Source organism: Eublepharis macularius, chromosome 18 (assembly GCF_028583425.1).
Source record: "Eublepharis macularius isolate TG4126 chromosome 18, MPM_Emac_v1.0, whole genome shotgun sequence".
NCBI classification, from domain to species: domain Eukaryota; kingdom Metazoa; phylum Chordata; class Lepidosauria; order Squamata; family Eublepharidae; genus Eublepharis; species Eublepharis macularius.
In genome coordinates, this window is record NC_072807.1 from 10,845,320 (window position 1) to 10,964,732 (window position 119,413).

The following is a 119,413-nucleotide window of genomic DNA, read 5'->3' on the forward strand; positions in this document are numbered from 1 at the left end:
TTGCAAGCACAGATGATAACATAGCCCCCTTCTAGGCTGTCCTGACTGCCAATAGGAGGAGAGAGAGCGTGTTTGGCGTGCTAGACTGAAACAGCAACAACTGATATTTTTTAAAGCTATCTGATGGAGAGAGGAATGATCGGTAGCAAAGAAAATGTGGTTGTAAGTGCTGTGCGGATAATCATCCTTTGTCACTGCAAAGGCACCTGCAGTTTTCAGGAGTGTGCTAAGCCACAAATTGTCGCAGAAAAATGGATGAGAGAACATTATACTTAGTGATACACATGTACTCTAGAGAACTTTATATGGACTCTGTATGAACTTTGCTGTAGTTCTTTCTAACTCATTGTATAACCACACAGGAGTTCTTTCATCTTTGACAGCTAATTAAAAATAGTGCCTAATGACAGTGAATCCACACGAGTGGGATATGATAATATATAAACAAATACAATACAGTCAAAACTTGTATTGGAGTATAGAAACTCTCAACACAATCCAAAAGTCAAAAAAGTTAAATACGGCAATGAATCATACATGAAAGTCAAAACTCAAGTCACACAAAAATCACAGTGTAACAAACTACAAAAAGGAAGACATCCAACAGGTAAGCTTCCAATAAAGGATGAAACAGTCAATAATCTCTGTTTTCTTTCCACGTGGAGTTGATAAAGGTGGGATGCAGATGACAGAGCCCACAACGCCCTACACACAGCACTGGCTTGAATCCGCTCTTCCTCTTCAAGGGCGAAATATTTCCACCGTAACAATAAATAGTAATAAATATTATTCAGTGTCATTCATCACAGATAATCTCTGGATAGTCAAACAAATCAAACCTGGCGTCCTCATGTGTGTGAATTCACTGTCGTTAGGTATATTTTGAGTAGGTTCTTTTTTGTCTTTGTTGAATTAAAAATAGTGGACAGTATCAAGATAAATGTTCTCTAATGGTAGAATGGACCTGTGATAATCTGCTCACTTAACTTTTCCTGTCGTTTTTATTGATTTATATTTTTTATCTTGCAGCTGGACATAGCATCACTTTTTGGCTAATTAGAAGGCCACATGGTTGAAAATGTGAATAATTGATTAGTTCTTCTTACACCAATCATAGTTTATCTATGCTATCACATGAAAAAAAACTTAGGTTTTTGCATAGGATAACATATAAAAACTGCTAACATAGCACAGATCAGAGATTTGGCTGAAATAAAAATCTAGGTGAGAAATTTGTCTTTGTAATGTGTGCTATGGGAAACCTAATGCATTTCATAGTAAAACTGATTGATTTAAACTTAGAGTTAATTGAGACATGTTAGAAAACTTATTTCTTGTGGCCTTTATTTGCTCCATCTTTGTAGGTTTTATTTTAATAAGCATTTATATTTTGATATCTTGCTTCATTAAAAAGGCTAGAGTTTATTTCAATAAAAGAAAACAAACTGTAAAAAAGAAGTCTTTGAGTCTCTCTACACGAGACGTCTTACACAGGGACACTCAAGTGTAGGGGGATGCAATGTTAGCTGGGAAACATAGTTTAAAAAGACAGAGCCAATGGAGATCGCTCCTCACAGGGTTTGTTAATTTCATCTTTGCTTCCAGGAGGGGAAGTGAAACTGACAGCGCCTTAGAGGAGGCAAAGATGAAATTAAGAAACCTTCTGGGGAGCGATCTCTGCTTGACTCTGTCTTTTTAAACTATGCTTCTCAGCTATCATTGTGTGTCCCTTCACTTGAGTGTCCCCATGTAAGATGTCTTTGTCCGGGGTCTGAGCCCCAGCCCCCAGACTTGACAAGAGGGAACAGCAGGGGACAAAAGGGTGGCAGCAACCCCACCCCCCAAGCCGGCAACCAGGGCCAGAACCTACCTACTCCAGGGGGAGGGGGCGAAAGGCCAGGACCTCAGAGGGGTGGAGGGGGCAAGGAGAGACCAGCCAGTCCCACCTTCCAGGGGGAGGAGAGGGGGCTAAGCAGGCCAGAGGGAAAGGGCCACAGCAGGGGGGATGTGGGTCCAGCAGCAGCAGCAGCCCAAGCAGAGCCCTTACCTGGCAGGGAGAGGAAGCAGCTACTACAGCCCAGAGCCACACCATGGCTAGAAGACAGCAGCCTGGCTCAGGAGTTGCTAGAAGTCAAGCCTCTCCAGGGGGGGCTGCCACAGGCATTCTGGGGGAGGAGATGGGTAGCCCCGCCCAGCATTGCTGAGCAGGCAGCGCAGAAGCTGGCTAAGGCAGCTCCTCATGAGCAAGGCCAGGCAAGCTCAATAGCACAGAGGCTGGCTGGGGCAGCTCCTCATGAGCAAGGCCAAGGAGCCCTCAGCTGGGGATGGCTCGCACTCAACCCCACCCTGCCAGCAAGGCAAAGGAGCCCAGAAGGGATTAGTGGTTGGAGGGAAACACCTGGAGGAATGCACAGCTGGGCCCGGTCAGGAGGGGGAACAAGCCTGGAAGGAGGGCGGGGCGGAGAAAGGAAACCCTATAAAGGGTGGCTAGGAAGAGCTCTGTGGTGGTGGGTGTGAGTAAGGAGTGATGGTGTGGAGTGAGAGCAGAGCAGAGCGGGAGTGGAGGCTTGGAGGAGAGTTCTGGGAGGAGGAGATGATGGAGGACGCAGGGGGTGAGCAGGCCAGGTTGAGCAGGCCAGCGAGTGGACTGAGAGGGAGTCTGGGTGATGTATACTGCCCCTCCTTCCACAGAGCAGGGTCCTGCAGTATCCCTGGTGCCCCTCTGATGTCAGGGCTGGCCCAGCTGGCGCCCCGCCCAGCGGTGGCAGCAACAAGCCCTGACAGTCTTGCGGAGGGAGACGCTTTGTGTCTCAGGAGGAGATTATTGCAAGAAGAAATGTATAAATGATTTTGTACTGATGAACAGCTTCTTTAAAGTAGAGAACACTGTTTCTTCAGGTCTTAATCTAAGGCCTGGAAACTGCTCAGGGTTTAAGATAAAATCTTTAGCCTGTTCAGTGGAAGCCTTAATTAAACATGGATAACAATCCGTTACAAAACCAGCCATGTAATGGTGTTTTCATGAGCCATTGATTGCCCCAGAGTAGGGATGCCAACTCTGACTTGGGAAAATCCTTAAGATGGGTGTGTGGGGGGCTGGGGAGGGCAGGGTTCAGAGAGGGGGATAGCTCTGTAAAGGATGTGGTGCCATAGAGTCCACCCTCCAAAGCAGGCTGTTTTTCAGGGGAACTGATTTCTGTCCACTGGAGATCAGTTGTAACTCTGGGAGAACTCCAGGTGCTATCTGGTGTTTGGCAACCCTAAATCAGAGACTTTAGAACATGCAAGAGAATTTCCTGAGATGTCTACACTTCATGTACTCCAAACAAACCTTATTGCAGAGGCCAAAAGTAAATTCCCAAAGCCATTTCAGTTTTTTCTGGAGCTTCTGGTAAAGCAGGATCAATACCTTCTGCTCTCTGACCTCTGACAAAACAGTGTAGCTGAACTGCTTGGTTCACCCTTATAAACGTTCCAAAAATGTGTAATATGCAGGTTACGTACCATGTGCATGGAAAGAATGAATCATTTGTACATTAATTAGAGTGTCCTTGTGCAATGGCAGGGAGGCCCTTGCTAGAAATGTCTGCAGTGGAATTCATGAGATTTGACAAGTCGCAGCAACTCCCATTCAGGTTCAGGGCGGCGTCAGTTCACAGTTGCTCAATGTGACTGAGCCAGCACCTCTTGGTTCCCACTACTGATGCATGGTGGGAGGGGCTAGTGAGTGTTACACTACACTCCAGTGCTTGCATTGGATAGCAATTCCAAGCAAAAGTCTGATCATGGGGAGACCCTTTAAACTGTATTAAGTCTAGGTTATTAAAACACATAGGAAGGGAGCTGTTCCTGTTGGCAACAGAGGATAGGACTCGAAATAATTCCAGAGGAGTTAACCATGTTAGTCTGTAGTGGCAAAATAGTAAAGTGTCCAGAAGCACCTTTAAGACTAATCAACTTTATTGTAGCATACACTTTCGAGAGCCACAGTTCTCTTTGCTCAGATGCACTCGAAATAATGGATTTTATAGGAGGGAAGGTACTGGCTGGACATTATGAAAAACTTCTTCAAGTTAAGTGTAATTCAGCAGTAGAGTCAGCTGCCTAGGCATGTGGTGGGTTCCCCCGCATTGGCAGTCTTCAAGGAGCGGCTGGACAAATAACAATGGCAACAACAACATTCAGTTTATATACCACCCTTCAGGACAATGTAATGCCCGCTCAGAGCAGATTACAAAGTATGTAATTATTATCCTCACAACAATCATCCTGGGGGGACAGGCTGAGAGAGCTCTGAGAGAGCTGTGACTGACCCACGGTCACCCAGCTGGCTTCAAGTGGAGGAGTGGGGAATCAAATCTGGTCCCCCAGATTAGAGTCCTGCCACTCTTAGCCACTACAACAAAGTAAATACTTGTCAGGGATGCTATAGGTTGCTCCTGCATAGAGCAGGGCATTGGACTAGATCGTCTGTAAGGCCCCCTCCAACTCTGTGATTCTATAATTCTATTACATCACACGTTAAGATTTCTACCCCTCTGCATTTGCTTGCCTTGTAGCATGCAGAAGGTTCCAGGTTCTACTCCCAAATCTCTAGCTACAAGGATCAGGTGGTCGGCTATGTCAAAGATCTGCTATCCGGGACAGCCTCTACCAGCCTGAGTAGAGAATAATGATTTTGATGGGCCTATGGCCTGATTCAATAGAAAGCAGATTCATGAGTTAAAAAGCAAAAATCAACCAAAGAAAACTAAAGGCAATGATATTTCCCCATCCTCAGGGTCAGCTCAAGCAGATTGGCGTTACAATGCTTCTAAAAGCTGCCCAGACTTGGACTTGGCAAAGAATACAGTGGGATGGAGTCCCCTCACTGGGGGTAGCCACTGAGGTTGCACCTCTGCCTCCATAAATAGCAACCTGAAACCCAAGGAAAGAGGAAGCCTCTTAGGATCTTCAGACTTTGGGTCTGAGTCTGAGTTGCAGAACTTCTCTAGCTGGGTTGCAAGCCCCTAGAGAGCTGCTGGGGGGAGGGGGGGCTGTTTCCTGCATTTTGAAAGGCTCTGCTGCAAAGGCATCCTACTTCCTGCCACCCCATCTACCAGCAGGACAGGTATATGGGGAATTGTTACCCAAATAAGTGGTCTCTTAATTAGATGGAGGAATTACTTAAGGAGATGGAGCAAGAGGGGTTAACTGGGAAGCTCCACCAATGTTTATGGGGATTATTCCCTTAAGAGAACTTTCAAATAAATCAGGCAAATATTCAACCAGAAAGGTTTTCATTAAAAGAGAAACAAAAGGCAAACAATCAAGCATAAAGCACAAGGCTAGCTGAGAGAAAAGTAGGGAGGAAAGAGGAGAAAGCAATTAGAGGGAGTGTGATAATTAATCAAAGAGGAAGATCCACAGAGGAGCAGCAAAATGACCAGCGTTTCATAGAGAGAAAACCCAAATGAAGTTGGGGATGGGTATATGGATCTAGAACATACACACACGAAGTGGTATCTGGAGAGAATAGATATAGGGCAAAATGCCCTCCAGGGCCAGCTGACATTTGCAGCCCCAAAGAAAATAACGGTTTGTCCAGAGGTTGAACTATAAGTTCAGAGAGATTTGATGAGTCCTATCTGTGCTGAACGAGAGGTGAGAAATTGCTTGATGATACAGCAAGTACCAGATGGGAAAAGCTACTGGGTTTGCTGAATAGCTTTGATTAGGGTACATGGGTGCAAGGAAGTGAAATAGGGCATTGATGAGATTAGCCAGGAGTTTCTTGGGATGCCTCATTGTCCTAAGTTAAGTGTTTCTCTCTGAGGCATTGAGGGGTGCCAGCCCGCCACTCTGACTCACATTCTGGTAGTTTTTCAAGCTCCTGTCTGGCTAGCATCCACTTTGGACCAGGTAGCGCCTTGGCTTATGGCATATGAGGAAGATGTTTTTATGGTATTCCATGTATAAACTGCCCTTTTAGTGTAAGGAGGGTCTAATTTCTAACAGAAGGGGAAGAGATGCACGTGATGCAGAGATCAGCAAGAAAGGAAACTATGCCTCCATTTTGCCCCCTGTTGCTTGTGCCACTGGGTTATTTAGGGGAGCAGTAAGTCATGGCTGAATGGCTAATATTACTTTTTTAAAAAGTCATCTATAAAATTTGTGCGATTTGCAAGTTAATCCTGATTCAACATTGAGCAATCACTGGTTTGCTCAACCAGTTAAAGTGCTATGGAATTAGCACACTGGTGCATTCTTTTGCTGTCCTTATCGGTGCTCTTTGTACATGTTTTCATGCACAGTTCCACTGAAATTCAGTTGATTCTCTTTTGCTCAGGAAACATCAGGCAGCATGAGTCAGAACGGGATCGACTCATGCCATACGTTCCCCGGAGACTGCTCCGTTCAGCCGATAAACATCTACTCGTGGTCCCTGGCCCTAGGGGTGTTCACCTTGCTTCAACCAGGGCCAAGGCTTTCTCCGTCCTGGCCCCAACCTGGTAGAACGCTCTGTCCATGGAAACCCAGGCCAAGTCAGATTTATTATCTTTCTAACAGGCCTTCAAGACAGAGATGTTCCACCAGGCATGTGGGGGTTGAGGCGGGCCAAAAAATTGGCCTCCTACTGGGGGCTGGGGGGGGGAAGTGTTGCCCCCAGATAATCGTCATCTGATGGCTGGCCATCCTGCCCTACAGATTTGTCTTAATGTTTGGTGGATGTGCAATATGGGTGTGACTGTCGGATATAGATATTATTGTACTGGCTGACATGTTTTAATCTAATTCAGGCTGTTTTTATTGTATTTATTATTGCCTGCAATCTACTCTGAGCTGCTTGTGGGGAAAGCAGAATATAAATAGAATAAATTAAATTAAAAAATAAATAGAGTCAACACTGTGAACCCAATTATTTTTGTTTGGCAAAAACACAGGAGCTGCTTTTGAATGTTCTGCCTCTAACAGAGGCTCCTTTGAAGATTCTTGGGAGTGGGCCCAAGTCCTTGGGTGGTAAATTAATATGATGTAACATCAAATTAGCACAAGGAATTTGTGGGCTGTACAGTGGAAGAGAGCAGGGTTGCAAACAGCCTCAGAGATGCCATGCTCCACGAAGAAAGGCAGCATAGCTGAAGGTTATAGAGGGGGGGGGGGAAACTATGCAGGCGGGGCTGTCATTTCTTTTAGAAGGTCGTTAAGTCACACCTAAATTTTTTAGAAGGTGAGCCTCATGAGGAGACATGCACTTGCTGTACTGCAGGCTCTTTAAATACCCTTTTCACTGCTGGATTCCTTTAAGTTATGTGACTTAAGTTAAAACTTAGACATGAAGATCTTAACTGGTTTAATTGCTAGCCATTAGACATGGCTAAGAGGAGCTGCTGTCCTGGATGGCCCAGGCAAGCCTGATCTTGTCCGATCTCAGAAGCTAAGTAGGGCTGGCCTTGGTTAGTGATTAGACCCAGCAAAGACCGGGTTGCAGAGGCTGGCAATGGTAACACCGCCCCCCCCCCCCCGTTAGTCTCTTGCCAGGAAAACCCCACCAGGGGTCGCCATAAGCCTGCTATGTTGATGGCACTCAGTCTCCACCACCAAGAATAGCTACTACCCCTTCTGATTTTGCTCCTTCTCTTGCTAAGCGATACCAGGCTCTTAAGTGAGGGAAAGCCCTCCCCACCCCCTGCTCCATCAGGAGTCCAGAAGTTGCAGGGCGGGGAAGGTCTCTGGTTTCCTGGGAAGAGGCGCTGCCAATAGTTTCCTGGAAGGACAGGATATCTGTTCCTGGTTCCAGGTGATTTTCTCTTGTCCCATATATCTTCTACACCTTGAGAATGAAACAATGCCTGTTGCCCAAAGAGGAGGCATTGCTGCAACATGTATGTGAATGCAATGTCTCAATTGTAAAGATTCAGGTGCAATGAGGTCTTTGAAAAGGCTGTCCTTTGCATCCTGTGAGAGAAGACCCTCTGCTTCATGGTGAGTTGTGGCCAGAAGCAGAAGTCTTTCCACTGTCCTGCAACAAATCAGATGTGCCGTTCTTTGTGTATCCTTGATCCTCTCTGGTACTTGTTGTGAAAGACTTAGGACAAGGTTTGGATTGAGTCAGTGAACTCAAGCAGATAGTGACTTGCCCTTTGACAGAGACACAGAGGTGTGTGACATGCACAGAAGAGAGGAAAGTCGCTTTGCAATAGTGGCATCACCTGGCCCTGGATGCAAAGGCAATAGCAGAAGAGATTAGCGTGGAAGGAAATGAACTCCAGCATGCAAAACTGTTCCTGATGCAAACAGCTGGGGTTTCCAACAAGAGGAAGAGGAGGGGCAGTGAGTGGCCAAAGCAGCTTAAAAACCTGGGACTCAATTACTCACTTCGTTATTCTCCCTGCAGAGTAGAGATGGGCTCCTATATTTTCCTCTTGGTCTTCTGCTTGCATTTAAGTTTTGCAAAGTCTCCAGAACCGTAAGTGATCACATTTTTTTGTTCAGTTTTTGTTATTTTAAAAACATTTCTGTTCTGCCTTTTACCAATACAATCTTTAAAGGGGCTAATATCAGGGTTTGTGTGTTCTTTACTTTTGCTTACAATTTGTTTTTAAACGCATGATATGAATCAAGCAAAAGGTGAAACAAGTCTGTATCAAGTATGGTTAAACAGGGAAGACACTCGCTAATGGATAGGTTACTGGCCATAAACAAGCAGTTGGTTCATAATATGTTGCATTCCATGGTTGTGGTGTAAAGGCCAAGTCAAATCTCTCCTCAGTTATGATCTGCTGGACAGACATAAGCCCCTGGGCTTTCACAACTGCTGAACGTGCTAAAGTCAGTTGGTTTTGCTTAACGTGTACCAGGTTAGCAGAACAAATATTCTAGGACTGGTTAATTAATGTATTCATATTAATGTGATAGGGCCAAACTGGGCAGTTGGGGGAGGGGTATTGGCTCAATTAATGGGATAATAATTGTTGCCAACTCCAGGCTGGGAAATTTCTGGATACTTGGGGGTGGGGGCTGTGTGGTGCAGACGAGCCTCAGCAGTGTATAGATTCCATCCTCCAAAGCAGCTATTTTCTCCAGGGGAATTGATCTCTGTGGCCTGGAGATCAGTTGTGATTCTGGGAGGTTTCCGGGCTCCACCTGGAGGCTAGCAATCCTAGAACAGATAAGAGAGCCTTTATCTCTTTCTGATAAACTACAGTTCCCAGGGCTCCATGAGAAGTGGGAATGAATGGATAATTGTGGCTACGTCCCCAGAAAACAGTAAGAGTCAGGAGGGAGACATAATGGTCTCCCACAGCATCTTGCCTGGCTTTTGTTCTCGTAACCAAATAAGGGGGAGGGGAAATGTGAGAAGATGGTTCCTTTGGAAGGCCAGTAGCACCCTCACTTTGGAGAGGGGAGTTGTACAGAGGCCATATTGCAGGGTCTTGGTAATAGTGTTGGGCTTTGGCTCTGCCGTTGCTGCTGAAGTGTGTGTGGATCACAGACTCGTGGGAAGTGCCAGCCTCCTTAGAAAACTGGCTTGTTCTTGCAGAAAGAGAGCTGTGTGGGCAGTGGCATAATCTGCTTTCTTCCTCAGTGTGTGGTTTGGCTCACTTGCTTAAACTAGTTGGCACTATTTGTACCGCAAGAGGTTTATCTTCAGTGCATCTGCCCCTTCTGTGGCCTGCTGTGGTCCAGAAAGGACAATGGGAGGATTGACTCTGGATTAGACATGGGCACGAATGGGGGGGGGACGAACACCCTGTTCGTCATTCAGTGCCATCCACGAACAACGAACAGGAACTGTTCCCTGACTTGTTTGTCGCTTGTTGTTCGTGGGGTCCAGAACCATCCCCAACCTCCCCCTTAGCCCCCCTCCCCTCAAACCCGCTTACCTAGCCCTTTAAAGATCCCTTTAAACTATCAGCTGGCAGGCGGCAGGGGGGGATTCCCCCCGGCTGCCTGCCAACTGATAGTTTAAAGGGCCCTTTCCTGCCACGTGCAAGGAGCAGGGCTCTTTAAACATCCCACAAACTTACATTCCCAATGTCCAATACCCACCAAATTTGCAGGGTACATAGTCCTCACTGTCCTCTGAAGACCCCCCAAGTTTCAGAGAGATTGCACCCCAGGAAAGGCATGATCCACAGGTCTCCCTGTTGGCTGTCATTTTCTCTTCACAGTGGCAAAAACGGGACTCTCTGCTGGAGGTACTCTGAAGGGTTAAAGCCAGAAGGAGTTCAGACAGAGTTCAGTCCCTCCTTCCCTTCGGTTGCCAAGGGATTGATTGCAGCAGGCGCCAGACTGTCTGATTGCACCAGGCTTGCCGAATGGCTGCCAAAAGGCAACGAACAAGGTTTTTAACGACCACCTGTTTGTTTAGGATGGGGCCTCACAAACAGCTTGCTTGCGAACAGCAGATTGGGCTGTTTGTGGTTTTTTTCTGTTCGTAATGCTGTTGGTGCCCATGTCTACTCTGGATGCTAGAGTGTGAGATGAATGAGTGGTGCCTTCGGGCCATCTTCAAAGCTCTTTTCCTAAAGCCATATAGTTTCCTTTCCAAGCCACGACTATGATAATCAGTTAATCTAAAGTGCTTCCCTTGACATGGCCTGCTACTTTAAGGCATTCCCCTTTTGGCTCCAGCAGAGGAGATCAAGTCCAATTTGTTCAACGTAAAGTTCCTTCTTTTCATGTGGTCCTTGACTTTTGTCTAGAGCTGCCAGTCCTCTGGTGGAGGCCAGGGATCCCCCCCCCACTTCCAGCCTCTGTCCCCCACAACCACCAACCTGGCCAGGAGGCAAAATATCTCCTGAGCAAGCCCACAGTGGGTGTTGTCCCAGCAGAGTGACGTCATTGCACCAGCCATGGGAATGTTCTTGTGCTTAACTTGGGGCCAATTCTTAAACAATCGGCCCAGCCCAAAGCGTGGGAGCATTCCCGTGGCCAGCACAATGATGTCACTCCCAGAAATGATGTCATTGTTTCATCTCTGGGAGTGCACCCATTGCATAGATTTTCAAGCTGGAAATACCGGGTCTCTTCTCCCTCCCTCCTAATGGAAGGGGGACCTGGTATTTTGGCCTATTTTCTTTCTCTTGGTCCTGCATCACCTCCCACAAGCCAGATTCCAACTAGTCTCAGATTCCAGCTGCCGTTCTCCATTTTCATGCCTCTGCTTAGTTTGTTTCAACCTTTCCAAGTACACAAGAGCCTGACAGACCCGGGCGCCAGTTAGTCCAGCAACCGGTTCGCACTGCAGCCCACCAGCTGTTGTGGAGGATTGTGCAGGGCATAGAGGCCGAGGGCCTTTTCTGATGATGCCTCCCAGTTCTGGGTTGGGAAATTCCTGGAGATTTGGGTGCAGAGCACGAGGAGGAGAGTTATGATGCCATACAGTCTCAGGCCGTTTTCACACTGCTTACCGGCCACGGAACATTGCACCAAGCTCCCGGAACGACAGCGTCTTCCTGGTGCTGCCATTCTCGTGCAAAATCATGCCAGGAAGACGCTGTCGTTCCAGGAGCTCAGCGCGATGATCCATGGCTGGTAAGCAGTGTGAAAACGGCCATAGAGTTATGGGGCCACATAACATCTGCCCCTCCCCTGCAAAACTACAGTGATGACATCAGTTCGTACCCCCTCCCCCCTTGCTTATATTTGGCTGGGAAGAGTGGTGGGAGCTACCATTTTGGTAGTTTAACTGTGTTTATTGTTGGTTCTGATTTTTAATGCATCTAAATGGTTTATTTTTGTCTGGAGATCAGGGGGTGGACTACCAGCCATGTGACCATTTTCTCCGAGGGCAACCCACTGAGTTCCACCACCTCTTTTCCCAGAAAAAAAGCCCTGGTATAAAGTGTTATTGAAATAGTAACAACAAATGTATATAGTCGATTAATTAGTCAGGCTTCCTCTGCCAGCGGCCGCACCTTTGCAGGTGCTTGCTTTTCCACCCAAGAGCTTCACGGTGGTGATTTATTATTTCCAGTTGTTATCTGTGTTGCGACTCCTGAGGAAGACGTTTTGAAACCAGTTCTTTGCCTGGCTCCTTGTAGAGTCGCTGGGGCTCTTGTTGCCCCCAGGCTTTCTTCCTGACACCCGTAAAAAAGAACACAAGTACCTTTAATATGAAAACAATTTATGACTTTATATTTATTTGTTCTCCATTACCTTGGCTGGTTGTATTGGTTGCCGCTGCCTGTTCTGATTGTATTATTATGGTACTGTAGCACGTTGCACTTTAATTGGCTATACATTTGTTGTTACTTTTTCAATAACACTTTATACTATTTTTTCACTGTGTTGCCCTCATACATGCTGCTTGTTTTGGTATTCTCTTGAGGGTTGCTCCTGTTGCTTTTTTGGTTCTCCAGTAGAGGTTGGCAACCCTGTTCCAAACACTGGGCTTTCTCTTCAGTCATCCCGGCTAGTAGCCGTTGATGGTCCTCTCCTCCGTGAAACTGTCTAACCCCCCTTTTATAATTATCTATAAAACTTATTGAGTAAGGAAGTCTTTCTGTCTTTCCTGGCCCTGATTCCCAATCATTTCATTAGTGTGCTCAAGTTCTATTGTTGTTGTTGCTGCTGCTGTTCCTCTGGTGGGGATAAGGGATCCACCGTTCCCAGCCTCCATCCCCTGCCACCGCTCACCTGGCTGCCAGGGGAACAGGCATGGAAACAAGCCTCCCTGGGCATGCTCCTGGCGTGATGACATCACTCCCCAGAGTAACAGCATCACGCAGGCCCTGGGAATGCTTCCGGACTTCTTGCCAGCCAATTCAGCCCATTTGGGGATCCAAATTGGCCAGGCACAAAGCTTGGGAGCATTCCTGGGACCTGTGCAATGATGTCACTCCCAGAAATGACGACATTGCGCTGCGCTGGGAACATGTGCACATTGTGCGAGCTTGCAAAGTTATCAAAAAGGTACATGTCAGATCCTCTCCCTCCCACTGGGTTTCCTTGGGTCTCCTCCCTCCCACCGAGAGCCAGTTTAGTGTGAGAGCCAGTTTGGTGTAGTGGTTAAGAGCAGCAGGACTCTAATCAGAGAGCTAGGTTTGATTCCCCACTCCTCCACTTGACCTTGGGTCAGTCATAGCTTCTACGAGCTCTCTCAGCCGCACCCACCTCACAGAGTGATTGTGATTGTGGGGATAATAACATACTTTGTAAACCGCTCTGAGTGGGCCTTATGTTGTCCTTAAGGGCAATATATAAATCAAATGTTGTTGATGTTGTTATAAGGGGACCTGGCAACCCTACTCCCCACTAGTCTTACTTTTTTGCAGTCATGGCTAGCTGCAGGAATAGCAACATGTCTGAAAAAGTGGCAATTTGTGATGACCACTAACAGCTCCAGGAAACAGCAACAACTCTGATTTTTCCCCTTAAATGCAATCATTTGAGGAATATCAGTGTGTATCTTGATGCAATGGCATTTTCAGCAAAATCATAAGTTTACTATCAATGGGTTCTGTTTACTGAAACATACCTTGTAAAAGAGAGCCGAGAATGGAATGGTGTCATATTTACCCAGAGGATCTCTCCACTCATGCACACTGAAAAAGTCCATTGAAGCAGGGCGCGTTATCCCATCCAGCTGAACTCGCTCTGCAACTCCGTGGTGGAGCTCAGTTCTTGGCTTCTTGACAGACATGCAGTCAGAGTAATGACAAAGGCATGAATGAGAAGAGAGGCCAAAATCTGCTTAGATAAATGCAGTTCCAGCACCTGCAAGCTCACCACCCAAACCGCATTAACCTTTTCTCACGTGGTAATACACGTGAACCTTCAGATTGTGAACTGGGGTGTCAACAGGGTGGTACTTTAATCTGTAATTCTTACAATGGATTGTCGAGTTGGATTTCACTCGTGTCCACATCTGTCCATTCATTTCTTGAATTTACATTTGAGAAGAAATTGGGATTCGGCATCAGTCTTAAATGTTCGAGGCCCCACATGTTCCAGGGGTCTCCTAGTTCTCATTTGGGGTGTGTGTGTGTGTAAAGTGCCCTCAAGTCACACCTGATTCAGGGCGGCCCAAGCAAGGGGGCTTTCGAGGCAAGTGAGAAGCAGAGGTGATTGGCCATCGTCTTCCTCTGCAGAGCCTTCCTTGGCGGTGTCCCATCCAAGTACCAGCCCTGCTTAGCTTCCAAGATCTGACAAGATCGAATATCAGTCCCTGGCAGGCAGATCCCTCAGTCCCTCTCCAGTGAACACATGGTTCCAATAGAAAATCCTTTATTCGGGATTTTACAGTTCAGGTCTGAACTCCATCACGTAGCCTGGCAGAAGTGATGATTCAAAACAAAAGGCCAATCTTATACTTGAGTTTTCCCGTGCTCCAGCAACGGTTACGTTTTGGCGCGCAGGGTTACACGGGTTCTGTGAGAACCCATTATAGTTATGGCTAAACAGTGAGTACACAATGTTAGATTCCCAGCATCTGGGCAAAGTAACAAATGCAGGCACCTGGAGTCTCCAAGGTCACGTCTAGCTCGGAGATGCATAGTTCTGTGAGATAACATGGGGGGGGCCATCCAGTCTGGAGGAATAGCAATTATAATATGGAAAGAACATGGCTAAGGAGAGAATACGGCTGTAGACATTCAATACACTGTGGCTTCAGGGATATAACAATCATGGCAAGGCTGTACACAGTCATGACATCGGGCTATACTATGCTGCCTTCCCTCCTCTCATTTTGGGTAGAAGTGCAAACAAACATAGTATCTCCTCTGTTCATTTTTAAAATGCTGTCCAAGGTATGGATGGGAAGGTATGGATGGGAAGAGGTGCCGCAAATGCGTTCCTGCTGACTTATGAATATGTGTGCAGTCCCTGACTCATCGCTGTGCTGTGAATCTCTTTGGAAACAAATGGCATGAACTGTATTTGAAACTTAAGTTGGCATTTCTGAAAATCGCATGCTATTGCTTTGGCTTTTCACATTTCACTAGTTCCCTGTGATCATTGGTCTCACTCTTTAATTGCAGGCAATATGCCTTGATTGTACCAGCCGTCCTACATTCTGACACACCCAACCAAGCCTGTGTGCAGCTTCACAACCTCAATGAGTCTGTTTCCCTGGATATTACACTGGAGTACAACATGGACCACTATGACCTCTGGGAAGGGTCTGTGGATGAGAATGACTTTTCACAGTGTGTTAACTTTACGGTATGGAATCTGAATTCTTGGTCCTGTATGGCTGTGGAGATAAAAGGCAGGGGGGTTAATGAAAAGGAAGGATTTGTTTATAGCTTCCCTGTCCTCAAAATGCCATCAATGTGCATTTTACTTTACCCAGTGAGAGATGAGAAGTTTCTGTCCCAAGGAGCAGGGCTTTTTTTCAGGGGGAACGTGAGGGAACGGAGTTTCAGAACCTCTTGAAATTGGTCACATGGCTGGTGGCCCCACCCCCTGATCTCCAGACAGAGGGGAATCATAGAATTAGAGTTGGAAGGGGCCATACAGACCATCTAGTCCAACCCCCTGCCTAGTGCAGGATCAGCGTAAAGCATCTCCGACAAGTATTCATCCAGCCTCTTCTTGAAAACTGCCAGTGAGGGGGAGCTCACCACCTCCCTAGGCAGATGATTCCACCTTTGAACTTCTCTGACCATGAAAAAGTTTTTTCTAATATCCAGCCGGTACCATTGTGCATGTAATTTAAACCTATTACTTCGCGTCCAACCCTCTGCTGCCAACTGGAACAGCTCCTTGCCCTCCTCCAAATGACAGCCTTTCAAATATTTAAAGAGAGCAATCATGCCCCCCCCAACCTCCTCTTCTCCAAACTAAACATTCCCAAGGCCCTCAGCCTTTCCTTGTAGGGCTCAGTCTCCAGACCCCTGATCATCCTCGTTGCGCTCCTCTGCACCTTCTCAATTTTGTCCACATCCTTTTTGAAGTGAGGCCTCCAGAACTGCACACAATACTCCAGGTGCGGCCTGACCAAGGCAGTATTAATGAGGGGCTATGACCTCTTGCGATTTTGATGCTATGGCCCCTTTGATACAACCCAAGATTGAATTAGCCTTTTTTGCCACAGCAGCACACTGACTGCTCATATTTAGTTTACAGTCCACTGTTACCCCAAGATCCCTTTCACATATACTACTGCCCAGAAGTGTATCCCCCATCCGGTATTTGTGCTTCCCATTTTTGTGGCCCAGATGTAATACTGTGCACTTGTCTTTGTTGAATTGCATCCTATTCACAGCTGCCCACTTCTCCAGAGTATTCAGGTCTTGTTGAATTTTATTCTATCTTCTTGGGTGTTTGCTACTCTTCCCAATTTGGTATCATCAGCAAATTTAATGAGCAGCCCTTCCACTCCTTCATCCAGATCATTGATAAAAATATTGAAAAGTACCAGGCCCCAAACCACTCAGTGGCGCAGAGGGCAATCTCAACTCCCCTCTGTCTGGAGAGCAGGGGCCAGGGCCATCGGCCATGTGACCAATTTCTCTGAGGGCAACCCACTGAGTTCCACCACCGCTTTTCCCAGAAAAAAGCCCTGCCAAGGAGATTGTGGTATTTATACAATATGACCCAGGGATCAGCGTGTGCTTATTCTAGTTTTATGCATTCAAGGTGGTGCCACAGGCTTCACAGAATTGAGGAATTTGAAGGAGCTAAGAAGAAGTATTATTACTCAAAGGTGCTGTTCCTCTGTCCCTTCCTCTGTCTCACAACTCTGTCCCAAGTTTTGCCTTTGGGCTGCTTATCTGGTCAAAATACAGTTTGCCAACTTTCCCAAAGGGAGTGAACAATTTCTCCAAATGGTAACAGTAAGCTATTGATTGGGAGAAAGCACCTGTTGTGAAGAACACAGAGAGCCCGTCTCCTCTGTGTACTGAGCAGCGCTCCGATTCCCCACAGTTTGTGTTTTCTCCCAATCAATATCACTCCTTTGCCATTTTGGGAAAGTTTGGAAATGGCCTTCATTATATCTAGGCTTCCTCAGGAGTGCCAAAACATCAAGGGCCGGGAAGTCAGATCTCTCTCTCTTTTTAAAATTTTATTAAAATATTTTATTGTGCCTTTCCTCTCTGCTCAAGGTGCCTTTTGAAACCAAGGGAGTTCCGACTGATGACTTGACTCATAAAGGGGGCCAACTGATCCAGCGAAGAGCCCCTTTCACCCAGCTGCTCTGGTGAAAAATTAACTAGGTCTTTTCCTCTTCAATGTTTCCCTGTGCCCAGGTGCCTCCCGCAGCTTCTGAGCCACTGGCCTTTGTGGTTCTTTCTGTCAAAGGCGCCTCACTCCACTTCCATGAAAGGAGTTCTGTGGCTCTCCGGAACAGAAGCACAGCAGTCTTTATCCAGACAGATAAGCCCATCTACAAACCTGGACAGAAAAGTAAGTGAAGAACATCTGGCAAACCGCAGCAGAGAAACCCAATGGCCCTATCACTGCCAAAACCTCTACCGACTCTGATCTCTCTAAGAAAGCTGCTGGATTTCTAGGAGCCAGTGGATAGAACTGTACCTTCATTTTATTTCTTTAAAACATTTATTAGCGACTTTTCTACTTTATGGCAATTGAGGCAGCTTACAATAGAAACGGCACAGAAGACATAAAAAGACCATGATTTAAAATAACAATTAAGAGCTGCCAAATGCCAATAAGTAGAAAAACCAACCAATCAACTGCTGGCCTGAATAAAAAACCCCTCAACTGCCTCCTAAAGATTTCAAGCAAAAATGCGGCCATCTTGTATTTGCTTTTGCCATTTTAAAGTGATTTTAAAACGCTACAAGGGCCCGGTCCTAATGGCCCACACAGCAGAACTCCCCCCACCATGCCTTTTCAAGTACCAAAACAGCTGGGGAGGGGAGAGCTTCCATTTTCAGGGTATTTTAAAATCAGTATAAAACTGTAACAGGAGCCTGTGGCAACCATGAGTTCACCATTGCGTTTTGTTTGACCCTGAGAAGCGAGGCAGGAGCGCCTCTCTGGGGAGCTTGTGGTTTCTTTAAAAGGTCCTGAAAAGTTGATAGAAAAGTGCTGTTTGTACCACCATATTAAACATATTTTATTAATTCCATCCTTTCATTTTAGTAATGTTTCGAGTTATTACTCTGGATGAAGATTATAAACCAGTTAACAGAACGGTGAGTTTAATCCAGATTCAGTAGCTTTTCAAGCAACTGTGAATTTTGAAATATCCTAAATACTTAGAAATTAAAATCATAGTGGGAACAAAGTTTTGCAGTTTTTCAGAGAATATGCCTAAAACCTAGAAGTGTTTTAAGCGTTTCTATGATCCAAAGCCATCTCTACCCTGGCATCTAGGGCCGGATCTAGGGTTGCCGGTGACCAGGGCAACCCTAGTTCAACCTAGTGCGCGCACGTAGTGCGCACACACTCCTGGCACTGCATGATGATGTCATTTTGATGTCATCACTCAGGGCAGCGGAGGCAGTGAGCAGGGCTGGGAAGCCGCCTGTGCCATTCACTTCCCCACAGGCAAATAGCACGGGCAGCCTCGCAGCCCCCCGCGCTGCCTTTCGCCTGCCCTGCAGGACAGGGGGTGGCCGACTTGCCACACACCCCTGTCCTGCAGGGCAGGCCAAAGGTAGTGCAGGGGGTTGCAAGGCTGCCAGGTTTGCCTCTATAGCAGCCCCTGACTCTCAGTAGGCCAGAGGGGAAAGGGGAGTTAGAAACCCTGCAATGCCCATCCTTGCCTGATCCTCCAAAAAGGATCCTCCATAGTTCTTCAAGACTATGGGGTCTATACTGGTTCCTTCTTCACCTGGCAACTTGACCTTTTTGTTAGTTGTTGCACACATTCCAATCACTAGAGATTTGGTAATCAATGGGAGATCAAGTAGAGTGGGGACCTGGGGGTGGCTGATGGCAATGATGTAATATCACTTCCTGGAGAACATGGAAGTGACTACACTCCTCTAGAAATCACTATATTTTACCATAGAGCTCTGACAATTCCTAGAGAGCCATCAAGTCACTTCCAGGTTTTCTGTTTTTCCCAGGCTTTTTGTCAGACCACAGAAAGCAAGTTTGGTGTAGTGGTTAAGAGCAGCAGGACTCTAATCTGGAGAGCCAGGTTTGATTCTCCATTCCTCTGCTTAAAGCCAGCTGGGTGACCTTGAGTCAGTCACAGCTCTCTCAGAGCTCTCTCAACCCCACCCACCTCACAGGCCAAGGATAATAATAACATACTTTGAAAATCACTCCGAGTGGGCATTAAGTTGTCCTGCAGGGTGGTATATTAACCAAACGTTATAGAGGACAGACAGGTTATGATGGTTTTAAAAGTTTTTAAAAATCACCTCAAATAAGTCCTTTGAAAAGGTGGGGAAAAGATATAATTGATTCCAAAAGAAGATCAGGACTTACGTAGTGTTAAAAATTATCGACCTGTTTCGTTGTTAAATAATGATTATGAGATATTCGCGAAAGTACAGGCGGAGAGGCTGAAAGAATGGCTGGTTGAATTCATTGCAGAAGAGCAAGCAGGATTTTTGCCAAACAGACAGAACAAAGACAATTTAAGAACTGTAATAAATGCAATAGAGTATTACGATAGACTCTGTGAGAAGGAAGTTGGTTTCTTTTTTGTTGACGCAGAGAAGGCCTTTGACAATTTAAATTGGAATTTTATGTTCGCCACAATGGAAAAGCTATGAATGGGAAAAGAGTTCATCCAAGCGGTGAGAGCTATATATAAAGACCAGTGTGCAGCAATTGTAGTAAATGATGAATTGACTAAAAAATTAGAAATAAGGAAAGGTACAAGACAAGGTTGCCCACTGTCTCCACTGTTTATTATGATTCTAGAAATTTTATTGATGCAGATACGAGAAGACGATGCCATTAAGGGTATAAAAATCAAGGAATTTACTTATAAAGTTAGAGCTTTCGCAGATGAAGTAATGGTTATTGTAGAAGACCCAATTCAAAATATGCTGAGATTGTTGGACAAGATAAAAGAATTCGGTGATTTAGCCGGATTCTTTGTTAACAAAAGGAAATCAAAGATACTATGTAAGAACATGGTGAAACAAAGACAAGAAGAATTGATGGAAATTACTAACTGTGAAGTAACACACAAAGTAAAGTATCTAGGAATAGAACTTACTGCAAAAAATATTGATTTATTTAAGAACAACTATGAAAAGCTATGGCAGCGAATAGACAGAGATTTGATTAAATGGAATAAGTTAAATTTGTCATGGCTGGGAAGAATAGCTGCAATCAAGATGAATGTGTTACCACGGATTATGTTTTTGTTGCAAACAATACCGATAATAAGAGATAATAAACAATTTGAAAAATGGCAAAGGAAAATTTCGGACTTTGTATGGGCAGGCAAGAAACCTCGAGTGAAGATGAAAGTTTTATGCGACACTAAAGATAGAGGAGGACTGCAATTACCAAATATCCGATTATACCATGAGGCAGTATGTTTGGTGTGGTTAAGAGACTGGATGCTGTTGGAAAATCGCAAGCTCTTAACTCTCGAAGGTTACAAGAAACTATTTGGTTGGCATGTGTATTTGTGGCAGGACAAATTAAAAGCAGATTCTATGTTTTTGCATCATTACATTAGACGAAGTCTCTTCACGATCTGGAAAAAATATAAAAAGTATTTGGGTGAAGGTATCCCCATTTGGGTGGTACCATCTGAAGTTATCGATCCGAGAACCATATATAATAAAGAACAGTGTTTGCCATATAAGGAGATACTGAAAATGGAGCAAAATATGATAAAGATTAAAACAGAAGAAGAATTATCTTCTCATTACGGATGGTTCCAATATAGACAGATTAAAGACTTATATGACTCGGACCGTCTAAAATGAGGGATTAAATGGAAAAATTCAGAATTGGAAGAAAACATACTTCAGGAAGGCAAGAAATGATATCCAAAGTTTACAAGATATTGTTAAAGTGGTATACAGAAGATGAAATTGTTAAAGTCCAGATGGTGAAGTGGGCCATTAATTGTAATAGAGATATAACAATGGAATCATGGGAATACTTGTGGAAAAATACATTGAAGATTTCAACCTGTACCAATATTAAAGAGAATGTATATAAGATGATATATACGTGGTACTTAACGCCGAAGAAAATAGCATATGGGAACTCTAAAATGTCAGATAAATGCTGGAAGTGCAAGAATCACGAAGAATCATTGTATCATATGTGGTGGACTTGTGAGGTGGCTAAACAGTTCTGGAGAGATATTTTAGAAGCTATAAATGAAATTTTACAATTTTCAATAAAAAAGAACCCAGAACTGCTGCTGCTGAACTTGAACATGGAAGAAATCCCTATGCAATACAGAACACTATTATTTTATATGACAACAGCAGCAAGAATGCACAGAAGTGGAAGATGCAAGAAGTACCATCGACTGAAAACTGGATAAAAAAAATGCTGTACATGGCAGAAATTGATAAAATGACGAGAAGGTTGAGAGATCAGAATCCAGAAGAATTTTTTAAAGACTGGGAGAGACTAAAACAATATTTAGAGAAAAAGTGGGACGTAAAGGGAAAATTATGGTTGTTAGAAAATTATTAATTTTGTAGAATGGAAGAGATGTAGATCTTTACTAGAGAAGAAGACAGATAAGTTACAACTGTTATTATTAGATTGAGGTTAAGGAATGTTGAAAATAATTAGATATTATCTGATATAACAATATATTAGGATATGTAGTAAAAGAATAGAGATGTAAGTAATAGAATTAGACAGAGGGTTGGAAAACTGTTGGAAGTCTTAGATAAAAGGGGGGAGGGAAAGGGTGGGGGGTGTTAGAAATAAGGGTATTAATGGAAAATTTGTAATTGCAATTTATACTCACCCAATAAAAATTTTCTTAAAAAAAAAAAGGTGGGGAAAAGAGTTGACTGCGATGGATTGGCAATGATGTTCTCTGAATTCTTTGTAACTGAGTAAGTGGATGGTGGAAATTTCAAACAAAAGGGCTAGTCCTGGCCCTGGCCTTCAGAATATCTGCTTATTTCATTAACCTACTGAATTTGCTATTATAGCTAATAGTCCGCCACTATTCTTGAGTTCTCCTGCCATGCACCTGACCATGTTAATGTACTACGTATTAGAAGGGAAGAAGCAGCTGGTCAGTTGGGGACAATTCTGACTTTCAGGCAAGTGGCTCCTTTGAAGTCTATGGTGCAATTAGCTACCCGGGCAGCTTCCGCCACGCATAGGCCTTTCACAATACTGATGTTCTCCATTAATGCTGATTCTTCTAGTTTAATGCTGATCTCTCTCTCTTTTGCTTTACAGTATCCGATGATCTACATTACGGTAAGAGCCAGAATATTTACTTATTTTGTTTCCCAGGCTTTTTTTCAGCTGAAATGCAGTGGAACAGAGTTCCGGCACCTCTTGGAAACAGTCACATGGCCGGTGGCCCCGCCCCCTAATTGCCAGACAGAGGGGAGTTGAGATTGCCCTCCGCACTGCTCAGCGGCGTGGAGGGCAATCTCAACTCCCCTCTGTCTGGAGATCAGGGGGTGGGGCCACTGGCCATGTGACCATTTTCTCCAAGGGCAACCCACTGAGTTCCACCACCTCTTTTCCCAGAAAAAAGCCCTGCTGTTTCCTAAATTGCAGTGCTGTTGTGGTTCAAGTTTGGTTTTCCTTGAGCCTTCTGCTACAAGATAGCACCCACTTTATGGAATGGCCTACCTGAAGGGATCAGGAACGCTCCCACTCTTCTGGCTTTCCACAAGAAAAAAAACCCGAACATGATGTTTGTTGTTCGTTGCCAACCATGAACAGGGACTTGCGAACAACCACAAACATGGCCCTGTTCATGAACATGTTCGTGGTTGACTGTTCGTGGGGGCCAGCAGGCTCTCCTCCAGCCATCATCCAAGTCAAGATCCCTACTGCACCATTCCCAGAAACTTGACCTGAGCAGGCAGCAGGAAAGGTACCAATAATATATAATAGCTTGGCCCAGAGCCCGGCAGCAGTCCTGGAACTTAAAGGGGTAGATCCCTATCCCACCACATACAAAGAAAATCCAAGCTCCAATGCATTCTTTCTATCAAAATGCCAAAAGCAGCTGTCTCTCCCTCTTCAAAGCTAGAGCTAGGAGCTCCCCTCCCCCCTGATCTTTGTTCCCTTGTAACAAATTTGGAGCTTCACGCTTGAAAGGAAGACCTGCCTATCAAGCAAAATTAGGCTTAGATTAGCTTTTCCAGGGCAACAGCAGAAGTTCAGACAGAGTTCAGACAATCCCTGCCTAAGTTGCCAAGGGAATTGATTGCAGGTGCCAGACTGTCTGGCTTGATGAACAGCAAGACAAACAGCAATGAACGAGGCTTGCAACTACCACCTGTCCGTTTAGAATGGGGCCTCACAAACAGCTTGTTTGCAAACAGCAAATTGGGCTGTTTGTAGCTTTTTTTGTGTTTGTATTCGTGCTCATCTCTACTAATAACACACAAGCAAATTTGTTTCCAAACCTCCATATAACTGTGATAATGCCTTTGTTCTATACATTTCTAGTATTGGGGGCACTAAACAGCATCCCCTTGTTCTGTAAAATCTAAGAATGCCAAATATGATCATTTCTAAGTTCCACTTTGCATGTTCAATATGCACTGACCAGGAAAGACTACCTCAAGATATTTAGGTCACTTGCTCTACCTCAAGATATTAAAGAGGTCACTTGCTCTAATGAATTCCCAGCCATTCTCCTTATCTGAAGGCGGGTCCTTCTACTAAAAATATAATCTTTGTTTTATTGTAGTTTATGTTTAGTAAACTATTTCTACAGTAAGAGCTAAACTTATTTTAAAAGACTTCTAAGGCCAACTTGTGTATCATAAAAGAGCAGAGTGAGTTTAGAAATTAAAATATATGCGCACTTAGGCCTTTCCTAATCACCAGCCCATTGAAGACATTGTAGGTAATATGATGCCCCAAAAGTATTATGAGTCCAACGAGAACTTCTGTGGTTGCAACCAATATGGAAAAATATGAAAGAATCACCTTTACCTTTAAAAACAATATCCAGAACGTTTATATGGATCACCTTGGGTTTTGACTGGGTGAAGAGAAAGGCAGACTCACAAATATATTACAGTAAATTAAATATACAGATGATAAAAGATCAGACTGTGGAAATCTCCAGAGTTGTCAGTATTTCCATGTTTGTAAAAGCTCAGTGCTTGTTGTAACGATAACCAAAATACAAGTAACGCACTGGGAATTTTTTTCCCTTTCCCCCTCTCTTATTCTTGTATTGTTCCTGAATATAACATATTCACAGCACAACCTCTGTGGCTTCTTTATACATTTGGATAACTTGAGGTTTATTTTGATGGAAGTGCCATTTTGAAAGTTCACTTTAATATAGAGAATGGGAATAGATGCAGGAGGCCAAGGCTCTCTGGGAATGGAAATATTGATAACACTGTATGTGAGAAATATTTAATGGTGTCCCTGGTATATTTACTATAAAAATCAAAAACTAAGTAAAAATGATGGGTAGCCAGTAAAGTATTCCAATTGCCACACTAGTCGGAATGAAGAGGCAGACACCAAGTTGGATCTAAGGGCCACTTTATTAACTATATACAAACAATAACACAGCAGCAAGGGCCTAAAGCGGTACAGGTCAAGGCACGGGGTCCCCCCTGGACCTCCGCCTTGACCTGTCTGGGTGAGCTGCAAAGCCCTGGGTGCGACCCATCCAATGGATGGTGCAGACCCGGCCAGCCAGGCAATGTGGCCACCCCCTGTTAAGCTCCTGACACCTCAGCCGTATAGCAGTGAGGGAAGGACTCGCAAGCGGGGGTTACCAAATGCAGCCTGCCCTGCCTGGCAGCCGTCAAAGCAGTACCAGGCCCTCAGGCAGGCCCCTCTTCCCACTAATGGGGAAGCACCAAGGGTGCTCACCGGCCCGCACCCTATCTAACCCCAAACCTGCCAACGCCAGGACCAAGCCTCTGCTTAGGCCCTGGCACCCCACTAGTAGCCTAAGGCTAGCCAGAGCCCTTGCCGCAAGTCATCCAAAAATATTCGATTGCCCTCTTCGGACAAATGAACCCCATCACCTCTGTAGAGGCTGGGAATGGTGGCCCTTATCTGGGGGTGAGGCAAATAAATGCCCAACACCCCCCCCTTCTAACACCTTCTGGATAGCCCGATTGGCTTTCATTCTAGCCCGCTCAATGGCCTGATGGCTCGCAGCCTCCCTCCATACCATGCGAGGGATCATAGCTGATGACATGATCAGCACCCCTGGCCAACAGTCAGGTGCAGATCAGACTGTGCCTGCGCTGACAGAGCCTTGCCTTGCATCAATCCAAGGTCATTGCCACCCAAATGAACAACTAAAATGTGAGGGGGGACATCCCTCCCTGCTCCAAACAACAGGGGCAACAGGCCCGGCCACCTGAGGCCCCAGCGACCTTGCCACTCAACCATGGCCCCAGCACTCAGTCCCAGCTGGGACCCGACAGACGTTCGTCTCGCTTGATGGGCCGCCCAAAAAACATAACTGTGCCCGCAGATCAGGATCCTCTGCCTTCCACCGCGTTCCGCTGGACCTAAGAAAACAATCCATTAGCAACGTTCAACCTGAGAAAGAGGATGAACATAAGAACAGTAGGCAGTAGACCTCCACCTGCCCACCCGCTGAATCACCTGGGCCGGATACCCCATAGCCGCCGCAGTAGAAGCAGCTCCAATTCTAAACGAATGGGTATCGAAATTCACTCCACTCAAGCCCAAGTTGGACAAAGCACGCTTCGTCACCGTCCAAAACTGGTAACAGGTCAATGGCGTACCATCCTGATGCACAAACAAACAGCCGCCCCTGGAGCCCCTGACAAAGCCTTCACTGGGCACAAATCAGGATCAGCACAATCAGGATCAGCACACAGTCCCGGCTGAACCACCGTCCCCTTCCGTCTTTGGTCCATCTTGGACCAACGGACAATAAGGGAGATGGTATCCCCGTCAAACCTCAGGTCCCCAGCCCACAGCGTCCTTCTTTGATTGCACCACGAGCTCACTGACCCGAAGGGCCCCAAAAAATGCCGTCAAGGCCGCTGCATGAAAAAGTACAGTCTCGTATCGAGAAGTACAAACCTCCTTCCAAACAGCCTTAAGCCCCCGCAGGACATCCGGGGAAATGGGTTCACACAAATCCCCCTTGCTAACACTCTCCCTAGCCCAGCCTTCCAACATCTTCCTCACACGGAAATTGCCCGTGGCCTCAGGCAATCCCCGGGCTTTGCTAGCAAAGGCCAGTGCCGCCAATTGACCCTGAATGGACCTAACTGCCATCCCCTTACCTTTCTGCCAAATACAAAATTGCATAATATGCTCCACTGGCACTGGCCAAATATCCCCCAAGCCTGCCATTTTCCTAAACTCCCCCAACTGGCCTACCACTCTCTGTTATGCTCTCCGCGTGCTGGGTGCAATGGCTAGCTGGATGGCCCGGTCCGCTTCGGCCTCCCAAGCTGCCACAGCTCCAAGGGCATCCGTGCCAGTTGCCGATCAGCCTCCGGGGCAAGCGTCCAGAAAGGCTCCATCTGTAGGCAAGACAAAGCGTCTGCCACACCATTGTCCACCCCAGGCACATGCTGTGCTCTAAACAAAATGTTCAGCCTCAAACAAAGAAGAGTAAACTCTCTGACTAATCTCATCACCCTGGGAGATTTAGAAGTCAAGGAGTTGACCACCTGAACTACTGCCTGGTTATCACACCAAAAATGCACGGTGCGGTTAGCCAGCTCCTGACCCCACAAGTGCACCGTGACCAAAATAGGAAAAAACTCCAAAAAGGTCAAATCCTGAACCACTGCAGTTGCCCGCCAGTCCGGTGGCCATTGCTCTGCGCACCAATGTCTCTGGAAGTAAACACCGAAGCCAGTGGACCCTGACGCATCCAATGTCACCTGCAGTTCAGCCTCTAGAAGCAATTCCTCCCGCCGCAGGGTAACCCCATTAAAAACAGCAAGGAATTTTTCCCAAACAGCCAAATCTTCCTGCATGCCCCTAGTCACCCTCAGCCGGTGATGAGGGGCTCGCAGGTGGGACATAGCATCGCACAAACGGTGCAAAAAAGGGCGCCCCGGTGCCACTGCCTTGCAGGCGAAATTAAGGTAACCCACCAGCTACTGCATGTCCGTAAGGGACACCTTACGCTGACCTCTAAAATTACCTACCCGGGCTTTAATCTCTTCCACTTTTTCCCTTGGCAAACGTAAGGATTGCTGGATCGTGTCCAGCTCAAGCCCCAGAAAAGTAAGCACCCGAGAAGGCCCTTCTGTCTTCTCTTGTGCCAATGGGACCCCAAGCTCCTTGTCTAGCGCTGTAAACGTAGCCATGAGCCTGGTGCATCGCCCAGATCCCAACAAACAGGAAGTCGTCCAAATAATGGGCCTTGTCGCGACTGGCCGCCCAACGCCTCACTTCCCACTCCAGAAAGGTGCTGAAGCATTCGAAGGCCAAGCAAAAAATAGAACAACCCATCGGCAAGGCCCTATCCATATAGTACTTACCATGAAATGCAAACCCCAAGAGCTCGAAATCATCAGGGTGGACGGGGAGAAGCCGAAAGGCAGACTTTTTTTTTTTTTTTTAAATCTTATTAGGTGAGAATATTAATACATACAACTTTCAAATATCATCTCAATATCATTTTCCCCCACCCTTTCCCTCCCCCACTTTTTCAGGACTTCCAACAGCTTTCCAACCTTATATCTTAATCTATTTCTAATCTATCCCCTTTTTCTGTAACTCATTATATCATATTTACATTCTGCTTTGTTAAACTAAGCCCTATCTGTTAGCTTCGAATCTATTATTATTAACTTAAAATCTATTATCTATTACTATCTGTTAACTTCAAATATATTTAAATTTAAGCTAACAATTAAATAAAATATCTACTTTATTAATTTTACCAATATTTATTAACTCCAAGTCCACTTAAATTTAGGCTCACAGTTAGCTAATACTTCACTTCATATGGTAAAGATTCTGTCTCTTCCAATAAAATAAAATTAAAAAAACCATTCTAATAATTTTCAAAATGCCATAGTTCTCCTTTCACGTCCCGCTTCTTTTCTAAATATGTTTTCAATCTTCCCCAATCAGTAAAAAATTCTGCTAAGTTCTGATCTCTCAACTTTCTTGTCATTTTATCCATTTCCGCCATGTACAGCAATTTATACATCCAGTCTTCAATAGTTGGTATTTCTTGCACCTTCCATTTCTGCACGTATAAAAGTCTTGCTGCCCTCATCATGTAAAATAGTACTGTTCTGTATTGCATAGGGACATCTTCCATACTTAAATTCAGTAGCAATAGTTCTGGGTTCTTCTTTATTTGGGTCTGCAAAATCTCATTTATTACTTCTAAAATATCTCCCCAGTACTGTCTAGCTACTTCACACGTCCACCACATATGATACAATGATCCTTCATGCTTTTTACATTTCCAGCATTTATCTGACATATTTGCATTTCCAAGCGCAATTTTCTTAGGCGTTAAATACCATCTATAAATCATCTTATGGACATTCTCTTTAATACTGGTACAAGTTGAAATCTTCAATGTAGTTTTCCATAAATATTCCCATGACTCCATTGTTATTTCTTTGTGACAATTAATTGCCCACTTCACCATCTGTACTTTGACCGTCTCATCCTCTGTATACCACTTCAAAAGTATTTTATAAATTTTTGATATCTTCTTTTTACTTTCTTGTAGTATAGTCTCTTCCAACTCTGAGTTTTTCCATTTGATTCCTCCTTTTGAACAATCCGAGTTGTAAAGATGCCGAAAGGCAGACTTAATATCGCATTTCACCATCTCAGCCCCCACCCCGCACCTGCGAACCACCCTGACCGCCAGGTCAAATGAGGTGTATTTTACAGAACACAAATGGTCGGGAATAGCATCATTCATGGACTCCCCCCTAGGAAAAGACAAGTGGTGAATAAGGTAGAACTCCCCAGCCGCCTTCTTTGGCACCACACCCAGGGGGGAAACCCTGAAGTTCGGGATAGGAGGGGCCGAAAACGGCCCCAACACCCGACCCTCAGCACATTCCTTATCAATTTTTTCTGGACTATGTCCTCTTTCCCAACAATCGAACGTAAGTTATCAGACATAAACGGAGCCCGAGCACTCTGCACCGGGATCCTGAAACCCTCCTTAAACCCCTGCAACAAGTAAACTGCATCGTCTCGCTTGGGGTAAGAAAACAATAGCCGCTTAAGGACCCTCAGTTTTACCGGGCTGGGGCCCTTTTCCAGGCGGGTACTGACCCCCAAAACCACTGCCTCCTGGCTTCTTGCCGCTCCACCTGTCAGACTGTGGCATTCCAGTCGGCTAGCTACTGCCCTCTTCCCTTCTGCAAGACGACAGAGTCTCTTGATTTCAAAAGGTTTATTAGAACGACAGCATACAGGCTCTGGGTCCACATTCCAGAACTTAGACAGTCCAAGCTGATCACAGGCTAAGCTAGGAATGAGGTACCTGATGAAAGCAATTACATTTCAACCCCTTGGCTCCCATCCTCCTCCCCCCTCAGAGTTCTCAGGGCTGAGCGTTTGGAGATGAGGAAGCGGGAGTCTCAAGGTCAGAGCTACAGACATAAGATAAACTTGTATACTCTCCCACGGAAGGAGCCGTCCGGCCTTCAACCTGGAAGAAAGGAAAGGCTAACAACTAATACATTAACATGGCGTAACTATTGTTCAGTATCTAGATATGGTAAAGGAAATAGACTAGACAGGTATACAGTTTAACATAGCAAACTCCAGGCTTGATGCATAAGAAAGAAATCATATTGTTCAGGTGGGGAACTCTGAAGATGAGATCCTGACTTAACCTTGCTTAACCCGGTTACAGGAGTTATAAGGGTGGGCACCCCCACAGGAGGGGCATTCATGCCTGAACCGGCATGGCTTCCTAGCGCACGAACCCTTATATGCAAACTCCCGGCACAACAGCCGGGGCTGAACCGGCTGCCCCGCAACACTGCGGGAGCTGGATGTCTGCGAAGAACGGTAAACCACATGCCCACTGTCCAATCTATCCCCCGTGTTAGGCTTAGCTGGGGACATAAGCTGTAGCCACAACTCCTAATGAACCCGATCCCATGGGATATTAGGGTTCATGGCCGCCCGCATACGGAACTTTTCATCATACTGCATCCATGCAGCTCCTAAAAAGTCCGTGTACGCTTTAAACACAATATCCAAATACTGAAACAACTGCACCGCCCGGCTAGGCTGCGCTCTGGCAATGACCCCAGCGTATATCAAAAAAACAGGTAACCAGTTATTCCAGGTCCTATCAACGCGCCGTCTCTTAAGGCGCTCCTTTTCCCTATCATCCATCTCATCCTTGTCTTTTTTCTCCAGCTCCTGAAAGAGCAGAGAAAAGACATCCACATACTCCCCCTTCAATATCTTATCCTTAGTAGCCTGCATCAGGTGATCGCCCAGTGGCAAAGCAGTGTCACCAAAAGGCAAGGCACTATAGGGAACTTGACCATAAGCCAAAGCAGGGTGGGTGTAGAGACCCCACGGGCCGCCAGTGAAACCAGACCACCCTGTTGGGAAACCGGAGAAGGCAGTCACACCGCTGCCACCTCATGACGCAGCAGCTGGAGACAGCTGGTGGGAAGCAAACCCCATTCCTGATCCTGGCCATGCCAACTGACTTCCCCCTGTGGATATCCCAGGCAAGGGGGCATACGCCCCATGTGATACTGACGGAGTCACACCAGCTGCCGCCTGACCCCACGGCCTCCAAGGCCATTGGGTACCAAAGTATGGTGTGCTGTCCTTACCCACAATATCCATCGGCTCCACAGCGACCGCCACCGGAGATGCGTCATCATGCCACTCCTGGTCCACATCCACCGCTGCCTCCTGATGCTCGACCTCAATTGCACCTTTCCCGCTGCTGCTTTCAGCAGCCGCTGCTCCCGCTGCACCCACTAACATAGCCAAACGACGCAAAATGTCTCTGTTAGTCGCATTCCTGGCTGCATTCCTAATAGGCCGAATAACACCTGCTACCTGAGGTGCTGCCCCCGGGGAACCCTTAACCTGCTCTAATGCCACCAGTCTTTTAATTATGTTTTGCTGATCTATGGGTCCCTCCTCCTCAGATGAAGACCCAGCCACATAAGGGTGCTTTGCTTTTTTTTTTTTTGAAAATTTTTTATTGGGTTAGAACATTTTTATTTTTACATTACAGTCAATTTTCCCCTAATTTTTCGTTTCTAACCCCCACCCTTTCCCCCCCTTTTGTTGACTTCCAACAGCTTTCCCACCCTCTGTCCCTTTTCCCTTACTTCTATTAAATTCCTCTGTCTAAAACAGATATACATTCTCCATTATATTAAGCAGTACATCTTTAACTCCTTTACTTATTATACACCCCAGTTATACGTCTTTAGATAAACAATTTATCCCATTTTCCAGTTTTGAATATTTCTATATTAACCTATATATCATAAACCATAAAAATTTCCCACATTTAAATCAAACAATTTGATTTGTTCTCTATATATTACTCATTTCAACTTTTTATGGTAATTCTATATAGCTCCTCGCATAATCAATCAATTTAACTCTTCTGTACATTCAGTTTGGTGCATATAAATCTTATCAAAGAAAGAAAATATTGTTAGTTACTCAATCCTCATGTTTAAACCTTATCATTAATTATTCTCTATCAATGTTCTATCAGTTAACCTATACATATCTATATATATATCAATCTATTAATCTAACTGCTTATAAATTCACATTTCTCTTCCCCCCCCCGGTAAAGTCACCCCTCTCTTTTATACTTTTATTATACTTCAGTAGTTCTCAAACTGCCACAGTTTTCCTCCCACCTCCCATTTCTTCTCCAGATATTGTTTCAGCTTCTCCCAGTCTGTGTTAAACTGCCCTGAGTCCAGATCTCTCAGTTTTCTTGTCATCTTATCCATTTCAGCCATGTACAGCAATTTGTAGATCCAATCTTCCATAGTTGGCACTTCTTGTACTTTCCATTTCTGCGCATACAAAAGTCTAGCTGCTGCAGTCATATAAAAAATCAACGTCCTATGATGAGCTGGAATTCCCTCCATTCCCAAGTTTAGTAGCAGGAGTTCTGGGTTTTTATTTATTTGAAACTGTAAAATTTCACTCATTTCTCTTATTATTTCCCCCCAGAACTGCTTTGCTACCTCACACGACCACCACATATGATAGAGGGAACCCTCATGTTTCTTACATTTCCAGCATTTATTAGAAGTATTCAAGTTCCCTAGCGCAATCTTCTTTGGTGTCATGTACCAACGATAGATCATTTTGAAAATGTTCTCTTTAATATTAATACATGTCGTTGTCTTCATTGTAGTTTTCCACAAGTATTCCCATGCCTCCATTGTTATTTCTTTATTAAAATTTATAGCCCATTTCACCATCTGTGTTTTAACTATCTCATCCTCAGTATACCATTTCAACAATACTTGGTATACCTTGGATATTCTTTTCTTGTCTTCTTTAAGAAGGGTCTGCTCTAGTTCCGAGTTCTCTGTTCGTATGCCCCCTTTTGCAAAGTCCGAGTTATATAAGTCTCTAATCTGTCTATACTGGAACCAATCATAGTTAGGTGATAGTTCCTCTTGCGTCTTTATTCTAAGTTTAGATACTTCAATCTTGGTTATTTCTTTGTACGTTAAACGTTGTTGTTCATTATCCACAGCTCTTGGATCTATCACCTCATATGGAACCACCCACAGGGGGGTTCCTTCTTGTAGGTAAGTTCTGTACTTCTTCCAGATTGTATATAGACTTCTCCTTACAAAATGATGCAGGAACATCGAGTTGACCTTTACTTTGTCATGCCATAGGTATGCGTGCCATCCAAAAATTTTTTTATATCCTTCTAGGGCTAATAGTTTCTTATTCTTTAATGTCATCCACTCTTTTAGCCAAACTAGGCAGATTGCATCGTGGTAAAGTCTCAGATTGGGCAGTTGCATTCCGCCTCTCTCCTTTGCATCTTGTAAAACTTTTACTTTCACTCGAGGCTTCTTGCCTGCCCAAACAAAATCTGATATTTTCCTCTGCCATTTTTCAAATTGTTTAGAGTCTCTGATGATTGGTATTGTCTGTAACAAAAACATTACTCTTGGTAACACATTCATCTTAACTGCTGCAATCCTGCCCAGCCATGACAGGTTCAATCTATTCCATTTAATCAAGTCTCTCTCTATCTGAGTCCATAATTTTTCATAGTTATTCTTGAACAAATCTATATTTTTTGCAGTCAGCTCAACTCCCAAGTATTTCACCTTACTAGTTACTTCACAATCCGTTGTTTCCATTAGCAATTGTTGTTTCTGCTTAGTCATGTTTTTGCATAATATCTTTGACTTCTTTTTGTTAATGAAGAAACCTGCCAAGTCTCCAAACTCCTTAATCTTGTCTATCACTTTTGGCATGTTCTCCAGTGGGTCTTCTACGATTAACATTATGTCGTCTGCAAATGCTCTGACCTTATATGAATAGTCCTTTATTTTTATTCCTCGTATTTCCTCATCTTGTCGGATTTGTATCATCAGAATCTCCAATACTAAAATGAACAACAATGGAGATAACGGGCAACCTTGTCTTGTTCCTTTACTAATCGTCAATTTCTTGGTCAGTTCATCATTCACTACAATTGCTGCAGTCTGGTCTCTATAGATTTCCTTGATTGCTCTGACAAATCTTTCTCCCAATTGTAGCTTTTCCATAGTGGCAGACATAAAATCCCAGTTTAAATTGTCAAACGCTTTTTCAGCGTCTACAAAGAAGAAACCAACCTCTTTGTCACAACGCTTGTCATAGTATTCAATAGCATTGATCACTGTCCTTAAGTTGTCTCTTATTTGTCTGTCTGGCAAAAAGCCTGCTTGTTCCTCCTCTATGACTTCCGAGAGCCACCCCTTCAATCTCTCCGCCAATATCTTCGCAAAAATTTTATAGTCATTGTTAAGTAGTGATATAGGTCTGTAATTTTTCACGTTGGTCAGGTCTTGGCCCTCTTTTGGGATCAATGATATATTCGCTTCACTCCAAGTATCTGGAATCCTTTGATCCCTAAAAACTCCATTCATCACCTCTTTTAGGAATGGTGCCAGTTCATTGGCCATTGTCTTATAAAATTTAGCCGTAAGTCCATCTGGCCCTGGCGCCTTTCCTAGATTTGCGGATTGTATTGCCTTACTTATTTCCTCGTCAGTTACTTCACTGTTCAACTTATTTCTCCAAGCTTCCGAGATTTCCGGAAGTTTGGTTTTCTCCAGATATGATGCTATTGATTCTTTGTTTACTTCTTTTTTATTATACAGCTTAGCATAGAATTTATAAAAGGCTCTACTAATGGTAGTCTGTTCCAAGTACGTTTTATCTTCTTCACAAATTTTATTTATTATTTTCTTTTCCCTTTTCTTCTTCAATTGCCATGCCAAATATTTCCCAGGTTTATTAGCACCCTCAAACGCTTTTTGATTCAGCCTTTTAAGGTTCCACTCCAATTCTTTATTACTCATTGCTGTTAACTGTTCTTGAAGAATTTTGATTTCCTGGTATATTTTCTTTTTCCCTGGTCTCTTTTTTAACTGTACTTCTTTGGCTTTTATTTTCTCCTCAATCTCTTGTCTTTTCTCCTCTTTCTTTTTTCTTGCTCTGCCATTTAAGTCCATTAGTATGCCCCTTACAACCGCCTTGTACGCATCCCAAACTTTATTGGTTGGTACTTCTTTATTCACGTTGTATTGTATAAAAAACTTAGTCTCTCTTCTCAATGTTTCCATATTCTCACTCTCCTGTAACAAGTCCTCATTTATTCTCCAGGCTTTCCTTTTTCTCCTTTTTCCAAATTTCCACATAATTGGGTTGTGATCTGAGCCTACCATCGGCATTATTTCTACCTCCTTAGTCCATAACGCTAAGTCCTTTGAGGCCCAGATCATATCAATTCTTGATAATGTAAGATGCCTTGCAGAATAAAAAGTAAACTGTCTGGTTTTAGGATATTCTCTCCTCCATACGTCTTCGAGAGTCTCTTGTTGAATCAACTCAAAAAAAGGCTTTGGCAATAATCCTCTTTTCTTTTGTGCTTTTGTAGTCTTTTTATCTAGTTCCAAATCTGTCACTCCATTGAAATCTCCAGCAAGAATTATCTGGTCATATACAAAATCGTCTAAATGCTTCCTTAAGTCCTCAAAGAAACTTTCCTTTGCACCGTTAGGTGCATAAAGTCCGACTACCAACACTCTCTTTAAGTTCCAATTACATTCCACTGCTACGAATCTAGCTTCCGCATCTCTCATAACAAATTTTGGCTGCAGCTCCTCTTTTATATACAACACCACTCCTCTTTTTTTCTTGTTGGAAGCCGCTACAAATTCTTTGCCCAATTTTCCAGATTTTAAATATTTTACATCCTGTTTTCTAATATGGGTCTCCTGCAAACAAACAATATCACATTTTTGTTTTAGTAGCCAATGAAAAATATTTTTTCTCTTATTCGGTGAGTTTAGTCCATTTACATTCCAAGATAATACTTTACACTCCATATTCATGGTTTTGTTGGTAAGTCTTTTTCATTGTCCTTAATAAATCTCTCCATCTCCCGCTCAGATCTGATACGCTTTTTAACTCCTCCAAACTCAAAGGACACTCCTTCCGGTAACTCCCATCTGTACCTAATGTTCATGTCCTTCAAAGTCTGAATTAACACTCTATATTTTTTCCTGTCCAGTAACACTGATCTGGGCAATTCCTTCATTATGATAATCGTCTTGCCATCGATCTCCAATGGGTCTTGAAATTGTTTTGTCACAATCATCTCTTTCATATTTCTAGTTGTAAACTGCACGATCACATCCCTTGGTAGTTTCCTCTGGGTTGCAATTCTCGAGTTCACACGGTACGCCACATCTAGGATAGCCACAATTTCCTCCTCCTCCTTCCCCAGGTATTCAGCCAACACCTCAGTCATCTGTTCTTGCGCTGACTTCCCTTCAACTTCTGGCAGTCCACGAAAACGAAGCTGTTTCTCCATGTGTTTAGTTTCTGCAACTGACATCCTCCCCTTTACCGATCTCATCTCTGTTTGTTGCGTTTCTATTAAATTCTCCATCGCGTCTTCTACTGTTTTGACTCTCTGTTTCGTTCCTTGTAATTCGCTGCTAATCGTTTCCACGCCTTTTTTCACTTCTGACAGCTCCGACTTTACTGTTTGTGTAACTTCTTTGACCTCTTTAATAAGCTCCAATTTCGTGTCCTTAAGTTCTTTCATCATGTCTATAAGTTTTTTGTCCAAATTTTCTATTGCCGATTGCCACTCTTTTTTCGACATCGTGGCTTGCTTTAGCTCGCTCCCACGAATCTGCTCTCTTCCTCAACTCCGTGGCGTATAATTAAACGTTTTCCTTTTTTTCAAATGTCCCAATCTTTGCCAAAATTAATTTTTTATATCCAAAATGTCGGGCGTCTTTTCTCTATGGTTTCTCTATGTTATTATAATCCAAGATGGCCTACTTCCTCTTCCGCTGAAGCCACGACCCTTCCACTTTCAAAAATGGCGATTCCCCACTTCCTGTCCCTTGGCAAGGGCCGCTTCCCTCCAGCCACTCTATTGTTGTTACGCACTTCCTGTCTCCCGTCTTCCCACAGCAGGTCTCGCGATGGTGTCTTTTTCCCACAGCTCCAAAACCACAGGTATTCAAAACAATAGTCCAATTTTTGTAATAACTTCTTTAAACTTAGTCTCTTTTAAAATACAACTCCTGCCGAGTCTTCACCTCCTTTTCACTAGTCTGTTGCAGTTTAAAAATCTACTTTCTTTCCTCTCTGTTTTTGTCAATCTGTCCCGTTTCAAGAGATAGCGATCTTTACCTTCTCTTCAACTTTCTCGGGTTGTAATCGCTGTTTCGATCTTAAATTCTCCTCTCGACTTCCCTCCCCGATCGAAGCTTGGGTATGTAGGTCTTATGCCAGCCGAATTGGCCCCAAAATTGCCGCAGAGATTATAGCCGACCCGTCGCAAGGTGGGACCTCAAGGATCGGGGGGGAGACTCCGTGTGTAGAGCCCCCCCTCGTCCGAGATCTAGCTCACCCTAGGGTCTTGAGCGTTCTTTGCCTGCTCCCCGCCTGAGAGCAGTCGGCCGCGGGTTATTTTCACCCCTCCGGCCGGTTAAAACGGCAATCCGGTCAGCTCCGCAAATGGAGCTGCGTTAGACCTCCATGAATCCCAAACCGGAAGTCATAAGGGTGCTTTGCTGATCCCCTGTGAGCAGGCTGTTTCCCCCTAGGGGTGGCCTTACCCTTCTTGGGAGGCATATTAGAACCACTATTAGGCCTTTCAACTAACAAAATGGCCACCCCCAATCTACACAAAATGGCCACCGATGCAGGGAAAACCCCCTTTTGCCGCCCAATGCTCACCTCAAAACCCTTTCCAGGCCCTACTGGACAAGCAAAAAAGGGTGGGTAAGCAGGGACAACCCCTTTCCTGGGTCCCTTGCCCTACAACCCTGGCAAAGAGGTGGGCAAGCGAAAACCCGCTAAAGAAATCGCGGGCACGAGCGGCCTTGCCGGATGCCCCAATCGGCTGCCCCCTTATGGCACCACCGCCAGATAGAGCGCCAGCAACCACCTCCTCCCCAGGACAAGAGACCCTCCCAATCGGCGAGCACCGCTGCCAGCACAAACCCTTTGCGCTGCTGCCGTCCAAACCCCTTGGGTGAGCCCCGCTGCCCCACAAAGCCTCTGCCGCCCGCGGCTGTGGGTGGCTCCAATCCACCATGCTACTGCCGAGACACCTCTCTGCCGCTGCCACTGGAAGCCTCCCCGCAGCAGCCTCCACCCAGAGCTTCAGCACCGCCGTGCCGCCGCCAAAAACCCTCGACCGCGCCAAAGGCTTCCTTTCCTCCTCCTCTGCCGCCAAGGGCTCTTTGCGCCGCCGCGCCACCCCGAGAATCCACCACTGCCGCCTAGGCCTCTACACAGCCCCTCAGTCACTTGAGATGGACTGCACCCACTGAGCGACAAAAGGCGACTGCGGCTGGGCAAGGGCAGAGCCGCCTCAATGGCTCCCACTCTGCCCCAGCCAGCCAGCCCTAACAAGGAAGGAGGGCAGAGTTGGTGCTGCCTCCCTCCTTCCAGTGTATCAATGCACGGCACCCGGCTTGGACTGCCTTGCAGCCAGCCGGGTAAGTGCCGTATTAGCACTGTATGGCCGATTTCAGATGGCCTACCTTTCCCTGGAACGTTGCGCGTCGTTGCGCCAAAAATGCGAAATATCGCATTTTCTTGCGTGAGTTTTGCGCAATGCCATGTGGCATCGCGCAAAACTCGCATGAGAAAATGTGATATTTCGCATTTTCGGTGCAATGACACGCAACATTCTGGGGAAAGGTAGGCCATCTGGAATTGGCCAATGTATACCAATAAAACCAATTCCTAGACAAACTGCCAGGCTCTGGATGACAGGTTATGGCAGACAGATCTCTGGATCATTATAGCAAGACACAGGTCCTTGGTTAAATGACTTTTATTCAGAAATCAGGTCTTTTCCATATTCAGGTCCATAGATCTACTTAGAAGCAAGGCAAGCATCTAAGCGGCTCAAGTAGAAGCTTGACAGGAATGACAGCATAGGAAAAATACATTTCTTTTCTATCCCGTTCCCCCCCCCCCAATTCTAAATAATTTTTTGCTGCTCTTTCCTTGTGAGAACATTTTACATATTTGTGCTAACACGATTCGTTGCTAGGATGAAAAATATATCATAGTCTGAGAGGAAATGCAAGGTCATAAACATTGGAGTCCACCAGATAACCACCTGTGAAAGCCTGAGAAACAGTTAGAGCACTAGCAAAAGGAAATTAATTCACATTAGGATTATATTTACACCAACTAGACTAAGCTTCAGAATCAGAATTAAAATTGGCATGGATGAATGGGTACAGACATATATGACACAAACTCTCATTAAGCCAGAACGTCAGGACTAAAAAAAAGAAGAAAGCAGCCAATGACTGTTAATTTCCTCCTGACCTCCAGGATCCCCAAGGGAATAGGATTACTCAGTGGGAGAATCAAGCATCTTCCAACGGCTTCTTACAACTGGAATTGCAACTTGATGCTTATCCAAATCTAGGAAACTACGGAATCAGTGTTGACGACGGAACAAGCCACGTCAACCATTGGTTCGATGTAGATGAATACGGTGAGTGTCGCTGTAAAGCTCATCTATGTAAGGTTTCTGATTCAATGGCTGTGTCAGGAATATAAGAAATTTTGTATGGCTCTTTTATACTCTGCTCAGGCTCCACTTGAGACTCTCCAGGGTGGAGAACTGGGAACAGGAAGAATTGACTGATCCAGGCAAGCTGCAGAATCACTAGGGATCCCAGCCCCCCCCCCAGTGGAGGTGGAGAATACCCTGCTCCTGCCCTGTGCCCCCCTCCACCCTTCAGCTGGCCAATGAGGGGGAAAGGTGGGGGAATGGGCCTCCTGCGTGTACTGCCAAGGCTGTGCGACAACATCACTCCTGGGAGTGATGTTGTCACGCTTCCTTGAGACTGCTTCCATGCCTTGCAGCAGGCCAACTTTGGCCTCGAATGGGCTGAATCGGGACCATTTGGGATCCAAATTGGCCCACTGGGAAGGGTGCATATGCCCCTGCACCTGCACAATTATGTCACTTCCTGGACATGACGTCATTATGTAGGTGCAGGGGCATGTGCGCTTTGTACAGCGCAAGGAGCATACAAGGAATGAAAAGAAAATGAGTGCCAGGTGTCCCTTCTCCCCCTCCTGGGAGGGTAAGGGGGACGGCCATCCAACTGCATGTGAAATGTCTGCTGCTGTCATCCCATGACCAGCGGAGCAAAGAACCCCTGGCACTTTAGGAGGGGGGAGATGTTTATCAAGAGCACAGTAAACATACAAGATAATTTTTTTGCCCTCAAAAGTCTCTCTATTATTAGTCAAGTCCAAACCTGTGTTCCTCCTCTTTGCTCGTCAGCAGACTTCTCTTTTGCTCAACTAGACTTTCCTCATTGCATTTCTTGTTTATTTTCAGTGTTGCCAAAGTTTAGTGTGAAAACTAATTTACCAAGGCGGGTCTCTCCTTTCGATGAAGAGTTCAGTGTCAAAGTTTGTGCTAAGTAAGTTCTGGTAGAAAAAGCAAATATTGCATCATTTAAACATCTGTTTTAGAACTTGAAATGACATACGTCTGAAAGGTAGAATAATTTTCCTTCCTGGGCTGCATTTAGATGACATGTTGAATTGCCGTTTGATTAAACTTTGATTTCTTAATCATACTAATAGCCAAGCTCACAAAATGTGCAAACCAGGATTCTTCAGGAGGGGGTATTCTCATAAACGGAGCAAAACTGTAGGGTGATGGTTCAGCTCAGGAGGTGACTTTCATTAGGCATAAAAGTCTTTCCTGAGGAAAAACTGGTTCTGCAGCTGATGCAGGCATTCACCATGCAGAACACAAAAATGTCCAGGAAGCAAACTCGGAGACTGAATTGAAGCATTTTGACCATGCATGCTGAACTTAGCGGAGACGTTGAACCTGTATGGGGCCAGAGCCAGCAAAAAAGCCCTGGGTAGAAAAAGCAAATATCAAGCTGGGTTCTGCACATGTTTTGGTTTAAGTCTATGCTTTGTTTTAATACAAAAGAGAAATAAGCAAACTGCCTTCAAAGAATAGCGTTTAAGACTCTGGGGAACCCATGGTGAGCTCTGGAGCACTTGTGGTTGCCAACCTCCAAGTGGGTCCTGGAGATCGCTCAGAATTACAACTGATCTCCAGATAACAAAGACTCTTTTGGAGGGTGGAGTGTATACCTGGATGAGCTCCCTCCCCTCCTTAAACCCAGCTAGCCTCAAGCTCCAACCCCGCCCTCCAATCTTCAAGAATTTCCCAACCCAGATCTGGCCACCCTAAGAGCACCCAGGGAAACAGGAAGGTGCGGCTGATTTTGACATGTTAGATTTATAATAATAATCAGGGCTTTTTTTTCTGAGAAAAGAGGTGGTGGAACTCACAAGTGGCAAGCCGCTTCAGGATTCAGATATTTAAACACTCCTTAATGATTTGGGAATCTTTATGGAGCACACCAAAGCTCAAAGCAGCACTTTTCTTGCCATTCGCAAATGGCAACAAAAGTGTTACTTTCAAAAGCCAGCCCCTTTTCAGCTAACGGGAGGAGAATGCCCCTCCTCTCAGCTGAAAAAAGCTGCAGGTTTTGAAAGCAGCAACAGTTTTCTTGCATAGCAAGAGAAAAGTTGCTGCTTTCAAATGCCCCTACTTTTTTCAGCTGAGGGGAGGGGGGGTTCCTCCTCCCTTTCCCCTCAGCAGAAAAAGCTGCTGGCATTTTAACGCAGCTTTTTTCAGCTGATGAGAGGGGAATCCCCCTCCTGTCAGTGGGGGGAAACCCTGCCAGCTTTGAAAACAGCAACACTTGGGATGATTGGGGACGAAAGGGGCGGGGCCATCGGACATGACATTACTTTCAAGAGGTGCTGGAACTTCATTCCACCATGTTCTGGCTCAAAAAAAGCCCTGAATATAATAAAAATAAATTTGATTTATATGCTGTCCTTCAGGACAACTTAATGCCCACTCAGAGCGGTTTACAGAGTATGCTACTTGAGCTGTGGCTTCTTTCAGCTTCATGGCCCATGCCTTAACCAAGGGCTTTTAATACATTCTCGTCTGTTTATCCCGCTCCCTGCCTCTTGTGGCCCGGAATAAACTGCTGTTTGGAGCTGGGAAGCTGGGACTGTTTGCTTTGAATATTTGATTGGTTTCTGCCTTCCCTGTCAGATATACCTATGGCCAACCTGTCCAAGGGACAGTCCAGCTCCGCGTGTGCAGACAGCATTATTACCATCCACGATGTGAACAGGATTCTGATGGGATTTGCGAGGCTCTTAACGCAGAGGTATCACTTCCGCTTTATCAACTTCAGTCACAATAAATGAACCGGGTGCTCCCCTAGGATCCAGCATGTTTATGACTGTGTTTACCTCCCTTTTCAGCTGGGCAAAGATGGATGCATCTCGGAGATGATCAGCACCAAGGCCTTCCGCCTTTACGCAACTCTGGGCAGAGATCGTTATTTCTATGTGATGCTTCAAATAAACGCTGTTGTGACAGAAAATGGAACAGGTAAGTAACGGGTTATAATATAGCACAGCCGGCAGAATCCTTGTACAAGACATTGTGCCCAACTGCTTTCTTATAAAGATTTTTTTAAAAAACATGTATTGATAGACTGCATTTATATCCTGCCTGTCTTCCATCTTGCTTGGGGAGACATTTTCAAGCAGTAAAAAACTGATGCTGTTTTCTTGCTTCTTCCTCCTTCCTGCTTCTGACTCCTATGTTTCACTTTTTTTAATATCTCACAGGTATCCAGAAATCAATCAATAACTACGTCTCAGTCTACCAATCGAAAAAGACCATAACTTGGGAGCAGACAGATCCATCCTATAAAAGAGGAATTCCATATACTGGAAAGGTAAAGAACAGTTGGGAATATATTCGGAGGGGACTGTATGGCTTGTCATTGTCGAAGGCATCTTCCACTCTTGGGATACGCAGGCATCTTCCACTCTTGGGATACGCAGTCACTAAGACTTGGTTCAAATGGTTGAATTACTTTTCTGCATGCTCAATTTACTCTTGATTTTGTTCGCAGTTGATTCACAAAGGATTGGCATCCATTTGGTGATGGTTCTTTTCGACTGGGGACAGTTTTTCTGCATGTCTGCTCTCCCTCTACATTTTTACAGTTGTGGAGTCAGTTTATTCTCTTCCACACATGCCTTAGTATTTTCAAGAGAGGATCCTGTTGTCATCCACCAGTGATGTCACAGCACACATGCGCTTTTGAAATGTTCTGTGTTTAAGGGCTTAATTTTTAAAACATCCAGCCAAGCCAAAGTTGAGCAAAATCTCCTGATTTCCCCCATCCCGCTGCCTCCTACATGGGGAGAGAAGCAAAGTTTTGGCGATTCTCTGGCCGCTTCAAACCTTCCCACCTGGCTCTAAAGGGAAGGGGGAGAGTGGCTGAGAAGGGGAAAGTGAGAAACCTTTTTCATTTTGGCTTTTTAATTTGAAAGTGACACGTGACATCTAAGCAGGGAAGCAAATGGTTGGGGGGTGTGCATAGGAAGAAAAGAGAGAAGAAGAAGAAATGCCAAATGAAAAGGAAAGCAGCTCAAATAATCATACTGGAATTCATCCAAGGGCTTGACTAGTTGAAAATGAATACCAGCATAGAATCTCCCATTTATGCTCTTTAGGGTTTCTGAGAAGCAAGAGCGATATTCATGTATGAGAATTACTGTGATGACAATTCTCTGACTGGTAGTAGATAACAGTTCATGTACGAGAGTCTCTCTCTACACGAGATGTCTTGAAGCATATCCATCAAGTATAGGGAAATGAAATGCAATTCAGGGAAGGACCTAAATGGGGGTATAAATAGAGTGCCCTCTCCAAAGCAGCCATTTCCGCCAAGGGAAGGCCTCTCTCTTGTCTAGAGATCAGTTGTAATTCTGGGAGGTCCCCGCCCCCTGCATCTGGAGTTTGGCCACTCTAATGGGAAATATTTTTGTAGCCTTCGCCAGGCTGAATGACCATGCTGCTATGTAAACCCTCCAGTGTTGTTTGTATTTGTTATCCGCCCTGAGCCTGCGAAAGCGGGGAGGGTGGAATATAAATATAATAAATTAAATTAAATTACCGTGCCTGAGCACCTGGAACTTATTTTTTTCCTTCACAGATACGGCTGGGGGATGAGGATGACGTCCCCATTGCAAATGGGCTTGTCTTTCTGGAACTGGACGGGGAGGTTGTGGCTAACTACACCACAGACGCAAATGGCATGGCGCAGTTTTCCATCAAAACCTCCAGTCTCTCCATGCCTCGCTATAAACTGAGGGTAAGTCCTTGAAAGCTGACATGGTGTAGTTGATACGACTGAGAGCAGCTGCCCTTGCGCATGCTGTCACCCTCCCCCCTGTCTTCCTCACACAGGTGAGAGCTGAATTTAGACAAGACACCTGACATGTGGAGGATGTGCGTTGGTCTCCACCCAGCTTCCACAGGAATTGTAGTGAGGAAGAACCTCTTCTCCCTGGCAGAGGTTCTTTCTCTAGATGTCTCGTATAATCTACGCTGCTCCCTCTCGCTGCTGCTGGTGCACTCAGCTCCCTCTGGCTGCAGAAAGCATTTGGAGGAGTAAGGGAGCATGCTGGTAGTGGTGAGAGGGAGCCGAGCACACCAGCAGCAGCGAGAGGGAGCCAAGTGGACTAGGTAAGAGGAATCCCTCTTCTCCCTGGCAGGGCCAGGTCTAGGGTTGCCGGCACCCAGGGCAATCCAAGTCTGGCCCCCTGTGTGTGTGCTGTGCATGCGCATGCATGCTCCTGGTGCTGCGTGCTGACATCACTTCTGTGATGTCATCATACAGGGTGGAGCGCGCCACCCCGCAGCAAGTCGGCTGCCCCAGCGTGCCGTGGAGCTGGCAGCGGTAGCGCGGGTGGCTGGGAGCCCGCCCATGCCATTCGCCTGCCCCACTGAGGGGGCAGCCGACTTGCTGCATGCCCCCTGTTCTGTGGGGCAGGTGAATGGCAAAGGTGGCCTCCCAGCCACCCGCACTGCCACTGCCAGCTCCACGGTGTGCCGGTGCAGCCAGCTTGTCACGCAGGTGACATGCTGATGGGGCAGCAGGCTTGCCGTGCACCCCCTGCCCTTGAGGCAGGCAAATGGTGCAGGCAGGCTCTCATCCCTCTGCTCAGCCGCCTGCGCACTCTCAGTGGCTGGCAGCTGCACCCAGCACCCCCTCTTTGATGGTGCCGGGGGCAGACTACCCCCCCCCCCGTTGATCTGGCTCTGCTCCCTGGAAGAGGTTCTTTCTCACTACACTTCCTGTGGAAACTTGCGGGAAACTGACACGTGTCCTCCAGGGGTCAGGGGTCTTGTCTAGTTCAGCTCTCAGTTCAGGCTTGGGGAATCACCCAGGGAAGGGGAGGAGGAGAAGAGAATTAGTTAAAGGATTCTGTTGGGAAGCCCTGCCTGCATGCTCCTCTTCCTGCCCCAGAGACGGCGGGATGCTTTACTGATGGTGTTTTCCTTTATTAGGCTTTCCCTCAGCTGGATCAATGCACTGATTCTAGCTGGCTCGAAAGGGAGGAACCCGAAGCCATTCTCTACATCCATCGCTTCTTCTCCCGAACTGACAGCTTCTTGAAGGCAGAGCCAGTGCTGGAAGAACTGCAGTGCGGCCAGCAAAGCCTGGTGACCGTACACTATATCCTCAAGAAAGACCGCCAAGAGGAACAGACCGCAACGAGTCTTGACTTCTTTTACATTGTAAGTGTAGACAGACTGAACTGCTTGCTTCCCCTTGTCCCTCTTCACTGAAAACTGGGTAATAGGGGTGTGCAAAGGCATACTGTTTCGAGATTCTCGTTTCAGATATATCCGAAACGAGAATCTGATCCCGAAACAGCAAAATCCGAAATGGCTTGGGTTTTGAGTTTCGGATATCGTTTCGGGTTGTTTTGGGTTTTCGGGAATGCATTTCAATGCATTTCAATGGGAAAAAGCTTCCCCAGGCTTCCCAGAAGCCTGGGAAAGGCATTTTCCCATCAAATCAAACCAAAATTGGTGGGGGCCTTCCTCTAACTCCCCTCTAACAACCTGCCACGTTTCAGAAAGTTTGGACTTTGGGGGGGCATGTTATGGCCCCCAAAACAGGTCCCCCTATCCTTGCCTAAAAGGGAAAGTTTTTTGCTTGCTGCTGCTGATCTCCATGTTTCCTATGGGGGAAAAATGAAGAGGCAGCCATGCAGGCTTGTCTTGCCAGGGGTGGCATTTTGCATGCAAAATGCCCCCCAACCCTCAGGGTCCCTTCTCCTACCTTTCCTCCCACCCCCCACCAAGGCTCAGCCTGCTCCCACTTGGGGGGGGCATTTCATGGCCTCCCCAAGTAGGTGATCTTTTCTCTACTACTTACAGCTGGGAGAGGCTTGTCTTGCCAGGGGTGGCATTTTGCATGCAAAATGCCCCCAAACCCTCTGGGGCCTTCTCCCACCTCTACTCCCACTCTCCACCAAGGCTCAGCCTGCTGCCACTTGGGGGGGCATTTCATGGCCTCTCCAAGTAGGTGCTCTCAGCCCCCAAAGTCCACCCCCCACAGCCCCATACAAACCCAATTCCCCCCCCAGCAGCCACACACAGACTCAAATCCCGATTCCCCACATTAGCCCCTCACAGACCCAAATCCACCCCCAGCAGCCCCACACCATAACCCCAGGAACAGGCTGGCAAAGGCCAGCCCTCCCCCTTTGTTCCCTATGCTGGGAACTTCTAAACTCTCTTTCCCAGGGCAATTCCGCACCGCCCAGGGGTGCCACAATGGTGGGCAAACTTCTGAGTGCCAACTTGTCCCTGGGAAAGAGCACCTGACCTGACACACAGACAACCACCCCCTGACACCCCCACCACCTACAGAGAAGCCTGGCCAGCCTGCCGCACTGTTTCCTATGATGGGAACCAACTGCACATCAAAGAATAAAACACGAACAACACAAAATATTTTTTTAAAAAAATTATTTTCTCCCTTTCAAAGTACAAGTAGGCAAAGCATTATGACACATTACACCAGCAGTCCCCCACACAGAAAAATAACATGACTCACTTAAGATCAGAGAATCACAAAAACATAATTCCTGTCAAAAACACTTTATTTCTTGAACAGCTTTACGTTACACAGCAGGGGGGCACACCAAAGGGTATGCCAGAAGTATCTTACACAAAAATAACACAACTCACTTCACATTAAAGAATCACCCGAAAACACAATTGCTTTCAGAAACACTTTATTTCTTTAACTGTTTTAGGTTACACAGTAGGAGGGCACAACAGGGCATGAAAGCAGTGTACTACACAAAATAATACAGCCCACTTCACCTTTTTTGACAGCAATTGTGTTTGAGTGATTCTCTGATGTGAAGTGAGTTGTGTTATTTTTGTGTAGTAGACTGCTTTTACGCACTGTTGTGCCCTCCTACTGTGTAACCTAAAACAGTTAAAGAAATAAAGTGTTTCTGAAAGCAATTGTGTTTTCGGGTGATTCTTTAATGTGAAGTGAGTTGTGTTATTTTTGTGTAAGGTACTGCTGCCATGCCCTTTGGTGTGCCCCCCTGCTGTGTAACCTAAAGCTGTTCAAGAAATAAAGTGTTTTTGACAGGAACTGTGTTTTTGTGATTCTCTGATCTTAAGTGAGTCATGTTATTTTTCTGTGTGGGGGACTGCTGGTGTAATGTGTCATAATGCTTTGCCTACTTGTACTTTGAAAGTGATAAATGTTTTTTTAAAAACTTTGTGTTGTTCGTGTTTTATTCTTTGTTGTCCAGTTGGCTCCCATCATAGAGAACAATGGGGCTGGCTGGCCAGCCATCTCTGTAGGTGGTGGGGAAATTTGACGGAGGGTGTCTGTGGTTCAGGTGCTCTTTCACAGGGACAAGCTGGCACTCAGAAGTGTGTCCACCATTGTGGCATCCCTGGGCTGTGCACATTTACTCTGGAAAACAGAGTGTTATAGTTCACAGCATAGGAAACAAAGGGAGAAGGCTGGCCAGCCTGTCCCTGGGATTGTGTGGGGCTGCTGGGGCTGGATTTGGGCCTGTGATGAGCTACTGTGGGGATTTGGATCTGTGTGTGGCAGCTGGGGGAGAATTGGGTATGTGTGGGGCTGTAGGGGGTGGACTTTGGGGGCTGAGAGCACCTACTTTGGGAGGCCATGAAATGCCCCCCCAAGTTGGAGCAGGCTGAGCCTTGGTGGGGGGTGGGAGGAAAGGTAGGAGAAGGGCCCCTGAGGGTTGGGGGGCATTTTGCATGCAAAATGCCACCCCTGGCAAGACAAGCCTCCCCCAGGTGGAATTGGTGGAGAAAAGAGCACCTACTTGGGGAGGCCATGAAATGGCCCCCCCAAGTGGGAGCAGGCTGAGCCTTGGTGGGGGGTGGGAGGAAAGGTGGGAGAAGGGCCCCTGAGGGTTGGGGGGCATTTTGCATGCAAAATGCCACCCCTGGCAAGACAAGCCTCCCCCAGGTGGAATTGGTGGAGAAAAGAGCACCTACTTGGGGAGGCCATGAAATGGCCCCCCCAAGTGGGAGCAGGCTGAGCCTTGGTGGGGGGTGGGAGGAAAGGTGGGAGAAGGGCCCCTGAGGGTTGGGGGGCATTTTGCATGCAAAATGCCACCCCTAGCAAGACAAGCCTCTGTTATTTCCCAGCTGGAAATAGTGCAGAAAGAGGGGGGAAGAGCACCTACTTTGGGAGGCCATGAAATGCCCCCCCAAGTGGGAGCAGGCTGAGCCTTGGTGAGGGGTGGGAGGAAAGGTAGGAGAAGGGCCCCTGAGGGTTGGGGGCAATTTGCATGCAAAATGCCCCCCCCTAGAAAGACAAGCCTGCATGGCTGCCTCTTCATTTCCCCCCCATAGGAAACATGGAGATCAGCAGCAGCATCCACAACGTAAGAGATCAGCAAAAACCTTTCCCTTTTAGGCGAGGATAGGGGGACCTGTTTTGGGGGGCATAACTTGGCCCCCCAAAGTCCAATCTTTCTGAAACTTGGGGGTTGTTAGAGGGGAGTTAGAGTAAGGTCCCCACCAAGTTTGGCTTGATTCGGTGGGAAAATGCCTCCCCCAGGCTTCCGGGAAGCCTGGGGGAGGCTGGGGGAGGCTTTTTCCCATTGAAATGCATTACTAAAACAAGCTGAAATACCGAAACGTTTCGGAAATCGCTGTTTCGGATTACCCGAAACGTTTCGGGTTTTCTGAAACGTTTCGGAAAAACCCGAAACAACCCGAAACAGGTTGTTTCATTTTTTTTCCGGGTATCATATACCAGAATTGCACACCCCTACTGGGTAAGTAAGGAATTGTCTATAGCTTCACAGTCAGGCCAGTGCTGCTACAAAGAAGAGGGCTCAGGAAATGGGTATCTGACTATTTATTTAATTTATGTTATTACTTTTGGAATACTTTATTAAGGACTTACAATTCTACTAAGTTCAGTGTGTATGTTATCTGCTGTCAAGCCGCTGCCAACCTATAGCAACCCGATGAATGAGAGACCTCCAAAATGTTCTGTCATTAACAGACTTGCTCAGATCCTGCAAACTGGAGGACGTGGCTTCTTTGATGGAGTCAAGCCATCTCATTTTGGGTCTTCCTCTTTTCCCACTGCCTTCCACCTTCCCCAACTTTATTGACTTTTCCAGAGAATCTTGTCTTCTCATGATGTGACCAAAGTACAATCGCCTCAGTATTGTCATTTTAAGTTCTAGGGAGAATTCAGGCTTGATTTGACCTAGTACCCACTTATTTGTCTTTTTGACCATCCATGGTATCCACAAAACACTCCTCCAGCACCACATTTCAAATGAATCAATTTTCTTCCTTTCAGCTTTCTTCACTGTCCAACTTTCACATCCATACATAGTAATGGGGAATACCATAGTTTGGATTATCTTGATCTTTGTATCAAGCTTGGTACAAAGTAGAAAATAAACAGATCTTTGCCAGACTGCTTTGAGGCTGTGCGGTAGCTACCTACTCTGCATTGTCTTTTTGGTGCCTTCTGTTCTGAACGCAGCTAGCTGCAATTGTCATTTTAAAAAGAAAAAGTGAAATACCTGCTATTACATCATTGCATTATTTCTGCTTCCAGTGATATCAGCAGTGTGATATGGTAGCTAAAAAGGCAAATGTGGTTTTGGGCTATATCAACAGAAGAAGGGCTTTTTTCAGCAGCAACGCAGTGGAATGGAGTTCCGGAACCTCTTGAAAATGGTCACATGGCTGGTAGCCCCAACCCCTGATCTCCAGACAGAAGGGAGTTTAGATTGCTCTCTACGCCGCTGAGCGGTGCGGAGGGCAATCTAAACTCCCCTCTGTCTGGAGATCAGGGGTTGGGGCTACCAGCCATGTGACCATTTTCTCCGAGGGCAACCCGCTGAGTTCCATCACCTCTTTTCCCAGGAAAAAAAAGCCGTGAACAGAAGCATATAGTCCAGATCACGAGAATTGATTGTATCGCTCTACTCTGCTCTGGTTAGACCTCACCTAGAGTATTGTGTTCCATTTTGGGCATCACAATTTAAGAAGGATATAGACAAGCTGGAATGTGTCCAGAGGAGGGCAACGAAGATGGTGAGGGGTCTGGAGACCAAGTCCTATGAGGAAAGGTTGAAGGACCTCGGAATGTTTAGCCTGGAGAGGAGATGACTGAGAGGTGATATGATAACCATCTTCAAGTACTTGAAGAGCTACAATATAGGGGATGGCATGGAGTTGTTTTCCACTGCCCCAGAAGGTGGCTTGAAATTAAATCAAAACAGTTTTCAGCTAAACATTAGGAAAAACTTCCTGAAAGAGTAGTCCCTCAATGAAACAGGCTTCCTCAGGAGTTGGTGGGATCTCCTTCTTTGGAGGTTTTTAAGCAGAGGCTAGGTGGCCATCTGACAGCAATGCTGATTCTGTGAACCTGGGCAGATCATGAGAGGGAGGGCAGGAAGGGATACATCAGTGCTTAGTTCTCGTGGCCCCTTCTTACATGCCCAGGGTAATGCTGATCGCCACCCTGGGGTCAGGTAGCAATCTTCCCCAGGCGAGTTCACCTAGGAATCCTGACATTTTGCCATCTTCTGGGCATGGAGCAGGGGGTCATTGGGGGTTAGTGGTGGGGAGAGGTAGTTATGAATTTCCTGCATTGTGCAGGGGGTTGGACTAGATGACCCTAGAGGTTCCTTCCAACCCTATGATTCTATTATTCTAAAGAGAAGGGGAAGAAGATTAATAATTATGAGGAGCAGACACTGAAGTGCATTCAGAGACAAATAAATAGCAAGTCTCAATTGAAATGGAATGTTTCCTCTCTTTTTTTATTATTCATTTGAATGTTTCCTCTTAACTATGTGCAGCCGTGTGCAGGAGTCAGCTTGCTGTCAAAAAGCACTTAACTTTAGTTTGATAGTGCTTCTTCACTTGCTGTTTACTAGATCAGGGAAGGATGCTTCCATAGTTTCTTGGGGTGTTCTGGTTTGAGCCAATTAGCGCTATTACATCGTGACACCAAGAATATTGCCTAACGGTAGATAATAGAGGCATATATCCTATCTGAGGGTGCACAAACTTCCCCCAGTCTGAAGGGCCATCTTCTAACTTGCTGAAGATCCTTGATCTCCATGCTACACACTTGCTCTGTAGGGTTCATGAAGAGTAGAACTGAAACACTAGAGCAGAATTCAAGGCTGTGGCAGAGTTGTGTGAGGAGAAATGGGGCAGGGAGAATCTGGTGGGGTAAAACATGTCTGAAAAGCACTAAGCGTTGCTGCTGGAATGTTGCAGCATTTAAGATCTCCATAAGGCGAAGAAGGGAAACCTGGTTGAGCGTCTGTTTATAACTATGCTTTGCAAACATTCCCAAAATGTTCATTCTTTCTTCTGTTTCTTACAGCTGATGACTGAAGGCAAAGTGGTGGCAAGTGGTAAACAACAAGTCCACGTCACATGTAAGTGCTATGATTTTGCAAGTAGACTCTAATACTTTGGAGACAACAATTGCCAGGGCCAGATCTTTTGAAAATGCAGTTGAGGCGTAAGAACTGTTGAGACACCAAGTGGCCAATCCCCCACCTAGAGCAGCTCATGCTATAGCAGCCAGAATTAGTCTCTACTGAGTGAGTTTTAACTGTGTAATTGTCAGGATAAATTTAGAGGTTCTTCCTTGGGTGAAAATTCTGGTGGATTTCAAAGGAAGGAGAATTTCAGTAGGACTAGCAAAATTCCTTTCACGTTTCTCTGGTCAGAATGAAACTGTAGCCATTCCTGTACCGTACCAAGTGTAGGGATGCTCAAATGTAGGGAGACACAATGTCAGACATGAAGTATAGTTTTAAAAGCCAAAGGCTGTGTCCATTTCACCTCTCTACACATTGCTGGCAGAGATCACTCCTCAGAAGGTTTGTTAATTTCATCACCTCGCGGCGCCCTCTGTCAGTTAATAAACCCTCTGAGGAGTGATCTCTGCTGGCTCTGTGTACAGAGGTGAAATTGACACAGCCTTTAGCACTGTCTTTTTAAACTACACTTCCTGGCTAACGTTGCATCTTCATACACTTGAGCGTCCTCATATAAGCTGTCTTGTATAGAGAGACTCAGAGACACACACATATTGAGCCAATAGTCTCCAATTTGTTTTGCCTCAGGCAACCGTTTAACTAGCTTACTATCTTTTCTTGCCCCCTTTTCCTGACTCCTGTGCCAACTGTAATTTCACATTTCCCCCCCACAGTTGGACAACCTGGCACCTTCTCGGTCTCACTGGATGTTGATTATAGGTTGGCTCCAAGAGCAAAGATGCTGGTTTATATCTTGCATGATGGTGAGCTTGTGGCTGATAGCACCTTATTGAGAGTTGAAAACTGCTTCAGAAACAAGGTGAGAGCTGATCAGCCTCAGGCTGAAATACGTTTCTGTTCATTTTTCTGTGCTTTGTTGTAACACTGGTTCCTAAGGGCAAGGAGAACGGGGGTGGGTGGGGGGAAGCATAATATATTCTGGATTATTGTTAGTCATCTAGTTTTCCTTTGGGACAAGAAAGAAAGCTAGGAGCTGAATCAGTGTGTGTTATGTGCTGTCAAGTCACCTCTGACCTATAGTGACCCTATGAAGGAAAGACCTCCAAAATGTCCTATTATTAACAGACTTGCTCAGATCATGGAGACTGGTGGATGTGGCTTCTTTGACTGAGTCAAGCCATCTCATTTTGGGTCTTCCTCTTTTCCTCCTGCCTTCCGCTTTTCTTAGCATTATTGACTTTTGCAGATAATCTTGTCTTCTCATGATGTGACCAAAGTACAATAGCCTCAGTTTTGTCATTTTAGCTTCTAGGGAGGATTCAAGCTTGATTTGATCTAATAGCCACTTATTTTTTTGGCTGTCCATGGTATCTGCAGAATTCTCCTCCAGCACCACATTTCAAATGAATCAATTTTCTTCCTATCAGCTTTCTTCGCTGTCCAACTTTCACATCCATACATTGTAATGGAGAATACCATAGTTTGGATTATCTTGATCTTGGTTACTAGAGAGACATCTTTGTCTTTAAGGATCTTCTCTAGCTCCCCCACAAGCTGCTCTTCCAAGTCTCAATCTTCTTCTGATTTCTTCCTTGCAATCTCCCTTTTCGTTGATGATTGAGCCAAGGAATAGAAAATCTTGGACAATTTCTATTTCCTCATTGTCAACTTTAAAACTGTGTAATTCCTCAGTAGTTCTTACTTTTGTCATCTTGATGTTAAGCTGTAGTCCTGCTTTGGCACTTTCTCTTTTAACCTCACCAGTAAGTTGCTTCAAGTCTTTGTTATTTTCTGCTAGTAATGTGGTATCATCTGCATATGTTAATGTTCCTTCCAGCAATTTTCACTCCAGCTTCTTCTAGATCTAATCCAGCTTTCCTTATAATACACTATGCATAGAGGTTGAACAGGTAGGGAAATAATATGTATCCTTCCTTGTCTGACACCCTTGCCAATTGGAAACCATTCTGTTTCCCCATATTCTTTCCTGACAGTAGACTCTTGTCCAGAGTACAGGTTGCGCATCAAAAACTATATCGGAAACACAGTTAAAGATGGTTTCAGGTGGTTAGCCATGTGGGTCTCTAGTAAGAGCAAGATCCAGGTCACTTCCTGTCCTTTCTCTGTAATGTAACAGCCTACAAGCTATACATGGAAGTATTTTTGAGTGATTTATAACTGCATAGGTAAAATCACATGTGAATTTTTTTATCTTGCCTGATAGTAAGATCTTTAATTTCTGTTTTGAAATATTCTGTAGCCAATCAGTCCAGGGAGTAATATATTGGTTACAAAGTGACATATAATAAGGGCAACTAAAAAGGATATGGACAATTGAGTCAACTTGATCTTTACATTAAGTACAGAACAGGTTTCAAGTGGGTTTCTACTAAAATAGCCCTTCATTTCAGCAGAAGGTAACACATTCCATCTAAGTACCAGGAAAGAGTGGTGATACTTTGGAACTGTTAGATAAAAGAAGTACTTAGACAACTTAAACACTTTCTGATAAGATAAATGGAAGTAAATAGTAGAGCATTTCTGATCTGCTTGGAGTTTTAGCATAGCTCAGTCTTTTTTAAGTAGTAGATTTCGTATAGTTAACAGGATTTTTTTTCAGTGAGTCCCTGAAATTTAGGTTCAAGCTTAGTATAGCACGCTTTGAGTCAATTGGGCTGAGCCAAGTTCCCAACAAAGAGTCAGCTGTTACTAAGTGCAGTAAGGATGGTAGAGCATTTGATTCACCAAGTGATAATCTAAACTTTATAGCATGGTACCATGCTATTGTTGAAATCTGACAGAATTCGAGTTCTAGCCATGCCATGGCTGAAGGTATACTGGGAGGAAGAGAGAGGATTTTAGGGAAGAAAAATTGATGGAACATATCAAGAGGATCCATTGGTCCATGTGTCGGTCCTTAAAGACCAACTAGATTTCCAGAGTATGAGCTGAGGAAGGGAGCTTTGAGCCTCAAAAGCTCATACTTTGGAAATCTAGTTGGTCTTTAAGGTGCTACTGGAGGACCCCGGATCTTACAATTAAAGATAGTTGTTTACCTTATATTGTAATGCATTGAAAGTATGTTGTGGAAGTGCTGAATCCTCTGACAATGAACTCAGCCGATTTGTAGAAGGCAGGCAAGAGGCCTCGGAAAGGAGAAGGTGAAATATCTAAGGCACATTTGGCAGCAATCTGGGCTCAAACCTTTTCAGCGGCCACCCCATCCCTCTGTAACAACCTCCGAGAAGATATGAAGGGGGCTTCTATCTTCTGGTTTTCTGGAAGGTCTACAAAACAAGAGTGGTTCTGGAGATCTTTGGGGGCAACTTGAGCCTGGGCAGTGGAAGAATATCCGCTATTCTTCCACTAACAGATCTTTGGACTGGTTTTAATGTTCTATACCTGTTTTTAATGCTTTTGTAAATGTTTTGTAAATTACTGTGGTCCATCTTGCGTCCTGAGATACTCAGGAGAAATGTGGGCCTATAAATCTTTTAAAATGAAATAAAGAGGAAAGGAGGGTTAGAAGAGCAAGAGATGGCAGAAAGAGAAGACTAAGGCCGTTTCCAGATGGCTTACCTTCACCCGGTATGTAGCGCCTCATTGCGGTGAAAATGCGAAATCGCATTTTCTCACGTGAGTTTTGTGCAACATCGCACAAAACTTGCGCGAGGAAATGCGATATTTCACCGCAACAAGGCGCGACGTACCGGGTGAAGGTAAGCCATCTGGAAATGGCCTAAGAGTAAAACAGAACCATGGCTTTCACGTATAGATTTGAAATAACTAAATTTCTGTCTGTAATGTGGTTGGTGGTTTGCCACTGAGGAAGTGTCTAGGAACACCAGTTCTGGGACTCACTTCACATTGTTTAATCCATTCCCCTTTTCTTGATTTAAATCCTGTTCCAATTCAACAGTCATTGGTGGCTTTATGGGAGAAAGGGTTGTTGTTTAGATAAGCAGATGCCATAATGTAAGGTAGTAAAGTAGGATCATGTTGTGCAGATGTGATATTTCCATGGTGGCAGCTGCCATTTTCTGAAGTGAGAGGTGGGTAAAGGAGAAAGACATCTGGCAAGTACACACAATCCAACAGTAGACAAAAAAAGATGTATGTGGCTACTTTATTGTGAGTAATACGTGGTCCTTCAAAGGAGAATGATGGTCTCTTTCCCACTAATGCCACTGTTCCATTCCAGGTCAGTCTGAAGTTCTCTGAAAAACAAGCCCTACCAGCCGCCAGTGTCAACCTTGACATCAAAGCTGCCTCCAATTCCTTCTGTGCCTTGCAGGCTGTGGATAAGAGCGTCCTGCTTTTGAGGCGTGGAGCAGACCTGTCTCCCGAGATAGTAAGCCCTAGATTTCTACATTCCTTCCATTCAGAGTTGGGAGGGGCTCTTCCCTCCAGTCGGACTGGAGATGTCTCTAGCTTAGTGAGAAGGATGAGGGACTGGTGAAGCGCCTTCCTTGATTTTTCCTACAGAAGTATCTCCAATGCAGAGCGTGCTAAGAGGAGGGGGGAGTCAAGGTACAAAATTTGGTGATCTCAAGCAAGATACCGCTTTGGGATAGAGCCAGGGCTTTTTTTCTGAGAAAAGAGGTGGTGGAACTCAGTGGGTAGCCCTCGGAGAAAATGGTCACATGGCTGTTGGCCCCGCCCCCTGATCTCCAGACAGAGGGGAGTTGAGATTGCCCTCCGCGCCACAAAGCGGCACGGAGGGCCATCTCAACTCCCCTCTGTCTGGAGATCAGGGGGCAGGGTCACCAGCCATGTGATCATTTTCAAGAGGTTCCGGAATTCCGTTCCCCCACGTTTCCCCTGAAAAAAAGCCCTGGATAGAGCCAAGAGGAAAGAGAGGTGAGCTCAGGTGAAGATGCTTTATAGCTGAAAATCTTCAGAAAGAGGATCAAAGGGAAAGAGATGAGGGTGAAGTTTTGAGGCAGGCAAGGAAGACCAACGCTCAGAAGCTGCATAGAAAGAAGCCATGCAACTATGGAACTCATCTAATTGAGTACCAGAGACCTTCCCCCGCCAAAGGGAAAACACTATGGATCTAGTCTCATCACTGAGGGCCAAGCTAGAAGTGACAAATTACACTTGAATGGCAAGTGAACAGGGAGGAATGCATGTGAGTCTGTTTACTTGCCATTTAAGAGTAATTTGTCACTTCTAGCTTGGCCCTAAGTAAATCTCCCCCTGTTGTTTGGGGTTGATTGGGCCATTACTACATGATCGAGTGGAGTGCAAGTAAACAGGGAGGAATACCATTCAAGAGTAATTCGTCACTTCTAGCTTGGCCCTGAGACTTTGGGCAATTGTTAGCTTTGGCTCTTCTGTTTGAAGTGAAAAGATTAAGGTAGAGTGGGTAAATCATGCTATTTGAAAAATTGTGCTGTTTAAGGTCTTTGAAACCTCATTAAAAACCCTTCACACATAAATCTTGAGCATTTAGTAAGTATGGGGTAGCAGTTAAAGTTTCAAACTAGGATCTGGGAGACCCGGGTTCGAATCCCCACTCTGCCATGGAAGCTTGCTGAGTGATCTTGGGCCAGTCACACACTCTCAGCCTAACCTACCTCACAGGGTTGTTGTGGAGATTAAATGGATATGAGAACAGTGTGAGCCACTTTGGTCTCTGATATGGAAAAAGGTAGAGTATAAATAAATAAATCCTCATTCTTTTAAAGTGATGCCCATATTGTATCTTGCTTGCAGTGAATTGCTGCTCTCCACTTCTATCTGAAGCCTAAATCCATTCTCTCTTTCTCATCAGGTGTACAACCGGTTTTCACATATGCATTCTTACGGTTATTATTACGGTGGCCTAAACCTGGAAGATGACCCTAAAGAGGCATGCATTCCGTTGACAGAGACTTTTTTTAATGGCTTGTACTATTTGCCTGTGAATGTTACCAATGACAGGAATGTCTATGACATTATCAAGGTATGTTGGTTTCTATTTAGGGCCCGGCATTGTTGCCCTTATTAAGTCAACAGTGCGGACCATTCATTTATCACCAGCAGCATAGTGAGGGGGGGAAAACAATATATAGAAGGTATGGCCCAATTGAAATGTAGCAAATTTCACTTTAGAGCCAAAGTAGACGAGACACCTAACGAGTGGAAGACACGTGTCGGTTTCCCGCAAGATTCCATGGGAAATGTAGTAAGAGAGAACCCCTGCCAAGGAGAAGAGGGGGGGAATCCCCCTCTTCTCCCTGGCAGAGATTCTTTCTCTAGGCATCTCCTCTAGTCTGCTTGGCTCTCTCTTGCCACCGCCAGCTCCCCTAAAAGCACTCTGCAGGCAGAGGAAGCTGAGCATGCGAGCAGTGGTGAACAGGAGCTGAGATTGTGCAGGTGGCGGTCAGAGGGAGTGATAGACTCCTTGTCCTTCTCGCCTCTTGCTCCCCTAAATGCACTCAGTAGCCAAAGGGAACCAAGCTGAGCACACTGGCAGGGGCAAGTAATATGGAACAAAGCCAACTTTGAATGTGTGCACAAAATAAGAAGTCTAGATGACTTTCAGAACTGTTCTCAGCATTTTCTAAACTGCTTGCATGCATTCAAGTAGAATCTGGGCAGGAAGTAAAGATCATAGGAAGTGAGAGAAAAAAGTTGACCTGTTACGATAATCAGAGAGGGAGAAAAATGGTTGTTGTGGGTTTTCCGGGCTGTATTGCCATGGTCTTGGCATTGTAGTTCCTGATGTTTCGCCAGCAGCTGTGGCTGGCATCTTCAGAGGTGTAGCACCAAAAGACAGAGATCTCTCAGTGTCACAGTGAGACACACTGTGACACTGAGAGATCTCTGTCTTTTGGTGCTACACCTCTGAAGATGCCAGCCACAGCTGCTGGCGAAATGTCAGGAACTACAATGCCAAGACCACGGCAATACAGCCCAGAAAACCCACAATAACCATCGTTCTCCGGCAGTGAAAGCCTTCGAGGGAGAAACTTTGGAAAAGGTAGCAGTGACATTTCACAGCGTGTTGGGAGTGTATTCTCATGAGCTCTGTAGATATTGCAGTACTCCAAGAGAGCATGTATAAGTATTTTGGAAGCCAAAAGACTTCATAGTCAACAAAGAGTCTAGCAGGAGGAAGAGAAGATGGGTAATGTTTCAGACTTCAAGCTGTTGCTGTCCCTGTGGCCCACACTATGACAAATTTGCTTCCTACCCTCTGACATTAAAAGTTGTCTCTTACGGTATATGTGAATCATTCTACATCTGTGAATGGAAGACAACTTAATTTAGATGCTGTTCACATATCCATATCCCAAGTATCAGTTATTCAGATTTGTGGCACATTTATTTATGTATCTATTTTTTCATATTTGTATCCCTCCCTGCGAACGGGCTCAGAGCAGTTCCGGTTGATAAGCAGGGATGTTTCTGCAATTCTCTTCATCTAAATTCCCTGTATTTTGGTGTTCAAAATTACCTAGTTTAGTTTCTGAAGCATGAGAGGCATTAGGAGTCTTCCATTATTGCCAAATTGTGTACCAAGTGTTGCACATGCACAGTTTTGAACAGCCATTTGGTGGCCCTTGTGGTTTATAGTGCTGATGAAATGCAATAACAGAGTAATCTCGCTCGTTCGTTCCAGACTTTACAATCACATGTACTGGAAGGCGACTGAGCATGCATAATGGGAGCTCACACCACTTAAAAGCATGCAAATATTCACAGTGAATAGAGGCAATTCAAGTATTTACCATCAGGGCTTTTTTCCTGGGAAAAGAGGTGGTGGAACACAGTGGGTTGCCCTCGGAGAAAATGGTCACATGGCTGGTGGCCCCGCCCCCTGATCTCCAGACAGAGGGGAGTTGAGATTGCCCTCTGCACCGCTGAACTAAACTCCCCTCTGTCTGGAGATCAGGGGGCGGGGCCACCAGCCATGTGACCATTTTCAAGAGGTTCCGGAACTCCGTTCCACTGCGTTCCAGCTGAAAAAAAGCCCTGTTTACCATGTATATACTTTCGTAAATGCAAACCAAACACTAGATTTTCCAAGGGTCATTTCTACACATACAGCGGCTCTATGCACAAGAAATGTGTGCATTTCTTTGTTTCTCTTTGTGTGATACTTTACCCCTGTGTAAAAGCTCCATGTGGGTGCTTTAAAAAAAAAACTGGATTCAATAAAATCGGGATTGATTACAGCTCTAATGTAAGGGAGGGGGTGAAAATATTGTGAAGGGAAAGCGCACTTCCAGCACACTCCACATTTGTCATTTTGAAACTAACATAGGAGAATTTCTAAAGTGAGCTCTGGAGGAGAAATGGCAGGCTAATTGAGAAACAGCTCCCTCTCCGCTCTTCACCATCACAGTGAAGAGGGGAGGACACTTATCTACATGCAAGTGGAGTGATCAGACAACCACGCTGCTTCATGCGGTCGTTTCACTTCCTTGGGAGCAGGAAAGAGCTAAACTGGAAAAGCCCATTTTTGCTTTAACTGCTCCACTTAGGGTTGTCAACTCCAGGTTGGGAAATTCCTGGATATTTGGGAGCAGAGCCTGGGAAGCATGGGCTTTGGGGAGATGAAGGACCTCAGCAAGGTGGTGATTTCATAGTGTTCACCTTCCAGAGCAGCTATTGTCTCCAAGGGATCCAATTTCTGTAGTCTGGAGATCAGTTGAAATTCTTAGAGTTTTCCAGGTCACACCTAGAGGTTGGCAACCCTTCTCCTGCTTGAGAGTGGCATGGGAGAAGTATCCAGCAGCACCTTTAAGACAAACAAACTTTATTATAGCATTAGCTTATGAGAACCACAGCATGCATCTGATGAAGAGAGCTGTGGTTCTCAAAAGCTTATGCTATAATAAAGTTTGTTAGTCTTAAAGGTGCTCCTGGACTCTTTACTATTTTGCAACTAACAGACTAACACAGCTGACTCTTCTGGATCTATGGGAGAAGTGGCCTCTAAAATAATTTTGGCTGGCATAGTGCTACTTGGCAGTAGCAGTCCCTCCAAGAGCAGCACTTCTAATTCAGAGACCTCTCGGACTCTAAAAGCAGAGTATTTTTTTCCACAAAAGCAGACACTGTGTTCATGTATGAATACCTGTGTAGTAATGCCAGCAATGTAATTAACACAAGTTTCAAAGTCACTTTTTGTTTAGGAAGCAAAAGGATTTCTGCAATCACACTTGGTCAACGGATACACTGAATTGCTTTATACCAGTCATGTAGAAGAACAGCAAGACGGTCCCATCACTTGTGGTGGCATTTTAGTCCCTGCAGTTGGTACGCAAGGCTGCTTGCAGCAGTCAAGCTACAAATATTAATAAAATAGAAACCATATTTAAAAGCTCTGCCATAACCATATAAAAGCAGCATTTAAATTAATAAAATCATAATAGCTATTATAATTTTATATTAATAGTCAAATCAGCAAAAAGCAATCTATAAGCAAAGACTGGACAGCAATTGATACAAGGCAGGACTGAGAAGAATTGGTGGTTGCCCTGAACTACTACTCAACAGCTCCCAGTGACTAAGAGTGGAAATAACATGTTACTAAGTACCTAGGGACACTCAAGTGAACCTCATTTCATGTGCCCCCATACCAACTTTCCATGCACTCACTCGCACCGTCACACTTCAGTTTGCTCTGCATGAATACATTCACACATTCAATATCAGTTCCTTCTCAATTGCTAAAACTATCCCAGTTTTCCCCATATCCATTCATTGAAATGCAGATATTTTCACACCTTAAAGAAATGTAAACTGGCAATTCAAAGGAACCTACAGTACCTGTTCTCACAGCAAAAACAGAGCTGAATTGGCGCTCTGCCTTCTGGACTCACTTGCAGATGCAGTCACACAAAGGGAGCTCCCATGAAAGTGGCGAGAAACACACACAAAATCCTGCACTTGAGCGTCCCCAGGTAATTTACAGGTATTCTCGCTCAAAAATCCCAAGGAAAAAAAGCAACTCCAAAGGGTGAGCCAGTATGGAAGCTCCTAGAGAGTATTTCATGTGCTGTCTAGAAGGTGAAGCAAGGCACTAAACATTGTTCTTTGACTTACAAGGAGTTTGGGCCATCTATACTGGGTCCAGGTCAAATGGGCAGCAATTAGAAAATATGATGTGTTTGAAATCATTCAAATAACTTTCTATCTATTTTAAGGATTTGGGACTCAAGGTTTTCACCAGCTCTCCACTGCGGAAGCCTGTTGTGTGCCAAAGTGATCTTGAGTGCAAGAAAATTTCCTCAGGTTATGGTGAACGTGGTATTGCTCGTAAGTATCCATGTAACACCCAAAGTGTTAGAAAGTAAGTGACGCTCTGGCTTTTGCTATTTGGCCCCGTCCGGTGTAATGCCCTGCAATGCCTTGGCATACATTCCTCTCCAAAGGAAACAGGCTTTGGCATTGTAGCTACTTGCCTGGAAGGACCAAATAACTAAGGGTCAAAACACAGGAGATGCACAGGTGAGTGTCAGATCCTGCAAGGATCCCTGGGAATTGTAGTTTAAAAAACCCAGCCAATCGACGTGAATCTCAGCTCAGCCAGGGAGAATTGCAACTGGGAGGGACTTTCTCACATTCTTTCTCTCTTTCAAAAATCCTCCTGGAGCTCAGGATGTGGGGTGAGGTTGGGAACAATGTAACAAGAGGCAGGAAAAAAGCAGAGGTGTTTTGCAAGTGAGAGAGAAACCTAGTCCCTCCCATTCTTCTTCTCCCCGTAGGGTCCTGTTACATCACCCCCCACAACCCCGTCTCTGAACTCCTGAAGGAAAACCAGCCAACTGGATTTTTGAAAGAGAGAATCTCTCCAGTTGAGAAGCTGTCAATTGCAAAAAAATCCACTTCGCTCGGTTTTCCTCCAGTTGCTTGAAGAGGGGAGGGTTCGACTACTGCGCCCAGGGACTCTTGTGGGACCAATCAAGTGGTCTTCACGTGTAATTTGTCTCGTGCGTTTCCACTCTGAGTGCTGCTGGGCCACTGCAAGACAATAACATCGAATTCAGCTTTTGGTTTGTCAGTCAAGTCTGTTAATTCTAAATTCACTTGACCAAAGTGATAATCAAAGCAATGTGAACATCAGTCCAGCATGGTTTGAATTCTGTATACTAGTGTTTAAAAGCATTAAACGGAGCTCTACAGAAATATGCATAAAAGAATCTACAAAGGAGTGTAGCAGTGGTTATTCAACTCTTTTTCTGACCTGACAGACCATGAAACATTTGTCGGGTGGGATATTCTGAGGAATGGAAGAGAGAGGATTAAGAAATTGTCTATACATTTCATGCATTGCTTTATTTGAGGGGTTTGGTTTGTTTCAGCATTAATTTTTATTTATTTATTTATTTATTTATTTATTTATTTATTTATTTATTTATTTATTTATTTATTTATTTATTTATTTATTTATTTATTTATTTATTTATTTATTTGTATTTCAATTTATATACCGCCCACCCCCAGGGGCTCTGGGCGGTGAACAGTTTAAAATCTATAAAAACAAGTGAACAACAATACTAAAATCAATATACAAATAATGAAACAAATTAACGAAGTGCAATGGTGGGGAGAACCCTCCCCCACCCCAAAGGTGGGAGGCCGACATGGCACCGCCCCCTTCAACCACCAAATGCCTGGCGGAACAGCTCTGCCTTACAGGCCCGGCAGAACAATAATATGTCCCGCTGGGCCCGGGTCTCCATTGACAGAGTGTTCCACCAGGCTGGGGCCAGGACAGAAAAGGCCCTGGCCCTGGTTGAAGCGAGGCGGGCTTCCTTAGGGCCGGGGACCACAAGTAAACATAATGACTATCACATGCCAGGTGTTCCAACAACGAAATTTAGGAGCCTGTGTACTCCAATCTACTCACCAGGCCTAACATCCTGTTGTAACTCTTACATAAGAGGTGGCCTTTGATGGCTTAAGCTGTGTGCATTTTCTTAATGGGGCTCAGAGAGGAGAGCAGAAGAAAAAAAACCTTTTAAAAAAACAATTTGTGTTGGAGAAGTGTGAAGAGGGAACATCTGAGCTCCCACCAACGCATAAGGATGTCATTCCCCTGCTGGGGGCAGGGGGTCCTCTTCTTCCACTCTCTGCCTTCTGGTTGGCATGGGAGGAAAGGTGGGGGGGGACGCCACCTCGGGTCCCCGGTCCTCCCGCATGGCATCCCTACCGACCAATGCTGCACATCCTCTATCTTTACATTTTATAACTGGAGAGCCAGTGTGGTACAGTGGATAGAGTGCCAGGCTAAGGTCTGGGAGTCTTAGGTTCAAATCTCTACTCTGCCATGGAAGCTTGTTAAGTGACTTTGGGCCCATCACCCTCTCGGCCGAACCTACCTCACAAGTTTGTTGCAAGGATAAAATGGGGAGAGAAGACCGCTGCAGGCCTCTTTGAGTCTATATTGCACATAAATGAAAGAAAATTCACAGGAGCTAGGGTTAATCTTGCTGCTATCACCACTGTTTGCAAATTGAAGGTAAACCCTTAGATCTGGCCAAAGAGTGAGGCCTGCCTAGGAAGTTTCAATAGTGTGCATGTTTAATGCAAGAGATGCAATTCTTTTTGAAAACAAAGGTGCCCCATTTTTTTCATTTATTGCTATAGAAGAAACTTACAGGGAAAAGCAAGACTACTAAAAAAAATTAATTCATTTTATGTTCCATGTATTTTTATGTTGGCAGTGCAAATAAATGGATTCATAGGCCTGAACAATATGTACAGTTAGCAGAAAGATTGTGTGGAGGGGGGGGTGAGAGTGATACAGAGTGGGAAACTATTGCTGAAATAGATGACAAGCCTATTTTTGATTACATCTTTAGTCTCTCTACAGAAGACACCTCGACGCGTGTTCATCAAGTGTAGGGAGAGGCGATGTTAGCCAGGAAGCATAATTTTAAAAGTCAGAGCTGGCAGAGATCGCTCTCAGAGGGTTTGTTAATTTCATCTTTGCCTCCCTGACAGCTCTGTCAATTTTACCTCTCCAGTCTTAAAACTGTGTGGGATCGCAACCAGAGGGCAAGAAATGGATTGCAACCAGAGGTAGCAAGAAATGGAAATGGGCTGGAGCTGCCTTCCAGAGCCGGGCTTGGACCTGGAGAGGTTATAATGGGCTGAAGTTTCCCTTCTAGCATTTCACAGCCCCTTCACACAGCTCCAGTGTAGAGCAAAGCTTTCACTCTGCCACCAGCTCTGTCTTTTTAAACTACCCTTCCTAGCTAACATTGCATCTCCCAACGTGTGTTCTTCACCTGTCAGATGTCTCATGTAGAGAGAGACTGTCTCTCTAAAATTTGGCAAGTGTGAAGCCCCACAGGAGTAGTAGAACTCCAGAATATGTTGTGCCATTTGGATGCAAAACATTAACATTATAGGGCAAGTGAAAGGGAACGAGAACAAATGACATAAGCAAAACTTAACAAGAAACTAAACAATTGTAATTAAAACCAGTGAAAAATGAAAGGGCCTCAAAATTGCAAACGGGGGGGGGGGGGGAAGAGATCACACACTTTCCCCTATGCAGGTCAATGTTATGCTTGTTTCCCCTTCCTACAGTTGAGCCACTTTCTGTTTTTCTCTGTTTTGTCTTTTGTTTCTAGTAAGTGAGAGTATGCGTTATAGTAGTTCTCCTAGTGGTGGCTTCATTGAGACCACGAGGCACTTCTTTCCTGAAACATGGCTGTGGAATATAGTTCCTGTCAAGTGAGTCATTTTTGCTTTTCTGGTCCATTAGCACCTTAAAGACCAACTAGATTTCCAGAATATGATCTTTCGAGAGTCAAAGCTCCCTTTTGGTTGTTTTCAAAGTTCAATTGGGCTGTCATTGGATCTGTGAATATACCATCACATCTAATATGGCCCTATGTGTGCAAACAAACAATGAAATGTTGTATCTAAGGAAATTATCTCCGACTCACCTAATCTTCTGCTGGAATAAACTTTGTTTGTTTGTAAGGTGCCATTGGACTTCTGTTTCAAACTGAGCAGGTTATGTTGATCAGTTAACACCTTTGTCCCCCCAAAATGGTTTATTTCTTTGGCTGATTCCACACACGTTGGATAATGCACTTTCAATGCACTTTATCAATTGTTTGAAGTGGATTTTTTGTTCCGCACACAAAAAAAATCCATTCCAAATGATCCATAAAGAGGATTGGAAGTGCATTATCCAACGTGTGCGGAATCACTTTTTTTTTTAACAAAGAAAACTAAAATACAGTCATGTGGGTAGGGGTGGCTCTATTTGCAATAATATCCACTGGCACCTGGAGGTAGGATCCTTGTAACCCCCATTAAGTGACAAAGGAGAGATCAATCCTGCCCCAATAACACCTTAAACACCAAGATTTCCAAAGTATGAACTTTCAGGAGTCAAAGCTCGCTTTGTCAGATATAAGGAGTAGGAAAAGGAAGGAGTCTTTATAATCCAGGCAGAGGATGGGAGGGGTACTGTAAATTAGAGTGTCAGGAAGGTAGCTATAATACATGTTGTAATTATCTTGATAGAGCAGAAGTGCAAAGTGCAGAAAGGAGGCATCTGTAATGTGAAAAAAAATTCTATGTCTTGATTTATCTCTGGCGGAGAGTCCATTGTTCCAAATTTGCAAATAAATACAACTTCAGCACTTTCACATTGTAATGTCTGTCATGGAGTGTCCTGCAAGCTTAAAATGTTCTCCCACTGCCGCCTTTAGAATGTTGTGTTTTTTAATATCAGATTTATGTCTTTTTGTAAAGGGAGTGACCTGGTTGCCCAATATAAAGGGCAACATTCCTCCTTCACATTTGTTAGGGGAGGCCTAATTTTTCAAATGGCCAGTCCATTTGAAATTTTGGGAAGTAGGAAGGTATTTTTTTTAACTAATTAAAGAAAGAAGACTTCTTAAACTAGAAGGCTACTGTTAGAAAGGTAAACATAAACCAAATATCTCCTTTGTGAATGTTCATTGGTCTTCTTATTTGTAAATGTTTGAGGATATGTTTTGAAACTTTTGCATTCTGATTTTTTTACATGTCTGTTGATATTTCTTTAGATGGCAGAGGGACTCTTCCATTCGGGCATGTGCTGGTATATGTTCTCAGAAAATATCCATGTTTTCCTTCTTTGTCTCAGTTCTAGTGGCCAGGCCAGCCTCTCGTATACCGTCCCAGACACCATCACAGAATGGGAAGCCAGCATGTTCTGTGTGGAAGACCACACTGGGTTTGGCATCTCCAGGGCTACACACCTGACAACTTTCCAGCCATTCTTTGTTGAACTGACCTTACCCTATTCCCTTATTCGAGGGGAATCTTTCATTCTTAAAGCCAACGCCTTCAATTACTTGAACCAGAGCATTGAGGTAAAATAGTTCTTTCTGTGTCTCATTCCTGGGACCTATGGAACCCAGAGTCAAATCTTCACTCTGCCATGGGGGGGGGAGATGTTTTTTATTACGATTGCAAAGATGTAGCCATGTTAATTTGTCCTTGTTCCAGTATTTTGTAAAATAAAACAATATCTTTGGAGGTGAGCTGTGACTCGCAAAAGTTCACATTGAATTAAATGCTAGTCTTTAAGATACTGAGTTAAACCCTTTTTAGTAGTAGTAGTAGTAGTAGTAGTAAGAACAACAACATTTGATTTATATACCACCCTTCAGGACAACTTAATTCCTATTCAGAACAGTTTATGAAATTATCCTCACCCTGTGAAGTGAGTGGGGCTGAGAGAACTCCAAGAAGCTGTGACTGACCCAAGGTCACCCAGCTGGCTGTAAGTGGCTGTATAAGTAGGGAATCAAACCCGGTTTTCCAGATTAGAGTCCCTCTGCTCTTAACCACTGTTAGAGATGGGCATGAACAGAAAAAACCCGAACATGATGTTCGTTGCCATCCACAAACAGGGACTCATGAACAACCATGAACATGGCCCTGTTCATGAACATGTTCGTGGTTGGCTGTTCATGGGGGCCAGCAGGCTCTCCTCCAGCCATCATCCAAGTTTGGTCAAGATCCCTTCTGCACCACTCCCAAAAACCTGACCTGAGCAGGCACCAGGAAAGGTACCAATAATAAATAATAGCTTGACCCCAGAGCCTGGCAGCAGCCCTGGAACTTGGGGTAGATCCCTATCCCACCACACACAAAGAAAATTCAAGCTCCAATGCACTCTCTCTATCAAAATGCCAACAGCAACTGTCTCTCCCTCTCCACCGTCTGCAAACTAAGCCAGAGCTGGGAGCCCCTCTCCCGCCTGGTGTTGGCTTCCTTGTAACAAATTTGGAGCTCCACACTTGAAAGGAAGACCTGTCTGTCAAGCTAAATTGGGCTTAGATTGGAGTTTCCAGGGCGACAGCAGGAGTTCAAGCAGAGTTCAGGCAGTCCCTGCCTAAATTGACAAGGGAATTGATTGCAGGTGCCAGACTGTCTGGCTTGACGAACAGCAACGAAGGAGGCTTGCAACAACCACCTGTTTGTTTAGAAGGGGGCCTCACAAACAGCTTGTTTGCGAACAGCTGATTGGGCTGTTCATGGCTTTTTTTTGTTTGTATTTCTGTTCGTGCCCATCTCTAACCACTACAACAAACTGGCTCTCAGGCTATTGATGTCAAGGATATAACTCCGCTCAAGTATGCACTGTTCTTTCGGTTTTGGGAAGATTCAGGAATCAATAATATAGAACAGGTTTTGAATGGATAATAAAATCTTTGGTCAGTCTTTGGCATTAAGTGATCTTGGGTACCAAGAGTGGAAAACTTGACTGGAGCTTGCGGGCGGCATTAATCTAAAGCGTTGGTCTGATTTGCCATATACTTGCTCATTTTATTCAATGATTAATACATAGCTTGATTGGTTGATTGATTGATTGATCGATTGATGCATATCCTCCTTGATTTTCCCTCTCTCAGGTGAGGGCTATGTTGGGAGAATCCCAGGATTACAAAGCAGAAAACCTATCTCCAGAAAACACTTTCAAGAGGATAGATGCAAATGAAAGAAAGACCTATACCTGGAAAATTCACCCTCAAAAACTGGGTAATCATCTCTGTTCTTCTCTTACTACACTTTGCCGTTTTCTGCTCCCTTTGGTCTGGTATTTTTTCCAAATTATATCTCCCCTTAAAAATAAGCAGTCTTTATCCAAGTTAATTCACATAACTGGGCAATCTTCCTGATGCCCTTGAATAAAAAATAATACAGTTGCATACAAATCGTAGTGACCATTTTTGTGGTAAAATGCTAAAGGTGGTATATAAAAGATAAAATAATAAAAACCCGTTTTAAAATATACAGCATTTAAGAGCTCAGATGTACTTATGTTCCATTTTAAGAGCAGAGAAAGATTTAACTGAAACAAATCATCTTACATAAGACCAATTTTCTGGAATCAATAAGTGAATCGCAGCTTCTGTCCATTCGTTTACCCAAAACTTCTCTTCATTCTAATTAGAAATGTGTGAGATTTGTGTTCAGAGAGGTAGCTGTGCTATTCTGTTGCAGAAAAAATAAGCAAGAGTCTAGCAACACCTTAAATACTAACTTTTTAACAATTGTAACGTAAGGGCTGTTTCCACACTACTTACTTTCATCCGGAATGCTGTGGAACGTCACTAAAACTTACGCTAAGTTTTGTTGTTCATTTATTATCTGTTTAAAAATTCTTCCAAAGAAAGAAAAGGAGACTGTGGTTTGCCATGTAATGGGCCGTTTCCAGACGGCTTACCTGCACTCGGGACATTGCGCCACGTTTCGGATCGTGCCAGGGAAAACACGAAGTATTGAGTTTTTTCGCACGACTCTCGCAAAACTTGCTCAAGAAAATGCGATATTTCGCGTTTTCCCCGGCACGATCTGAAACGTGGCGCGACGTCCCGGGTGCAGGTAAGCCGTCTGGAAACAGCCCTGGTGTCAAAATTTCCCCAATGAAATTTACAGCCAGATGTTTAGGTCTGATCTGTATACGAACAAGTGCAGCTAAGCAATCATTTGCTCAACAGCTGGTTATTTTTCATCTATGCCGAATTTTGAGATAAACTATGTGCGTGGATTACCTTTCAGGTACAGTGAATTTCACGGTTACTGCTGAAGCCAAACAAGGTGAGCTGAGTCAGGGACGACGGGACACAGTAATCCGACCTCTTTTGGTTGAGGTAAGCTTGAAGATGTGCAAAGATCTTAGAGGGGCAAGAAAACTGAGATATTTGCAAGAGGTTAAACAGTGTGTTATTTAATACGAGAAACCAGTCAGTATGAATGGGAAATGCATTCTCCATCAAATTCAGTGGTTGCACTCTAGCACCACACTAAGTACCAAACATACTGTTGGGTCTCTCAATAAAAATATCCACCAATAGTTGGGAGAGCTAAAGTGTTGTTGTGTACTTCTGTTAAGAACTGCCTATTGCCCTTGGGTGAATAACACTTGAGGTCTGTATTGGTATGTATGTGCAATGGTTCCATGAGCATGGATGCATCTGCAAAGAGGGGACAGGGTATGCATGGGTGTGTAGATGTAGGTATGGAGCCATGGAGAAGAAGCCTAAACAGTCCAGGGATTAGGAAGAAAGGAGATCTAAGCAGTGTCTAACTGTAGAAATGAGCAAGACTTCAGTAGCACCTATAAGACTTGTTAGAAAGGAGCACTTAATGCTGTCCCTTTCTTCAGGCTTCAGAGGAAGACAAACCAAAGAGTTAGAAAGATAGAGAATTCAGGACATTTACAGTTTACTGATTATCCTTTGATGTGTAGATAGCTATTTTCAGGACTTCCTCGTCATGACATCCTTCTCTTCCTAGATTTATCATAGCCACTCCACACCTTACAACCATGGATGCAGGACTTGTGCTGCCGTCCATGTACATCCTTAGATTAAATAAGTATAGAATATCTCTCTCTCTTCCTTTCCTATCAGAGTATGGAGTTCCTACAATAAAGAACTCTTATTTCCTTTCTAAATATAAAGAAGTGTATGGTTTGTTATTTTTTTCTCCTGCACTCACAACAGCCAGCATAACCAGCCCACACCGCCATAATTACATTTTCACTGCAAACTATCTACTGTGCTAACAGCCTAACTATGGAATCCTTTAATTGGGTTACTGGGGCAACATATGATTTGTTTATCAAGACTAACAAAATTTGTGGTAGGGTATGAGCTTTCGCGAGTCACTGCTCACTACGTCGAAACAAGAGCTGTGACTCACAAAACTTCATCCCCTACCACAAATTTTGTTAGTCTTATAGGTACTACTAGACTCTTGCTCTTTTCTACCGCTACAGACAAACACGCCTACCCATATTGATCTCTCTCCAGTGACTAACTGGGCAGGCAGCGAGAGTTGACAGGAGCTAGACTGGATAGGTAAGGGGTGCAATGTGGAGGAATTGGAACCTGAAGAGATTATCATAAAACAAAACTTATCAGCACTTCACAAGTATAGGCGATTGCGTGTTCCTTTCTGTTCCCTTCATTCTCTGTTCTTATAGCACCTTACAGGTGTTTGCATTTTTTGCTGCATTAATTTGTTCTCATTGTGCTTCTTTTCTGTTTTTGTGCCTCTTTTTGTGCAGCCTGAAGGTGTCAAAAAGGAGATGAGCCAGAGTGCCTTGGTCTGTGTAAAAGGTAAGAGAACAATTACTGGAACTCCATACAGTGAATTTCATACATAGGGCCAAGCTAGAAGTGACAAATTACACTTGAATGGCAAGTGAACAGACTCACACGTATTCCTCCCTGTTCACTTGCGCTCCACATGCTCCACTTGATCACATACAATGACAAGTGAACAGACTCACACGTATTCCTCCCTGTTCACTTGCACTCCACTTGCGCTCCACTCGATCTCACAGACAGCCCTAGAAGCTACTGTGTGGGTGCAGGTTCAGGGTGGAGGGGTTCAGGGTGGAGTAGAGTGCAAGTGAACAGGGAGGAATACATGTGAGTCTGTTCACTTGCCATTCAAGTGTAATTTGTCACTTCTAGCTTGGCCCGTAGATGATGCAAGTGAACTGAATTTGGCTCGTACTGAACGGTGGTTCCCAGTCATTTCTCAAATACTTCATAGAGCAACAGTACAGTTGTGTCTTAAAATTTTGTTCTGACATTTTTTTAAACATCATGTGATATTCGGAGGGGATGAAATATACCTTATTGGTTTTAAGTTCTTTAAAACAGACCAATATTAGAAAAGAGGATGCAAAAAAGAAAAATCAACCAGTTGTGAAACTGACTTAAGCCATCACTCACACATTTTAAAAAAATTGGAAAAGGGAGAAATGTAAACATGCAGGAAGGATGGGGACAATAAGAAGCCTCTAAAAGAAATGAAAATGTGTATGTTTGAGGATTTGCTAGATTCCTCTCAAGTGAGACATGCAATAGGACTCCTGTGACTTTAACTTCAGTCATGTAAACTTGTTGTCTAAGGGCCAAACGAGATGTTAATTTCTTAAAGAGGCAGTTCTGAGTTCTCCAGATTTAATTCCCCTCCACCTTGAACTCACAGCCACACAGCAGCTTCTAGGGCTGTCTGTTTAAAAATAAAGGAGAGCCCGGTTGACCTGGGAACTGCTGTAGCGGGGGAGGTACTCTTGTCTTCCCCTCCGTGCTGTTTTCCTGACCAGAAGCAGCATGGGGGTGGAGGAGTTAATTCTCTCTCTTTGGCTGCTCTGTATGCACAATTCTATGCACATGGAGCCACCAAAAAGGAGGAAATAATTCCCACCCACTCCAGCACTGTGCCAGTTGGAAAGGAGCACAAAGGAGAAGGGAAGAGACCCATCCTCCCCTCAGGTCACCAAGCTACAAGTGACGCCTGACACAGGTTGGACACTTGTCAGCTTCCCTCAAGTTTTGATGGGAAATGTAGGTGTCCTGGTTTTACAGCTTGGCTCTCCGTTACAGCTGCAAGACCAGGATGCCTACATTTCCCCTCAAAACTTGAGGGAAGCTGACAAGTGTCCAACCTGTGTCAGGCGTCACTTGTAGCTTAGCTCTTAGCTGAGCTTTCCTTTATTATTAAACAGATAGTCCTGGAAACTGCTGTGTGGCTGAAGGGGGAGAGAGCTACACAGCAGTTGTGGGGAATGTCAAAATTAATTTTAATTTAATTTATTGTACTTATATTCCTCCCTCCCTCCTTTTGCAGGCTCAGGGCGGATAACAGAATACAAATATACATATCATTAGAACACTTAAAAACACAATATCATATCATTTTGCATGTAAATAATTAAAAAATTAAAAGCAGCACATAACATAAGTTTAGTATATCACACAGTGCTATTACCAGAGCAAATACATACAGTAGTAATAAGTGTGGCAGCAGCATCTGTGTTCAAATGGGGGCAATGATTTACCCCCCCCTCCATGGGGGGGGCACCGCCCAGCATCAGCCATATGCCTGGCGGAATAACTCTGTCTTACAGGCCCGGTGAAATGCAAGCAAATCTTGTCGGGCCCTAGTCTCGTAAAACAGAGCATCCCACCAGGCCGGGACCAGGACTGAAAAGGCCCTGGCCCTGGTCGACGTCAGGCGGGCCTCCCTAGGAAGAGCAAGATTTGGGTCCCACAACACCTTAAAGACCAACTAGATTTCCAAGATATGAGCTTTCAAGAGTCAAAGCAGCTACCCAACTGACACTATCGAAATGTGGACGAGGCCAATTTGGCTTGGAACTGTGCTTCCCCTCCATTGTTGGCGTGGGGGGAATTAATTCTGCAGGTGCACATCCTTAAAGTATCATGTGGTACTATATCCCCTGTTCATATTAAGCATCTGATCTTGGGGAACAATTTGCTGCTTAGCCACCACCTTTTTCCGTTTTCCTCATCTGGAAGAAACATCATTTGTTCTCCTGTTGTACAAAAGGTAACCACGTTCATTTTGTACTGACAATCAACAGGTACCTCAGCCAGTGAATCAATATCCTTGAAGCTACCTCAAAATGTTGTGGAGGGATCTGAGCGTGCCAGTTTTGCTGTTGTTGGTAAGTCCTTAAAAGGTTGGCATTTTTCTATTCTCCAATATGTGCCTTGTACCCAGGATCCACAGTGTGTCCAGCCCTCGGCTGTTTTCACACTGCTTACTGGCCATGGAACATCGCGCCAAGTTCCCAGAACAGCAGTGTCTTCCTGGCGCGATTTCACGTGAGAATGGTTCTCACGCCCTCCTCCCTCCTCCCACATGAGTTGGCAGCTTTTAAGTTGGGAAATTCTGGGAACAGAGTGTGAGAAGCATGTGGTGTGTGGTGGGGGGAGCTCAGAGGGTTATAATGCCATGGAGTCCACTCTCCAAAGCAGTCATTTTCTCCAGGGAGGCTGATCTGAGTTGTCTGTAGATCAGTTTTAATTCTAGGAGATCTCCAGGCCTTACCTGGAGAGATGGCATCCCTATCCCACACCAACAAACATACGCACCATTTTACCTAGCAGAAATCAACTCGCTCCCCTCAGCTGCTGCTAGCCTTGGTGGGGAAAAAACAAATAGCTATTCCTCCACCACCCGCCCACTACTAATAATGGCTTTGGGGGTGATTGCTGTAAGGAAGCAGTAGGAAAGAATTCCCTTTCCTTGGAATTCCTAGAATTCCCTGGAATTTGTCGCCTGAATCCTCTTTTTCCCCCCTCACGCCCACCCCATGCGTTTAAACATTGGTCTCTGGACTTCTTTTAAAATCATGGATTTCTCACCAGATTGGCTTTTCCAGGTTTTTGCTCCAGCCTGGCTTCTTAACTGCACTGTTGGCCTCCCCTGCAAAGAATATTGTGGGTAAGGAAGAGGAGAGGCTGATGCTAGGCTGAAACAAAAACCTGGTGAAGAAAAGTCCAATGGGTAGTAGGTCCTAAAATTGTTGTGTAATTTCATATTTGATGTGAATGTTTGGGTATCTTGATGCCCATCAGTGCTTGCATGTTTTCTCACAGTTAAATTATTTAACCTCCACAAGAGACTCTGGGGTATGTGGGAAATGGCAAAGGAAATATCTCCTCACCCTGTCTGAGAGCCCTTAGACTTTCTAAGTTCTGCTTCCCATCCCCCACAAACACCTTCCTCCTCTAATCGACGCTCAGTCTGGAAATGCTGGCATACAAATGGGTCTTGTTGCTGTCTCTGGCTATGCCTTTCTTTGCTACCCTGTAGGTAATCTTTGACAATTCTCTGTTTACAACTGCCAAAATCCCAATGTCCCCCACCTCCCACATTCATTCAATGAAAAGCAGACCCTTGACCCTTTCCCACATCTTAAAGAAATGCAAATCGGCAAGTCAAAGGAGCCTACAGTACTTGTTCTCACAGCGAAAGCAGAGCTGAATTGGTGCTTTGCCCTCCAGATTCACTTGCAGACACAATCACACAAAGGGAGCTCCCATGAAAGCAGCATTCACATGTGCTGGACAACAGCCTGCATGTGAATTAAGGACCACACATAAAATCCTGCACTTGAGTATCTCGGGTACTTAGTAATGTGTATTTCCACTCTTAGGGTGTTCCTACGTTTGTGCCTTGTTTCCCATTAATGCTTGAGTTCACAGTCTTAAGGAAGAACATGCAACACAATATGAAGACATTCACTAATCCAAGCTTCATGAATTCCTGTTGCCTCTTGCCCCACAGGTGATATTATGGGCACAGCCATGAGAAACACAGAAAGCCTTCTCCAGATGCCTTCCGGTTGTGGGGAGCAAAATATCGCTATGTTCCTGGCCAACCTCATTATATTAAACTATCTGAATGTCACAAAGCAGCTGACAGAAGAAAAAAGATCCCTGTTTATTGCACGTCTGACCACTGGTGAGTGATTTTCAAAACTGCAAAACTGGCCACAGAAAGCGGCATGATTGGGTTTGCTGAGTACCTCTTCTGACTGCAGTAGATAGAACTTGATATCCACTCCTAGAGCTGGATCTCACCACAGTTAGGGCAGATACTATGACTTCGGGGACAAAGTACTTGCCTTCAGAACTATATATACTTTATACAAATTAGTTCAAACTTCCCCCCACCAAATGCTATTTTTCTGAAACTAAGGGGGAAAGATATGTAATCAATTTCATACGCAATTCAGAAATGTGTAACGAGTAAAAAGTTTAGGACACTTACAATTGTACTATTTCAAATATTTATGAAACTTCTAAGTAAAAATGACCTCATTTTCTGTAAACCAAATTGAAGAGAGAGTGAGAGAACTGCAGTCTGTGCTACCTTAGCATATACATCTTAGTTTCTTACTATCTAAGAAGTAGGAAAGCATAAAAATTGGAAAGAGAAATGCAGATTTAGTAGAGCTGTTATTAGGACTGAACCAATCACAAACAGACTAGCATCAGATATGGAAATCAAGTTAAACAAACATAATCAGCATTGTATACGTTATAGCAAAATAATTGTGTACAAAATTACTCACATTTAAACAATACATATATCCTCGACAGGTTGTTGTACATCTCTGCAGCAGAGATTCTGAAATTAGTCAAGACCCCAAAGTGGGTCACAGGTTCCTCACAGGTGAATCATATGGCCAGGTGAACTGGAATGAGGTAGCTTTGGGAGGCTTGAGAGCAAATTTGGGTTTGCCCCCACGTAATGTACAAAATTTCCATGAAAATCAGCCTGTTGCAATATAGGGTAAATTTGGAGTTAAGGTATAATATTGATTGTAAGGGCAAATTTGGAATTAGTGTATAATATATAACACTTATATATCTATTAACAGAGAAAATTGGTACTTATTCCTAATTTCTTTTGCTTTTTTCTTTCCTGGTAGCTATGTGTTTTTTCCCTTGTTTTTAAAAAAATCAATAATAAAAAAAAAGAAATTTAGCCCGTTGCTCTATTATACTATATATTTACAGATACAGATTCCATATTCAGCTATGTAAGATTTTTAAGTTTTATGTTGGGACTGTGGAAGGGAACACAGTTCTCTTGCAAGTGGGGTCTGGAAATTAAAGCATGTTTTGAATTAGGTCCTACTTCAAACGATCGAAAAGCTACTGGTTTTCCAAATGCATCAGAATTACCATGCTCTAATAGTGAGGCCCTCGTCATATAATCAGAAATGTTCTCATTTTGATTATTACATCTGAGCCTCAGTTGTTCTCTTATACATATGCAGCTGAATGGGTGGAGTGAAAGTCAGTTTCCTGCTTCCAAGTTATTTCCCAGTACAGGAACCTTATGGAGATTCTAGAGGGAATGGGTGAGGCATCCTGTATGCCCAGTGCTAATTCCCAGTCATTGAACACTTAAAATGATGCAAGTGCTATGAGTTTCCTGGTATCCATGTAAAATGGTGGAGTGTTGGACTATAGGAAACCCACCTTCCAATCTCCATTCTGCTGGGAAAGGTTGCTGAGTAAACATGGGCCAGTATCACGTTCTCAGCCTAACCTACCTCACAGAGTTGTTGTGAGGATAAAATGGAGGAGAGGAAAATGATGTATGCCGCTTTGGGTCCCCAATGGGGAGGGGGGAAAGGTTGGGTATAAAGGAAGTAAATAAATAAGGATAATAGCACTTTTTTCAAACAGTTACTTTATTGTAGCCCAGAGGAGTTAGCCATGTTAGTCTGTAGTAGCAAAATCAAAAAGAATCCAGTAGCACCTTTAAGACTAACCAACTTTATTGTAGCATAAGCTTTCGAGAACCACAGCTGTCTTCGTCAGATGATTCTCGAAAGGTTATGCTACAATAAAGTTGGTTAGTCTTTATTGTAGCCATTACCATAACCCTCTCAGGTAGGTCAGTATTGTTGTACCCATATTACAGAAGAAGCACAGCTTTGCCTTTTAACTATTATGCAACACTGTCTCTGAAGAATACAGTGTGAATCTTGAAAGTTGTTTCCCTCAAAATTTCATGGATGCTTTATTCCAAACGCTATGATGGGCAAAATTTCCATACGAAAACCAGAGCTTTGGGGCAATGGTACTTTGCATTTATCAATACACAGATGATACCTAGACCAGATGCCCTGACCTGGATAGCCCCGGTGAGCTGATCTCATCAGATCTCCAAAGCTAAGCAGGGTCGGTCTTGGTTATTAATTGGCTGGGAGACCTCCAACAAAGACTAACGTTGCAGAGGCTGGCAATGGCAAACCACCTCGGTTAGTCTCTTGCCATGAAAACCCCACTAGGGGTTGCCATAAGTCAGCTATGACTTGAGGGCAGTATCCTCCACCACCACCCGACCAGATATCTGCAGTGTGACAAAAACAAAAGCAAGCACTTGATACATCGGGCTTGGTACCTTTTCTTCCACTTCAGGATACCAGCGGCATCTGACATACAGACTCCCAGATGGATCCTTCAGTACTTTTGGGAAGCGGGACGGAGAAGGAAACCTGTGGTAAGACTTCTGAAACTCTTTTAAGGTTGCAGTTATGGAAGACAGTCTGCCATGCTAAGACAACAGAGCGCTGCTCTTTTCCTGCATGGAATGTTAGATATGCCAAAGTCAGTGGCCCAGAGGAACATTTGAGGAGGAAACGGAGGTGCCGTCGCCCTCTGAAGTCTGCAGTTGCCGAAGCCATTTAGAGCAAATGCCTGGGACTATCCCCATGCCTCGCCTACTTGTGATTTTGAGGGGAGGGAGGCCTTACCCGCAACCAATATTGTGCAAAGACTGCAGGGTGCATAGACCTAGTAGGAGAGTGGGCTATGTTCCAGAGGGGCTGCCTTTCTTGCTAAGTGTGGTCCCCAGGGCTTTTTTTCAGCTGTAACGTGGTGGAATGGAGTTCCGGTACCTCTTGAAAATGGTCACATGGCCGGTGGCCCCGCCCCCTGATCTCCAGACAGAGGAGAGTTTAGATTGCCCTCCGCGCATGGCGCGGAGGGCAATCTAAACTCCCTTCTGTCTGGAGATCAGGGACGGGACCACCGGCATGTGACCATTTTTGACTAGGGCGATTTAAACTTTAAAAAACTCCCCCCTTCTTCCAGCTGACCCAAAGTGACATCATTGGCCTTGGGAACATGTGAGCACTTTGCGCATGCACACGTGGTACCAGGGGCACCACCTCCCGCCAAGAGTTGCCCCCTGTGCTGGCAACCCACTGAGTTCCACCGCCTCTTTTCCCAGGAAAAAAAGCCCTGGTGGTCCCTCTTGCCAACTCTGCTGTACTCTTTCCATTCAGGCTCACCGTTCTCACCTACAAAGCCTTGGCAAGGAGCAAGGACTACATATTTGTCGATAACAACATCCTGAACCAAGCTCTGATCTGGATTGCAAGCAAACAGAAGCCAGATGGCTGCTTCCAACAGCCTGGGAAGATCTTCAATAACGCTGTGAAGGTGATGATCTCTGAACCACATGCACAGGGAACCAGTCCTGCCTTCTACCAGCTGTTGGAATCCTGCAAAATCCTCTCTTCCTGATCCGTGATCACGGCCTTTAAGGGATGATCCCCAAGAGTTACCAGGCAGTCAGTCAGTCCCTTTATTGGCATAAACGGAGGCCACAGACTCACCTGGGGAGCCTAGTTGCTGCCGATGGCCAGGAGGGCGCTGGGGCTCGGCGGCCGCCATGTTCGAGGGCTCGCCCGGCATGCCGCAGGCGGGCCCTTGGCCAATCCATTTGAATCCCAGGTGCCCAATCAGAGGCGGCCTGGGAGTGTGTTGGGGGCGGGGCTTAGGCGGACCTCAGGGCTGCAGGTTTCTCTCTGGCCCAGCAGTCGGGTATTTAGCCCGCTGCCCTCCCAGCTCCCCTGCACTTCGGCTCAGTCGCTCAGACAGAGCGGGAGGAGCAGAGAAAAGGGCAGAAGAGCATTGGCATAAAACAAAATTAATCAAGCCTGTATTTAAATATACAAAATACACTCAGAACTTATATCCTAAAGTCCCTAATTCTCATAACAATTAAAAGAAATCTTGCTATTGAGAGGGTAATATGGGGACACTGATCCCAATAAAGAAACAAGCCTTGCTTCTGACAGGTCATGCCTGTTGTTCAAAATAGGATCAATTAACACTTCCCGTATTTGGATATAAAATCTGCATCGAAACTAAATATGAGCAATTGACTCTGGTTCCCTATTATTGCATGGACAGGTTCTTTCATGATAGGGCAATTTGGCAAATCTTCCATAAAGACCTCTGTCTCGGTTATAATATACTGCAGGGGAGAACAAATTTTGTCTGCATGAGACCAGAGGGATTGTTTCTCGATGTCTAAGAGTCTCTGTTTCAAAGATCAAAGGTTTCAAAGGTTACCAAGTTCAATTTTCCACAGATATAAATTCAACCTGACCCCACTCCCCATTTTTCACTTTTTATTCCATTTGGTATAGTGGTTAAGAGCAGCAGGACTCTAATATGGAGAGCCAGGTTTGATTCCCCACTCCTCCACCTGAAGCCAGCTGGGTAACCTTGGGTTAGTCACAACTCTCTCAGAGCTCTCTCAGCCTCACCCACCTCACAGGGTGATTGTCGCGAGGATAATAATAACACACCGTGTAAACCGCTCTGGTGGGAGAAGTTGGCCTGAAGGGCAGTATGTAAATCGAATGTTGTTATTATTTTTCCATCTGACATCACTTTGACTTACAAACACCAGTTAAAAATGCCAAAATTCATTGACTGAAATAGTAATCTAGCACTACAGCAGTAAAATTCAGTGAGGTTATTATGGGATTGCGTCAGCATAGCAGATCCTATCCTGAACCCCTCTGTCGCTCTACACATTACTTCTTTTACAAGTTCTGCTTGGAGCCGACTCGTGCTCTGCACAGACAGACATCTCCTTGAGGATTGGCTTCTGTTTATGAAAACAGCATGCAAATGGACTAAGAAAACGGCCGCCGAGGAAGAGAAAGACCTTGCCTTTCTCCCAAACTCCCCCCCCCCCAGTAAAAACAGAGCAGGAGACATTTCCCCATTTCTGCGGCTCCACATGGGAGTATTTTGTGCAGATTCAGCAGGAGAAAGGGGGAAACTCTCCTTTCCCAGACTGTTTTTGCATTGGGGAAAAAGCTTGGGAGAAAGGCAGGAGCTTTCTGTCCCCAGCTGGCAACTTTCTGGGCCCGTTTGCATCCTTTTTTTTCAATATATAGAAGCCAATCCCCAAGGCAACGTGTGCCTGTCCAGAACATGGGTTGTCTCCATGCAGAACTTGTAAAAGAATTAACATGGGCTTCCTCGGGAGGTGGTGGGCTCTCCTTTGGAGGTTTTTAAGCAGAGGCTAGGTGGCCATCTGACAGTAATGCTGATTCTGTGAACCTGGGCAGATCATGAGAGGGAGGGCAGGAAGGGATACATCAGTGCTTAGTTCTCGTGGCCCCTTCTTACATGCCCAGGGTAATGCTGATTGTCACTTTGGGGCCGGGAAGCAATTTCCCCCAGGCCAGTTTGGTTAGGGATTCTGGAGGTTTTTTGCCATCTTCTAGGCATGGAGCAGGGGTCACTGGGGGTATGTATGGGGAGGGGAGGTATTTGTGATTTTCCTGCATTGTGCAGGGGGTTGAACTAGATGACCCTGGAGGTCCCTTCCAGCCCTATGATTCTATGCAGAGTGACTGTGTGCTGCACAGACTCCTGGGTTAGAGCTGATGCTCTCGTACTCGGAAAGCCCTCTTTCATCCTGAAGCTATTGGCACAGAATGCTGCAAATCCATGAAAGAGCAACACAGGCCCCAAGTAGAGGCTGGCTCCCCGTGTTGCAGCTGTGTGGTTGAACTGCTGCCTCTCAGCTGCTAGGCTGGGGTGGTCTTACCACACATGTACATGAAGGATGGGGCCACCATAACGGGCAAACCAACCACAGGCCTATGATTGCATTTAGCCTAAAAATCAAAATGAGTTCAGGATTTTCATTTAGACAGAAGCGATGAGACCTGAGAAGACCACCAACGTAACACAGCCTTATTGTCCGAACTGCTTTTTTCTTTGCCAAACAGGAAGGAGTAAATGATACCCTTATACAGACTGCCAGCGTTGCTGCATCGCTGCTGGAAGCTGGACGTCCTACCTCGGTATGGATTTCCTCTAATGCTATTTTCCCCCTAACATTTTCACAGTTTCTCTGAAACGCTTTTAAAAATCAGCAACAGTTGTAATTTAAGGATAATATCTTGTTGATGCTGTTGTTCCAATCTTGTTGACGCTGTTGTTCCAAACTTTTAATGTCTTTCAAAAAGACATCCACCCTGGTACTAAATGAATCGTACTTGGTACCAGGGTGGATGTCTTTAAATTGATTAGATCTATCAAGTTAAAAAAATTCTTTGGGAAACAGTCTGTGACACAAGATAAGAGAGGCATGAGACAGAGATCGGGTTTTGTACCGGAAATACATGATCCTTTGATTGACTCGTTTGAAAAAGTGATTTTGAGAGACATTAAAAGATTGGAAAGCAATGCACGGCGCCCTTGGCATAATTTGACTAATCTGAAATTTAAAGCACTTGATACTTTACAGAAGGATGGGGATATTGTTATAAAACCTGCAGATAAGGGGGGCAGTGTGGTGATTCAAAATAGGAAGGATTATGTGCAGGAAATTGAGAGGCAATTATCAAATAGAAGAGATTATGCACCTATTCTTCTCAACCCTGACCGTTTCCAGATGGCTTACCTGCACCCAGTACGTTGCGCCATGTTGCGGGGAAAATGCGAAATATCATGTTTTCTCCGCAGCATGGCGCGACGTACCAGGTGCAGGTAAGCCATCTGGAAACGGCCCCTCTTTCACAAATACAACGCATAATAAAGATAGTACTAGATGAGGGGGTGATCAACCATGAAATAGACAATTGAACTTGTAAGGCACTAATAAATGAATCACCTAAGACCCCAGTGTTCTATAAAGCCTCATCAATGTGACTAAGGCTTTGCAGGTTCCGACAGGAGCCTTTCTGATGACACTGGATGTATGTGCACTCTACACCTCAATCCCCCATGAGGGGGCGAGGGAGGTGATTGAAGACGCACTATATAAAAGGGAATCACAACATCCTTCTACCCCTTTCTTCTATCTTTATTAGATATAATCTTGGAAAGAAATTATTTTTGCTTTGAAACCCAGTATTATTACCAGATAAAGGGGGTGGCGATGGGCTGTTCTGCCGCCCCAGTATCGCCAATCTTTTTATGGCAAGGCTTGAGGAGAGGTATGTCCTGAAGAAAGGGAAGAATCCTTATTTCAATAATATCCTATGGTATAGGAGATTTATTGATGACATTCTACTCATATTAAATAATGAGAAAAGGGCAGAGGATCTAGTAAGGTGGATGAATGACATGGACCCCAATACATGAGTAGGGAGCACTCAATGTGTTAATTTTTTGGACGTTATGGTGTACAAATTAAATGAGCACAGATTAGGGGTCCAGCCATTTAGGAAACCAACTGACAGACCTCCCTATTTACACTATTCCTCGTTCCACCCCTTACATCTTAGGAGGAATATCCCGACCTCTCAGTACTTACGGATTAAACGCAGCTCAACAAGGATAGAAGACTATGAATGGGGTAAAGCACTAGATAGCACTTTTAGGTCTAGGGGCTGTCCGACTGCAGTTATTAGGGAAGCAAATGAAAGGGCTGTTATCACCCCTCGAAGAGATCTCTTGACACCAAAAAATAAATCTGTTAAAGAGGGGCTCATGTGGGCATTAGATTTCATCACATTAGCCCCGGGGATTAGCAATATTGTCAGAAAACATTGGCACTTGGTGTCTGAAATAGAGGGATGTGAGCAGGTGCCAGAAATAGGATACAGGAGGAAACAAAATCTAAAAGATAAATTGGTGCATTCTGCCATGCCTAAGCAGATCGATGGGGGGAGGCTGCCAAGAGGACACTTCCCGTGTGGCAATTGCAATATTTGCCCTTTGACTGTTAAAATCACAGACATCATCAATCCGGTTACAAATAGCCCTCTGTACTCTACTACATTTTCCACTTGCAAAACATCGCATGTGGTTTATGTAATTCAGTGTAAGTGCCCTTTAATTTATGTGAGCAGTACAACCCGCCCACTTAAACTACGGATTCAGGAACACCTGTCCCGAATTCGGCATAGATTAATGGAGGCACCCATAGTAGAACATTTTGCCCATTATCATGACTCAAAGGGGGATTTTTGGGTTTTGGTAGTGCAAACATTGGACCCAATGCACAGTCTGGTAACCCAACGTAAATTGTTACAATTAGAATCAAAATGGATATTTCGATTCAACAGTCTGATGCCTCATGGTTTAAATAATTCCTTGGAGTTTAGCTGCTTTCTGTGAAATGGTTTTGTGTGCCTGTCCCTTTAAATGAGTAAGCTTAAAAGCAGAAGGGAAAGGAGGACTGCTCACAGCTTCAGACTGTCCTGAGCTAACCAACATGGTGGGTGCTTGAAGATAAATGTTATGAGTATGACGGATGGAGAGTTACACTGGGGGGAGTTTGGAATATTAAGTAATTAGACATGTCATTTCACAGATTAATATGCCTATAAAGAAGTGAGTGGATGAAACGGGGCGGAGATTCTATGCTGGCAAACCCCATAGGCGTGGCTTGACGTGGCTTGTCTTATTGCAAAGTTACACGTTGATTTCTGTAGGCGTATGCTACAAAGACTGCCATCCATAATACAATTGATAAAGTGTTGTTGAATGCTTGCATGAATTCTAGAGACTGTAGGATATTGATATTGCACCGTGGCATGTTTATTCAAATGTGAATTTAAACGTGGATTTCTGCAAGCGTATGCTGCGGAGACTGGTGCCTACAATTCTCTTGGTATATTACTGAATGCCTGTGTGCATTATGGAGAGTGTATTAAACTGTCTTTGTACTTTTCCACCAGTTGGATATGTTAACAATTGTACTGATTGATGTTATTGACTGTTAGCACTTTTGCACTTTATATGAATTATTAAAAGCTTGATATTTTGGTTATATATTGTTTACTCCGGATAGCTGGTTTGTATGTTAGCAATTGTATCTCCGGAGCAGATCCTTTTGTTTGTAGCTCCCTGAAAACCAGGCTCAAAGCTAGTGGAAAACTAGACCCCCACATTTGTATATGGCTAGGTAAACAGCGCTGTCCCTTACCCACCATTATGATTAATCATATTTTGCCATCTCTCGGGGCTGTTCTGTACTATTTGCTAAAAAAATAAAGGGTGAAATCCCTTGAGGAGTTCTCCTGAGCAAGCAACTTACTCCTTTACTTGCTTACTAATTTTTTTTTGGTTTTCCTAAAAGCTCAAAGGGGTTTACAAGTATAATTCCATATATAATTACAAGTACATCATCAATATATCTGATGCATACCATGACCACCATCTGTGGATACTTAAATCCAGAGACTGGAGCCATGGACAAATCTTTCTACAAACAAGAGAAAAAAAACCAGGTTTGCGGAAAAATCTGAAATTTAAAAAAAATTGTGGGAGTTAAGAAAAAACCAAAATGATAAAGGGAATACCTTCAGCTTTAAGAAACTAAGGCCATTAGTGGCTATTGCAAAGCAAGCACACCAGTATTGCCAGCCTTAGCAATCTTTGGTTTCTGTCAGTAAAAGGCAAAAAGGTCCAGGGTGCACATTTGCTCCAAAGTGGGGCAAATAACACCCCTATGGGGCCATTTCGGCTCAGAAAGATAACACAAGGGAGATGGCAGGAGCTCTTCTTCCCCCATTGTTAAATCAAATCAAATTTATTACACGGTCAAAGACCAGCATAGAGAGAATACTACAAATCTACAGAGTTAAAATTATTAGTAAAAATAGCATACAATTAAAATAGTTAATTAAAACAGTAATATAAACGGGTGGTATTTACATAAACCTTGATAATGAGAGCATTTGACAGATTTTATAGGCTGTTGCACAAGATTTTGCGACTGAGGTTGTAGTTGTTGGATTTCCATCTTCTAGAAGGAGCCTAGCATATTCCAAGCTCGTTCTTCCAGATATTCTATTGATCAAAGGAGTAATGAGCTTGATGCGAGCATCTTGATAGTATGGACAACGTAGAAGAATGTGATCCACAGTCTATCCGAAGCAGAATCAGGCCCCTGAAGTTCCATAAAAGGCAGTTACCCACAGCTCCTGTGTGACGGCAGGGGCCTGTTTAATATCTAGTTTGAGCCTTAAAGAGGGAACCTAAAATAGACTTTGATGAGAAGACCGTGAAGCCCACCCTGCTTCAGATGGGAGAGGCCATCTATCATGGAAGAGTGTTTCGGGCTTTAAAGGTCACAAACAAGATCTTGAATTGAACCCAGAAACAAATTGCAATATGAATGTCACTGAGTTTTATAAGATGGAATTGTTTTATTTATTTTGCTACCTGTTTTTATATTCTATGTGATCCTCTCTAAGCCTGCTTGCAGGGAGAGCAGGATATAAGTGCAATAAAAAAATTAAATTAAATTGCCAACTAACGCAAACTTCGGGATGGCCCTGGAAGCACCTCTGTTTTTAAGGAAATACTATCTTACTGGCTTTTCTAGTAATCGATGGAACTTGGGCTATGGACAACACTTAGCTAGGATCAGGGCTTTTTTTCAGCTGGAAAGTGGTGGAACGGAGTTCCGGAACCTCTTGAAAACGGTCACATGGCTGGTGGCCCTGCCCCCTGATCTCCAGACAGAGCGGAGTTTAGATTGCCCTCCGTGCAATCTCAACTCCCCTCTGTCTGGAGATCAGGGGGCGGGGCCACCAGCCATGTGACCATTTTCTCCAAGGGCAACGCACTGAGTTCCACCACCTCTTTCCCCAGAAAAAAAGCCCTGGCTAGGATATGATATATCATGCACAGAGGCCAAGATGTACAAGGGGGACTGTTTGATTCTGATATTTTGAATTATCAGGATGCCTTGGATTATGCTGCAAAAATAGTAGGCCTCTGGATTTATGCGTACGGACCCTGGCCACTCTGATTCCTCTGTGACTGAGTCCCCTGTTTTTCTCTTAATTTTAGTTTCCTGTGGTACAGCAATGTCTCTCTTGCTTGGATGTGGCTGCTGCAAAGGGTGTCGAGGTCACCTATGAAAAGGCTCTCTTGGCCTATGCTTATAGCAAGGCTGGTGATGAAGAAAAACAGAGAAAGCTCTTGGAGGACTTGAAAACTTCTGCTACTAGAACTGGTAAGTGATATCTTGATAAATAGATGGCCAGTAACATAGGAAATTGGGAGAGTCCCATTTCTGCCTTTCAGGCTTGCTTCTAGAGTTGAATTCTCCAGCACTGCGTCTGACGACCAAAGCCCAACTGAGAAAAACAAGGTGTGAAGTATACCTGTACTTTCTCATAATGTGCCCCATACTTCAGATTTCCTCAACCAGGAAATAGATTTCCTCAATCTAGGAAACAGAATCGCAGCCTCTGGCTTTGGATGCTTTGTGACACACTGTGATGACCTCCACAGTCTAGAAAGCAGCAGGGAGTCAAACTGCAGCTTGAGGGTCACAGAAAATGAGAGTTTGGGGCAATCTGGGACTGGCATAGGGGCCCAGTGAGCCCACGGTCTGCACTGTTGTTTGCTCACTTCACCACAGATGCTCTGCAGTCTACTTCCCAGCTAGAAGGAACATTGCTTCAAAGCAGGGCTTTTTTCTGGGAAAAGAGGTGGTGGAACTCAGTGGGTTGCCCTCATAGAAAATGGTCACATGGCTGGTGGCCCCGCCCTTTTGCGGCGCGGAGGGCAATCTCAACTCCCCTCTGTCTGGAGATCAGGGGGCGGGGCCACCAGCCATGTGACCATTTTCAAGAGGTTCCGGAACTCCATTCCCCTGCGTTCCTGCTGAAAAAAAGCCCTGCTTCAAAGCATTGTGTGTGCTGTAGTGCATGCCAGAGGGGGGACTGACTTCTGGCATACTTCTGAAAAAGGTTGTCATTGAGTCTCTCTACATGTTATTCAGTACCTAGGAATGCTCAAGTGCAGGATTCTGCACTTGACGAGCAGGCTGTTCTTGCTTGGTGCACATGAATGCCACTTTCACAGGAGTTCCCTTTGTGTGGCTCCATCTACGAGTGATTCCAGAGGGCAAAGTGCCAGTTCAGTTCTGATTTCACTGCAAGAACAAGTACTATAGGCTCCTCTGAATTTCCAATTTGCATTTCTTTAAGGTGTGAGAAACTGTCAAGATCTGCATTTCCATGAATGGATGTGGGGGAAACTGGGATACTTTTAGCAGCTGAGGAGGGGCTGATATCAGTCGCGTGAATGTGTTTACACAGAGCAAATTGAAGTGTGACTGTATGAGCGAGTGCATGGGAAGTTGGAGGGGGGCCACATGAAATGAGGTTCACTTGAGCATTCCTAGGGACTTTGTAATGGTAGAGAGGCTCTATCACTGACCATGAGAGAGAGAGGGCAGGCAGCTCGATCTGTTCTGTTTCTCTCCTCCTCACCGATCTCTTGTGCATTCTCAGGAGGCTTGCTTTACTTGGAAAGAGAAAGGCGGCCTGCAGCAGAAGCCTTCCTCTCCTTCCATCCTCGTGCCCCATCGGCTGATATTGAAATGAACAGCTACGTGTTGCTAGCGTTGGTCAACCAGCACAGCCTGTCTCAGGAACACCTGGCCTTTGCTGCGCAGGTTGCGCAGTGGATTGTCAAGCAGCAGAATCCCTACGGAGGCTTCGCTTCTACTCAGGTGACTTCTGCGGCTCCAGGGGGAGCAGATGCGGCAGTTTTGCATTTCCCTGGTGGGACTTGGAAGGGCCTGGCCTCAGCTCAAAAGAATGAATGGGAAAAGGTCCCACCCCACCCCCTCATAACAATTATTTGTGATAACTATGATGTCATCAAGACTGTGTACGATAGTTTCCAAAGTAACATAAGCAAGCCCGATGGGTGTAGGCAGGGCTTTTTTTCTGGGAAAAGAGGTGATGGAACTCAGTGGGTGACCCTCGGAGAAAATGGTCACATGGCCGGTGGCCCCGCCCCCTGATCTCCAGACAGAGGGGAGTTGAGATTGCCGTGGCGCGGAGGGCAATCTCAACTCTCCTCTGTCTGGAGATCAGGGGGTGGGGCCACCAGCCATGTGACCATTTTCAAGAGGTGCCGGAACTCCATTCCCCCACATTCCTGCTGAAAAAAAGCCCTGGGTGTAGGTATGCAGGGGTTGACAAGACATGAAGTACAGGAGGGGAGGCACCAGGGTCACAAGCAACAGAGTGGACACAAAGCAAGGCCACAGTAACAAGAGATGGAAGTGAGCAAATGCCATTGTGCTTACTGGGCTTCAGTCCCAAGTGACTGAAGCCCTCGCTTCTTCCCTTGCTCTCCAGCCAATCAGTTCTGATCTTCTCAAACCTTCCTCTCTGTGCTGCCCCCTACAGGAGGGCTGCCAACCTGCAGGTGGGGCCTGTAGACCTCCTGGAATTATAACTGACCTCCAGCCTACAGAGATGAATTCCCTTAGGGAACGTGGCTGCTTTGGAGAGTGGACTCTATGGCATTATATCCCACTGAGGTCCTGCCCCTCCCCTCCTCAGGCTCCACCCCCAAAACTCCAGGAATTTCCCAACCCTGAGTTGGCAACCCAGTCCTGAGGAAGTGAGGCAGCTGGTGATCAGAGGCAGGACTTTTTTTGTGGTGGCCCCTCACCTGTGGCACAGCCTCCTCACTCAGGCCCCTCTCTTCCAGGTGCCAGGATAGAACATTTCTTTTCACGTAGGGAGTTGGTCTTTTAACTGTTTTTACAGTCCAACACCAAATTGTAGCTTCAGATCCAGCGCTGCATTTAGTCCTGACTGTGACATGTTCCGATTGCAAAGCAGTCACATCCAACCCCCAAAGGAAGGGAAGAACTGATATAGTCTTCATAGGTGTGTGTTTCCTCATTTAGAGTCTTTAATGCCCAGAAAGAAACAGGCCTCCTAGAAGGTAGGATAGTGCAGTTGAGATTTAGTATTAAACCACCGAAGCTCACAAGGTCGCCTTGATCAACTTGCCCATTCGGCCTACTGCACAGGGCTGTTGTTGGAATTAAATTGTATACCACTGCCCCTGGGCTCCTTGGAGGAAAGATGGGATTCACACATGAAAAACCAGAATTCTTGGGTTGCTTTCTTATGTGGACTCGTACTGTGCTCTGCAGGATACTCACATCGCACTCCAAGCGTTATCCCAATATGGGGCCCTCACCTTCATAAAAGATGCCCGGAATACAGTAAAGATCACTGATGGGGGACCGTTCCAGGAATTTTTCCAGGTGGATCAGAGGAACAGCGCTCTGCTGCAGCAGGTTGTCTTGCCCAGCATCCCTGGGGATTACAGAGTGGAAGTGACTGGCTCTGGGTGTACCTATGTGCAGGTAAACAGCACCCCTAGCTCAGCTATCAAGGCTGCTTCACCATGATATGGCCCTTGCCTCTCCTATATCTGTGCTCTTTTCTTTTTCAGACAACCCTGAGGTACAACATCATTCTGCCTTCACAGGCCTCTGGGTTTTCTCTGGCTGTGCAGACAAAGAATGCTTCCTGTACTGGCAACTTCCTCCCCCAGTTTCACCTTGTGCTGACAGCCAGGTAAAGTCCCATTTATGCTCAAACTAGCAACCAAGCCCATTTTTTTAAAAAAACAAGCTGTAGAAAACAAGAGTCCTCTCTGGAGGGACAGGCCACCTCACCTGGCCTTCCCACCATGAAAGCACCCTCCAGAGGGACGGGCCGCCTTGCGTGTCCTTCCTGGTGTGGCAGCGCCCTCTGGAGGCACACCAGAATAAAAGGTGAGTCGTCGCCAATACGGCTTGCCTTTTATATAATAGGATTGTATATGTTGGGGGAGGGGTAAGCAGAAAAGAATAGTGCAAACTACTGACTAGCATCCATCTCATGCCACTATTTCATCCAAGTACTGAAGTATGTTAGAAAGAGTGCACATGGCAAAATGGAGTATGCTCGGTGGCTACTGAAAAAGGAAGTTAACACGTGGAGCCTGCTTTTATCTTTAGTAAAGAAGTGTGTGTGTGTGTGTGTGTGTAAAGTGCCCTCAAGTCGCACCTTACCTATGGGGACCCTAGGAAGGGGCTTTCAAGAGAAGTGAGAAGCAGAGATGGATTGCCATTGCCTTCCTCTGCAGAGTCTTCCTTGGTGGTCTTTCATCCATGTACCAACACTGCTTAGCTATGAGATCGGGCTATACCATGCTGCCTTCCCTCCCATAGTAAAGAAATAGGACTTCTTTATTTAAAGGAACTCCATTCTGGAAAAGATAATGGTAGCATTCAAATCCAGCTAAACTACTCTATGATGGAGTGAAATGCAGGAAGCATATCCTGCTCTTGTGGAGGGGGATAGAGAAGAGAGAGCAGATGTTAGATGGAAGGGAGGAAGGTTCCTTAAGCATAGCAATCTACACATCAAATGGATAGCAGCAGAGCAGTAGAAAGGAAGTATGCACAGGTCCTCCTGACCCATCTATCTCTCTGGTTCTCTATAGTTCCCTTTCTGAAGTCTGAGGCTAAGAGTCTCTCTACACAAGACATCTTACACTGGGATGCTCAAGGGTTGGGAGACGCAAAGGCTGCTTCCACACGCACATTGGATAATGCACCTTTGATGTACATTAGTGGTTGTTTGCAACTGTATTTTCCTGTGTAGAAGCAGTCAAAGTTAACTGGGTAGTTTAAAAAGTCAGCACTGTAGGCTCAGTTTCACCTCTCTACACAGAGCTGGCAGAGATCACTCCTCAGAGGGTAAATTAATTTCATCGTTGCCTATGCCAAGGCTCTGTCAATTTCATCTCCCTTTCAGGGAGACAAAGATGAAATTAACAAACCCTCTGAGGACTGAACTCAACCAGCTCTGTGAAGAGAGGTGAAATTGAGCCTTTGGCTCTGTCTTTTTAAACTTTGCTTCCCAGCTAACATTGCATCTCCCTACACTTGAGCATCCCAGTGTAAGATGTCTTGTGTAGAGAGATTCTAAGAGCACAAAATCCTTCACTTCCAGCAGTATAGATAGCCTTGAGGCCCTTCTGCTATTCCTTGTGTTTCAGTAAGAGTCCACCTGGCCAATATGAACTGGAGGAGATAGGCTGTGGACTCGGTCCTTGCTAACTATAGCAGTACGATCAGAAACCCAGACTTGCTACAAGTTCACACGTACTGAACCTTGGAGGACCAAAGAGTGAGAAACCTTCCTGGCTGCTGCCCCCTCCCAATTCCTCACTGCCATTCAACAAGCCAACAAGGGGAAATGGGGGGATTGATGCCCCTGCCCTGAGTCGCACCAAGTTTTGGGTGAATGCTGAAGTCAGAAATTTGTGAATGCAAAAAATGGTCCCAAAATTTCTCCCTGGTTGCCAGCCTCAAGCTGGTGGCTCTAATTAAGCCTGGAAAATATGCACTTTGTCTTAGAAAATATGCACTTTTCCCTGTTTCCAGTACGCTCCTGTGCTCTTCAGAGCTTCTGGCTCTGGTCCGAATACAGAAAGAGCCTTTTTTTTCTTGTTGCAGATATACCGGAAAGCGCAACGTCTCCAATATGGCCATCATTGACATCAAGATGCTGTCTGGTTTTGTTCCTGTCCAGTCATCCCTACAACAGGTAAATCATCAGCACTCAAAAGAGCAAATCGGATATTCTAGAGGAAAATAGGGACTGCAGCAATTTCAAGATGGCTGTGAAAAGCACCAGACTTATAAATTACCATTTTAAGTGATGTAGAAGTTCAGTCATTCCCTGGGTTAGCCAGGGTCAAAGTGCATTCCTGTTTCTTGTGCACATAGGTGTGGGCAGTAGCTTGTCTTCCCAACTATAGTGGATACGTTATTCTAGACAGTAGCACAGTTTATTTTCTGTGTGTGGGGTTGTGCAGGCTCATGTGAGCCGTAGTTTGGATCCCCGCACACACATTCAAAGGAGTTCTGGCTTCCCAGGTAAGAAGGGCAACATTTCAAAGCTGCTTGCTATGTGCAACATCCCCTTTCCCCAGCGTAGTTCACAGGCAAGTTCATCAATGGTATGAGATGTTGTGGGGGGGGGGGCTGGGGAGGCATACAAGCAGAAGCTTTGCATTTTCTGCGTGGAAACCTAAACCCACAGATCTCTGCACCAGTAAGCAATGCTAGAACCTGCCTGAAGTTGTGCAAAAACCAACAATCTGGATGCGTCGTAATTTTGGGGTGGGGGGGGTGGGGAGTGCCCTCAAGCCACAACTGACTTATGGAGACCCCTGGACGGTTTTTCATAGCAAGAGACTAACTGAAGTGGTTTGCCCTTGCCTGCCTCTGCAACCCTGGTGTTCCTTGGAGGTCTCCCATCCAATTACTAACCAAGGCCGATCCTGCTTAGCTTCTGAGATCTGATCAGAGCAGGCTATCCAGGTCAGGGCATGTCACAATTTTACAGAATTTTTTTTGCTCATTTTAGTGTCATTTGACATAATATGCGCTCTTTCTTGTATATATAGAAATGTTTTCCCTTCCTTTTCTTTCATAAAGCTTCAAAGCAAAGTGATGCGAACAGAAACCAAGAATGACCACGTCCTGTTGTATCTGGATAATGTAAGTTTGGAGGTCAAGCATTTGTTGATTTATTGCACCATCACAATCTCAGAAGAGAGAGACTGACGTTTTCTGTCTTCCTATTCTCAGGTATCATCACAGGCGATAACTTTAACTCTCATTGTAGAAGAAAGCTATCCTGTATCCAACAGCAAACCAGCTCAAGTTAAAATCTATGATTATTATGAAACAGGTAGGAATCTGGTAGAGTCTGCCCAAGAAGCAATAGTCTGCTCACAAACTCTTCACTGAGAGAAAGGAGGACAATAATTCTCTGGGAGCGTTTTTGTATTAATCTGCTAAAGAACTTCTTCCACTTAGTTCAAGGGATTCCCCCTTCCCGCCGAATGTGAAACGTTCTCTTGCCAGCATCCATAAGTATTTTTGAATTACAATCAGTTTAATTAAGAGTCTCAATATTTTGCATTTGTGGGGCTGGGAATTGTGGGTTTCTCACAGGACAGAATCTCTGTCCTGGTATAGCTCTTAACAGCAGAGCTAATAAATAAAAGGGTTTTCAAGTAGATGGTGAACGATGGCTGTGTCAGGAACAGTATTTCTGTATCATGCTGTGATTATTCACACACAGTGTTGTGCTGGAGAGTGCCCTCAAGTCATAGCTGACCGATGGGCAACCCCTGGTGGGGTTTTCATGGCAAGAGAATAACAGAGGTGGCTTGCCATCACTGCCTCTGCAGCCTTGGTCTCTGTTGGAGGTCTCCCATCCAATTAGTAATGAAGGCCAACCCTGCTGAGCTTCTGAGATCTGACGAGATCAGGCTCACCTGGGATACCCAGGTCAGGGCGTATATATCTGGAGAGTGCCCTCAAGTCATAGCTGACTCATAGTGACCCCTGCTGGGGTTTTCATGGCAAGAGACTAACAGAGGTGGTTCGCCATTGCCTGCCTCTTCAACCCTGGTCTTCATTGGAGGTCTCCCATCCAATTACTAACCAAGGCTGACCCTGCTTAGCTTCTGAGATCTGCCCAAGCTCACTTGGGCTTTCCAGGTCCAGGCACATACAGTGTTACAGTGTCTTTTATGAGCAGCTTTATAAAGGAGGTGAAAGTTGTTTTTACCGTGTTGCATACAGTGGATCTGGGGTGGTTTCCCTAACGTACCGTCCCTTGCTATGGCTCAGGCAAGAATCGCGGCCTCCCTGCTGTGGTCCACCCAAGACCCGACTTGCTTCAGAAGGACGAGGCATCGTTGCCATCCTTCCCCAGAAACCACCTCTAGCTGCAGTTTCAGAAAGCATTTGTTTGGCAGCCCCCGTGATTAACAGTTGTCTCATCTATGAACATCACTGCAGGGCTGTGCACGGCGCCCTCTGCTGATTTCTGCAGACTTTCCTACTCTTCGGAGCTCTGGGCGAGCCTCTTTCCTGGCCAGTTAGCCATCTAGATTGGGATGGGACTGAATAACTAGTGCTTGTGTTCCTAAGCTGTCTTCTTAGATGGTCTCTCCTAAACGTAGAGCCAAGCTACAAGTGACAAGTTACACTTGCCTGGCAAGTGAACAGACTCACGTGTATGCCTCCCTGTTCACTTGCCCTCCACTTGCCCACGTAGTGATCAAGTGGAGCGCAAGTGGAGGGCAAGTGAACAGGGAGGCATACACGTGAGAGCGGGACCACAAGTGACGCCTGACACAGGTTGGACACTTGCCAGCTTCCCTCAAGTTTTGATGGGAAATGTAGGCAGCTTGGCGGAATGTTGGACAAGTGACAGTTGAAAAGTCCATTGGACAGCAGTCAGAGAGCCAAGCTGCAAGACCAGGATGCCTACATTTCCCATCAAAACTTGAGGGAAGCTGACTAGTGTCCAACCTGTGTCAGGCGTCACTTGTGGTCCCGCTCTGAGTCTGTTCACTTGCCAGGCAAGTGTAACTTGTCACTTGTAGCTTGGCTCACAGTCAGCCCCCTTTCCTGAATACTCAAAAAGAGAGACCCCAAAGAGAGCCCTGTGCCACACTGCGGCTGGACTCATGGCATGTCTGATTTATACTGATGCCATCTCTTTTCTTCCTTACCAGATGAATCTGCCCTGGCTGAATACGACACGCCTTGCCCCCAGAGTTCATCTTGAAACCAACAGACCGAAAGGTAATACAAAGCAGGGAATGCTAGCAAGGGGAAGAAGAGGGAGAGGTATGGGGGGGAAAGAAAAGCAAATTGCAGGCCGCGGGGGAGTTCAGACTGCTACAGAGCAGAGCAGATTAAATCTGAAGAAAGCTTGGTCTGCACGTCCAAAGATTTGATTACTGCTTGTGTGACCCTCCCCAAAGGATTACAGTCTAGCTGTGGGTTTCTTGCCTACCTCTGACTCCTTGACCAAGATGTTAGCTGGTAATCATTTGTCTTCCTCGAGCGACCTGTCTATTTATGGCCCTGAATTGCCCTGTACCTGTGAAGCTGACTCTATTGCTGTCCCTTTGCCAGATGTTAACCTTTAGAAAGGCAACTTAGAGCATGTAAAGAGTGCAGATCCAATTATTGTAACTTTGTCTTGAATTATTGTAACTTTGACTTTGAAGAGGAGCCCCAGAATGCCTCTGTGAAAGAAGACCTTACCTCACACTCTGAGTCTCTCTGCACAAGACATCTGACACATGAAGAACATGTGTTGGGAGATGCAATGTTAGTCGGGAAGTGTAGTTTAAAAAGACAGAGCTGGCAGCTGGGCAAAGGCTGAACTATACACTGGAGATGTGTGAAGGGGCTGTGAAATGCCAGAAGGGAAACTTCAGCCCATTATAACCTCTCAAGGGCCAAGCCCAGCTCTGGAAGGCAGCTCCAGTCCATTTCCATTCCTCACTGCCCTCTGGTTGCCCTCCCACACAGTTTTAGACTGAAGAAGTGAAATCGACATAGCCTTCCTGGAGGCGAAGATGAAACTAACAAACTCTCTCTGAGGAGTGATCTCCCTGGCTCTGTCTTTTTAAACTATGCTTCCCAGTAAAGATTGCATCTCCCTACACTTGACGAACACATGTCAAGGCATCTAGTGTAAAGAGACTCTTAGCGCTGAGCCCTAATTGCTAGCAGACATGTTCTGGGCTGCGGTGGGGGGAGGGGGAGACCATTACAGATTATTTTTCCTGTCTTCCACTCTATGAGCTAGAATATTTATTTACCTCTTTCAACAGGAAAATCACAAACTGTATTTCTGCGCTGCAGTTGATTCAGCAAGTCACCATTCCTGTCAATGCCCTAAGAAGACATAATGGAAGAAAGGCTTTTCCCACTCCTTGCTGTGAAGTTTTTCGAGTTTGAATCAACATCTTGGATTTCTCATTTATAGAATAAAACATTTCATGAATCTTACAGCTGTTCGGGTAGATCTCCTCTCTGGCATTTCTTTACCATCTCATAGTTGGGGGGGGGGAATAATTTGGGGTTCTCTGACCTGGATGGTCCAGACTAGCCTAATCTCATCAGATCTCAGAAGCTAAGCTGGGTCCGCCCCAGGCTAGTACATGGAAGTCCAGGGTCACTTGCTCAGCTGATACAAGCGATTGCAATTCATCTTTGTTTTCCTCTTGTCTTGAAAACTCCATGAATGCTTGCCCTAGGTCAACTTTAACTTGTTAACACTTTATACACGCTCATGGGTTTATGTTTCTGGGAGCCACTTAATATTTTTAAGAGCCTTGGAAACTATCGTTCACCAAATGAAGACCAGTGCATGGAGTTAATCGCAAAATGGCGGCTTGGTTGGTGGAGCAGCCTGCAGATCGTACAAAAATCACATTTCGGAGCAGATCCACATTGTTCAGGTGAGGAAACTTTTCCTCTGCTGTTTTCCCAAGCTAGCCATCATCCTCCACCCCCAACTGTAACTTGTCCTACAGTGGAGAAAAAATGCCATTACCTGGAAGAGGCAAATAACTTAAATGCAGTGGGAGATAGCATGCTTCTTTCCCGTCCAGTGCATGGGACGTCATGTGATGGATACAGAAGAGAGGCTGATAGGAGAAGGTGCTGGGCCTGCAATTCTCCCAGCCAGAGCTTGACTGTGTGGCCTCCTTCTTTGTATTAAAAGAGAAGAGAAGCTGCTGCAGAAGAGTTAATCATAGGAAGGATAAGTTTCCAGTAGCACTGGAGAAGGAACGGAGGATAAATTTTAATTGCGTAGAGTGACTGAGCACTCCCAAGAGAACTTCTACCTACACCTGCTCTAGTTCTTCAGTATCTAAAATTCTTTCATAACTCATAACTAGACTGACGTTTCAGCCATGAAAAGGATGGAAAGAGCTCTGAGCTCTGTTTCATCTGTGTAGGAAAGCCTAAAACGTTTTTCTTCTGTGGCAGACTCTTAAATCCAGAGATTGGAGCTACTATGAACAGGTAGGACAGATATTTCTATGAGCCTGAAAAACCCTCTGTAATGATTTCAAGAAATGGGTGCATGCGTCTTTAAATGTTTGGTGAGATAAGTGAAGAGTGGGGGGTGAAAGAGAGAGATGAGTGAGTGATATGATTGGTTGATGACAGAGAGTGGGCGGAGTGAAGGCAGTTTTCAGTTACTGAGGGAGAGAAAAAGGTTCAGTCAGGGCAGGAGAGGCGAGCTGTGTGCAGCCTGAGTGTGTTCATGTATTTGTGAGGGAAAGGCAACCTGAGTGGAAGCCTGAACTGAATGTGTCTGTGAGACTACATATTCATTCTATGTGAAGCAGGCAAACTGTGTGTGCGCCTGAGAGAGAAAGAATTGAGAGTGAAAAGAAAACAGGCTGGCTGTGTGCTGTCTGAGGAGTTCTCTGTGAGGGAAATATAGAGCCTAGAGAAGGAGGCTAACTGTGTGTGAAGCCTTACAAGAGATCTGTGTGAATGAGTTTGGATGAAGCAACTAGAAAAACCAAGAATGACTTTTATGTAACCAATACGCTTCTTAAAAAATAAACTTTTATTTTGTTTTGTTATATCCCAGAGTTATCTCCCATTCCTATCCTCAGGGCCACATAGAACCACGAAGGAGCCTGACGCTCAAACACGTTACAAAAGGGAAAATTTAAATAAAACATTTTGGAATTATATATTCCTGGTGGCAGCTAACTACCCAGAGGGTGTGAAGGGAAAAATTAAAGCAAAATCCACCCTAAAGAAAGTGAAGATCATAACACCCTCGAGTTTGCAGAAAGATTTGAAATGTAAAACACTCACTCACAGAGATCCAAGCTACAAGTGACGAATGACACTTGCCTGGCAAGTGAACAGACTCCCGTGTATTCCTCTGTTCACTTGCATTCTACTTGCACTCCACTCGATCAAGTGGAGTGCAAGTGAATGGCAGATGAACAGGGAGGAATACATGTGAGTCTGTTCACTTGCCATTCAAGTGTAATCCATCACTTGTAGCTTGTCTCTCACTCACTCTGGGGGTTAAACTCCACCAAAACAACAGAAGCAGAGCCTGTAGCTTTAAGAAAGAAATGTCCTTTGTGGCCATTGCTAGGCAACCACAAAAGTATTGGCATTTGAAGCTTAGGTTTCCATCAGAATCCTTTTATTATTAAAATCCCCTAACCAAAGGTCTTTGGCAAAAGCAATAGTTACAAATATGAAATACAAGGCAATAAATATTTAAATAAAACCAGTCTCTACAACAGCTTAAACTCACCTTAAGTGCTAAGAATTTGGCAACAGAGCATGTTATTTCTGAGTTAATGTCTGCCAGCAAAAAAAGAAACCACATGAGATTCAACAGGCAGCTGATATTTACTCAAGATAATGACAATCTGGAAGTCTGAGTGGCGTCCACTGTTCACAGAATAAAATAAGATAATCTACGGACTGTATTACTCCAACTGTGCAGCGGCAATAGTTATCAGAATATGGTGTTACCCTAATGGGGGTCTCCTTGTGAGTAATAGCAGACAAGGAGAGGCAGTGGGAGGGGGTAACCAAGGATCTTCACCAATCTATATGGGGATTGTTCCTCTACTCTTTAATAAACCGGGCAGATGTTCAACAGGAATGGTTTTATTAAAAGAAAATAAGAAGGCAAGCATACCGAGAATATACACAGAGCTAACCAGAAAACAGGGAGGAGGGGGGAAGCAATTCAGGAGAAGGGTGATAGTTATCAGTCTAGAAGGAAGGAGGGACATCCGTAGGACAGCAATATGAGTGCCCAGCCTCTGATGGAAGGGGAGAGAAGGTAAGTCATATGTTGGAGGATGGGTGTAAGAACATGCACCCATGAGGACTGGTAGACAAACTTTTTTATAAGATCCTTGGGGAGAATGGGACCTTTTGCCCATCACAATAATTTAACAGCCATCTCCAAGATTAAGGGAATAAAACCAGAGAAAGCTTGATCAGGCCTATCTAACAACAACATTTGATTTATATACCGCCCTTCAGGACAACTTAATGCCCACTAAGAGCCATTTACAAAGTAAGGCAACTCTCGGTACCAAATGGTTGATTGATGAGCCACAATTGTGCAGGACAGGGAGAACAATCAGATTCTCCAGTGGTTTTGATTGGGAAAAGCATGAAGGAAATATCAGAGGGATCCACTCGTAAATCTTCCAGAGTTTCCAACTTTGCCCATCTCCTGAGGGAGGGGTATGCGGGGGCTGGTAGTTAGTCTTTCCCATGACCCACAGTTCAGTACTTTTCCATCTCCCTGCTGAGGTTTGGCAGTTGTTTGCCTGCTTTGTCAACACAATATTCATAAGCTTCCCTATTAGCTTGGGGGCCTGGGCCAACCACTAACAATGGAATCTTAATAAAGTGCCCCTTAAGCTCAGCAGTTGGTGAAATATTTAGTCTGCCTAGTGTGAAAGTGTGCTTATGGCCAGGAGTTGTAAAGAGGCTTAAATATGAGGGCAAGGTCACAGGGAAAGGAATCTCTATTGCAAAAGTGAAACATATGCGCTTTGCACGAGCCTATGTGTTGGCACGATCATACTCCTCTATCTTATTTCTTACCAGCCTTACAGCTACAGAATAGCTCATATCCCTAATCACAGCTTTGCGGCGCGGAGGGCAACCTAAACTCCCCTCTGCCTGGAGATCAGGGGGCGGGGCCACCAGCCATGTGACCATTTTCAAGAAGTTCCGGAACTCCGTTCCCCCGCGTTCCCCCTGAAAAAAAGCCCTGTTTACCACTCACTTCTAAAGAAGTCTTGCTTAAGTAGATGTAAAAGCTGCCCCTCCCCCCATTATTGGAGGCTGAAAAAAGGTCCTTTAATCTTAAACTGAAGACACCGATCCAGGCCATAGTCTCCAACAAATGGTGCTCAGGTTCCACTCAGTAATTGGTCCCTGCCACACACCTCGGCTGCTCTCCAAGAAGTGGATGGTTGACGGTTTCAGCGAACCCACTGATCCAAATATCAGACCCCATTGAAACCTGTGGAATAACTTTAGCATTGAGTGTCTCGATAGCAGCAGGAACGTATTGCCTTCCTTTGGAAGAAAAACCACAAGACAGCATTTTTATTTACCCCAGCAATCTTTGCTGTTAAATGAGTTTTCCAGATAAGATTGTACAGCCAGATATTTAAAATGGGGCTACTTGTTCTATTTTCCCCCATTAATTGTCCACTGCTTCTGTATATTATAAGTGTTTTTTAAGATGATGATTCTAGCTTTTTCATAATTCATTGATAATCCTTTCTGGGATTGAATGAATGTGTTCGATATTTTACATAATTCAACTTCTGATCTAAATAGCAGCATAATATTATTTACAGGGCTTTTTTCTGGGAAAAGAGGTGGTGGAACTCAGTGGGTTGCCCTCGGAGAAAATGGTCACATGGCTGGTGGCCCTGCCCCCTGATCTCCAGACAGAGGGGAGTTGAGATTGCCTTCCATGCCACTCAGCGGCATGGAGGGCAATCTCAACTCCCCTCTGTCTGGAGATCAGGGGGCGGGGCCACCGGCCATGTGACCATTTTCAAGAGGTTCCGGAACTCCGTCCCCCTGCGTTCCCCCTGAAAAAAGCCCTGATTATTTACATAAAGAGGAACAGAAATCTCTCAGCTAGTACAGGAGCATGAAGACACGGTTTTTTTAGGTAACAGATCATATTCTCATGAAGGTTGAACACTTGTGGGGCTAAAAGGCCACCTTGCTTAACACCTTGCACAAGAGGATCGGGGCCATAAAACTGCCCCTCTGGACATATGGCATATAGAGGATAATTGTGTATGGACTTATTTTTTAAATATTTGAAAAACTTTTATAGGTGCTTATACCACTTTTGTTGTCATATTTCTATTTCTATTTTGTATGAGGTTTGTTTCAATTTTTTTCAAAATAAAATTTCAACCATTTGTGTTATGTATGTGTTATGTGTCATCAAGTCACCTCCGACCCGTGGCAACCCTATGAAGGAAAGCCCTCCAAAACATCCTATCATGAACAGACTGGCTCAGATCCCGAAAACTAGAGGACGTGGCTTCATATTTCTCATGTTCCATGTTCCTATTATGTATGTCCTACAGCTTTGGACATTCCTTTTGCATCTATTCACGTCCACAACTAGATATCCTTTGGGCTTTAATCCAGTTCCATCATACCCTGACCTGCATGGCCCAAGTGAGCTTGATCTCATCAGATCTCAGAAGCTAAGCAGGATTGGCCTTGGTTAGCAATTGGATGGGAGACCTCCGGTGAAGACCAGGGTTGCAGAGGCAGGCAATGGCAAACCACCTCTATTAGTCTCTTGCCATGAAAACCCCAGCAGGGGTCGCCATATGTCAGCTATGACTTGAGGGCACTCTCCCCCATCCATTAAGAAAAGCACTATTCATAGTCCTCGGCTCCTCCCCAGTAGCCAATTAAGTACCATCCGACCTGGGGGTCTTGTCCTCCAGCACTATATCTTTTTGGATTGTCTCATCATAGGGTTTTCAAGATAAGAGATTAGCAGACGTGGTTTACCATGGTTGCTTTCTGCTGTGCAGTACTAACCAGGGTTAGTTGAAGTGACACTGCCGTTGTCTGTGAAAGATCCTCTGCCAGCATCACCTTCCACTACTGCTGCTGCCCAGTAGCTGACCTTCAAGAATTCCTCTGCTCCCACAATTCAAAAAGAATTCCAAAGGTATTCACAGGCTCAAAAAGGTTTAGAGTGCCTTCACCTAAACTTAGGGTTTCCAGGTCGCCTTACCTGTAGTCTCAAGGTGCATGGAGGTAGGGTTGCAAGAGTGCCCATAAAAAAAAATTGACAGGCACTACCTTTGAATACTTCATTGAGTGTGTGCTAAGTGCGCATGCTTCCCCAGCCCAGTCATGATGACATCACTTCCAGGAGTGACATCATCTCCTGGCGCTTCCTTTCTCCAGTGCGGAGGAGGAGGAGGAGGAGGAGGGGAGGGGAGGGGAGCTGGCTGGCTGCTTCTCTTCCCTTGCATGCAGGAAAGTTTGCTGGTGCTGCCTCTGCCTCCTGCAAACTAGCAACCAGCGGCTCCCCCCCCCCACCCCAAATACCAGACATTTATATGTCCAGTATTTTAACTAGGCTTCCCCCAGACAGTCCAAGAAAAAAACAGACTGCAGGGAGGAAAACCAGACACCTGGCAACCCTACCTGGAGGGGGGGTGCCTTTCTCCACTGCCTCCAGCACATGCAAAACACGTACGTGCCTTCTGAGGCATCCCTAACCCACAGCTTCCATATCACTTCTGGTTTAAACTGGAAGCAACGGAGTCTCAGCCTAGCATTTTCTCTGTTTGGGGCCGATTCTGTTGACAACGGCCATGCAAACTGTTTAAAGAGTAAAGGAAGCTTTATTTAGGAACTAACATACTTGACAGTAAAGTAGAGAAATAGAGAGAGACTTCTAGCAATCTAGCTGGCTGAGAGGGGGGCAGATTTTGCGAGAAGGAAGATATTGTCCCTGAGACACTCTTAAGAAAGAAAGGTGCTGTCCTCACATTCCTATCTGACTAGCCCTTACTGCTTCTGTAGGGTACACTGTACACTGGAGCTGTGTGAAGGGGTTGTGAAATGCCAGAAGGGAAACTTCAGCCCATTCTACTCTCTCCAGGTCCAAGCCTGGCTCTGGAAGGCAGCTCCAGCCCATTTCCATTCCTCGCTGCCCTTTGGTTGCTGTCCCACACAGTTTTAGACTGGAGAGGGGAAATTGACAGAGCCTTCTGGGAAGTGAAGATGAAATTAACAAACTCTCTCTCTGAGGAGTGATCATTGCTGGCTCTGTCTTTTTACACTACCCTTCACAGCTAACATTTCATCTCCCTACACTTGAGAGAGACTCTTGTACGTGTAGAGAGACTCTTGTACGTGAGCCATTATCTACTACTACCAGTCAGACAATTGTCATCACAATATCTCTCATACACAAACATCCCTCTTGCTTCTCAGAAACACTAAGCAGCATAAACCGCTTCCGAGCTAACATTGCATCTCCCTACACTTGATAAACAACAATCCAACTTTTTTTTTTCTTTGCACAGTCCCCTCTCAGTTTCCTCATTCCACCCCCCCACCCCGCCAGCACTTTTGGCACTAAAACTGGCCAGTTCATCCCAAAATTACCGCAGGGGAGATGAGCTTTATGTCATCACACTTCTAAAATACTTTGAACAACACTCAAAATGAGATGTTTTAAGAGATGTTAACATTGGCACACTTTCATGAAAAATATTCATAGAGTCATCATAGAATCATAGAGTTGGAAGGGGCCATACAGATCATCTAGTCCAACCCCCTGCCCAGTGCAGGATCAGCCTAAAGCATCTCTGACAAGTATTCATCCAGCCTCTTCTTGAAAACTGCCAGTGATGGGGAGCTCACCACCTCCCTAGGCAGCTGATTCCACTTTTGAACTTCTCTGATGGTGAAAAAGTTTTTCCTAATATCCAGCCGGTACCTTTGTGCATGTAATTTAAGCCCATTGCTTCTCGTCCTACCCGCTGCTGCCAACTGGAACAGCTCCCTGGCCTCCTCCAAATGACAGCCTTTCAAATATTTAAAGAGAGCAATCATGTCCCTCCCTCAACCTCTTCTTCTCCAAACTAAACATTCCCAAGGCCCTCAGCCTTTCATCGTAGGGCTCAGTCTCCAGACCCCTGATCATCCTCGTCGCTCTCCTCTGCACCATCTCAATTTTGGCCACATCCGTTTTGAAGTGAGGCCTCCAGAACTGCACACAATATTTCAGGTGTGGCCTGACCAAGGCAGTATAGAGAGAGGCTATGACCTCCTGCGATTTCGACGCTATGGCCCCTTTGATATAACCCAAGATTGAATTAGCCTTTTTTGCCACCGCATCACCGCATATTAGGCCTGTTCTAATTTTTAAAAACCACCCAGAGCAGCAGGTATTATTCCTAATGATAAATGCTTTGTTTGACTTTGTTAATACAGCTGGGGAAACATATGGGTGTGCTTTGGTGACCAAAACAGCAAGTTAAAAGAATGGCATTGCAAAATTTCTCCTAGTTTACCAGGAAACAACCACAAGAAGATACCTCTTGGAGCTCCCTTCCTTTTCTGATGGCAGATTCACCATACTCAGTATCTGGGATGGAGAGAGCCAGGAAAACTCTGGGGTGGGAGCCAAACATGGGCTTCAGCTGATAGGACGGGAGTCCTACACCATTTCTCTACTGCTGGGACCTCTGCTTCATACAGAGAGGACTTTCAAGAAGGAGACAGACCTTGCAGGGTTCCCAGGTGCCTGACGGTGTCAGGAAAATTCCTGAGGGGTTGTCCCCTTGCCTGCCAATCCACCAGTGATCAGAAGGAGATCCACCAGCAGGCCCTTTGGGAATACATGTGGTGCACATGCTCCCAGGGGGTGCAACGTCACTTCAGGAAGTGACATCATTGCGCAGGAGCCCCACTGCACGCACACATTGAGCACGCTGTCAGCACGAGGCCGGCACAAGAGCCAATTTAGACTGTGGGACTCTAATCTGGAGAGCTGGGTTTGACTCCCCACTCCTCCACTTGAAGCCAGCTGGGTGACCTTGGGCCAGTCACAGCTCTCTCAGAGCTCTCTCAGCCCCGCTCACCTCACAGGGTGTGTAAGTGGTCATACTTGCCCTCAGCATATTAAGGCTTATGAATATGGCAATATCATAAGCCCCTCTGCTCATATGTTTAAAACACAGACAAGCTGCCTGGCTAGGCAGGAGATGGAAAAGTGCTGAAATGTGAGAAGTGAAGTAAGGCTAACTTAGCCCCGTACCCCTGAGCTTGTGCATAACGATGGTTGTTGGGGGTTTTCCGGGCTGTGCATAACCATAGAACAATGGAGGTCTCCAGAAGTACTCGAATGAATCCATTCACACACATTGCCAATTCTACCCTTTACCCAGTCTCACCCATCCATCCATCGTGGGTCATCAAATAATCTTTTTACACCTATAGTCCCTCCCAGGAAGACCTAATCAAATCTTCCTAGTTCATTGTCCCACCTTGGAGACAGTTCACCAGCCTTATTGTCTCACCCTGGAGACAGTTTCCCAGGCCTTTGTCCCACCCTGGGAAGAACCATCAAGGCATTGTTTTAGGGCAGAGACCCTCAGTCCTGCCTCAGGGTATGTTGGCCAGTACATCTGACTGTCCTGCCATGTGCTCAGTGTGCGTGTCCTGGACCCTCCACACATCTTCAGATGGCATGTCTGAGCCCTTCTCCCTCTTGCCATGAAGTACTGGTCACTGAAGCTGCTCTGCCTTGGACACTCTCAATCTTCTGGACCTGGTAACCAGGGCTTTTTTTCAGCAGGAATGAGGTGGAATGGAGTTCCGGAACCTCTTGAAAACGGCCACATGGTTGGTGGCCCCGCCCCCTGATCTCCAGACAGAGGGGAGTTGAGATTGCCCTCCGCGCCGCTTGGCGGCACGGAGGGCAATCTAAACTCCCCTCTGTCTGGAGATCAGGGGGCGGGGCCACCAGCCATGTGACCATTTTCTCCGAGGGCAACCCACTGAGTTCCACCACCTCTTTTCCCAGAAAAAAAGCCCTGCTGATAACTATAAAACCAACTCTACAACTTTCTCCAACTTTTCTCCCTGTTCTTTTTCTAGTTAGCTCTCTGTGTGTCTTGTGTGTTTTGCATGCAATTGATCTTAATATTTTAAATAAAAACCCTTTTTTGATTGAATATCTGCCTGCTTATTGAAAGGGTTCTCTAGAGGAATGGATCCTCGTAGACATTGGCGCATAAGATCCCAGTTACCAGCCTCTTGCATAGCCCTTCTCCTTGCTAGCTAATTTCCCCACAAATTATTTTATTGCATGGAGACCACTTCTGGTAACAGATGTTTGTTGTTGTGGGGATAATAATAACATAGGTTGTTGTGGGTTTTCTGGGCTGTATTGCCGTGGTCTTGGCATTGTAGTTCCTGACGTTTCACCAGCAGCTGTGGCTGGCATCTTCAGAGGTGTAGCACCAAAAGACAGAGATCTCTCAGATGCCAGCCACAGCTGCTGGCGAAACGTCAGGAACTACAATGCCAAGACCACGGCAATACAGCCCAGAAAACCCACAACAACCATCGTTCTCCGGCCATGAAAGCCTTCGACAATACAATAATAACATACTTTGTAAACCGCTCTAGTGGGTGTTAAGTTGTCCTGAAGGGTGGTATATAAATCGAATGCTATTATAAGTGCCAGGTTCCCCCCGCTCCTGCCAGGAGTGTGTAGGGTCCTGGCAGTGAAGACCTAAGACCAGTGAAGTTGGAAATTATGCAAAACCTAGAAAGCACAGATTTACAACACACTTGCTAGTGACCCCAATGCCACTGGGAAGAGGAAGCTAGATTAGTGTGAGTCCAAAACTAGAACAATCTGCCCTTCTTGTGGGTCCAGCACAACCAGTTTTGAAATCGTGTCTCCCAGAACATTCCTGTCAACTGAAAGAAATCACCCAAGACCTGGAGGGGTTTTCCCTTCTGCTTACCGCCCCACAGACTGGATGGACTGTGCTAAGAGCAACGAGGGAGTTCTCAGGCTCTTTTGCAACCAGGCTAACTGGAAAGGGACAGTTCCTAGCAGACGTTTCAAGTCTGTTTGCAGAAGGCTTCACTGCTGGATTTTAGCACATGTATGAAGAAATTCCTCAGAATGCAGTTCAAACAATGAGATCTGCTTAAAGCTGCCTGGTCTGTTTAGGGGATTCTGGAAGACATTTTTACTAAAACCGAGGGCAAGATCTGCCCTGGGTTCACTCTGGTCTTCAGTCTTCAGATAAGGATTCGTCTCCTCTAGTTCCTGCCTCTTCTTGCAACAATTGTCAGTCCGATGCTTTTGGAAAGCCCACCACTTGCCCCAGGCACTTGAAGCCAACAGCTCCCTCCAGCGGTTTGCCACTCCCTCCTCCAATCAACAAATCCGTCACCCGTCTGCAGGGAGGTTTTATTTATTTCTTTATTTTTATTTTATGCCATGCATAGTCCACCTTTCTCATTGAGACGCAAGGTGGATTACACAATGTGAGATTAGCACAGTCAGTATCAAGGACATTTCCATAAGCAATGCCAGACAGGGTAAATGAACACAAGTTTAGTGTTCAATGCCAGACAGGGTAAATGAACACAAGTTTAGTGTTCATTAGTGAGGATCTGATACAGAACTGAAAAAATGCTGAAACAGAACATCAGCAGTTCTAGGGCTGACAGTAGACAACATGAAGCACAGGGAGCTCATAGGAGCACATATTTCCATTCAGCTATCGCAACTACGGACATGGATATTCCCAATCTCCTTTTAGAGTAATCTAAAGTATATCTTGTGGTTTTAAATTGTGTTTATGCTTGATGTGACCCGCCCTGAGCCCATTCGCAGGGAGGGTGGACTAGAAATGGAATAAAATGCTGCTGCTGCTGCTGCTGCTGCTGCTGCTGCTGATGATGATGATGACGACGACGACGACGATGAAGACAACGACGACGACAATAACGATGACAACAACTAACGCCATAAGTGAAAAATTTGCTTTCCTATGAGTCCAGTGACCCTGAATTCTTGCTGTAGCCAATGGGGAAGGGAAACCCCTCTCCCGCCTTTCTCTACATAATTTATAGCTTCAGTCATGCCGTCCCTCTGTCACCTTCTTTCCACACTAAATTAATGCTGTACATGAGCAGTGCTATGACAAACATGGTTGGGCCAGTCAGAGGTGGACAAACAGCCCGTTGAGGGGTCGGTACCTGGCTCGCACCTTGTGGGGAGGGAGGGAGCTGAGCTGTCAGGAGTTCAGGCATCCCTCCGAAGAAATAACCCCTCTTGAGAAGACAATAAAGACTTTATCATAGGATAGGAATGAGCGGAAGAAGATTGAGACTTGGAAGAGCAATTGTGAAGGAAACTGAAAGAGATCCTTAAAGACGAAGATGTCTCTCTGGGGACCTAGATCAAGATAATCCAAACTATGGTATTCCCCATTACTGTGCATGGATGTGAAAGTTAGATGGTGAAGAAAACTGACAGGAAGAAAATGGATTCATTTGAAATGTGGTGCTGGAGGAGAGTTGTGTGGATACCCAAAAGACAAGTAGGAGGGTTCTAGATCAAATCAAACCCGGATTCTCCCTATAAGCTAAAATGACAAAACTGAAGCTGTCATACTTTGGGCACATCATGAGAAGACAAGATTCTCTAGGAAAGTCAATAATGCTGGGAAAAGTGGAAGGCAGCAGGAAAAGAGGAAGACCTAAAACAAGATGGCTGGATTCAATAAAAGAAGCCACGTCCTCCATTTCAGGATCTGAGCAAATGATAGGACATTTTGGAGGTCTTCCATTCATAAGGTTGCCATGGGTTGGAGGTGACTTAACAGCACATAACACACAGAGAGGAGAAACGACAGGCAAAGGGCTGGCAGCGTGACTCATGAGCTGCTTCCAAGGTGTTAGGTGCAGAACCTGGGTGCGACTTTCATTAGATTCCTTGGATGCTTTTGACACTCCACAAACCACCATGCTGCTGGAAAACCTAGAAGAGAGGTCTAGGTGGAGCAGTATTAACACGAAGCAGTCTTATGCTGACTCAAACCAATGGTCTATTAAAGGGCCATGTCTACCCAGACCGGCAGCTGCTCTCCAGGGTCTTGGGCAGAGTTCGTCACATCATCTGATCCTTTAAAAATGGGAGAAACCAGGATTTGAACCTTGGACCTTTTGCATGCCAAGCAGATGTTCCACTGCTGAGACACTGCCCCTCCCATTCAAATGGTTTTAGAACCCGTTGAACAGCCATACCCCAAGGATGGTAGTGGAGATGCAGAATCAGATCTGAAGGTTCTGCTGGGGGGTCCCGTAAGATTGGGTTCCCCCCTGTGTTGTTCATTATTTATGTGAGACCCCTGAACAGGTTCAGACATGGTTTGTAAAAGGGGTATTATTAATATGCGGATCACCTCCACTGTAGATCCCCTTGATTAATCCAAAGGAGCTGCTCTCTCTGTGCTGGGCTGATGCCTGAATGCTGAAGGCAAGTCGCTGAAGGAGAGGAAGCTGGATCTAGAGAAGGCAGAAGTGATGCTGGGTGGGAAGATAGTGGTGGAGAGTGCCCTCAAGTCACAGCTTACTTAGGGTGAAACCTGGTGGGGTTTTCATGGCAAGAGACCCACAGAGGTGGTTTGCCATTGCCTGCCCCTGCAGCCCTGGTCTTCGTTGGAGGTCTCCCATCCAGTTACTAACCAAGGCCGACCCTGCTTAGTTTCTGAGATCTGATGAGATCAGGCTCACCTGGGCTATCCTGGTTGAGATATCTGCATTGAGGGGGATGGTTCACCTGGCTATTGATAGGGTGCCCTGTTAGTCAAAGGACTTGGTTAAAAGCTTGGTAAGTTAAGTGGTGGCTGGACAACCCCAAGACTTCCTGGATGAAGCGGATTGTTTGGCTCCTTTGCAGCCTGGTTCCAGGCCTGGCTCTGGGAGTGAAGAAGCCTTGGTTTTCTTGGTGGGCAGAGGGAGCCCAATCCTGTTGATCCTTCTGGACCTCTCAGCAGCTTTCCATACCGCTGATCATGGTAGCCTTCAGGTCTGCCTTTTGGAGTCAGGACTGTGAGGAACCATCCTGCGGTGGTTACAGTCCTACTTGGAAGGCAGGGTTCAGATGGTGGTGCTGGGGGACTGCTGCTCAGCCCCGCGGCCCTTGACCCATGGGGCTCTGCAAAGGGCCATTGTGTTCCTCCCTGCTTTTTAACATCTACATGAGGCTGTCGGGAGAGGTCATCTAGAGATTTGGGCTTGGCTGCCACTAATATGCAGCTGATACTGTAGCAGATCCAAGGGAGGCTGTGGAAACCATGAACCGGAGTTTTGGATAAATGAGGACCAATGAACTTAATCCTGGAAACAGAGAGGTGATGCTGGTGGGCAGAAGAATCAACCCAGGTGTGATGGGTTAGGGGGGCTGTTCTGTTCTTCCCTCCCTCTGATCCCCCCCCAGTTTCTCCTAGTAGGACCACCACCACTTCAATTAGAACTGGCTTTGCCCTTCAACAGCTGTTGGGGAAGCTGATGAACCTCTGAGCATATATAGAGTTCTGGCATGGGACCGGATGTAGGCACATAGGTGAGGACTGACACAACCAACAAAGCCCAGGACCAAAATGAAAGAGGAGAACCAGTGTCCAACCAGAGAATCCCAATGTCCAACCAGAGAATCCCAATGTTCAACCAGAGGACCCCCAGTGTAAAAGTAGAGAATCCAAACCCAAGCTGAAGTGGAGGCGAGGGGAGTTGAGGCTCACCAGAGCTGTGCCATTTAAAAGGTGGCTGCCACAGCTTGAAGGACTCTTCTGGAGCTTGGGCAGGGAAGGAGGTAGGGGATGGGAATCTGTCTGCTGCCGTCTGTTCCCTGCCAGTATTGTGCCAGGGCAGCTTGCCTCCACTTTGTGCCGCTACCCTCTTGCTCATGCCGCTGACCTCTTGCTCTCTGATGTGGCTGCCTTGTGGCTGCTTGCAACCAAATAATCTGGCCCAGCAGAGTTGGGTTTCCCAGATCCATCTGAGATTCTCTTATGAGGTCCATTATAGCCAGATTATGCCAGATCGACATAAATCTGGTTATAAAGCCAGATCACAAATCCCAGACCACACACCCTCTCCTGTGCACCTTCTCCTGTGAATTAACCTGAAGTTAATGTGCAGAGACTCGAGGACAGAGAGAAGAAACATGAAAATTGGCAGAGACCAGAACGGTTAATACACCTGCCTCCTCAAGCTACTCCTCCTCCCAAAAGGCCAGAATAAAAATCATTCCAATCTTGGCAGCTTACAAAAAGTTCCACCCAAACTCAGCCAGCCACCAGCCCCAACAACACACAGCGGGCAATCAGCAGAATTGCAGGAACAGTAAGAAGGAGCTTGCACAGATTGGAGAAACCCCTAAAACCATTAGCCCCCCCTCTCAAGTTTCATATCTCCTGCAATAAGTATGTAGCAGCCCCTGGGCCCTAACTCCCTCCCCAAAATTCCCACCACCCGCTTGTTCATGGGAACAGGCCATAATGTAGCAGACAGACTGTGGTGGAACAGCTCCACCGACATATGAGCATTGCCCCTTCTTGCCCTCTTGCCTTTGACAATTTGAATTGGGATTTTATGTTTTTAATAATGGAAAAAAATGAATTTTGGGGAAGGATTTATAAAAGCCATGAAGGCAGTATACTGAGATCAGCAAGCGGCACTGTGTGTGAACAACAATTTGACCGACAAATTTAAAGTCAGAAAAGGTACAAGGCAAGGAAAGCACCACATTCAACCTAACGGAAAGGAAATCCATCAACCTCATGAAGAAACTGGCATGTATCTGACGAAGAGAGCTATAGTTGTTGTGTGTTTACACACAACAAAAACACACAACAACCATCGTTCTCCGGCCGTGAAAGCCTTCAACAATACGAAGAGAGCTATAGTTCTCGAAAGCTTATGCTACAATAAAGTGGGTTAGCCTTAAAGGTGCTACTGGGCTCTTTACTAGTTTGCTACTACAGACTAACATGGCTAACTCCTCTGAATCTATTTCCTAGTATGGGGAAGTTATGGGGAAATTGCTGTGCTTGAGGGAAACACAAACATAGCATCTCATCAGGCAGATGGGCAAGGATGTCTGAAGGGTAGCCACTAGATGTTCTGTCTAGAAATAAATCGGGAGTCTTCTTCACCACCAGTGGAATATCCAGGAGCTTTCTCTTAGCACCACCACCATGAAGGGGGGAGGTGATGGTGGTCAGAAAGCGTATCTCCAGCAGGAGGGATGCTTCTCTCACCCCAGATGTGGGTTCTGCAGTGGAAAGGGAAGTTTCAATGTGAACAACACAACAAAACTCGTGAAACAGTAGCTTTTAGTGGCAGTGCAGATTTGGACCATTTCCCTATGTCTTAAACACTCATGGAACGCTGGGGGCCCTGTGGCGCAGTTTCTGATGTCACAGTTTCCAAAATGGAGGCAGGCGGTTACGATTCCATTTTCACGATGCCACAAAAATGGAATCATATACTAGCTGCCTGCCTCCATTTTGGAAACCATGATATCAGAAATCGCACAACAGAGTCGCCAGCATTTCTTGTGAGAAAACGGCCTTGGTTAATGAACCGGTGTGCAGCACGCTTGAACCAATTTGGAATATACACAACACGGGCCGTTTCCACATGACTTACCAGCCGACAAAAAGTTCCGCAAAACACCTGGAAGATAGTGTCTTCTCACACGAAATCACATCAGGAAGATGCTACTTCACACAAAACTCCTGGATGAAAGCGTCTTCCTGGCGCGATTTCATGCGAGAAGTCGCTATCTTCCGGATGTTTTGCAGAACGTTTCATTGGCCAGTAGGTCGTGTGGAAATGGCCAAGGTTAGTAAAAATTGTAACTGGAAAGAAACTGGAAGTAGCCTTCTCTTGGGCAAGCTAGGGTGCATTTTCTTCCCGTCCTATTGGCCCACCACAGAACACATAAACTTTTATGTAGGAGGGTATTGTTATAATTTGATTTCCTGGCTCACCATTCTGGAAAGTGTTTTAATGAAACAGAACGGCTATTTCTGTGTGTATTTTCAGCTTGTTTGTTTTTTTCTGCATACCACTTGTGTCTATGCTGCCACCAGCCTTTGGCTAAACTTATCCCCTGCTAAGCACTCCTAGCACTCCATCCACAGCACCATTTACAGGCTCTTAGTGGCCTTATTTCCAGCTTGCTTCCTCCAGGGAATTTGATTTCTGTAGCCTGCAGGTCAGTTGTAATTCTAGAAGTCCGGGCTCCAAATGGAGGGGATCAGACGGACTTGAGCAAGGCACCTGGCAACCATAGTAACATCACCTGGTAAATACCATCTCACAGGAGTGCAGGTGTTTACACTTTCATCCCAGTTGGGAGGGGAATGAACTTCTTATCAGTTTGGATTTTGAAATCCCACAAGAACTCAACAACTTTTGCAGACGGTAGTTCGTACCTTTTTGCATAAATTCTAATGCAGCATTGCAGCTACTTTCTTGCGGCGCTTTTCATAGGGAATTCCCCAAATAGGACGGCATCCCTGGCACTGTGGCATCACGCCAAAACTGGAAGTGACATCATGGCACCAGTGACACCAGTTGTTGAGGTCTCTCCCCTTCATTGCTCCCAGGCTGGAGCAGTCTGGAGGCTGGAAAACCTAATTCCAGAACACACCTCTCAACTCAACCCAAGCAATTTCTTAGGGGAAAAGTAATGTGTTGTTAGGCCTGTGACATAATTGATGATGTGACTCCAGCTTCATGCATTCCTTCCTCCCCGCTGTCCTCCCCTTCACAGCACCGAGGAATGAGAGCTACTCTAGCCCCCCTCCTCATCTCTTTTCCCTAGACCTTGTATATTTCCCATAGTCCCTCCCAGGGCTTTTTTTCAGCTGGAACACGGTGGAATGGAGTTCTGGCACCTCTTGAAAATGATCACATGGCCGATGGCCCCGCCCCCTGATCTCCAGACAGAAGGGAGCTTAGACTGCCCTCCGCGCTGCTCCAGCGGAGGGCAATCTAAATTTCCCTGTGACTGGAGATCAGGGGACGGGGCCACTGACCATGTGATCATTTTTGCCGAGGGTGATTTAAACTTTAAAAACTCCCCCCTTTGTTCCAGCTGACCCAAAGCGACATCATTGTGCGGTCCTAAGTTCCACCACTGAGTTCCACCACCTCTTTTCCCAGGAAAACAGCTCTGGTCCCTCCCATTTCTCCAACTCTCCTGCCATTTGTTTCTTCTTATCCTTCACTCAAGGCACAAGTAAGTGTACCTTACAAATGACACAGGGATAGTACCAAAAATGACATCCACAAATCTTGCCACAGGTGGCAATGCTGAGGAATTCTGACATCATTGTGGTTTCTTTCTTCCACAGAAACCAGCAATGGAGGTGATGACATTACAATGGCTGTCCTCTCAGGCCCTGTGTTGTGTTCTCTGCTCAGTAAGGACAGGGCTTTCTCAGTGGTAACCCCTGGGTATTAAATGTTCTCTCCCTGCACCAGGCGCTGTTACTGGATATTTTAAAGCACCAGGCCAAGACTTTAAAAAGAATCACTACACTTTTAACTGCTTGTCTTCCATATCTGGTATATTTTTTCTTTCCCTTCTTGATAGAGTCATAGGGTTGGAAGGGATCTCCAGGGTTATCTAGTCCAACCCCCTGCATAATGCAGGAAATTCACAACTATCTCCCTTTCCCCCACATACACCCAGTGACCCCTGCTCCATGCCCAGAAGATGGCAAAACACCACCAGGAGCCCTAGCCAAATTGGCCCGAGTTTTATGAGAATACCACTGTTATAGGTTATTTAGTATGTGTGGGGTGTATGTGTGTGTTTTGTCTAGTGCTCACTGGAGATGGGCACGAGCTAAAATACAAACCAAAATTAAGCATGAACCAGGCTAGTTCATGGTTAGCGAACTGTGGTTCATCAGATCCCATTTCTGACAAACCACCACGAACTTTAGGCTGGTTTGTTTGGTTCATTTTTTGGTTCGTGACTGCAGACAGCCTGGTGCCAATCAATCAGTTTCCTAGGCAACAGGGGATAGACTTCCTGCAGACCTTCTGCTAACCCGGAAGTGACATTCTGCTGGCCCGGAAGTGATGGTTTTCTGACCCAGATGTGATGTTTTCACAAACCAAACGAACTGGTTCGTGAACCAGGGGCAGGTTCGTGAAATTTGATGAACCACGAACCACATGGTTCATTTTTCCCCCGGTTCGTGCCCATCTCTAGTGCTGACTACAGGTAGGATCTCCCTAGTTATTAGCACATATTATTGTTGATGACTGTTCACCTCCAGGGACATGACTGCTTTGGGCTTTGATGGTTTCCTTTCCAGACACACATGCCTGGTGCTTTCTGGTTGGGTTTGTAGCCAGTGATCAGTCTGCATGGAAGCTATTTGTCCTCAATCCATTGAAGAAGCAGTTATAAGCAGGGCTTTTTTTCTGGGGAAAGAGGTGGTGGAACTTAGTGGGTTGCCAGCACAGGGTACAACTCCTGGCAGGAGGTGGTGCCCATGGTATCACATGCACATGCGCAAAGTGCATGCGTGCTCCTAGGACGCATGGGTCAGCTGGAACAAGGGGGGAGTTTTTAAAAGTTTAAATCGCCCTCGTTGAAAAGGGTCACATGGCCAGTGGCCCCGCCCCCTGATCTCCAGACAGAGGGGAGTTTAGATTGCCCTCCGCACCACTCCAGCTGAGGTGCCCGAAGCCCTGGTTCAAGAGCACTCCACAGCCTTCCGGACAATCGGGCCAAATCCAATACTGGACTTTGTGAACTGACTTCTGTTTGCTTTCTAACAAATTAATGCTTACCACACTGGTTGCATTTCTGCAAGCTGTGCAAATGTTGTTCTCAGCTTGGTACAATAAATAGCCTTGGAAGTCCTTGTACATGTGGCTATGTTCTTGTTCTCTCTCTCACACACACACACACACGCACACACGGACACGGACACGCAATCGCACACGGACACGCACACGAGTATTCCTGAGCATCACCAATGCCTCACAATCCAGCTCTGCCAACTGCCAGAAGTTTCTCTCCCAGCTTTTTTCTATGAGGGATGATTGTGCCATTAGCAGAAAGCCTTTTCCAGGCTGTCCCCCTTCAGGCTGCATATCTGAATGCCTGTCCATTGTTGGGAAAGACTGCACATATTTTTTAAAAAGCTTAATAATAAAGAGTCCAGTTCTTTAAGACCAACCAACTTTATTGTAGCATAAGCTTTCGAGAACCACAGCTCTCTTCCTCAGAATCATGTGACCAAGAGAGCTGTGGTTCTCAAAAGCTTATGCTACAATAAAGTCAGTTAGTCTTAAAGTTACTACTGGACCTTTACTATTTTGCAGCTACAGACTAACAAGGCTAACTCCTCTGGATATAAAAAAAAAGCATGATTCTGTGTCAGAAAGAAACAAGGTTGAATCTTCACATGCAAGTGTCAAGAAACTGCTTGGGGCGAGGGAGGGCGTGTGTATGCAAAGTCACATTCAAACACATGATCACTACCACCATTCCTACAGAGGAAAAGAATTCCTTCCTTCTGCAAATAGAACAATACGTCTCTGCCCTGACTTCCTTCTGTGAATGAAACCCAGGATTTCCCCAGATACCTTTGCTAAGCTGCAATAATATTTGTCCTCTGTGTGTGTATGTTTTTAACCTTTTCTGATGCCCTCTCTCAGGCTCCTATTAGGAGGGCAAAAGGAAATTGTGACATGTGCAGTCATCTTAAAATTAGCAAGCCATGGAGCCAAGCTAGAAGTGACGAATGACACCTGCCTGGCAAGTGAACAGACTCACGTGTATTCCTCCCTGTTCACTTGCCATTCACTTGCGATCCACTTGATCAAGTGGAGAGCAAGTGAATGGCAAGTGACCAGGGAGGAATACATGTGAGTCTGTTCACTAGCCAGGCAAGTGTCATTCGTCACTTCTAGCTTGGCCCATAGTTTTACTCAGGTAGTAAAAGGAAAAGTGAGTCATCCTACAGAAACAGAAGTAGGAGGCTCAGAAGGGCACACACCAGGAGCCAGTCTGGCCACTGAAGCATCGAAAGGCCCCAACTCGGGGCAGCCGTCGTGTATGACTCACTAACAACCTCTCTACACGAGACATCTTACATGAGGACACTCAAGTGTAGGGAGATGCGATGTTGGCCAGGAAGCGTAGTTTTAAAAGGCAGAGCCCAAGGTCAGTTTCACCTCTCCACACACAGCCCGCAGAGATGGCTCCTCAAAGGGTGTGTTAATTTCATCTTCGCCTTCCCCAAGTCTCTGTCAATTTCACCTCCCCTTTGGGGAGGTGAAGATGAAATTAACACACCCTCTGAGGAGCGATCTCTGCAGGCTCTGTGTGGAGAGGTGAAACTGACCTTCGGCTCTGCCTTTTTAAACTAGGCTCCCTGGCTAACATTGCGTCTCCCTACACTTGACCATCCTTGTATAAGATGTTTCTGGTGGTCAAGCTAGAAGTGATGAATTACACTTGAATAGCAAGTGATCACTATGTGATCGAGTGGAGTGCAAGTGGAGCGCAAGTGAACAGGGAGGAATACATGTGAGTCTGTTCACTTGCCATTCAAGTGTAATTCGTCACTTCTAGCTTGGCCCTATGGCTAAAAAAAGACTCATTGGTCTTTGTGGCCCCACAAGAGTTCCTGCTATTTGGAGAGCAATGTCAGCACAAATTGTGAGGAGGAGAGAAGCCTGGGACAGTGAATGATTAGACACTTTGTTGACAGATTCTCTAATTAAAACACTCACCTTTGCTTTTGCTCAGCCTTGGGCCACATCCCGAAATCAGGTGAAGGCTAGGTTATCTCCCAGAGGAAATTGCCTAACGGAGCTTTTATTTGACTACCTGGGGCCTTCGTTTGCTGGAAATGACTTACTCTGAGGCAACCTCAACTGTCTGATGTTTGGAAGGAGGCTGGCTAAGCTTCTCCTCTGGCCACCCTCTTGGAAGCCCCAGACAAAAAGCAATAGCTGTGACCAACTAACTAAGGATGAATGAAAACCCACTTCAAAGCAATTATGCAAAAGTTGTTTATCTAAAGTCAATGAAAAGTGAAATAAACTCTAAGTGGTATAGAGCTGGCACAAATTGCTAACAGGTACCATGTGAGGGCGAGTCACAGCCACCTCTTGGGAAATCCAGTGCTCGCAAATCCCACTAGTTCTCCTTTGGTAACCACAGAGTATATGAACAAAAAATGAACCGTAGCTGTACAAGCTTACATATCAATTATCCATATACAACATTTTACATGACATAAACCAAGTGACTGACCAATGAATATAAGTGTATAAAAATTCAATAAGGTGTAACTGCAACAGGTTAGCTAGCAAGGAATCCCGTTTCAGGCATCCCCTTCTTCCTGGCAGTTACAGCTGTAATAAATAATACACATTTAATTATACAATACATAAATATAGCACATTACAAAATACACTGTAGAATACTCCCAGCAACAAGGTAAGTCACAGCCACGATACATGCACAATGGCGGCTCGCTCAATGGCGTCGGCACAGTCTCACGTAAACCAAATACTTAAATACAAATCATTCAAAGGGTTCTTTAAAGAAACAGAGTCCCGGTAAGAGTCCTCACAAGTAAGCTGTCAAGCCACAATCAGTACTGAGTCCATGTGGTTCCACAGTCCGGAGTCTATGAATCCACCACGCCTCCTTTCTTCTCAGGTCTCTATGTGCAAGTAGAGCTATTAAAGTTCGAATCCAGGAGCATCGCTCAAGATTACGGCATGAAGTGGAGGATGCTCCGTTGGTGTCACATTTCCTGGAGACAAAAACATAAGGAGCATGATTTTTTTTATTCGGTGCTACATGTCAGTAAATTTAAGGATGCTGCTTTTGCACATAGAGACCTGAGAAGAAAGGAGGCGTGGTGGATTCATAGACTCCGGACCCTATTGGTGCGTTGAACTGTATGCACGAAAGAACTGAGGCGTTGGAGCAAACACGCTGTGGTGGTTTGTGTACAGCCCCCTGAGGAAGTGGTTGTATGAAACAAGCTGAGTCAACTGGGCACTTGTAGGGGCCGGGGGTCCCCCGGGGGCCCCGTTCTTTCTTTTTGGCACTCCACCTTACGACACCGTCATCTCCAGTCTCTGCTCCCCTTGCTGGGAGCTTCTCTCTCCGTCCAGCCTCTGGGAACCCTCAACCTTTCCCGCCTGCCAGCAGAGATTCTTGGTGTGGAATATTTTGGAGAACTCTTGAGTAAAGGATGTTGATTCAGACTTCGCTTTGATCACTGAGACTTTGGGTTGAGGGGATACGGCATCATTGCATCACCTACATTTATTGATTGTG

The 119,413-nt window shown here is 45.3% G+C and overlaps 1 protein-coding gene across 1 annotated transcript; it reads left to right on the forward strand.

The window, feature by feature from the left end:
- The first annotated feature begins 8,207 nt into the window (after positions 1 to 8,207).
- On the forward strand, positions 8,208 to 96,447 carry LOC129345202 (ovostatin-like). Its single transcript, XM_055002209.1, has 36 exons — positions 8,208 to 8,449; positions 14,970 to 15,153; positions 17,184 to 17,340; positions 18,043 to 18,095; positions 22,264 to 22,284; positions 39,088 to 39,253; positions 40,112 to 40,196; positions 41,873 to 41,990; positions 42,088 to 42,217; positions 42,460 to 42,569; positions 43,839 to 43,997; positions 45,197 to 45,427; positions 51,579 to 51,633; positions 52,416 to 52,561; positions 55,904 to 56,053; positions 57,479 to 57,649; positions 61,845 to 61,956; positions 65,283 to 65,385; positions 66,797 to 67,025; positions 68,574 to 68,700; positions 69,724 to 69,815; positions 71,237 to 71,288; positions 73,571 to 73,654; positions 75,283 to 75,459; positions 77,937 to 78,018; positions 78,806 to 78,962; positions 81,563 to 81,637; positions 86,586 to 86,751; positions 88,040 to 88,260; positions 89,710 to 89,925; positions 90,015 to 90,139; positions 92,071 to 92,161; positions 93,058 to 93,120; positions 93,211 to 93,313; positions 95,157 to 95,226; positions 96,270 to 96,447. The coding sequence occupies exons 1-35, from the start codon at positions 8,271 to 8,273 to the stop codon at positions 95,207 to 95,209; spliced, it is 4,443 nt and encodes a 1,480-aa protein (XP_054858184.1). The 5' UTR covers positions 8,208 to 8,270; the 3' UTR covers positions 95,210 to 95,226; positions 96,270 to 96,447.
- Positions 96,448 to 119,413: the final 22,966 nt, after the last annotated feature.

Excerpts from the sequence above, each read along its gene's own strand:
- LOC129345202 (XM_055002209.1), top strand. The coding sequence starts at position 8,271 with ATGCAAACAGCTGGGGTTTCCAACAAGAGGAAGAGGAGGGGCAGTGAG. Across the intron at positions 41,991-42,087 it reads GCGAGGCTCTTAACGCAGAG|CTGGGCAAAGATGGATGCAT; the intron begins GTATCACTTCCG and ends CTCCCTTTTCAG. Across the intron at positions 65,386-66,796 it reads TGGAATATAGTTCCTGTCAA|TTCTAGTGGCCAGGCCAGCC; the intron begins GTGAGTCATTTT and ends TCTTTGTCTCAG.